The 144,179-nt window shown below is 40.1% G+C and overlaps 4 protein-coding genes and 1 long non-coding RNA gene across 11 annotated transcripts in view; 4 read left to right on the top strand and 1 right to left on the bottom strand.

Moving 5' to 3' along the window:
• Positions 1–7,839, top strand: part of LOC104664605 (guanylate-binding protein 1) — a 13,156-nt gene extending 5,317 nt beyond the window's left edge. Inside the window, exons 3-11 of the mRNA XM_010366147.2 lie at positions 4–131; positions 888–997; positions 1,260–1,456; positions 2,062–2,304; positions 3,104–3,384; positions 4,011–4,223; positions 5,023–5,125; positions 5,363–5,556; positions 7,545–7,839. Coding sequence (XP_010364449.1) covers positions 4–131; positions 888–997; positions 1,260–1,456; positions 2,062–2,304; positions 3,104–3,384; positions 4,011–4,223; positions 5,023–5,125; positions 5,363–5,556; positions 7,545–7,658 — 1,583 coding nt within the window. The 3' untranslated portion in view covers positions 7,659–7,839. The remainder of the gene's footprint in view (positions 1–3; positions 132–887; positions 998–1,259; positions 1,457–2,061; positions 2,305–3,103; positions 3,385–4,010; positions 4,224–5,022; positions 5,126–5,362; positions 5,557–7,544) is intronic.
• Positions 7,840–36,052: 28,213 nt separating this feature from the next.
• On the top strand, positions 36,053–52,515 carry GBP3 (guanylate binding protein 3). 3 transcript variants are annotated; one of them, XM_030913772.1, is made up of 11 exons: positions 36,053–36,263; positions 38,092–38,303; positions 43,571–43,698; positions 44,286–44,395; positions 44,662–44,858; positions 45,514–45,756; positions 46,938–47,260; positions 47,850–48,062; positions 49,444–49,546; positions 49,777–49,970; positions 51,364–52,515. In XM_030913772.1, exons 2-11 carry the CDS (start codon positions 38,114–38,116, stop codon positions 51,490–51,492), a joined length of 1,830 nt encoding a protein of 609 aa, XP_030769632.1. In that variant the 5' UTR covers positions 36,053–36,263; positions 38,092–38,113; the 3' UTR covers positions 51,493–52,515. The 3 variants fall into 3 exon arrangements, with proteins under 3 accessions (XP_030769632.1, XP_010364447.2, XP_030769633.1); XM_010366145.2 differs by having other exon boundaries at positions 46,938–47,218; positions 51,364–52,512; XM_030913773.1 differs by lacking the exon at positions 51,364–52,515 and having other exon boundaries at positions 49,777–50,024.
• A 293-nt stretch (positions 52,516–52,808) lies between these two features.
• On the bottom strand, positions 52,809–61,664 carry LOC115900663. Its single transcript, XR_004060315.1, has 3 exons — positions 56,264–61,664; positions 53,765–53,868; positions 52,809–53,028 (listed from the first exon to the last, which is right to left on the bottom strand). It is a non-coding gene; the product is annotated as an uncharacterized LOC115900663 (long non-coding RNA).
• Positions 61,665–79,450: 17,786 nt separating this feature from the next.
• On the top strand, positions 79,451–93,420 carry RBMXL1 (RBMX like 1). 3 transcript variants are annotated; one of them, XM_010366141.2, is made up of 3 exons: positions 79,686–79,824; positions 82,986–83,085; positions 88,811–92,435. In XM_010366141.2, exon 3 carries the CDS (start codon positions 89,050–89,052, stop codon positions 90,223–90,225), a length of 1,176 nt encoding a protein of 391 aa, XP_010364443.1. In that variant the 5' UTR covers positions 79,686–79,824; positions 82,986–83,085; positions 88,811–89,049; the 3' UTR covers positions 90,226–92,435. The 3 variants fall into 3 exon arrangements, with proteins under 3 accessions (XP_010364444.1, XP_010364443.1, XP_030798650.1); XM_010366142.2 differs by lacking the exon at positions 82,986–83,085 and having other exon boundaries at positions 79,451–79,824; positions 88,811–93,420; XM_030942790.1 differs by lacking the exons at positions 79,686–79,824; positions 82,986–83,085 and adding an exon at positions 86,863–87,010.
• On the top strand, positions 79,451–143,014 carry KYAT3 (kynurenine aminotransferase 3). Of its 3 annotated transcripts, XM_030942787.1 has the most exons (14): positions 79,629–79,824; positions 82,986–83,085; positions 103,479–103,537; positions 104,128–104,272; positions 113,531–113,680; positions 116,400–116,486; positions 117,035–117,160; positions 117,256–117,376; positions 123,608–123,684; positions 125,501–125,590; positions 129,460–129,646; positions 135,647–135,720; positions 135,975–136,061; positions 142,546–143,008. In XM_030942787.1, the coding sequence occupies exons 2-14, from the start codon at positions 82,987–82,989 to the stop codon at positions 142,606–142,608; spliced, it is 1,365 nt and encodes a 454-aa protein (XP_030798647.1). In that variant the 5' UTR covers positions 79,629–79,824; position 82,986; the 3' UTR covers positions 142,609–143,008. The 3 variants fall into 3 exon arrangements, with proteins under 3 accessions (XP_030798648.1, XP_030798647.1, XP_030798649.1); XM_030942788.1 differs by lacking the exon at positions 82,986–83,085 and having other exon boundaries at positions 79,451–79,824; positions 142,546–143,014; XM_030942789.1 differs by lacking the exon at positions 113,531–113,680 and having other exon boundaries at positions 79,686–79,824.
• The last annotated feature ends 1,165 nt before the right edge of the window (positions 143,015–144,179 follow it).

Below are 144,179 nucleotides of genomic sequence, written 5' to 3'. Positions count from 1 at the left end.
CAGGCTTCTCTCTGGGCTCCACAGTGCAGTCTCACACTAAAGGAATCTGGATGTGGTGTGTGCCCCATCCCAAGAAGCCAGGCCACATCCTAGTTCTGCTGGACACTGAGGGTCTGGGAGATGTAGAGAAGGTGAGACTCAAGGATCCAATTGTGGAGTGAGCCCCTCTTCTCTGAGTATTTTATGCACAATTTAAATTGTTTATTAACCATTAACTATAGGCTGTAATATGTGTGGGTTAACACAGATGCATAAAGGGAGCACAAATAATCCCAGTGTCATGAGTCTTTTCCTGCAGAGAACTTTGGTTAAGAATTTGGTTGCTAAAGCCTTGTGATTTTGTATTTAAACTTAAATTATGTCACTAATTCAGTAGCCTGAGAAAAGTGACTTATTTTAGCTTCAGCATTCCAACCTTCAAAATGTATAGAAAAGACCTATGTTGGCCACATAGTATTATTTTGAATATTTAATAAGATAATACATTTCAGGTGTATATTAATTACTTGATAAAATAGCAACTAATAGTATCAATCTTATTGTGAATTTTGTTATAAAAAAAGAAAATTTTAAATTTAAATTGTACTTCAGGCCTTAAAATGCCTACCAACCTTGAATTTTAATTTTACAATTATCTGCTGATGATCATTAGACCTAGTAAGAATCATAGTAACCCAAAAACACTCGTTGAAAAACTACCCAAAGCCACATCCTACTGAGAATAATTTTTGTATTGTCTTCCTTTAATAGGTCATTAGTGTTAAAAAAACAAAAACAAAACAAAACAAAAAACCCTCTAACATATGAACATAGTTTTACTACTGTTACTCTGGAAAGTGCTGTGACAATGAAACTTGCTTCTGACTCCAGTATGTCTTGACTTCCAGGGTGACAACCAGAATGACTCCTGGATCTTCGCCCTGGCCATCCTCCTGAGCAGCACCTTCGTGTACAACAGCATGGGAACCATCAACCAGCAGGCCATGGACCAACTGCAGTATCCTTTGTGACCCACAACAGCACCAAGGTCAGAGGGGACACCTGTATTCATAAACCAGCTGCCTGACTGTGAATCCTCATGAATCAAGCTCAAGAGGAGAAAACAAAAAATAATGCAAGTACAGAGGAGAGATCCCATGTATCCACTTTAGACTTGACACTTAGGTTAGGAGCAAAGGAAAATGGAAGGTTTGGGAATGTGTTGAATATGGGATGAGGTCCCTGTTCATTTTGTCACATTTCCTTAGTTAGCTACTCAGCTATGTGACAGAGCTGACACATCGAATCCGATCAAAATCCTCACCTGATGAGAATGAGAATGAGGATTCAGCTGACTTTGTGAGCTTCTTCCCAGACTTTGTGTGGACACTGAGAGATTTCTCCCTGGACTTAGAAGCAGATGGACAACCCATCACAGCAGATGAGTACCTGACATACTCCCTGAAGCTGAAGCAAGGTAACGGAGAGCTTCAACTGATAAATGAGGATGAGAAAACAAAAGAAATTATCATTTTTCAGTTTACTATTGCTAGTTTTCCCAAATTTGCAGTTTTCTATGTCTTCAGCTGGCTATTCCTAGAAATTAATGCTTGTTGAATATCCAGATTAATAGATGTTATTTTAAATTACATTTGTCATTGTTCTAGAACAAGTTTCTTGTTCTTTCACCTTTGTGTATGCTGTGATTAGGTTAATTTTATCTCCCTGCATAGGGTTTGTGATCTTCTATTTAGTCATAGAGTATGGAGTACAATGGATATTTTTTTAAAGAACATAGACTAAAACATGAACTGTATGCTAGTCTAAGCACTGGCAAACTACAGCCCAAGACACATCATGGCCAATCCTGCCTGCCAGCTGTCTTTGTAAACAGGGTTTTCTTGGAATAATGCTACACCCATTCATTTACATATTGTCTAAAGCTGTTGTCATGCTCCAATAACAGAGTTGAGTACTTGGAAAAGAGACCACCCAGCCTGAAGGGCCTAAAATATTTACTATTTGGCCCTTTATAGAAACACTTACATTAGGCAATTTTATAATTTTTTTACGTTTTTCTAGGTACCAGTGAAAAAGATAAAAATTTTAATCTGCCCCGACTCTGTATCCGGAAGTTCTTCCCAAAGAAGAAATGCTTTGTCTTTGATCGCCCCGTTCACCGCAAGAAGCTTGCCCAGCTCGAGAAACTACATGATGAAGAGCTGGACCCCGAATTTGTGCAACAAGTAGCAGACTTCTGTTCCTACATCTTTAGCAATTCCAAAACTAAAACTCTTTCAGGAGGCATCAAGGTCAATGGGCCTCGTAAGTCCCCTTCCTAGTATTTCTGCTCATTGTTTAAGACTAGAGGAGCATAGAATAACTTCCACCTAGTTTCAGCTTTGAAAAATCCCAGTCTACTGCTATATTTGTGTTAAATTCTAGATGGTACCAATGTTTCTAATATATATTGTTACTCAAATTTCCAGTCTAGGAAAAGGCCAAAGGAAAAAAAGCTCTACTGCTTAAAATTGCCCTATGTAAACATAATTGTAAATAATTTAAATAGGGAAAATTTAAAAGTCAATTCACATGGCTGTATTTCAAGGACACATATCTACATGTACTTAGTGGCTAGCACACTGAAAAGCACATATGCAACATTTCCAGCATTACAGAAAGCGCTTTTGAACAATACTGTGATAAAATAATCCAAATGGCTCCTTTTTATTGGAATAGTGTCATTTGTTTCATACATATTGATCAAATGCTTACTATGAATAGACTGAAAATATAGACATAAATGAAATAGATATGGTTCCTGTCCTAATGGTGCTTGGGGTTAAAATGGATGCAAACATTCAATTAAGTCTATGTAATCTAATACAAGAACTCTCAAATGTTGGTATGCATACATATCTTCTGAGGATCTTACGAAAGAGAAAAGTCTAATTCAATAGATCTTGGACAGGGTCTGAGAGTCTCTATTTCTAGCAGGCTTCCAGGTGATACTGAGGACATTGATGCTGTGAGAAAAATAGGTGGTATTTGACATGCTCAGAATTACACAGAATAGAGACTTTCTTTACCACAAGAAACATTATCATTTGTTCTCCATATGCAGGTCTAGAGAGCCTGGTGCTGACCTATGTCAATGCCATCAGCAGTGGCGATCTGCCCTGCATGGAGAACGCAGTCCTGGCCTTGGCCCAGATAGAGAACTCAGCTGCAGTGCAAAAGGCTGTTGCCCACTACGAACAGCAGATGGCCCAGAAGGTGCAGCTGCCCACGGAAACCCTCCAGGAGCTGCTGGACCTGCACAGGGACAGTGAGAGAGAGGCCATTGAAGTCTTCATCAGGAGTTCCTTCAAAGATGTGGACCATCTATTTCAAAAAGAGTTAGCGGTAATTTTTGTCTCAAATTTACATGGTTTAGGGTCATGGAAGCCAAAGTACTACAAGGAAAGAAAACGAGTATTTATTCTGGTAGAAGTAATTCCTCCCAGCTTCCATAATGGTGAAAACAACAGATTTGTAATTGCATCAATCAGAAGCGCCAGTTGTATTATTACAGACCCAAAGTTCTAAAACATTTTTTCCTGAATAATTTTCCCTTTACTTATGCATATAATGGACAACCAGAGCTTCTAATAAAATTACCTGCCCACTCTTCTCAGACTGACTTGATATTCTAGCCAAACGCAAAGAAAATTTTTATACTAATTATCTTGAGCAGGCTTCTGATCAGCCACATTTATTCCATATGAAATCATTAGCCCAATACGCAAAAGCAGAGTTTTCCTCTAACGGTTGACATAAAGCTATCAATCTTAGCCCTGAATCTCACCTCCAAAAAGAAAGCGACTTCAGTAGAAAGTGGGGTCAGGAGGAAGAGTGTGCTCCTGCTGAGGAGCTTGTCAGTTTCTCCAGAGTCATTAACTTTCTATTTCCAGGAGTCTTTCCCAAAATTCTGAGGTCAAGCTAACATCCTTTCCCTGTTACTCTTTTTACTTCCTATTTTTACATTAAAGGCCCAGTTAGAAAAAAAGCGGGATGACTTTTGTAAACAGAATCAGGAAGCATCATCAGATCGTTGCTCAGCTTTACTTCAGGACATTTTCAGTCCTCTAGAAGAAGAAGTGAAGATGGGAATTTATTCAAAACCAGGGGGCTATCGTCTCTTTATTCAGAAGCTACAAGACCTGAAGAAAAAGTACCACGAGGAACCAAGGAAGGGGATACAGGTAACCAAGATTTATCTGTCAGTTATGGAAAGCTGCTGACCTGCCTCCTACAAACACCAAGGTGACCAAGTCTCGTTGCACACAGATGTGCTTTTTTGTTTGCATAACATTCATGCTTTTATTCAATAACAAATGCAAAGAGACAGTTATACCAAATATGTCCTAGGTGCTCATCAAAGAGAGTACAGTCAATTAACTATTGAGTTATAAATTCAATTACCAGAGGAAGCACAAAGTTATTATTGTCATCATTACAGCTGGGCTTTTCCTGTTGCAAGAGAGGGGAACCTAATGATGGCTGCTTAGACAAAAATAGTAATTCATTGATTTAGGCTGCAAACTGGTTTTACAGGATAGGTGGATCTAAGGTTTCAAATAACATCATGAACTGTCTCTCTGTCCAGTGTTTCCCCATCCCCACAGTTTTCTCCCTTCCGTCCTCCCTCTATCTGAGTCACTCTAATATTTGCTTTCTCAATGATGGCTTCATTCCCCAGCAGGCTCAGCCCATCTGGGACCACAGGATTACCAGTTCCAAACTTAGAGCCTTTAATCTAAACAGGACAGAGACCATCTTTTTCCCAGTATCTATATTAGCCCACTAAAAATGACTGCTAAGTAGGATGCTCTGATCAGCTTGCCAGGAGCATGTGCCTGTCACTCGGACAGAGAATTTGATCACCAAGAACAACAGGGTCAAGAGGAAGAATTCCCAGAGGAAAGGATGGCAGGAAGATGAACAGGAACACCTGCTTACAGCCATTTCTTACTGCTCACTCTGTGTTCTCTGGGTCCTAAGGCTGAAGAGATTCTGCAGACATACTTGAAATCCAAGGAGTCTATGACTGATGCAATTCTACAGACAGACCAGACTCTCACAGAAAAGGAAAAGGAGATTGAAGGTGAGGAGTGAGTTAAGAGATTAGATGGCCTCAAAAGCTCCAAAAATTGAAATAACTTGACTAGACAAACATGAGATAGTTTAACTAGAGCAGGATCCACAAAGGTGTGTCTTATTTGCTGTGGTGGTCTCTGAGTAGGGCATATGCAGTCAACAACAATGACAGGTAAGTGTATAAGGAAGAATGAGGCAACAAGATAACCCCACACAAATTTTTCTTCTTCCTTTTCCTCCACAGTGGAACGTGTGAAAGCTGAGTCTGCACAGGCTTCAACAAAAATGTTGCAGGAAATGCAAAGAAAGAATGAGCAGATGATGGAACAGAAGGAGAGGAGTTATCAGGAACACTTGAAACAACTGACTGAGAAGATGGAGAGGGACAGGGCCCAGTTGCTGAAAGAGCAAGAGAGGACCCTCGCTCTTAAACTTCAGGTATCTAATTGCATCACCTTGAGGTTTCTGTTTTTCTGTTTTCTCTCCATTCTCCCTGATCACAAACTTAGTGTGGCAGGGAGAACGTGAAGCCCAGTGGAAGGACCCTGCTTGCTTACTTGTACTTTTCAATTCCTGTCTGTCCAGCCTGAACTGGCTACTGCCAAGTCTGGTCACTAAAAGATTTTTATTTGCAGTTGTGTAACATTCCGTCATTTATCAGTATATCCTTCAATTCAAGGCAGCTATTATCTGCCAGGCATCGTTAAAATATCTGTATCTTGGCCAGGCGCGGTGACTCAGGCCTGTAATCCCAGCACTTTGGGAGGCCAAGGCAGGCAGATCACGAGGTCAGGAGATCCAGACCATCCTGGCTAACATGGTGAAATCCCGACTCTACTAAAAATAAAAAAAAAAAATTAGCTGGGCATGGTGGTGGGCACCTGTAGTCCCAGCTACTGGGGAGGCTGAGGCAGGAGAATGGCATGAACCCGGGAGGCGGAGCTTGCAGTGAGCCGAGGATCGTGCCACTGCACTCCAGCCTGGGCAACAGAGCGAGTCTCCGTCTAAAAAAAAAGAAAAATCTGTATCTCTTGCTTACTACCATATGAAGAAAGAACTGTGTCCTTATTACTTAAAAGAAGAAACAAACATTCCAAAAAGAATAAATAATTAAGTTCACACAGCTAGTAAATACATCGGAGCTGTCTTCATCACTTAGTGGAATCCACAATGATTATTTTTTTCTCTGATACCTAGTAGGAAATTAAATTTATGAAAACCTTTATGAGCAGAAAGTCTCCTAACCCTCACACCTGTGTGATACTCTGCTAATTCTGACCATTTTTTATGTCCTGCTCTCAGTTCGTTTTGAGTTGTGAGCTATGTGCAGAAACTCAGTGTGGTCAGTCTGGCACTCGGATTTCTTACCTATCTTCGGCTACCCCTGACACCAAGGTGTGGCAGCTTAGATCAAATTTCCTAATGCATGATTCATATACCTTATGAGATTTTGAGGATACTTTGCTTATTTCTGTGTTATGTCATATACATAATAGTGTAAGGAACATGGCTGTGCTTTGATCAAGGATAAGCCAAAGTACGATGTTCACACCTTGCGTGACTCCATGAGTCTAGAGCACAGGCGTATAATTCCACTTGTCATCATAGCCATGCAGACATAACACAGAGAAGCTCACCACCATAGGCATAACATAGGGAAGGCTATCACTTGGCTCTCAGCCACCATTGTCTATAAAAGGTATAATTCCCTGTTGACACTGTGCAGGTGCTGGTGCCCAAAGAGAAAGCCAAAGCTGTCCATCTTTGCAGACAGACAGAGGGGAACCAGGACACAGCTCAGCCCACTCATGCCTAGAGAGAGAGAAAGAGTTAAGCTGCTGACCTTGAAGGCAGGGGAGAGCCAGCTGCATAGCTATGTGGGGGGCTGCGGGACTAAGCAGCCAAGGCAGGGCAGACAGTGTAGACAGCTAGTGTGAGAAAGCTGTTGATAAGAGCTGCTGCTGAATAAAATCATATTCACCTGCCTATGGCCCCCCGAATGGTCTTTCTGCTCATCCGCCCACACCCTCCCAACCTCAACATGACCTGTGGCATAGTCGTGAGCCTGACAAATAACATATGTATAGGTAGATATGTAAAAGAATGCATAAATAAGAGTTGAAGCCAAACATATGGTCAAAACTGCCCACCAAGCTGTATAAAATTAATGGAGGGAAAATCAAGGCTGGTAATTTAGGTTCATCAAACATAGTAAAATGTATAAGCTGAAACTCTCTCTTAGCTGAAGGATTCCCAGGAGAAGAAATCCTGAGCCTGGATGCCCAAGCAAAAGTATAATGAAAATTAAGGCTAGAGAATATTTTGAGAGAAAATTAAATAACAAATCATTGAATGTGGAAACCAGATAGAATATTTCAATTTGCCTGATGCTACACTTTACTTAGCCTCTGTTTGTCCCTTTTTAGGAACAGGAGCGACTGCTTAAAGAGGGATTTCAAACAGAAAGCAGAAAAATGCAACATGAGATACAGGATCTCCAGAAGAAAATGAGACAACGAAGGACATGTACCATAAGCTAAAGACCAGAGCCTTCCTGTCACCCCTACCCAAGGCATAATTGAAACAATTTTAGAATTTGGAACAAGCATCACTTCATTTGCTAACAATTAGATCTTGCATCGTAACACCAAAATTATAAAGGCATGCGGTACAGTGATCAAAATCATGTTTTTCCTTTAAAAAAAAAAAAAGACTGTAAATGCATTTACCTCTGTATCAACTCAGGAAATCTCATAAGCTGGTACCACTCAGGAGAAGTTTATTCTTCCAGATGACCAGCAGTAGACAAATGCATACTGAGCAGAGTCTTAGGTAAAGTCTTGGGAAATATTTGGGCATTGATCTGGCCAAGTCTACAATGTCCCAATATCAAAGACAACCACCTTAGCTTCTTAGTGAAGACAATGTACAGTTATCCATTAGATCAAGGCTACACAGTCTATGAGCAATAGTGTGATTTCTGGACATTGCCCATGTATTATCCTCACTGATGACTTCAAGCTAAAGCAAACCACCTTATACAGAGATCTAGAGTCTCTTGATGTTCTCCAGAGGAAGGTGGAAGAAACCATGGGCAGGGGTAGGAATTGAGTGATAAAAAAATGGGCTAAAGAAGAAAGCTTTTCTTCTTGTTCAGTTTATCCAGATTATAACTTCAATGGGACACTTTAGACCATTAGACAATTGACACTGGATTAAGCAAAGTTACATAATGTCAAATACACACTGTATTTATGGCAATGTATAATTTGCAAAGATGGACTTTAAAAGATGATGTGTAGCCAAACTGAAATAATTCGGTTACTTATTGTTTAGAATGCTAAAGCTTATGCTAGTCTTTTCTAATTCTTAACACTCATACTTGAAATCTTGCTGAGTTTCCCCAGAAGAGAATATGGGATGTCTTTTGACATTTTTGACCCATTTAATAATGCTCTTGTGTTTACCTAGTATGTGTAGACTTTATCTCATGTGTCAAAAGTCCTAGGAAAGTGACTGATGTTTCTTACAGCAATTAAAAATTATTTTTGAACTGAAAATACAATGTATTTCACTAGGCTTCTTATTTCTGATTTTCTTTTTTTGCAGTTCTTTTTATCAGAAAATAAGGTTTTAGTCTTTATAGCAATGGTTGGCAATCTCTTCTGTAAATACCAGATAGTAACAATTTATGGCTTTGCAGGTCATGCAGTCTCTGTCTGAAGTACTCAGCTCTGCATGTAGTGCAAATGCAGCCATAGAAAATACAAAAACCAATTGGTGTGGCTATGTTCCAATCAATTTTTACTTTCAGTAACCGGGTGGCACACATAAGCCATAGTTTGCAGAACTCTGTTTTACAGAAACATTGGTCAAAGTTTTATATACCTGCCTTGTGTTACTCACATGTATAAAAATCATATGGATGAAATTATATATATTAGAATCTTGAAAAAAATATGTGGTTATGCAAAAGAACACAGTAAGAAAAAAAGCAGGGAAGCAACTAATGCCATTAAATCCACATTAATAATCCTGTCTTTCCTAATTGCTTTGAGGCCTTTTGTTACCTTGAACTACCTCTGATCCAATCACATGGCAAATGCCTCCTTTCACACTAGAGCGTGGGGCTGCCGAGCACGGTTTCTTCGTTGAACTGAAACTTCATAGAAGACCAGGTGAGACCACAGAATACTAGATGAAACGTTCATGTAGATACGCTTTATATTTTCTTCCAAACTCCATTGCTACAAAGGTGTAAATAAAATACATTTTTATGAGTCGAAGTAACTTCACAGTAGAAAAGAATAACTCTGCCTTCAAAAGCAAATAATGGTTTCTTTGTTAATCAATAAAGCATCAGAAAACGAAAAATCAGCAAAATTGAGTGACTTCCTCACCAGTTTGGTAGCATTAATATTTAGACCAAATTCCGGCAGGGCACTGTGGCTCAAGCCTGTAATCCCAGCACTTTGAGAGGCCGAGGCCGGTGGATCACGAGGTCAGGAGATCGAGACCATCCTGGTTAACACAGTGAAACCCCGTCTCTACTAAAAATACAAAAAAATTAGCCGGGTGTGGTGGCGAGTCCCTGTAGTCCCAGCTACTTGGGAGCCTGAGGCAGGAAAATGGCGTGAACCCGGGAGGCAGAGCTTGCAGTGAGCCGAGATCGCGCCACTACACTGCAGCCTGGGCAACAGAGCAAGACTCCATCTAAATATATATAGATATATACCACATTCCAAACCATCTGACTTGGTTTAGTACTTTTCTCTAACAGATGCCAAAATAGAATCAAGCTTTCTCCAGGGAGGCATGTTGCTTTCCTGTCCTTAGGCCCTCCAATGGTGTGCAAGGGTGCAGGCTACGGTGAGTGGGGCCGGGGCAATCACCAGCCCCCTGGATGGCATGCTTGGGTCCCAGTAGCAGGTGACCTGGGCCTGCTGTCAGACTTCCTGATGTTGTGTGCACACACCTGCAGCAACAGTTGAGGCAGCATAATCCCCAGGCCCTGGGCAGCATGTTTGTGTGGTTGGTGGTGTGAGAGCCTGTCCTCAGGACACAGAACAGTGTCTGGGCAGACCAGCTCCAGAAACTTTGGAGGCACATGCAGATGCTTGGTGGCCCTGCTTTGGGTGGAAGGTTGAGAGGGTTGCTGTCAGTGGCAGTGGACCCAGGCAAGTGGCTTTCAGAAACTGAGGAGTGTGCATTTGGGCTCCCCTTGTCCAGGGGGCAGCCTCCCTGCTGTGGTGCACTGCCTGTTCCCTACTGCACCACTGGATTCAGCCCACGGGACAAAGTTGCAGCCCGCTGGATGGAAATGAAGAGATGTCAGCAGAGCTCCAGGGACGTGGAGATGCTGGGGCTGTTGGGCCCCAGAGCAGGCCACAGTCTGGTGGGGGCTGGGCTCTCAAAATAGAGCTGCCGGGTAGCTCCTTGAGTCTTGGCAGTGTTCGTTACCTAAACCAATGGAGGCCGTTTGCCTGATTGCAATGGAAAGCCAAACAAGGAAGCACAAGGGTTTTGTAGAGGGAAAGGTTTATTTTTAGTCGACTAGCAAGGAGATGGGGGAAATGTTCACATTTGTCTCTCAGATCTGGGGGTTGCCACAGGTTTTATAGACAGAGGGTAATGAGGTGTGATCTGACTGCATTGTGCCATGAGGTGATGTCAGGCCTGGATCTGATCAGATCACAGATTAAGCCCTGAGGTGTCTCCTTCTTAAATCAGCCCTGCTCCTTTGTCCAAGCACTTAGGTTCCACCGTGGTTGCATGCTGAGTGTGTGTGGGCATGCTCAGGTAACATAACTGGAAACCAACAGTCCGTGGCAACTGTAAAACAATGCATTACTTTATTACACAAACTTGAACCACATTGGGCTGATTCTGCATTTCAAATCCCCTTTTTTTCATTGTTCATTCCTCAATATTGAGGGAGAATGGGCGACAAGCACTCTAGTACTTCCTGTTGATTAGGGCACGGACCTTGGTTAGAGGAATAAAATTGTTTAGCACTGTGTTGTACGACCTCCCTGATATCAGGGTTATGTTTCAGAAGGAGTTGTTTGATTCAATTTTAGGAAAATGCATAAAGTGTTAACAACTTAAACATTATTTCTTCCAGAGAACAGAAAGAATGCTCAGGTTTTATAGCCAAAGTTCCCACGCAGGTTCCCAATCAGATCTGTTCATTCAATTGAGAATTAAAACTCGAAACCCACTTAGTTCTGATTGGTCAACCCAGCTGAGTTCTAATTGGTCAATACAGCTGAGCCCTGAATGACAGAGGCAGGGGAGCTGAAAAGCCCCAAAATAATAAGCTATGTGTTTTGGGTGAACTCAGAACGTGTGTGTGACCCCTTGTTAGCAAACGGCCCCTTGGCTCAACTTTAAATGTAGGCCCAGTTAAGCCACTCAGGATGCATCTTGAAAGATGGGCTCAAACTTGTTGGCAGACAGCATTACATTTCATCCCAGCATGGAAGTGATTAGCTACGTGCTTACCTGTTAGATTCTAATCAAAGTCTGCTAGGTTATGTTGATTCTGGTTCCTGTCTGGAGTAAATTTGAAGTCTCTGGGTTAGGTCAGCATGATCCAAGTCTCTTGCAGATATTTGTTAAAACAGGCTAGAAAAGCCAGGCGCAGTGGCTCACACCTGTAATCCCAGCACACTGGGAGGCCGAAGCAGGTGGATCATCTGAGGTCGGGAGTTTGAGACCAACCTGACCAATGGAGAAGTCGCATCTCTGCTAAAAATACAAGCAGGTGGATCGCTTGAATCTGGGAGTTTGAGACCAGCCTGGGAAACATGGTGAGACCCCATCTCTACAGAAAAAAAAAAAAAAAAATTAGTCAGAGGTTGTTGGGCATGCCTGTGGTCCCAGCTACTCCAGAGGCTTAGGGAGGAGGATCACTTGAGCTGCAGAGGCAGAGGTTGCAGGGAGCTGAGGTTGCACCACTGCACTCCAGCCTGGGTGACAGACCCAGACTCTGTCTCAAAAAAAAAAAAAAAAAAAAAAAAAAAACAGAAATTAGGAAAACTAGTAATGATAACAACATAAAAGATCACACATTCACAACTTATTACAAATTTTATGCTCTGAAAACCTTTTTAGAAATAACATATATTTAAATATCATGCTTAGGAAATGTGTTGATATTTAATACTTAATTGAAAGTTTTACTAAATTTTCAGTGTTCAAAATAAGATAAGACTTCTAGGTACATTATTTCAATTCAGCCTCACTAAACAATATGAATTGGATATTGATGGGCTCATTGAAATGATGAAATAAGTCATAGAAAGCTCACAAACTGAGGAGTGGCAGAGAGGCTAGCATCTCCCTTTAGTGGCAACATCCTCTATATTCCTAATGTGACAGAGCTCGAAGTGACATAGATTAGATACCCTTCTTCCTTCTTATCTTTGCTTCCAAATCATTTATTCTCTTTCTTTAGCTTCTAAATCTTCCAGAAAGCCACAAAACAACAATACACATAAAGTGAAACACATGTCATCACGCTATATTACTCACAACTCCCTTGCTCTAGGTATTCTGGATCTCCCAACCCCTTTATTCACTGAATATTTTATCAGCTGACTCTTCCTCTCTTTATCACTACTCTTGTTGTTAATCTTTGAGGCCTTTCACATGTGGTAGAGAAGCATCTAATAACCCAGTCTCTCAGTTCCTTGACCTCTGAGAAAGTCTTTTCTATCATCTCACCTCAGCCTCATCCTTTTCTTTGCAGTAACTAAACCTCCTCCATAATCTCACTGTCAAGCATCCCACACAATCAGCCCCTCTCATGCCGTGCCTGCTCCATGTTGATGTGTCAAATGCTCGATTCTCCATTCTCATGTTATGTCTCAGCAATACGACAAAGATAATCATCCCTTCCTTCTTCAGGCATTTCATATTTCGGGCTGCTTATATAGCACACAGTTTTTGTTTTTCTCTATCTCACTGGCCATTCTTTTTCAATTTACTTTTCTGAATTATTTCTACTTCTTAATTTCTAAATATCATAGCTCTTCAGTTTTTGAGCCCGTTTTTTTCTTTAATCCACTCTCTTGGCTTCGGCAAATCTCTATTCAACATGTCCAAATTTACAGCTCTAACTTTACTGCCTGTTTAGCGTTCCCATGCTGATGTCCAATAAATATCTCAAGTTTAACATATCCAAACCAAAACTCTGATTTCTCCTGTGATCCTAAACTTCATCATCCCACAGTCTCCCCTAACTTGGTAAATATATTTCCTTTAACCTCATCCTTGATCCCTATTTTCCTCTCTGTCCTCAAATTCAATTCAATAGCAAGCCCTGTTACCTCTAAATTGGAAATACATCTAGAATTGAATAGAACCTCACCCTTTCTAGTCTAAGTCTATGTTGTCATTCACCTGGAATTCCACACTGGACTCCTAATTTGCTGTGTTCACTTTTGCCCTTCTAAATCTACTCCAGTCTTAGTGACTTTTACTTTTTTAAAAGTAAAATGAAAAACAATATACATAAGGAAAAATAACCAAATTATAATCTTACAGTAGATGATTTTTGAGAAGTACATCTGTCTTGCACCATCATGTAAGGAACTAAATCAAGGAACTAAATTTTGCCAAATACCCTCAGAATCTTAGTTATAGCATCACCCAAATTTCCATCTTGCTAGCCCATGTGCTCTATTGCTTGCTGACTCTCTCTGTGTGTCTCTCTCTTTCTCATTAGCTCACACACTCTTTTACTCTCTCTCTACTCCCCTTTCTTTTTTATCTCTCTCTCTCTTTCATGGCTTGCTCATACTGATGAAGGAAGTTATCATGGCAGAAATTTCACATGGCAAACAATTGAGGATGACCTTTAGTCAACAGCCATAAAGGAACTGAGGACCTCAGTGTAACAACTTAATGATAAAATGAATCCTGCCAATGACCATGAGACTGAGTTTGGGGAGTGGATTCTTCCCCAGGGGGCACTTTGATTGCAGCCTGTGAGAAACCACAAAGAATACACAGCTAAACCTTGTCTAGAATCTTGTGAACTTTAGAAAATATGAGATAATCAATGCTGTTTCAAGTCACTACATTTGGAAGCATATTTCTTGTGCAATAGCAGATACTAATACAGAAATGTTACCTGACTTGGAACATCACAGATTGTTATTGTCTGCTTTTTTCTTTATATAAACTGAAATATATATTATGCTTTGTTTTTTGTTTGACTTCTTTAACTCAATATTATGTGTTAAAATTCATGCAAGCTTTTGGGTTCTGTAATAATATTTCACTACAGATAACTAGGAGTGGAATTATTAAATATATAGTATGTATTTTTCACCTTATAGTAGATAATACCAAATAGTTTTTTAATACAATTGTCACAGTTTATACTCTCATCAGCAATGTGTAAGAATTCCCAGTGCTGCACACTCTCATCATCACCTGGATAGGTCAGCCTTTTGAATTAGAGTCATCCTAGTGGGTACAAGTAGATTTTATTCACAGTCTAATTTGCTTCTCCTTGAGAATGAGAGATAATTAAGGAAGTTGAGCCCCTGTTCATGTCCACTGTTCATTAGGATATCTTCTTTGGGATGAGACTGTTTAAGACTTTTCTTCTATTTCTAGTGAGTTGTCTTTTTTTTCTTCATTTGAAGACTGCTTTATATATTCCATTCATGTGTATATACATATTTAATTTTTTTAAACTTTAATCTTTTTTTAATCTTTGTCTTTCAGTCTCTTCATTGTATCTTTGGTTAAATAGCAGTTCTCAATTATAATACAGTTAAAGGTATTGATTTTTTTTATTTAAACTGAATAGTTTTGTATCACGTTTCCCAACTGGGAAAATCTGAAAATAATGTCTTTGATTTTTTTTCTGAAAGTTTGATTGTTTTGACTTCCACAACTATATCTATAATCCATCTATAATTGACTGGTTTTTAATGTCAGGAGGGTAGGAACCAAGTTTAATTACTTTTTAACATGTGTATAGTAAAGACTTAATGATGGCAGCCACGACCCATCTAGAGTGGCTGCCGCCATGACACTGGCTGCACTGGGGACGTGTGGCCAGGACTGCATACTCCATGGAGCTGGTGGGAGCCAGAAACAGGTGGAAGACCTGCCTGCTTCTGATTGGTAGGGTGGGAGCCTCACGTTCCCTAGGTGCAGCTGCAGCTGCCCAGCCATGGCTTCAAGCCTGGACATCCCTGTGCTCTTGGGGACTGGGAGCAGGCATGAGCTCCAGGTGCAGCTGCAGCCACCCAAGTTGCAGCTGCAGACCCAGGCATCGCTGTACTCCCAGGGGCCAGGGAAGTCCCCCTTGCCCCTGCGGGCTTGGAAATGCCTGCTCCTGCTTCCTGGCCTCTCCCTGCTCCCGTGCCTGCTCTGATCTGGAGCAAAATTGAGGCCAAGACTGGGTATTATTGCAACCTGGTCGGGTGTGCACACACCTAGGGCAGCCCTGACACACTAGCCCCTGCTGCCTTGTGCACCACCAAGCACCAGACTTTGTGTACCACCAAGCACCAGATGGAGGCTGAGGCAGGGCTGAGGGCAACTCAGTGCTGGCTTATAGGCACCCTTTGGCAGGAATAGCCTGGGTTACATAAGCAGCAGCAGGAGGCAGACAGGCTCTAGGGTAGAAAGAGGTAGGCCCTTGGTGAAGCCCCACCTTCAAGCCAGGGAAGGCCTGAAGCCTGGAAGCTGGGCTGCCAGTCCTGCAGACCAGAGTGAGAACTTATGTTGCTTTTTCCAGGCCCACCCATGGCCACCCATGGACCAATCAGCACACACTTCCTCCCCGCTGAAGCCCATAAAAACCCTGGGCTCAGCCAGACTTGAGATGACAGAATGACCTGCCCGTGGAGAGGAGCTACCCCCTCCAGGTTCTCCTCTCTGCTGACAGCTGAGCAGACTTGGGACTACCAGCTGCAACAAGGAGCTACCTACTCCAGGGTCTCCTCTCTGCTGAGAGCTGAACACTCATCAGGACATTCCAGTTGTGGAGAGAAGCTACCCACTGTGGGTTTCCTCTGAGCTGTTCTACTTCTCAGAAAAGCTCCTCTATGTCTTCCTCACCCTTCACTTGTCTAGGTACCTCATTCTTCCTGGAAACAGGACAAAAACTAGGGACTCGCCAAATGGCAGAACTGAAAGAGCTGTAACACAAACAGGGCTGAAACACCCCCCTTGCTCACCATGTTGTGGGCAACAAGAAGGAGAGAAGAGAGAAGGAGAGAAGAGCTGTGACCCCTTGGGGATCCTAGACCTAGAAGTTCCCCAAGCCAGGGCTGTGATAACCTCTCTGGAGCTCCACACTTCCTGGTGACTCCAAGCTTCTGGCACCACCACATTCCCTGGTACCAGCCGTGGAAGCTGCTTGTGGTTCACCTGGTCCAGTTTCAGCCTCTCAGGGAGTCAGTGCCCATGCCAGTCCCTGGAGCTGCCCACCCTGCCACAAAGCATGCCTGGCTATGAGCAGTGGCTGGACCCCATGCTCACTCACTCACACACTCCTCCCCACTCAGCTCACTCTTGACAGGCATGAGATCCAGGAGGGTAGCATAAGCCAAGTGCAACCTGCCAGGCTGAAGGGGTGGAACAAGTCCAGTGAGCCCAAGAAAAACTCAGGCAAAGGATCCACTGGCCACAGAGGTTTCCAGCTGGTGAAGTGATAACTCAAGAATCCCGTGATACTAACACCATTTATTGAAAAGATTATCCTTTCGCTATAGTTTCTATTAATCAACTCGCTCTATGTATGAGTCTTGCAATTACATTGAATCTATAGATAAATTTGTGGAGAAATGAGATTCATAAAATAGTCTTCCAATCCCTAATCATGACACGTCCTACCATTTATTAACCCCTTTAATTCTCTCAGAAATACTGCATAGTTGATGGTGTACAGTTCTTGCATATTTTGTTAGACTTATTTCTAAATTTTGTTAGATGACTTAAGTAAACTACTTTGGAGCATAAATACACATGTAGAAAAGTGGACACATCATAAATATATAGCTCCATGGATATGCACAAATGAAACATCCAGAATGCCAGCACTCAAAGAAAATTCAGAATATAACAGTTGCCATGAAGCCCTTCTCATGCTTCCAAGCAGAGTCTACCACCTCCTCCTACACCCATGAAGATTACTATCCTGTTTTGGTAGTTTATATAAATGAAATCATAAAATACATATTTTTTAGTATCCAGTGCCTTTTACTCAATAGTAGATTGAGTAAATGTAAGATTGAGTAAATGTAAGATTGGTCAACATTTTTGTGTTTAGCTGTAGGTCAATTATTCTCATTGTTGTGTAGTATTTATTATATGAATATATCATAAATCATCTATTCAACTCTGGTTTTTTTGAGGAAGAGTCTCACCCTGTCACCCAGGCTGGAGTGAAGTGTCACTATGTCTGCTCACTGCAATCTCTGCCTCCCAGTACAAGAAATTCTTGTGTCTCAGCTTCCCAAGTAGCTGGGATTACAGGCGTGTGCTATCACACCTGGCTAATTTTTGTACTTTTAGTAGAGACAGGGTTTCACTATGTTGCCCAGGCTGGTCTCAAACTTCTGACCTCCAGTGATTCACCTGCCTCGATCTCCTGAAGTGCTGGAATTACAGGCATGCACCCCCACATTCATCCCCACTCAACTCTTGATGAGCATTTGAGTACTTCCACTTTTATGTCTATTATAGTAGTGTTATGAGCATTCTTGTGCATATCTTTTAGTTCACAAATGTTCAGTTCTTCATGTGTGTATTTAGAAATGGATTTCTATAAATGCATATGTTCAGCATTAGAAGATACTGTCAGTTTCATAGCACTACTAGGTCATATTTACATGAGTAATGTATGAACATTCTAGGTGCTCCACAAGCTCATCAAGCCTCAATATAGTTTGCCTTTTTTCCACTTGGCAGATGTGTAGTGGTAACACATTATGGTTTTTCATGACTCATATATTTAATAATTTTTATGGCTCAATAGTGTTATTTACAGACCACATTCATATAATCTTATATTACTTTTGTTAAGAAAAATTATTTTATCTATGTATGGATGTATCTCTTCTTTTTATTTTTCTCTTCCTCTTTATTTTTCCCATTCTTTCCTTTCTCTCTCCCTCCTCCCTTCCTCCCTTTCCTCCCTGCCTCCTTTCCATCTTCCTTTTTTCCTTCCTTTCTTTTTAAGAAAAATTTTAAGTTCAGGAGTACATGTGCAGGTTTTTTACGTAGATAAACTTGTGTCATGGGGGTTTTAGTACAGATTATTTCATCACCCAGGTTTTAAACCTAGTACCCATTAGTTATTTTTCCTGATCCTCTCCCTCCACCCCACCCTCCTCTCTGATAGGGCCCAGTGTGTGTGCTCCCCTCTGTGTTCTCATCATTTAGCCCCCACTTACAAGTGAGAACATGGGGTAATTGGTTTTCTGTTCCTGTGTTAGTTTGCTAAGGATAATGGCCTCCAGCAATCTCTTAATATTCTTTCCCACGTAATCATTTGTATGTGTGTGTATGTGTGTACTTGAATAATATTTAATTTAATATTTTGGTTAAATATTTGGCTGTTTAATATGAATACAACATTTGTGCTTTTTCATTGAAACATATGGAGGCAGGCCAGGCATGGTGGCTCAAGCCTCCAATCCTAGCACTTTGGGAGTGCCACAGGAGATGGATTACTAGAGCCCAGGAGTTCAAGACATCTTGGGCAACATGCCAAAAACCCTTCTCTACAAAAAAAATACAAAAATTAGCCACGTGCCTGTGGTCCCAGTTACCCGGGAGGCTAAGATAGGAGGATGATTGAGCCCAGGAGGCAGAGGTTGCAGTGAGCTGAGATCATGCCACTGTACTCCACCTAGGTGACAGAGCAAGACAAAGAAAAGAAAGGAAGGAAGGAAGGAAGGAAGAGAGAGAGAAGGAAAGAAAGAAAGAAGGAAGGAAGGAAGGAAGGAAGGAAGGAAGGAAGGAAGGAAGGAAGAAGGAAGAAAGAAAGAAAGAAAGAAAGAAAGAAAGAAAGAAAGAAAGAAAGAAAGAAAGAAAGAAAGAAAGAAAGAAAGAAAGAAAGAAAGAAAGAAAGAAAGAAAGAAAGGAAGGAAGGAAGGAAGGAAGGAAGGAAGGAAGAGAAAGAAAGAGAGAAAGAGAGGAAGAGAGAAAGAGAGAAAGAGAAAGAAAGGAAGGAAGGAAGGAAGGAAGGAAGGAAGGAAGGAAGGAAGGAAGGAGGAAGGAAGGAAGGAAGGAGGGAAGGAAGAGGAGAAAAAGAAAAACATACTTAGGCTGTTTTTAATATTTCAATGTGTCTAAGATCATCCCGATTTTTTGCCACCACCTCATCTCTAGCTCATCTTCCAGTGCTTATCTCAAAGCCAAACCATGAATGAGTCTCCAGGACATTTTGGCTTCCACATGAAACATAATAACAAACTTAGAACAGTACAAGAATTGTAGCATGTGCCTCCATTCCCTTCCCTGAGAATTCACTTTCAGAGCTGACTTTATTTGCTAATGCATAATGGACTCATTTGCTCTGCTAAAATCAAGTATTGGAGCAAAAGCAGAATACTTACTCAAATAGCTAAACTGCATGCCCTCCCAAAAGAAAGAGTAGGTTAAGCAGACATTTCCCTTATACTTCTATGACGTTTGGGTGGTTTTCCAGGGCTAGCTGAGAAAATGCTGTGTCACTGACTGATCCCTTCCAATACGCCTTTTCCAATCATGATGAAGAAGACCTCTCAGTTTGGGGTTGGCAGTTTAATCTGAGATAGAGCTGGACATGGTACCTCATCTAACCCTCACTCCCAAATGTAAGACAATTGAAACAGCACATTCAAGTGTAGGAGATTTTGTTAAAGATGTGGGTGTGGAAAGTTTGTTCCCTAAGATTTCTTTGATCTCCAGGAGGCTGAGGCAGGAGAATCACTTGAACTCAGGAGGCAGACGTTGCAGTGAGCCGAGATCATGTCATTACACTCCAGCCTGGGCAACAAGAGCGAAACTCTGTCTCAAAAAAAAAAAAAAAAAGATTTCTTTGATCTTGTAACCTGGAGGAGAACCACAAGCCCTTCACTCCACAATAGCCCAGCCCAGCCCACTCCTACCTTGCTAGTTCCCATCTGTCCTCTCATGTCCCATGTTCTATCCTCTTCCCTCTACTCACTACCTGGTTTTTCAAAACAAACAAAATTTCTTTCACAAAGAAATTTAACAGTCATTTTTTCTTGCTTAGGTTTCTGCTGATACTTAAATTCTTGGAGTCCCATCTCTGTTTCAACAGTCATTTTAAATCTGCTTACAAACACATATATTTCCCTTTCTATCAGAAATTTGGGGACCAGATATTAATACATTTAATTTTTTTTTTTGGCTTTTTATAATATGCCAGCCCAATAACCATTCTGCTACAAGTAAAAAGGAAACTGTATAAAACCTGTGAGAGTTCCAAATAGTGCACAGTTGGTTTGGAAACTCTGCAGCAAACTAGATCACACACACAAAAACAACAACAAACAGAGGCATGCGGCTGAAATTAAATTATGTATTTTGAGGACTCTGAGAATTTAGGTACCATGGTTTTATATTTTTAATCAGGCTCTTCATTAGGAAAAAGAGCTAATGCATGATGGGATTAATACCTAGGTCATGGGTTGATAGGTGCAGCAAACCACCATAGCACAGATTTACCTGTGTAACAAACCTGCACATCCAGCACATGTACCCCAGAACTTAAACATAAAAATTAAAAAACTTAAGCTCTTGTTCTGCTGGAATGGAAAAGGAGTAGATCTTAGAAACAAGTCTATTATGGGGCCAAGCACAGTGGCTCAGCATCTGTAATCCCAACACTTTGGGAGGCCAAGGCAGGAGGATCACTTAAGTACCAAAGTCCCATTTGTCTATTTTTTGCTTTTGTTGGGTGCACTGCTGAAGTCTTACCAATAGAACATTTGCCTAAACCAATGTTCTGAAGTGTTTCCCCATGGTTTCCTCTAGTATTAATAGTTTTATGGTTGCCTGGCACCATTTATGAAGAGGGTGTCCTTTCTTTAATGTATGTCTTTGGTCTCCTTGTCAAAAATAAGTTGGCTATAATATGTGGATTTATTTCTGATTTCTCTCTTCTGTTCTACTGGTCTATGTGTCTGTTTTTATTGTCAGGTCATTTTTTAGAAATCTAAAATTTAATCCATTTCACATAAGTGACATCAGGATAAATTCCTCATGAGTAAAAGTTTCAAATGTTCCAATTTGTAATCTGAGGCTACATATTTTGTGGTTCAGTGCTCTTCTCTTCCTATTCTCTCTAATCCTTTGATTTTCTAATTTGGGTGCAAGTCACTCTTACCCACTGGAGTAAGTCCTACTGAGGGCAGTGGTTGTGTCTAATTAGTCTTCACACCCTCAGCATCCAGCCCAGTGCTGTGCACACAGAACGTTGCTCTCTTTACACACACATGCATATTGTTGATTGTTTTCCTAACTTGCAGGTCGTGTCTCCATTCTATACGAGACTAAGCAACCCCAGCTGAATCAATGAATCTCTGCTGCTGTGTACCCTACAGCATGCTGCCGGGAGTTCTTTATGTAAAAAGCAGCTTAATATAAAAACATACCATACCTGAAATTCAGAGTCTGTTCATGGGATACTAATATTTGGGGCAATCTTTGAAACACTAAGCATACATACATAAATTATTGTATTGTATAATAATCCTAAATTATGAATTAATTTGATCCGTGACCATCTATTAGAAGGATACAAGGATTCCATAGACAGCAAACCAAGTAAACAGGAAAGTGGAAATGTTGCTTCTGCCTACCTACCATTTAAAAGAAAAAGCCCCTAGAAAAATTTTCAAGCAGTCTCATGTAAAAACAAAATGCACAAAAACTGTTCCCACCTCATTGTAATAAACAGAAAAGAGCAGTTTTCTTAACATCTAGGCTATCTCCCAAAAATGAATAGCTTGTCCCTGCTTCTACTTTCAATCTGACATGTGTCCAAAATAAAACTTGTTTCAAGTTGTTCTGAATTGGTATCAGAAACCCTTCACTCACAACAAAAAGTGGAAGAGAGCCTGAGACTTTTCATTTATAAGTACTAATCAGACTTTACAGTTACAAAGAGTAAAGGGAGAGACATATAGCACCAGAATGTTTCAGTCCACCTTGGCAGAGTACAGAACCACCTACGAACCCAATTTGATCCCCTTAAACACACCGATTCATCATTTGAAGAAACCTCAAATCAATCAACTGTCAGGGCCTTGTGGCCTGATAAACTGGTATTAAAAAGCCATTAAACAGCCGGTTGCAATGGTTCATCCCTGTAGTTCCAGCACTTTGGGAGGCCAAGATGGGCAGATCACCTGAGGTCAGGAATTTGAGACCAGCCTGGCCAAAGTGGTGAAACCTCGTCTCTACTAAAAATACAAAAATTTTCCAGGCATGGTGGCACACACCTGTAATCCCAACTACTCGGGAGGCTCAGGCAAGAGAATCACTGGAACCCAACAGGCGAAGGTTGCAGTGAGCTGAGGTTGTATCCTGGGCTACCAAGCTAGACTCTGTCTCAAAAAAAAAAAAAAAAAAAAAAAAAAAAAAAAAAAAAAAAAAAAAAAAAAATTTAAAAAGTCATTAAACATATTTAAACTGTATTTACTGGTCTTTAAAATGCAAATAATACTACCTACATCATAAGCAGGTACTGAAGAATGGAATTAACTAATAACACCTGTAAAGAATTTAGCACAATGTCTACCAAATGCATTTTACTTCTTATTGTAACACTAACTCAGGCTTCATCGCCTCAAGGAAGCCTATATACTATGAGATAAAAATGTGGTAAAGATAATTATCTAAATATATATTCTTTTTGAGTTGAAAGGTTAAAACAGCTTATTTAGAAAACATGTCATTTTATACCTATTAGTGGAGGTAAGATTAAAAATCCTGATTCTACCTGGTTGGGAAGGAGGTGGAAAATGTGATAAACCACACTTGAAGGAGTGGGAGGGACTGCATATCTTTACAGAGGAAAATTCTATAACATATCTCAAAAATCTTGAAAATGAGCATAACGTTTAACCAACATGTTCACTTCCACAGTTTTGATTTATTCAATTAACAAATACTTATTAAAGGCTCATTATGTGTCAAGCACTGATTTGAAGTGCTACAGAAGATTGAGCAGTTAGACAAAAAATATCTGTCTTCAAGGGACAAAACATTCTAGCAAGTAATAAACAAAAATCTAAAACATACAGAATATCAAATAACCACAACTTTCATGCAGAAAAGTGAAGCAGAGATAAGGGAGCGAAAGAGCTGGCAATTTAGAGTATAGCAATTTGACACAGGGGATCAGAAATAACATCAATGAAATGGCAGTTCAGGGAAGACCTAAAGTAGGAAGGGGAAAAGTCGCCTGGATATCTAGAGAAACAGCGTAAGTAGCAATAGGAACAGCAGGTGTATAGGCCTAAGACATGAACATGCCCAGCGTGTTTGAGAGAGGCCAGGAGGGACATGTTACAGAATGGGTATATCAATCCCATAAACCTTGTAGTCTCTTATGCAGATACAGGTTTTATATTGCTTAATACAACATGCTATAAGCCTGAGATGAGTTCAGGCCTCCTTTGCACTGCCCAGCACTGCCACAACTGGGATGAGAAGAGAGTTTGACAAGAAGAGTCAGTGTCCAAATGCATCAGTGCATCAGATGCATCTGATACACTTCACCCTTCATCATTCTGATCACTGTGCCCTATATTAAACTCAATCCATTGTCAATACTTCATGTTAGTGAGCAGTTGTATTTTATAAAGGACTTAACACGCAGGAGTTAACAGCACACTCCCCAGACTTCACTCCTGCAAATTGTATCAAGGCCATAATTGATACTCATCATCTCTCTCCTCTACCATCCATTCCAGATTTTCCTCTCCTGATCATTGCCACAAGCAATTATCCCATTTAGACTTTTTTTTCAGTTGAGCTGTGTGCTTAAAGCACTTCTTCTATAAGACTAACACAAAAAGAAAGCATGACTTGAAAGAAATTGAATTATTCAACAACTTCAAGAAACTCAGCTTATTCTCTGCTGAAAAATTGAATGATTTCCATAATACAAGACAGAATCTGAAATAAAATAAAAAAAAAAGAAAAATGAGAGAGGTACGTGGAATGAGTACCACACAACACAGTCTACTTACTTATAAATGATTTATAAAAAGTGCATGCAAAGAAGTTCCATAACAAGATGGCCAAATAGGAACAGCTCCAGTCTGCAGCTCCCAGAGTGATCAATGCAGAAGACGGGTGATTTCTGCATTTCCAAATGAGGTACCTGGTTCATCTCATTGGGACTGGTTGGACAGTGGGTGCAGCCCACAGAGGGTGAGCTGAAGCAGGGCCAGGTATCACCTTACCCAGGAAGCACAACAGGCTGGGGGATTTCCCTTTCCTAGCCAAAGGAAGCTGTGACAGGTTGTCCTGGAAAAAACAGGACACTCCCACCCAAATACTGTACTTTTCCAATGGTGTTAACAAATGGCACACCAAGATATTATATCCCGCAGCTGACTCAGTGGTTCCTATGCCCACAGAACCTTGCTCACTGCTAGCAAAACAGTCTGAGATTGACATGCGAGGCAGCAGCCTGGCAGGGGGTGGGGCATCCACCATTGCTGAGGCGTGAGTAGGTAAACAAAGTGGCTGGGGAAGCTCGAACTGGGAAGAGCCACCACAGCTCAGCAAGGCCTGCTGCCTCTGAACAAAAGTCAGCAGAAACTTTTGCAGACTGAAACGTTCCTGTCTGAAGCTCCGAAGAGAGCAGTGGTTCGCCCAGCATGGTGTTTGAGTTCTGAGAACTAACAGACTGCCTCCTCAATTGGGTCCCTGACCCCCATGTAGCTTAACTGGGAGACACTCCCAGTAGAGGCTGACTGACACCTCATACAGGCGGGTGCCCCTCTGGGAAAAGGCTTCCAGAGAAAGGATCAGGCAGCAGTATGCGCTGTTCTGCAATATTTGCTGTTCTGCAGCCTCCACTGGTGATACCCAGGCAAACAGAGTCTGGAGTGGACCTCCAGCAAACTCCAACAGACCTGCAGCTGAGGGACCTGACTGTTAGAAGGAAAACTAACAAACGGAAAGGAATAGTATCAACATCAAAAAAAGGACATCCACACCAAAACCCCATCTGTAGGTCACCAACATCAAAGACCAAAGGTAGACAAAACCACAAAGATGGGGAGAAACCAGAGCAGAAAAGCTGAAAATTCTTAAAACCAGAGCACTTCTTCTCCTCCAAAGGATCACAGCTCCTCACCAGCAACAGAACAAAGTTGGACACATAATGACTTTGATGAGCTGACAGAAGTAGGTTTCAGAAGGTCAGTAATAACAAACTTCTCTGAGCTAAAGGAGGATGTTCAAACCCATCAGAAGGAAGATAAAACCCTTGAAAAAAGATTAGATGAATGGCTAACTAGAATAAACAGTGTAGACAAGACCTTAAATGACCTGATGGAGCTGAAAACCATGGCAAGAGAACTACGTGATGCATGCACAAGCTTCAATAGCAGATTCGATCAAGTGGAAGAAAGGGTATCAGAGATGGAAGAGCAGATTAATGAAATAAAGCAAGCAGACAAGTTTAGAGAAAAAAGAGTAAAAAGAAACAAACAAAGCCTCCAAGAAATATGGTGAAAAGATCAAATCTATGTTTGATTGGCATACCTGAAAATGACGGGGAGAATGGAATCAAATTGGAAAACATTCTTCAGGATACTATCCAGAAGAACTTCCCCAACCTAGCAAGGCAGGCCAATGTTCAAATTCAGGAAATACAGAGAACACCAAAAAGATACTCCTTGAGAAGAGTAACTCCAAGACACATAATTGTCAAATTCACCAAAGATGAAATGAAGGAAAAAATGTTAAGGGCAGCCAGAGAGAAAGGTCAGGTTACCCACAAAGGGAAACCCCTCAGACTAACAGCAGACATCTTGGTAGAAACTCTACAAGTCGGAAGAGAATGGGGGCCAATATTCAATATTCTTAAAGAAAAGAATTTTCAACCCAGAATTTCATATCCAGCCAAGCAAAGCTTCATGAGTGAAAGAGAAATAAGATCCTTTACAGACAAGCAAATGCTTAGAGATTTTGTCACCACCAGGCCTGCCTTACAAGAACTCCTGAAGTAAGTGCTAAACATGGAAAGGAACAAATGGTACCAGCCACTGCAAAAACATGCCAAATTGTAAAGACCATTGATGCTAGGAAGAAACTGCAACAACTAATGAGCAAAATAACCAGCTAATATCATAATGACAGGGTCAAATTCACACAGAACAATATTAACCTTAAATGTAAATGGGCTAAATGCTCCAATTAGATGACACAGACTGGCAAATTGCATAAAGAACCAAGACCCATCAGTGTGTTGTATTCAGGAGACCCATCTACGTGCACAGACACACATAGGCTCAAAATAAAGAGATGGAGGAAGATCTACGAAGCAGATGGAAAGCAAAAAAAAAGCAGGGGTTGCAATCCTAGTCTCTGGTGAAACAGACTTTAAACCAACAAAGATCAAAAGAGACAAAGAAGGCCATTACATAATGGTAAAGGGATCAATTCAACCAGAAAAGCTAACTATCCTAAATATATATGCACTCAATACAGAAGAACCCAAATTCATAAAACAAGTCCTTAGAGACCTACAAAGAGACTTAGACTCCCACACAATAATAAGGGGAGATTTTAACATCCTACGGTCAATATCAGACAGATCAACGAGACAGAAGGTTAACAAGGATATACAGAACTTTCCATCCCAAATCAACAGAATATACATTCTTCTCAGCACCACATCACACTTATTCCAAAATTGACCATATAATTGGAAGTAAAGCACTCCTAAGCAAATGTAAAAGAACAGAAAGCACAACAAACTGTCTGTCAGACCACACTGCAATCAAATTAGAACTCAGGATAAAGAAACTCACTCAAAACCGCTCCACTACATGGAAACTGAACAACCTGCTCCTGAATGACTACTGGGTACATAATGAAATGAAGGCAGAAATAAAGATGTTCTTTGAAACCAATGAGGACAACGACACAATGGACCAGAATCTCTGGGACACATTTAAAGCAGTGTGTAGAGGGAAATTTATAGCACTAAATGCCCACAAGAGAAAGCAGGAAAGATCTAAATTGACACCCTAACATCACAATTAAAAGAACTAGAGAAGCAAGAGCAAACACATTCAAAAGTTAGCAGAAGGCAAGAAATAACTAAGATCAGAGCAGAACTGAAGGAGATAGAGACACAAAAAATCAGTGAATCCAGGAGTTGTTTTTTGAAAAGATCAGCAAAATTGATAGAACTCTACCAAGACTAATAAAGAGGAAAAGAGAGAAGAATCAAATAGACACAATAAAAAATGATAAAGGGGATATCACCACCATTCCCACAGAAATACAAACTACCATCAGAGAATACTATAAACACCTCTACACAAATAAACTGGGAAATCGAGAAGAAATGGATAAATTCCTAGACACATACATCCGCCCAAGACTAAACTAGGAAGAAGTTGACTCTCTGAAGAGACCAATAACAGGCTCTGAAATTGAGGCAAAAATTAATAGCCTACCAACCAAAAAAAGTCCAGGATCAGATGAATTCACAACCAAATTCTACCAGAGGTACTAAGAGGAGCTGGTACCATTCCTTCTGAAACTATTTCAATTAATAGAAAAAGGGGGAATCCTCCCTAACTCATTTTATAAGGCCGGCATCATTCTGCTATCAAAGCCTGGTAGAGACAAACAAAAAAAGAGAATTTTAAGCCAATATCCCTGATGAACATCAATGTGAAAATCCTCAATAAAATGCCAGCAAACTGAATCCAGCAACACATCAAAAAGCTTATCCTCCATAATCAAGCCAGCTTCATCTCTGGGATGCAAGGCTGTTCCAACATATGCCAATCAATAAAAGTAATCCATCACATAAACAGAACCAACAACCAAAACCACATGATTATCTCAATAGATGCAGAAAAGGCCTCTGACAAAATTCAACAGCCCTTCATGATAAAACTCTCAATAAACTAGGTATCAATGGAACATATCTCAAAATAAGAAGAGCCATTTATGACAAACCCACAGCCAATATCATACTGAATGACCAAAAACTGGAAGCATTCCATTTGAAAAGTGGCACAAGACAGGGATGCCCACTCTCATCACTGCTATTCAACATAGCGTTGGAAGTTCTGGCCAGGCCAATCAGGCAAGAGAAAGAAATAAAGGGTATTCAATTAGGAAAAGAGGAAGTCAAATTGTCCCTGTTTGCAGATGACATGATTGTATATCTAGAACACCCCATCATCTCAGCTCAAAATCTCCTTAAGCTGATAAGCAACTCCAGCAAAGTCTCAGGATACAAAATCAATATGCAAAAATCACAAGCATTCCTATACACCAAGAACAGACAAACAGAGACCAAATCATGAGTGAACTCCCACTCACAATTGCTTCAAAGAGAATAAAATGCCAAGGAATCCAACTTACAAGGGATGTGAAGGACCTCTTCAAGAACTATGAACCACTACTCAACGAAATAAAAGAGGACACGAACAAATGGAAGAACATTCCATGCTGATGGATAGGAAGGATGAATATCGTGAAAATGGCCATACTGCCCAAGGTAATTTATAGATTCAATGCTATCCCCATCAAACTACCAATGATTTTCTTCACAGAATTGGAAAAAACTACTTTAAAGTTCCTATGGAACCAAAAAAGAGCCCATGTTGCCAAGACATTCCTAAGCAAAAAGAACAAAGCTGGAGGCATCACACTACCTGAATTCAAACTATCCTGCAAGGCTACAGTAACCAAAACAGCATGGTACTGGTACCAAAACAGAGATACAGACCAATGGAACAGAACAGAGGCCTCAGAAATAACACCACACATCTAAAAACCATCTGATCTTTGACAAACCTGACAAAAACAAGCAATGGGGAAAGGATTCCCTACTTAATAAATGGTGCTGGGAAAACTGGCTACCCATTTATAGAAAGCTGAAGCTGGATCCCTTCCTTACACCTTATACAAAAATTAATCCAAGATGGATTAAAGACTTAAATGTTAGACCTAAAATCATAAACACCCTAGAAGAAAACCTAGGCAATACCATTCAGGGCATAGGCATGGACAAGGACTGCATGACTAAAACACCAAAAGCAATGGCATCAAAAGCCAAAATGGACAAATGGAATCTAATTAAACTAAAGAGCTTCTGCACAGCAAAAGAAACTACCATCAGAGTGAACAGACAACCTACAGAACGGGAGAAAATTTTTACAATCTACCCATCTGATGAAGGGCTAATACCCAGAATCTACAAAGAACTTAAACTAATTTACAAGAAAAAAACAAACAACTCCATCAAAAAGTGGGCAAAGGATATGAACAGACACTTCTCAAAAGAAGACATTTATGCAGCCAACAAACACATGACAAAATGCTGATCATCACTAGTCATCAGAGAAATGCAAATCAAAACCACAACGAGATACCATCTCACACCAGTTAGAATGGTGAGCATTAAAAAGTCAGGAAAGAGCAGACACTGGAGAGGATGTGAAGAAATAGGAATGCTTTTAAACTGTTGGTGGGAGTGTAAGCTAGTTCAACCATTGTGGAAGACAGTGTGGTGATTCCTCAAGGACCTAGAACTAGAAATACCATTTGACCCAGCCATCCCATTACTGGGTATATACTTAAAGGATTATAAATCATGCTACTATAAAGACACATGCACACATGTGTTTATTGCAGCACTATTCACAATAGCAAAGACTTAGAACCAACCCAAATGTCCATCAATGATAGACTGGATTAAGAAAATGTGGCACATATACACTGTGGAATACTATGCAGCCATAAAAAAGGATGAGTTCATGTCCTTTGCAGGGATATGGATGAAGTTGGAAACCATCATTCCGAGCAAACTGTCACAGGGACAAAATTGTAACACCGCATTCTCTCACTCACAGGTTGGAATTGAGCAATGAGAACACTGGGACACAGGGTGGAGAACATTACACACCAGGACCTGTCTTGGGGGCAGGGGGAGGGATAGCATTAGGAGAAATACCTAATGTAAATGACGAGTTAATGGGTGCAGTAAACCAACATGACACATGTATACCTACGTAACAAACCTGCACATTGTGCACATGTACCCTAGAACTTAAAGTATAATTTAAAAAGTGCATGCAATCCTTTGTCTTCACTTTTCATAATAGCTATATTATCAAATGATGTAGTTATACTACTGTCCTCAAATACTGTTCAATAGAATGCTGCTAACATCCAGAACATATATATTCCACTTTATCCCAGAAACATTGCTTTCGGGTGGCAAGAAATGAAAACATTTACAAACTTTCACGGTTTTCTATAATACCTTCAACTCATAATAATCATTAATTGATTAGTATTTGTCCAATCTCATGAAAAACTTGTAATACTAGAGTAGTATTTTGGGGTCTGTTTTTTTCCCAAATATTTTTATATTTTTATTTTGATTAATTCATTCTACTCTATTTTGAATACAGATGACACATTTGTCTTTTTTTGATTTTGGCATTTTTCCAAATAGTCATGTAAAAATGAATAATATTCAGCAAGTAGTTTCATGATTCTTATGAAATATCCATTATTCCAGGAACGTGTTTCAATCATAACCTCATGTAGAGCAAGCCTCAGTTAAAATACAATAATTGCCACTATTCATTCTAAACGATAACAAATATTCTTCAAGACTTTGGTAAGTGCTTTTAGGTGATTTACGTTGAATTAAAAAAACTCAAGCCTTCATATGCTCCGTGGAGTCTTTAATATATTTTGAGAGTTCTTCTATATGCATTCAGTTGGAACACCATGCCTTGTAAATAAATTTGTCCTTGTAGAAATTATTTACTAACTAAATACCACAAGCAGACTTTTGGTTCTGGGATATACTAACCAAGTTCTCTTAATACTTTGAACATTTTAAAATTTGTGAATAATGTTTATTATCTCAGTGACAAATGAAAAAGTAAGTAGTCCCAACACAGAGTGCTGCAATCCCTAACCTTAAAAAGCTTCAAGAATGACATCAAAGGATTCCACCAGTCCTGAATCAACCTTCTATCATTTCCCAGTAAAGTAGATAGGCAGAGAAAATCAGATATTAACTATTAATATTTGCTTCTTAAAGACACATATCCATGTTACACTTGCAAGAACACGTCTAAAGAGTCTGTTACATATTGTTTTCCCTCCCAGAAGGAGACACAGAATTCCAGCTGTTAACTATGCAGCCATGAAAAGGAACGAGATCATGTCCTTTGCAGGGTCATGGATGGAGATGGAAGTTGGAAGCCATTATCCTCAGCAAATTAACGCAGAAACAAAAAGCCAAACACCATATGTTCTCACTTACAAGTGGGAGCTGAATAATGAGAACACATGGACACATGGTGGGGAATACACACACTGGGACCTATTGGGGTGGGGTTTTGGGAAGGGAGAGCATTAGGAAGAGTAGCTAAGGTATGCTGGGCTTAATACCTATGTGATGGGATGATCTGTGCAGCAAACCACCATGGCACACATTTATCTGTGTAACAAACCTGCACATCCTGCACATGTACTCCTGAACTTAAAATAAGAGTTGAAATATAAAAAAAAATTAAATAAAAAACTAGAAAAAAAAATGTATGGCCTAAGAATGACTTTACACAAATATACTGTGGCTCTGTAAAATAATTTCTCTTTTTTAAGAAACACACAATGAATTTTTTAGGTATAAAGAGCCATTATGTCTGTCACTAACTCTTGAATAGTTCAGAAAGAAAGAAAATAAATTTAAAATAATAATATTTGGGGAACTGAGGAAAAGATTGTACAGAAACTTTGTACTATTTTGCTGCTTTTCTCAGGTTTAAAATTATATCAAAATAAAACTTCATAGGACATTATAAAGCTGAGAATGCTCCCTTTTGTTCTCAGTGTGTTGACTGTGTTTATCAGGAAGGGGTATCAAATTTTATCAAATGCTTTTCCTGGGTATATTGAGATGATTATATGGTTTTTGTCCTTCATTCTGTTGACATGGTGTTTTATATTAACTGATTTTCACATGTTAAACCATACTTGCTTTCATGGGATAAATCCCACTTCATATAAGTCTTGGTATATATTTCTGGGATTTGGTTTGCTAGCATTTTATTGAGGATTTTTGCATCCTTTTTCATAAAATGTAGTGGTCTACACTTTAATTGTGATGTCTTTTGGTTTCATAGCATTGTAACATTGCCTCAAAAGGAATGGGAAATTGTACTCTTCTATTTTTGGTCAAGTTTGTAAGAAACTTGTATAAATTCTTCTTTAGCTGTTTAGTAGAACTAGCCAGTGAAGTCATTTGGGCCTGTAATTTTCTTGTGGTAGTTTTATGATTAATAATTGATATGGTTTAGCTCTGTGTCCCCAACCAAATCTCACCTTAAATTGTAATAATCCCCATGTGTCAAGGGCAGGACCAGGTGGAGATAATTGAATCACGAGGTGGTTTCTTCCACGCTGTTCTCATGATAGTGAGTGAGTTCTCATAAGATCTGATGGTTTCATAAGGGACTTCCCCATTTGCTTTGCTCTCATTCTCTCTGCTGCCTTATGCCATGATTGTAAGTTTCCTGAGGCCTCCCCAGCCATGTGGAACTCTGAGTCAATTAAATCTCTTTTCTTTACAAATTACCCAGTCTCAGGTATTTTACCACAGCAGCACGAAAATGGATGAATACGTAATTCAATCTCTTTACTTGTTACTTTTACTCAGATGAACTATTTCTTCTTGAGATAGCTTTGGTAGTTTGTGTCTTTCTAGGAATTTGCCTATTTTGTATAATTTAATTTGTGGACATACTGTTGTTCATAGTATTACCTTATAATCTTTTTTTTTCTGTAAGGTCAGTAGTGATGCCTCCTGTTTCATTCTCAGTTTTAGTTTTTTAAGTCTTCTGTTGTTTTTCTGGATTGTTTCATTTTGTTTTGTTTCATTTTGGCCAGTCTAACTAAAAGCTTTGTCAATTTTGTTGATCTTTTCTAAAAACAGCTTTTGGTTTTATCAACTTTCTCTACTTTTTCCTTCTATTCTCTATTTCGTTGGTTTCTACTCTGTTAATTTCCAAAACTTTTCGTTTTTTTCTTTCTGTTTGCTTCAGACTTAGTTTTTTGTTTTGTTTTGTTTTGTTAACCAGTGTCTCAAGGATAAAAGACTAGGTTATTGATTTGAGACTTATTATTTTTTAGTAATTGTTCTAGGCATTAATTCCTGTGAGATCCTGAATTATTATACTAATAACTCTATAACTATTGGCTCTTCCCTCTTTTGGTACTATTATTATTACATATATTAAATCTATATATGTTACAAATTCAACAATACACTGTTATGATTATTAAATCATAGTATGTTATGTCTTTTAAGGAAGCAGAAGGAAAAGGTATAAATTTATAGAGCTTTACATTTTTATTTTCTTACTTACAAGTTCTCCTTATTTCTAGAGGTTCAAATTAACATCTGCTATTGTTTCTTTATTCCAATATACCTTTGCTCCCACCTTTTCTCTTTGTATCACTCTTATTAAGTATAATACATTTCTATATGCTATAGACCTTGAAATACACTTATATACATACTCTTTTATACAATAAAATACTTATTTTTAAAAAATAAGTTATAAGGAGAAAGGAAAAAATATACATTTATACTGTCTTTTATAATTACATAATTCCCTTACTGTTTGTCCAGGTGGATTTGTATTACCATTTGAAAAGGTAACTTGCTTTCTGCTTGAAAATCTTCTTTTAGTATTGCTCATAGAGTAGATCAGCTAGCAATAACCTTTCCTCAAGTATCTATGCTTGAATTTTTCCACATGTTGTTTCAACCAAAGTCGGTATTTTGGGGAATAGCTTCCAAGCCCTTTGATTTTATGATTGGCCTCTTTTCCTGGGCAAAACCTCTGAACCATGGCCCCTTCTACTGGACAGGGATGGGAGCCTCTGGTCTTCTTTGCTTGTCTCTCCAAGCATGGAAACTCCACCCTACAAGTAAGTGAACCACAGTGAAGGGATCAGGAGGTGTTCTCAGGCTGAGAAGCCTGGGTTAGACCTTTTACCCTATGAGTGGGGTGGGGGAGGTTGAAAGCCCTTGACATCTGGTCACACTCACCAGGAATTTAGTTTCTACAACTTGGTGTTGGAGGGAATCAGAAATGCTCATAGACTGCCCCTCCTAATGGGATATTTTATCCCTGACCAGAAGATGAAAGAAGAGGGAACACAGGCTTCTTGGTCATACCCACCTGTAGTGGAATGTTTGACAATCTGAATTGAAGATGGGGAAGAAGCAGGCTGTAGAACAAGTACCATGGACTCTTGCTATTGTTACCATAGTTGTAGGGGTCTTCTTGAATAGATGTTTTGTTGTTTGATATATGTTTTTAGGACAATTTGCAGGATTTTAAATGGTTCAAATGATTATGACAAAAGTAACAATGATATACTCTGAAAAAAATAAGTTAAAAGACTTTGGCGGGGATGGTGGCTCATGCCTGTAATCCTAGCACTTTGGGAAGCTGAGGAGGGTGGATCACTTGAGGTCAGGAGTGTGAGACCAGCCTGGCCAACATGGTAAAACCCATTTCTACCAAAAAACACAAAAACCAGCCAGGCATGGTGGCATGGGCCTGTAATCCCAGCTACCTGGGAGGCCGAGGCAGGAGAATCACTGGAACCTGGGAGGCGGAGGCTGCACTGAGCCAAGATTGCAACACTGCACTCCAGCCTCCAGTCTGGGGGACAGAGTGAGACTCCGTCCCAAAAAAAAAAAAAAATACTTTAAAGTAGTTTTAATAATGATGAAGCTAAAGTGTTCAGGAAGAACAGGAAGAGTTTGAATAAAATTATTTTATAAAATATGAGCAAGAGAGAACAAGATATCTCATTTCATGTATACCTAATGTATACTTTTTAATGTGTGTGTAACTAACAAATAAATGCTCACAAGGGTTTTTTGCAATTTCTTGTTTTTACTGTAAAATAGAGTTTATACCACCTATTCTGCATGTAAGTAGTCATGAATGAAAGAGATACATAACATATGAAGCTCTTAGAAAACAATTTATGAAAGATCAAATTATAGTATACTAAATAAAAAGAGGAAAGCCATCTATAAATTAAATATTTTTACAATTATTCACTCACCAAACAAAGGCAGCATAGTAAGGTGGTTCAAGAAGAGGGTTTGCGATCAAGACTCCCTGGGTTCAGATTAGTTATAGTACTATGAGCTTAGACAACTGATAAAGTCTTTCTGCGCCTTGGTTTCTACAAAATCATAGGGAAATACTTGTTATGAGATTTAAGTAGTGTAATTCATGTAAACCAGTCAGCACTGAGTCTGGAACATGAGTACAATGCATGGAGCCCCCTCCTGACTGTGTGCTCGGCACACAGTGCCAGGGACTAGGTGTTCATGAGAGCGTAAAACATGCCCTTTCCTCACTTATTGCACCTCTAAAAGAATAGGCAGCTCCATTGTGAATTGTCTCTTGTTATAGGAAATTATATCTAAAAATTAATGTGATGCCTCCTCATTCTACAACTCTCAAACAGATCTCTAATCTTGAGATACATTCCATTTTTTTCAATACCTAATGGACATGTTCTTAAAACAATAAATGGTCTCTAAGATCTCTTCCAACAAAAAACTTTGAAACCTCACTTCAAACCCTCCTACTAGCAGAATCCAGAAATTGCATTTATGGTTATTGAGTCAGTGCCTTGAAAGAAGTACTTTCAGTTTCATTAGGCTCTGAAGCCATCACAAAGGTTGCTTAACTTCTAACTATTTGATCACTGAGGAAAATCCAGAAAGCTACGCAACACTGGAGGGGTGAAATAAAAGTCCAGCTATCCAGTGAAAGAAAAGAGAAGTGACAGAAACAACTTTACCTGGACTGAAGAGAAAAGCACAGGTAAGAACTCCTATTGCTTTCTCTCCAGCTCTGAAGTACCTCAGCTCAGGGATGTGGAGCCTATAACGTTGTGGCAAGGATAGGAAGGAATTTATAAAAGTCAGTTCGTTTTCTTAAAAATGACCAGGACCAAATTAGGCTGCAGCTGAGCCTGACGTGCGACACAGGTCAGATGAAATCCTGGTGTTATCAGAAGCAGCATGGCTCTAAGTGCCACTACAGTGCTTGTGTTGAACGAGACACCAGCAGACGGGAACTAAACTGAGAGTTTGAAATGCACTAGGATCGTCTTTCTCTTTGTTGACACTGTCTGTGTTGACTAGGGACATGATTACATCTCCATTGTCAGTGATGGAGCTTGCTGAATTCTGGTCCTATGCAGCTAAGAAATGGAAAGAGTTACAAATAGGTTATTTTCACCAGAAGGAAAGAACAGCAAAGGTAATGCAGAGTAAGCAGCCCACTGACAGGGTTACAGCAAAGGAAAAACTGAAACCCAGCACCAAAGAGGAGGAAGATTCATGAAAACAGCATTTGTTTCAGATTGCTTCTTTAGAAATAACCCAGGCTAAAGAGCTTCCTCTCCTTTTTTTTTTTTTTTAGAGAGAGAAAGAGGGCGGTGGCCTAGTTTTCCTCTGCAGAACTTCTTCTCTGGAGAATTTACAGAATTTCCTGTAATGCATCCCTACTAAAGCCAGTATCTTTGCTTACTTTAACTTCTCCCATGCACTCAGACAACTCAGATCCCACCTTCTGAAAACTCCTTCCCTGAATTCCTTGGCAAAACAATAGCCTCATTCATCACCTTGTCTGACAGCTCCCTTGCTGCCGCTTTCTCTTTCTCTCTCTCTCTCTCTCATCTTTCCAGCCCTTTGCCCTCCTCCTCCCCACTTCTGTTTCTCCTCTTCCCATTTCTCTTTCTCTTACTCTACAAAATGGAAAAACAGAACAAAACAGAAAACCTAAAGCTGTATTGCTGGAAATATATTTTCTTTTAACAACTTCCTATGTAGCTCTCTTTATGTGCCTCCTGGTCTTTCAATCCTTATTTCATGGCTTTTTTTGTTTGTTTTGTTGTTGTTGTTGTGTGTGTGTGTGTGTTTCTTAGCAACATTCAATATTGGCAGTTTTGCATTTATAACCACACTGAGTTAGAGGCTACCTTATTGTGACGCTAATGAAGCTTAAGTTTCAGGGCCCCTCTCTTGCATGTGCCCCTTCAAAGCCCTTGGAAAGGTCCCTAGGCATGTGTTTCACATGGTTATGTAGTTCTATAAAATTTGCAAAAGTATGTTACATTGGTTCCACCTCCAGAACGGCACTGTGAAAAGCTTTGTGGATCTTCATTGCAGGGAAGTAAGCATAACCAGTTGAAAATGGAGGAAGGTTATTTAAAAATCTCTGGAAATTGTCCTAAGGGCATATATCAAACAATGAAAAATTTACTCATGGGGCTCTTTATTCACCATAAGAATTCATGAATAAACAAATCAATATTGAATTTCTTACGTATAGCCAAGATGTAAAAAAATTCTCTATGTCCTATTTTATCTTCTATTTATTGTCTAGTGTAAATTTTTAAATAAGAATCCAAGGGAAGGTTTTCCACAATAAGGTCACAAGAGTAGTTGACTGTTGATAAGTTGCTGTCATACCAATATTTAATTTGATGATAATATTTCCATAATTTTTTAAAATGATACAGATTTTCCCTCATCTCTCTCACTGACACACACAAAACTTTTGGCCATCTTGCGGAATTTTGTGACTCTATCCTCTAAATGCAAAAGACTGGAAATTCTAATTCATTCCAACTCCTCCCTTGCAGACAAGAGAACAACGCCCTGGACATGGCTCCAGAGATCCACATGACAGGCCCAATGTGCCTCATTGAGAACACTAACGGGGAACTGGTGGCGAATCCAGAAGCTCTGAAGATCCTGTCTGCCATTACACAGCCTGTGGTGGTGGTGGCAATTGTGGGCCTCTACCGCACAGGAAAATCCTACCTGATGAACAAGCTGGCTGGGAAGAATATGGGTGAGTGGCATGAGCAAAGCTCTGCAAACTTCCTTCTGTCCCACCACATAGTCAGCATCCATTATGAGGATGTGAGGAGAGGAAGCTGGCACTGGGAATGATAAGCTAACTTTCCATTCACAGTTGGGCTCCTTATCTTCACTCTTCTAGGGGTTAAGAGTCAGCTCATGGCTGTTCTGAAGGTAGTGAGTTATCTCAATTGATTGTTCACCATGAGTTACAGTTGAACTCCTTGTTCTACTCTTTCCCCTCACCCTTCTCACTACTGACTGCACTTGACTAGTCTTTTTTTTTTTTTCTTTTCTTTTTCTTGAGACAAGGTCTTGCTCTGTCTCCCAGGCTGCAGCACAGTGGCAAGATCTCAGCTCACCACAGTCTTGACTTCCTGGGCTCAAGCAATCCTCTCACCTCAGCCTCCTGAGTAGGTAGGACTATAGGTGCATGCCACCACACCCGGTTAACTTTTGTATTTTTTGTAGAGACAGAGTTTCACCATGTTGCCCATGCAAAGAACTTTTTAATTTTCCCCGAGAGAAACTCTGTGCCAATTAAACAAAAGGCGCAAAAACCCCCATCTCCTACCACAATTCTACATTCCATCTCTATTAATTTGACTACTCTAGGAATGTTATATAAGTTGAATTCATTCAATATTTGTCCTTTGGTGACTGGCTTATTCTAATTCACATAATGTCTTCAAGGTTCAGTGTGGTAGCATGTGTCAAAATTCTTCCTTTTTGGCCAGGCACTTACGCCTGTAATCCCAGCACTTTGGGAGGCCGATGCAGGTGGATCACCTGAAGTCGGGAGTTCAAGACCAGCCTGACCAACGTGGAGAAACCCTATCTCTACTAAAAATACAAAATTAGCTGGGCATGGTGGCACATGCCTATAATCCCAGCTACTTGGGAGGCTGGGGCAGGAGAATCGCTTGAATCTGGGAGACAGAGGTTGTGGTGAGCCAAGATTGTGCCTTTGCACTCCAGCCTAGGCACAGAGTGAAACTCTGTCCCAAAAATAAAGAAAGAGAGAAAAAATTCTTCGTTTTGAAGGCTAAGTAACTGTATGTGTATACTAATTTATCTGTTCGCCTGTCAGTTGACACTTGGGTTGCTTCTACCTTTTGGCTATTATAAATAATGCTGATAGGATCATGGGTGTCTAAATAGCTGTTCAAGTCCCTGCTTTCACTCCTTTTAGGTATACACCCAGAAGTGGAATTGCTGGCTCATGTAGTCATTCCAAGTTAAATTTTTTAAGGAATTGCTATATCATTTTCCACAGTGACTGCACCATTTAGCATTCCCAACTGAAATGCACAAGGGTTCTAATTTCTTTTCAAATTCCCCAACATTTGTTATTTATTGTGGGATCTGGTCAGCAGCCTGCAATGCAATGGGGCTCTCTCTTTGTTCCCAGGTGGATTGGCAGGTTGAGAAATAATAGACACACACAAGATAATGAAAGCTGGGTCCGGGGGGTTACCGCCTTCTGGTCCTGGGATGCCGCCAATGCACTGGATATGTCAGCATTTATTATTAAGTTTAGTGAGGGCGTGGGTAGGTTAGTGAGGGATTTAGGGTCGTTTGATTATGAGGTGAGATGGTCACATGGGGATGTGATTTTTTTCTTTAATATAACATCTGTATGCAGAAGTACAATATACAGAGATAAGAATTTACAATATAGTGCACTCATCAGTAACTTCTAACAGAGCCTTAAAACAAAACACAGTCTTTCCATAACCTATGATTAGCAAGATATTAATCAACAGTAACAGTTGCAGCAAAAGCTGGTTACAAACAATCCATAGAAACAGGATGTGAAGCTAGACAACTGGTTAGACCAGAAATTCTCAGAAGGGAGTATGCCTTAACCCTAAAGAGGCCCAGAAGAGCCGTGGCAAGATGAGGGCGTTTATAGTCCCATCTTATCCATATGGACAGGTGCCCCTCATTCATCCATTTACAGGCTCTCCACAAGGGTCACATTCCATTCCCAGAACTATGAACATCTGCTTTTCTGGGATAGGAATCTTGGTGATGTGAAACCTCCCTGACTGCATGTCCATTCATAGGCTCTCTGCAGAGGGAAGCACATCATGTGCTGTTGGCTCATTCTGGCAGTCCAACCTGGCATTGTCTTTACACAATCCTGCATGCAATTTTGTATTTACAATGATCAGGAGCATTTCATCTTTTATTCGGTAGCGATAGTTTCAGGGGGTCTCCCTACAGTTATTTTAATTTTTTTTTTTTTTTTTTTTTTTTTTTTTTTGAGACACAGTCTCACACTGTCACCCAGGTTGGAGTGCAGTGGCAAGATCCCAGCTCACTGCAACCTCCACCTCCTGGGTTCAAGCGATTCTCCTGCCTCAGTCTCCCAAGTAGCAGAGATTACAAGCGCCTGCTGCCATGCATGGCTCAGTTTTGTATTTTTAGTAGAAATGGGGTTTCTCCATGTTTCCCAGGCCAGTCTCAAACTCCTGACCTCAGGTAATTCACCTGCCTCAGTCTCCCAAAGTGCTGGGATTTCAGGTTTGAGCCACCACACCTGGCCCTTTTCAATTTTTTTGATAGTCACCATACTAATGGATGTGAAGTAGTATCTCACTATGGTTTTAATTTGCATTTCCCTAACGACTAGTAATGTTGAGTATCTTTTCAGGTGCTTATTGGCCGTTCTTTAGAGAAATGTTAATTCAAGTTCTTTGTTTACTTTTTAATCTGTTTGTGTTGCATTGTAGGAATTCTTTTTTTTTTTTTTTTTTTTTTTTTTTTTTGAGGCGGAGTCTCGCTCTGTCCCCGGGTCTGGAGTGCAGTGGCCGGATCTCAGCTCACTGCAAGCTCCGCCTCCCGGGTCTACGCCATTCTCCTGCCTCAGCCTCCGGAGCAGCTGGGACTACAGGCGCCCGCCACCTCGACCGGCTAGTTTTTGTATTTTTAGTAGAGACGGGGTTTCACCGTGTTAGCCAGGATGGTCTCGATCTCCTGACCTCGTGATCCGCCCGTCTCGGCCTCCCAAAGTGCTGGGATTACAGGCTTGAGCCACCGAGGAATTCTTTATATTTGCTAGATATCAATTTCCTTATCAGATACATGTTTAGCAAATGCTTTCTTCCATTCCATGTGTTGCCTTTTTTATTCTGTTGATAGTGTAATTTGATACACAGGAGTTTTTAATTTTGATGAAGTCAAAGTTATCTGTTTTTTCCTTTTACTGTCTGTTTTTTCCCGTTTGTTTTCTCCCATGAGTTTTATAGTTTTAGCTCTAATGGTTAGTTCTTTGATCCATTTTGAGTTACTTTTTGGATTGTGTAAGCTAACAGTCCAACTTTTTTTTTTTTTTTTTTTTTTTTTTTGGCATGTGAGCATGTGAATATCCAGTTTTCCCAGTGTCATTTGTTGTAGAGACTCCTCTTTCTGCATTGAATGATCTTAGCACCCGTGTTGAAAATTATTTGACTATAGATGTGAGAGTTCATTTCTAGGTTCTCTACTTTACTCCATTGGTTGATAATAGTGTTTAAGCCAATACCAAACTGTGCTGATTATCCTGGTTTTATAGTAAGTTTCAGAACTTAGAAACTGTGAGCCTCTGACTTTCTTCTTTCTTTTTGAGATTATTTTGACAATTTGGAGATCTCTTGAAATTTCATATGAAAGTGTAGATATTTTTGATATTTTTATTTATTAAAAAGTCATTGGAATTTTGATAGGGATTGCATTGAATCTATATGTCACTTTTACAGGATGTCTTTCTAATTATTTATCTCTTCCTTAATTTCTTTTAAGAATGTTTGGCCAAGTGCAGTGGTTCACACCTGTAATCCCAGCACTTTGGGAGGCTGAGACCAGCAGATCACTTGAGCTCAAGAATTTGAGACCAACCTGAACAACATGACGAAACCCCATCTCTACAAAATATACAAAAATTAGACAGGCCTGGTGGCACAGGCCTGTAGTCTCAGCTACTCGGGAGGCTGAGGTGGGAGGATTGCTTGAGCCTTGGAGGTCAAGCCTACAGTGAGCAGTGATCACAGTCCAGCCTGGATGACACAGCGAGACTCTGTATCAAAAAAAAAAAAAAAAAAAAAAAAAAAGTTTTGTTATTTTCATTATACAAGTCATTGCCCTCTATGGTTAAGTTTTTTGGGTTTGTTTGTTTGTTTATTTTGTGACAGAGTCTTGCTCTGTCGCCAGGCTGGAGTGCAGTGGAGCAATCTCAGCTCACTGCAACCTCCGCCTCCTGGGTTCAGGCAATTCTCATGCCTCAGGCACCCAAGTAGCTGGGATTATAGGCGCTCGCCACCACACCCAGCTAACTTTTTTTTGTATTTTTAGTAGAGATAGGGTTTCACCACATTGGCCAGATGGTTTCAATCTCCTGACCTTGTGATCCACCCACCTCGGCCTCCCAAAGTGCTGGGATTACAAGCGTGAGCCACTGTGCCCGGTCAATTTTATTCTTAAGTAGTTTGCCCTTTTGGTGGTATGTTAAATGGGATTGCTTTCAAAATTTCCTTTTTGGATTGTCGATTGCTACTGTATAGAAATGCAGCTGATTTCTGCATGTTAATTTTGTATGCTGCAACTTTGCTGAATTCTTTTTATTAGTTCTAACAGTTCTATGTAATATTTAAAGTTTTCTGCAGAGATCATATCATCAATGAATACAGATTATTTTACATCTTCCTTTCCAATTTAGATGCTTTCTGTTTCCTTTTCTCACCTAATTACGCTGGATAGGACCTTTAGTACTTTGTGGAAAAGAAGTGGCAAAAGTGGGTATCCTTTCCTTGTTCCCATATTAGAGGAAAATTTTCAGTCTTCACCATTGAGTATGAAGTAGGCTATGAATTTTTCATATATATCCTTTATATTTTTATATTGTTGAGGTAATTTTTTTCTATTTCCCTACCCCTCTTCTTTTCTTTTTTTTAGACAGTCTCCCTCTGTTGCCCAGGCTGGAGTGCAGTGGTGCTATCTCGGCTCACTGCAACCTCCACCTCCTGGGTTCAAGTGATTCTCCTGCCTCAGTTTTTTTCTATTTCTAGCTTGTTGATTGTTTTTATCATGAAAGGTCCTGAATCCATTTATATACTGGATATTCAATTTTTTCTATTTTTCTGATTATAAGTAAGGTAAGTACAGATTGTGGTTTTGGTTATCTCTCTTAACGTTAATTATGATGCTATATTTGCCTTAATTTCCAGAATTACCTGCTACTAAACCTCCAGCCCTTCTTATTCCATCTCTTCTTTACAGGCTTCTCTATGGGCTCCACAGTGGAATCTCACACCAAAGGAATCTGGATGTGGAGTGTGCCTCACCCCAAGAAGCCAGAACACACCCTAGTCCTGCTTGACACTGAGGGCCTGGGAGATGTAAAGAAGGTAAAGGTCAAAGATTCCATTTTGGAATAAGCCTCTCATCTCTGAATATTTTAAGCACCATTTAGTTTTTTCTTAAAGAAGCATTTGCATTTAACTATAATTTGTCTTTTCATTTCCGTGTACATGTCGTAAGGCCAAACTTAACAACCAGAAGTGAGAAAAATGTTCATAAGACAGAACCCTAGAAAAGCATGTTGGTCAACACACAGGATTCTACTAACTGTAGGTTGTAAGCTATGTGAGTTAACACAGATGCATAACTCACATCTGGGAGCACAAATAAATCCAATGTCTTGAGTCCTATCCTGCAGAGAACTTATAATTCAGTAGCCTGAGCAAATTTAAATTGTACTTCAGGCCTTAGAATGCCCACCAACCTTGAATGTTTATTTTGCAATTATCTGCCAATGATCATAAGAGGACCTAGTGAGAATCAGCTGAGTAACAATTATTTTGTTTGGATTTGGGTTCTTTTCCTGGGTCATTAGTCTTAAAAGAAAACTCTAATTTATGATATACTACTGTTACTCTGGAAAGAGCTGTGATGATGAAACTTGCTCCTGACTCCAGTGTGTCTTGACTTCCAGGGTGACAACCAGAATGACTCCTGGATCTTCGCCCTGGCTGTCCTCCTGAGCAGCACCTTCGTGTACAACAGCATGGGAACCATCAACCAGCAGGCCATGGACCAACTGCAGTATCCTTTGTGACCCACAACAGCACCAAGGTCAGAGGGGACACCTGTATTCATAAACCAGCTGCCTGACTGTGAATCCTCATGAATCAAGCTCAAGAGGAGAAAACATAAAATAATGCAAGTACAGAGGAGAGATCCCATGTATCCACTTTAGAAATGACACTTAGGTTAGGAGCAAAGGAAAATGGAAGGTTTGGGAATGTGTTGAACTAATATGGGATAAGGTCCCTGTTCATTTTGTCACATTTCCTTAGTTAGCTACTCAGCTATGTGACAGAGCTGACACATCGAATCCAATCAAAATCCTCACCTGATGAGAATGAGAATGAGGATTCAGCTGACTTTGTGAGCTTCTTCCCAGACTTTGTGTGGACACTGAGAGATTTCTCCCTGGACTTAGAAGCAGATGGACAACCCCTCACAGCAGATGAGTACCTGGAGTATTCTCTGAAGCTAACACAAGGTAACAGGGACATACCATTGATAAATGAGGATGACGAAACACTAGAAATTATCATTTTTTAGTTTACTATTTATAGTTTTCTCACATTTATAGTTTTCTGTATCTCTAGCTTGCTGTTCTTAAGAATTAATGCTTGCTATTAGCAATAGAAAAGGTTTTTTGAAAAAAGGAAAAAAGGAATGAATGCTTGCTGAATATCTAAATTAATAGATTAGATTTTAAATTATATTCTCCCATGTTCTAAAATAAGTTTCTTTTTCTTTCATTTTTCTCTATTGTATAATTTAGGTAAATTTTATCTCCTTATGTAGGGTTTGTGATTCTGTATTTACCCATAAAATATGAAGGACAATGGATATTTATTTAAAGAACATAGATTAAACATGAACAGTGTACTAGTCCAAATGCTGGCGAACTGCAGCCTAAGACAAATGATGGCCAATTCTGCCTGCCAGCTGTCTTTCTAAATGAGGTTTTTTGGGAAGAATGTTCTGCCCATTCATTTACATATTGTCTAAAGCTGTTGTCGTGCTCCAGTAACAGAGTTGAGTACTTGGAAAAGAGACCACCTAGCCTGCAGAGGCTAAAATACTTACTATTTGACCCTTTACAGCAACACTTATATTAGGCAAATTTCTTTATTATGTTTCTCTAGGTACCAGTGAAAAAGATAAAAATTTTAATCTGCCCCGACTCTGTATCCAAAAGTTCTTCCCAAAGAAAAAATGCTTTGTCTTTGATCGCCCCGTTGACTGCAAGAAGCTTGCCCGGCTCGAGAAACTACATGATGAAGAGCTGGACCCCGAATTTGTGCAACAAGTAGCAGACTTCTGTTCCTACATCTTTAGTAATTCCAAAACTAAAACTCTTTCAGGAGGCATCAAGGTCAACGGGCCTCGTAAGTCCCCTTCCTAGTACTTCCACTCATTGTTAAAACTAAAGGATGGCCAGGCATGATGGCTCACACCTGTAATCTTAGCACTTTGGGAGGCCGAGGAGGGCAGATTACTTGAGGCCAGGAGTTTGAGACCAACCTAGCCCACATGGCAAAACCATGTTTCTACTAAAAATACCAAAAAAATTAGGCAGGCATGGTGGCACATGCCTGTAATCCCAGCTACTTGGGAGGCTGAGGCAGGAGAATTGCTTGAAACTGGGAGGCAGAGGTTGCAGTGAGATGAGATCACACCACTGCACTCCAGCATGGGTGACAGAGGAAAAAAAAAAAATATGAAAGGAGCATGGAATAACTCCACCTAGTTTTAGCATTGAAAAATCCCAAACTACTGCTACATTTGTGTTAAATTCTAGATGACACCAACATTTCTAATAGATTTTGTTGGTCAACTCTCTTGGTGGGAAAGGATAAGAAAAGCAAAGGAAAAAAGTTTTATTACTTAAAATTGCCACAGTAAACTGGGCCTGTACTGTACAGTAGCCATTAGACAAGTGGCACTATCTAAATGTAAATGTAAATCAATTAATATAAGGAAAAATTAAATGTCAACTCATATGGCTATATTTCAAAGGCTTATATTTACATGTTCTTAGTGGCTAGCTTACTGAAGAGCACATACAGAACACTTCCATCATTACAGAAAGTTTATTTTGACAATGCTTTTAAATTAAAGGAAGTTTAATTTATTTGTTAAATAAACCAAATGGAGGACTCCTTTTGACTAGGAGAGTATCATTTATTCCATAAGTATTGATCAAATGCTACTGTGAATAGGCTGAGGATACAGTCATAAATGAAATAGCTATGGGTTCCTTTTCTGATGGTGCTTGGGGTTGAAATGGATGCAAACATTCAACTAACACAGGCCTATGTCATCTAGAACAAGGATTCTCAAATGTCAATATGCATACATATCATCTGGGGATCTTACCCAAAGAGAAAACTCTAATTCAGTAGATCGGGACAGAGGCTGACAATAGGCATTTCCAGCAAGCTTCCAGTTGATTCTGAGGACCTTGATGCTCTGAGGAAAATAGGTGGAAATTGACATGTTCAGAATTACACAGAATACAGAATTTTCTTTAGTACAAGAAACATTATCGTTTGTTCTCTATATGTAGGTCTAGAAAGCCTGGTGCTGACCTATATTGATGCTATCAGCAGTGGGGATCTGCCCTGCATGGAGAACACAATCCTGGCCTTGGCCCAGAGAGAGAACTCAGTTGCAGTGCAAAAAGCCATTGCTCACTACGACCAGCAGATGGGCCAGAAGGTGCAGCTGCCCACGGAAACCCTCCAGGAGTTGCTGGACATGCACAGAGACAGTGAGAGGGAGGCCACTGAAGTATTTATGAAGAACTCTTTCAAGGATGTGGACCATCTGTTTCAAAAGAAATTAGCGGTAATTTTTCTATCACGTTTACATGGATTTGGATTTTGGAAGGTAAAGTACTACTAAGAAATGAAATTGGTATTTATTTTGAGAGAAATAATTATTCTAGATTTTAAAATGGTGACAACTAGCTCTTGGTAATCATAATAATCAGAAAAAAACAATTTTATTACTTCAGACTCAAAGTTTAAAAACATTGCTTATCAATAAAGGGTCTTCCCTTTATTAAATTCATGTAACTGACAATCAGAGCTTCTAATCAAATTACATGCCCACTCTTCTCAGACTGATTTGATATTCTAGCCAAATGCAAAGAAAATTTTCTTCTTAGTTATCTTGAGCAGGGTTCTGTTCAACCACATTTATTCCATGTGAAATCATTAGTCCAATATGCAAAAGCAGAGTTTTCCTCTAACGGTTGACATAAAGCTATCAATCTCAGCCCTGAATCTCACCTCCAAAAAGAAAGCGACTTCAGTAGAAAGTGGGGTCAGGAGGAAGAGTGTGGTCCTGCTGAGGAGTCTGTCAGTTTCTCCAGAGTCATTGACTTTTTATTTTCAGAAGTCTTTCCCAAAATTCTGAGGTCAAGCTAACATCCTTTTCCCTGTTATTCTTTTTACTTCGTACTTTTACACTAAAGCTCCAGCTAGAAAAAAAGCGGGATGACTTTTGTAAACAGAATCAGGAAGCATCATCAGATCGTTGCTCAGCTTTACTTCAGGACATTTTCAGCCCTCTAGAAGAAGAAGTGAAGATGGGAATTTATTCAAAACCAGGAGGCTATTGTCTCTTTATTCAGAAGCTACAAGACCTGAAGAAAAAGTACCATGAGGAACCGAGGAAGGGGATACAGGTAACCAAGATTCATCTGTCGATTATGGAAATAAGCTGACCTGCCTCCTACAAACACCAAAGTGACCAAGTCTCGTTGCACACAGATGTGCTTTTTTGTTTGTATAACATTCATGCTTTCATTCAATAACATATGCAGGGAGACTGTTATACCAGATATGTCCCAGGTGCTCATCAAAGTAAGTGCAGTCAGCGGGTGTGGTGGCTCAAGCCTGTAATCCTAACACTTTGGGGGGCAGAGGCAGGCAGATTGCTTGAGCTCAGGAGTTTAAGACCAGCCTGAGCAACATGGTGAAACCTGTCTCTGGTAAGAATATAAAAATTAGCCGGGCACTGTGGCACATGCCTGTAGTCCCAGCTACTCAGAAGGTTGAGGCAGGAGAATTGCTTGAGCCCGGGAGGTTCAGTGAACCAAGATTGCACCATAGCACTCTAGCCTGGGCAACAGAGCCAGACTCTGTCTTTCAAAAATTAATTAATTAGGTCAGGCACAGTGACTCATGCTTGTAATCCTAGCACTTTGAGAGGCCAAGGCAGGCAGATTATGAGGTCAAGAGATCAAGACCATCCTGCCCAACATGGTGAAACCCCATCTCTACTAAAAATACAAAAATTAGCTGAGCGTGGTGGCGAGTGCTTGTAATTCCAGCTACTCAGGAGGCTGAGGCAGGAGAATCACTTGAACCCAGGAGGCAGAGGTTGCAGTGAGCTGAGATCGTGCCACTGCACTCCAGCCTGGCAACAGAGCAAGATTCTGTCTCAAAAAAAAAAATAAATAAAAAATAGTTAATTACTTAATTACAGAGTGCAGTCAATTAACTATTGAGTTATAAATTCAATTATCAGATTAACCACCAAGTTGTTGTCATGATCATTACAGCTGAATTTTTTTCTGTTCCAAGAGACAGAAACCCAATGATGGTTGCTTAAAAAAAATTGGTAATTCATTGTTTTAGGTTTCAAACTGGATTTAAAGGACATCTGGATCCAAGATTTCAAATAACATCATGATCTGTCTCTCTGCCTGATGTCCTCCCTGCATCCCCACAATTCTCTCCCTCTCTCCCTCCTCTCAAGGAGGGCTTCATTCTCCAGTCAGCTCAGCCCATAAGGAACCACAGCATTAAATTTAGAGCCCTCAATTTGAAAAGAACAGGGAATCTTATTTCCCAGTATCTATATCATCCTCCTAAATAAGATTCTGCTAAGTAAGGTCATCTGATTGGCCAGCTTGGAGCATGTATCTGGCCCTGTGATAGGGAATCTTGACTACCAGGCACACCAAGAGGAAGAATTCTCAGAAGAAAAGATGGTGGAAAGACGAGCAGGAACACCTGCTTACAGCCATTTCCTACTTCTCACTGTGTTCTCTGGGTCCTAAGGCTGAGGAGATTCTGCAGACATACTTGAAATCCAAGGAGTCTGTGACTGATGCAATTCTACAGACAGACCAGATTCTCACAAAAAAGGAAAAGGAGATTGAAGGTGAGGAGCAAGTCAAAGGATCGGATTATCCTAAAGCTTTTCAATTTTTAAATAATTTGACTGGATAAACCTAACTTCCATAAACTAAAGCAAGACGTGTCTTACTTATTGAGGTCATCTCTGAGTAGGTCATATGCAGTCAGCAGCAACAATGGCAAGTAAGTTTGTAACAAAGAATGAGGTAATAAAATAACCCCACACAAACTTTTCTTCTTCCTTTTCCTCCACAGTGGAACATGTAAAAGCTGAATCTGCACAGGCTTCAGCAAAAATGGTGGAGGAAATGCAAATAAAGTATCAGCAGATGATGGAAGAGAAAGAGAAGAGTTATCAGGAACATGTGAAACAATTGACGGAGAAGATAGAGAGGGAGAGGGCCCAGTTGCTGGAAGAGCAAGAGAGGACCCTCACTAGTCAACTTCAGGTATCCAAATGCATCACCTTGTTTGTTTTTCTGTTTTCTGTCTGTTCTTCCTGATCACAAACTTAGTATGGCAGAGAGAACATAAAGCCCAGGGGAAGGACTCTGCTTGCTCACTTGTACCTTCTTGTTTCTGCCTGTCTGACTTGAACTGGCCACTGCCTACATGTGGTCAGTAAAACTTTATTTGCAGCATGTCACATTCAGTCATTTTTTAGTATATCCTTCCACTTATGGCTGTCATATACTAGGCATCATAAAAATGCCATATCTATATCTCTTGCTTAATACCATATGAAGTGAGAACTTTATCCCAATTACTTAGGAGAGGAAACAGAGGTTCAGAAAATATTAAATAACTTTTACAGTGTCACACAGCTAGTAAATATCTGACCCATCTTCATCACTTCGTGGAATCCACAGTAATATTTTTTCTATCCCATCTAGTATGACTTTGGCTCTAAGAGAACTTTTTTTTTTTTTTTTTTTTTTTTTTTTGAGATGGAGTCTTGCTGTGTCGCCCAAACTGGAGTGCAGTGGCCAGATCTCGGCTCACTGCAAACTCTGCCTTTCGGGTTCACGCCATTCTCCTGCCTCAGCCTCCCGAGTAGCTGGGACTACAGGCGCCCGCCACCTCGCCTAGCTAGTTTTTTGTATTTTTTAGTAGAGACGAGGTTTCACCAGGTTAGCCAGGATGGTCTCGATCTCCTGACCTTGTGATTCGCCCGTCTCAGCCTCCCAAAGTGCTGGGATTACAGGCTTGAGCCACCGCGCCCAGAACTTTTATGAGCAGAAGGACTCCCTAACCCTCACACCTGTAGGGCAGTCTACCACTCCTGTCTGTTTTCTGTGCCCTACTCACAGATTGTGTTGAGTTGGTAGCTATGTGCAGAAATTATATATGTTAAGTCTGGCACTTGGATTTCCTTGCCTATCTTCTGCTACCCCTGCTAACAGGGAGTAGAGACTTAGATCAAATTTCTTGATCTAAGATTCATATACCTCATCAGATTTTGAGAGTACCTTATTTCTGTATTATGTGTATATATAATAATATGTGTGTAGGTAGGTGTTCTAAAAAGTCTATAATGCATAGGGAAGACTTGAAGTCAAATATATTAAGATTGACCACAAAGGTTTTGTAATAGGGGGAAAAAAGCAAGAACTTCATCAGTACAGCAGAAGGCATAAGCTGAAACTCTTTTGGCTATAGAAAACCCAGGAGAAATAATCACACAGCCCAAATGCCCAACAAAAACTATAATTAAAATCAAGGGTAGAGAAAATTTCAAGAAAAAAATTAAGTACTAAATAAATCAATGCATGTGGAAACTAGATAGCTTATAGAGATTTACTTAATGCTACACTTATTTAGTCTCCATTTGTCCCTTTTTAGGAACAGGCCCAACTACTGAAGGAGAGATGCCAAGGTGAAAGTACCCAACTTCAAAATGAGATACAAAAGCTACAGAAGACCCTGAAAAAAAAAACCAAGAGATATATGTCTCATAAGCTAAAGATCTAAACAACAGAGCTTTTCTGTCACCCTGACCCAAGGCATAACTGAAACAATTTTAGAATTTGGGACAAGTGTCACTATATTTGATAATAATTAGATCTTGCATCATAACACTAAAAGTTTACAAGAACATGCAGTTCAATTATTGAAACCATGATTTTTCCTTAAAAAGATTGTAAATTGTGCAACAAAGATTGCATTTACCTCTGTACCAACAGAGGAGGGGTCATGAGTTGCTGCCATTCAGAAGTTTCTTCCAGATGACCAGTGGATACTGAGGAAAGTCTTAGGTAAAAATCTTGGGACATATTTGGGCACTGGTTTGGCCAAGTGTACAATGGGTCCCAATATCAGAAACAACCATCCGAGCTTACTAGGGAAGACAGCGTATAGTTCTCCATTATATCAAGCCTACAAGGTGATTTCTGGACATTGCCCAGGGATAATTCTCACTGACAAATCTCAAGCTAAAGCAAACCACCTTATACAAAATCTAGAATCTTATATTTTCCATAGGAAGGTAGAAGAAATCATTAGCATTGAGTAAGAATTGAATCATAAACAAATGGGCTATGAAGAAATCTTTTCTTCCTTCTTCAGTTCATCTAGATTATAACCTTAATGTGACATTTTAGACCTTTAGACAGTTGACACTGAATTAAATAATCACATGATAATAATTATTCACTGTGTAATTTTAGTAATGTATAACTTGCAATGATGCACTTTGATGATAGAGAATATGTCAGAAAATTGAACTAACTTAATTATTTGATTGTTTTAATCTTAAAGCATAGGCTAGTCTTTTCCTAATTCTTAAAGGTCATACTTGAAATCCTGCCAATTTTTCCCAAAGGGAATATGGAATTTTTTTGACTTTTTTCAACAATAAAATAATTATCTTGTTATTACTTAGTATATGTAGACTTCATCCCCATTGTCAAAAGTCCTAGGTAAGTGGTTGACATTTCTTACAGCAATTACAGATGATTTTTGAACTAGAAATAAATTAACCTAGAAATAAAATAAGTGTCACTAGTTTTTTTATTGCCTTTTTTTTTTTTTTTTTTTTTTTTTTAGTTTTTCACCAAAAAATAAGGCTTGAGTCTTTAGAGCAGTGGTCGGCTAACTTTTCTGTAAAATACCAGATGGTGATTATTTATGGTTTTGCATAAGTAAATGGGTGGGGCTATGTACCAATAACACTTAATTTTCAAAAACAGGTGGCACACACAAGCTATAGTTTGCAGACTTTTGCTTTATAGAAACATTGGTCAAAGTTTCATTATATACATGCTTTATTTTACATACATTTATAAGAATCATAAGGATTAGATTGCATATGTTAGAATCTTGAAATAATTATGTAGTGTTTCAAAATATTACACGATGAATCCTGAGAGGACCCACAGACCATCTGAAGGAAGTGGACTGCTCCTGCAGGACCCAGGAAACACTCCAAATATTCTGCCCCAACTGCAGAAGTGGGAAAAGGAGACTCTTCTCTCTGGAACACACACCCCCACTGGAGAAGCTGAAGATCTGTGTGCAGGAGAAGTTTCCGACTTTAGCTGAAGCTGAGTCAGGTTAGAGAGCCAAGCAAAATACAGGGGTAGAGGAAGCAGCTGGAAGGCCCTGGGAGCTTGCTGGGTCCCCAGCAGCCCATTCTTGCCTGGCACCACAGGGATCTATCAGGAGGTCAGCCAGAGGAGCCTCTTGCCAGAACTCAGGGAAGTCACAAATCCAGCATGCAAACTTCATAGGAGGGTGAAGAACTAAAGTCCTTTTCTTTCTCAGCTGGCCGGTGGAAAGCCTCAGGTAAATTTTCAAGCCCCCTTGCCCTCTGCCTGGAAACAGACTCAGGGCTGTTAGTGGGTGTGGGGGAAGTGGGAGTGAGACCAGCCTTCCAGTTTGCATCAGAGCTGGGTGAGGCCTGTGACTGCTAGCTTCCTCCACTCCCCTGACAACCTGCATGACTCAGCAGAGGCAGCCATAATCCTCCTAGGTACACAACTCCAGTGACCTGGGAATCTCACTCCCACCCCCTACAGCAGCCACAGCAAGACCCACCCAAGGAGAGGCTGAGCTCAGACACTCCTAGCCCCGCCTCAACCTCATGGTCCTTCTCCATCCACCCTGGTAGCAAAAGACAAAGGGCATTTAATCTTGGGAGTTCTAGGACCCTGCCCACCATCACTCCCTCTCCCACTGATGCTTTCTGGACAGTGCCACCTCCTTGCAGGAGACCAACAAGCACAAAAATAGAGCATTAAATTACCAAAGCCAACGATCTTCATGGAGTCCATTTCACCCTCCACCACCTCCACCGGAACAGGCGCTGGTATTGTAGCAGGATGAGCCGCAGACAAAACTCCTCAGACACTGAGTTAAAGAAGGAAGGGGTTTATTCAGCTGGGGGCATTGGCAAGACTCCTGTCTCAAGTGCTGAGCTCCCAGAGTGAGCAATTCCTGTCCCTTTTACGGGCTCACAACTCTAAGGGGGTGTGTGTGAGAGGGTCATGATCGATTGAGCAAGCAGCAGGTACATGACTGGGGGCTGCATGCACCAGTAATTAGATAGGAACAAAACAACATAGGGATTTTCACAGTGCATTTCTATACAATGTCTGTAATCTATTGATAACATAACCCATTAGGTCACGGGTTGATCTTTAACTACTAGGCCCAGGGTGTGGTACTGGGCCATCTGCCTGTGGATTTCCTTTCTGCCTTTTAGTTTTTACCTCTTCTTTCTTTGGAGGCAGAAATTGGGCATAAGACGATAGGAGGGGTGGTCTCCTCCCTTATTCCCCCCTTTTGAGACTCTCACTCATTTTATTAGTAGGAGTTGTCACTTTCATTTTCACTACCCATGTCTTCTTGCAAGACAGATCGATAGTGATTCATAGTATACTTGTGCTGAAGCATTTTGGTGAACTAAGGTAGTGATGAAGCTTTTTATCATTTGAAGAAGTGCAGGTATCAAACAAGGGAGCAGTAGGTAGGTTCCTATTATTATTATAACTGCTATTATAAGAGTTTTAAATCCTCCTAGTGCTGGGAACCATTTTCCAAACATGTCCCCAGGATCAAATTCATGCCACACTTGCATGGGCACATGTGTCAGTTTTGTCATATCTCTAACTATGTCTTCAACTACTTGCCCTTGATCATCTATTTGTAGACAGCAATTAATAAGGTTAAATTTCCCACAGACCTTTCCTTCAGCTGCTAGCAAGTAGTTGAGAGCCAATCTATTTTGATAGGTAGCATTTCTCATCTGAGTTTCTTGCAGGGCCAGAATAGTCAAGGCTTTGCCAGTTTTATTAGTGATTACTTCAAAGATAGCTTGTAACCATATGATTTGGTTGATCATATAAATGGGGGTCCGGTATCCCCATGAGCTGTCTTGTGCCCAAGTAGCAGGGCCATAATATTGTATGATTCTCTCAGGGGGCTATTCACCATCTTTCCAATTTCCTATAGCTATGCTTCTCTTTTCATGGGAAGCATAGACAGGGAAGCCCAGGAGTTCACCTGTTTTTATGGGCAGTAAGAAGAAAGATGGTTTAATAGTGCCAATAACACAACTACCTGCCCACTAGTCAAGTAATTTGGCATAAGCTCTATGCCCACATATCCAGTATAATCCAGTGGGTGCCGTCCAGTCCCGGTGGGACTCCAGGTGGGTCCACACAGTTTGCAACTTTGGAAATTTGCTAAATGGATTCCTCTCTGTTTGATTTGAACTCCACCAAGTGACTGTTTTTGTGGTACCATTATACAGTTTCTGTCCCAGACAACTAAGTCATCCTACGGGATGAGTGAATTATTTTCCTTCTCTAGCTATGCAATATTGTCTGATAATTGAGGCTTTTAGGACCCAGAAGTTATCAGGGTGATTCTTTTGAGCTGGAATTCATCAGGAACTGGGTCTGTAGGTACTAATTCTCGAGCTTCCCATGGCCATTGATCTCCCATTACAGTTCCTCCACATATATAACATGAAGTGATATTGAGAGACTGGGCTACATGCTTAGCTAATTGCAAAAACACATTTCTTGTTTTTCCTGTAATTTCTGGTACTGGTACATTTAGTTCATCATAGAAAGTTTGAAACACTGGTTCAGGAGAGCATTTGTAAACTTCTCCTCAAATCAAGATATTTACTTGAGGATATAGTCCAGCCCCATCGATTCCTAAGGTCACACGCTCCCCTTTTTTCCAGCGAGGATCATGGGGATTGTTTATTACGAGCTCTAAGGGGTTACATTGTCCCTTAGTACAGGAAGGGCCATTTTTTCCTTTCTGAAGGTGAACTGGATCCTTTTCATTTTTTATCCAAGTGGCCCAAATGACAGAAGACCAGTATCCACATTCATTCCACACAGTCCTAATTCATGACAAATGTACCTATTTTCGGTCATATAGCCTTTCTCCCAACTAAAAGAGCCACATCCCTTTCCTAACTTATTGCTATTAACAATGGCACAGGCATCAAATTTCAAGATTATCATTTGGGCACCCCTTTTTCTTCTCTTCTGGCTAATACTTTACTTGTATCATTTATGAGTCCCCACCAGTCTTCAGTCCTTAATCTTACTTCAAAAACTGTGGATATGGGAGGCTCAGAGAGGTTATAACACACATCTGTTTGGTCGTTTCCTGGGCTACATACCTTGTACTGAGTGTCATTATATAAACATATTCCTTTTAAAGTTCCTAGGCATTCATAGTAACTATAGAACAGAAAGATTGTTTTAACTAGTTGTCCTACCTCGGTAACCTCATGTATACACTGAGAGCAGTCTTCCACGCAGGGAAAATCAGTGGAAGTTTTCACTATACAAGTCCAAATTATAAGGAAAATGAGTTCCACGATGATTCTCCTCATGTTTCGGCCGTGCATAGACCAGTCAGCTTCTGGGTGTGACTGGAGCAGGGCTTGTCGTCCTTCTCAGAGTCACTTTGCAGGGGTTGTCCGGGCTCAGTTTTGCCTCCCAGGTTTCATCGGCTGCAGGTTTCACACGGCTGTGGTGGATCCAGGTTGGGATTCCTTCTACCTTTACAGCCATGGGGGTGGTCAGGATGATGATCTAAGGTCCTTTCCACTGTGGCTGCAAAGGGGCTACGTTCCAGTCCTTGATCCACACGCGATCACCTGGAGAGAAAGGGTGAACTGGGGAGAATAAGCTGATGGGACACCTCTCATTTACCCAAGTTGAGATTGTTTGTGCAATTTTTCCTAAAGCCTGTAGCTATCGCTGTAATTCAACTTCACCTAACTCTCGGGGAGTGCCTGGAAGCCCCTGTAGTATAGGAGGAGGCCTATGATACAGTATTTCATAAGGGGAGTATCCTGTTTTCTTAGAAGGAGTGCACCTAATTTTAAACAATACTATAAGAAGGGCCTTTATCCACTTTAATCCTGTTTCCTGACATATTTTCCCTAAACTATTTTTGACAGTTCGATTCATTTGCTCCACCTTTCCTGAACTTTGAGGTCGGTAGGCGGCATGTAGCTTCCAAGGTGATTCCTAATGCTTTTGCTGTCTTCTGTACCAACTCAGTCACAAATGCCGGCCCGTTATCTGAGCTGATTCGTAAGGGCAGTGCAAACCTAGGAATAAGATCTCAGAGAAGCACACGGGTTACCTCATAGGCCTTTTCAGTTCGTGTTGGATAAGCCTCCACCCACCCAGAGTAAGTACACACAAGAACCAGCAAATACTTGTTACCTCCACATTTTGGCATTTCTGTGAAATCCACCTGAAGATCTTCAAAAGGAGCTGCTCTATAAGCTTGTATGCTGGGTGGAACACTAGGGCCTTGCCTCGCATTGTACTGTCGGCAAGTAACGCACCGTTATGCTACTGCTTTGGCAAGGGCTGGCAAGTGTGAGATGTAGAAGTACCGACCTAACAATTTTTCAAGTGACTCTTGACCTAGGTGAGTGGTTTTGTGCATAGCCAATACTATTGTGGCTCCCAGCAACTATGGCACAGCTATCCTCCCATCTGGCAGTCTGATCCATCCTCCTTTTATTACTTGCCCCCCTTCTGCTTGGAAGAAGTCTTTTCCTTCCTTAGAATAGGTAGGTACCAGGTCAGGTGTTTGAGGGAGTAAGGGGGCTACTACTGATGCCCGGTAAGGGGTAGATGCTGCTTTTTGAGCTTCTGAATCAGCTCGAGAGTCTCCTAAGTCCACTGAGATGGAGGCTCGCTGGTGTCCCCTGCAGTGCATGACTGCCATCCCCTGAGGTTTCCACACTGCCTCTAATAATCGTAGAATTTCTTGTTGATGTTTTATGTCCTTTCCCCCAGAGTTTAACAGACCCTTTTCCTTATATAATGCTCCATGCACTTGGAGGGTTAGAAAGGCATATCGAGAGTCAGTGTAGATGTTTACCGTCTTACCTTCACTGAGTTCTAGAGCCCGAGTTAAAGCAATGAGATCAGCCTTCTGGGCTGAAATGCCCAGTGGCAATAGTTTGGCTTCAATGACAGTATCCAAAGTTACCACCTCATATCCTGCCCATCTTTCTTCTTGTGGGTTAATGAAGCTGCTCTCATCCATGTATAACTCCCAGTCTACTGATGTTCATGACTGGTCCTGAAGGTCAGGTCTGCTAGAATAGATTGAGTCCAATACCTCAACACAGTTATGCTCGACTGGGCTCTCTGATACTGGGAGCAGGGTGGCGGGGTTTAGGGTGTTACAGACCTCAACAGTTATGTGGGAATTTTCACATAGCAAGCTTTGGTACTTGGTTAATCTAGCATTTGTTAGCCAATGATGCCCTTTGGTATTCATCAAAGTTACCACAGTATGGGGAGCCTTTATATTCAAGTTTTGCCCAAGGGTTAGTTTATCTGCTTCTTGTGCTAACAGGGCTGTTGCTGCCAGGGCCCTTAGACATGGTGGCCAGCCTTTGGAAACTCCATCTAGTTGTTTTGAGAGATAGGCCACTGGCCTTGGCCAGGGCCCCACAGTCTGGGTTAAAACTCCAACTGCCATTTTTTCTCTTTCTGACACATAGAGTGTAAAGGGCTTTGTCAAATTGGGTAGTCCTAGGGCTGAGGCCAACAAAACTTTTTCCTTTAACTTACAAAAGGCTTGCTGTTGTAGAGACCCCCATTCAAAAGGCTCCCAGTCACCCCACTTTGTAACCCCGTACAAAGGTTTGGCTAGTACTGCAAAGTTTGGAATGCATAATCTGCAAAACCCCACAGCTCCTAGGAATTCCCTTACTTGCCTTCTGGTTTTAGGTTCTGGTAGGCTGCAGATGACCTGCTTTCTTTCTGACCCCAGGCTGCACTCCCCTTTCTGAATAGTGAATCCCAGGTAGCGTACCTGCTGTCTGCAGATCTGAGCTTTCTTCTTGGACATCTTATACCCACAGTCCTCCAGGTGCCAAAGCAGGGCATCAGTCCCTTTTGCGCACCCAACTGCCATGGAGTGTCCCAGCAGAAGGTCATCCACGTACAGGAGCAAGACGCAGCGTAGGTCTTTAGCAGGAAACTTTTGCAGGTCTCAAGCCAGGGCCTCCCCAAAGATAGTAGGGGAGTTCTTGAACCCTTTGGGAAGCCGGGTCCAAGTGTACTGAGTAGTGACACCTGACTCCAGATCTTCCCACTGAAAGGCAAATAACTTCTGGCTCTCAGGAGCTATTCTGATGCTAAAGAAGGCATCTTTTAACTCCAGACAGGTAAACCAGCTGTTCTCAGCTGGCAGCAGCCCTAACAATGTGTAAGGGTTAGGAACTGTTGGGTGCAGAGTCCCTGTAGCTTGGTTGACCAAGCGCAAGTCCTGTACTGGCCGGTGGTCCTTGTTCCCTGGCTTAGGGACAGGCAGGAGGGGGGTGTTCCATGGAGACTGGCAAGGAACTATAATTCCATAGGCTTTCAAGCACCTGAGATGAACCTGGATTCCTTCGAGAGCTTCTCTGGGAACTGGATACTGCTTTTGTCTAATTGGTTGGGCCCCAGCCTTAACTTCCATGAGTACGGGGGCTTGGTTGACCGCCAGTCCCGGAGGGTTATCCCCTGCCCATACTCAGGGCCATCACTTAACCAGAGCTGGTTTTATCTCTTGGCCTGGCTTGGTTAGAAAAAGTCTCCATCTTTCTTCCTGGGGGACCGTAAGGGCCGTGATAACTCTGTTCCCGGTAACTTTAGCTGTAAAGAGCCCTGTTTTGTAAAGGAGATGGTGGCTCTCAGCTTGCTAAGCAAGTCTCTTCCTAGCAAGGGCAAGGAACAACCAGGCATGTACAAGAACTGGTGAACTATCTCATGTCCCCCCACCAAGCAGGCCCGTGGTAGACAGAAAGCCTGCTTAGTGGAAACTCCTGTTGCTCCAATTATATCAATGGGTTTCTTGGATAAGGGGGTGACCGGGGTGGTCACTACTGAAGTGTTCAGCACCAGTATCGACCAAAAACTTAATGTCCTTGCCCCCAATTGTAATCCTGACCGTGGGCTCCTTGTGGGCACTTGAGCCTGGTCCCCTTCAGTCCAGTAGCCCTTCAGCCAGATTTAACAAAGCTCCCTCACCTTTATCTGAGGTATTTTGTTCCAAACTACCTTACTTTTCCTTCAGTTGGGGACACTTATCTTTCCAATGTCCTATTTCCTTACAATAGGAGCATTGGTTATGTTGCAAGCATGGGCGATTAAACTAGGTATTCTTCCCTGAACCCCTCTTTCCCTTTCCTTTCAGTGGAATTCCCTTTAATGGCCACAGCCAGTAAGTCAGCGTTTCACCTAGCCTGGCATTCACCTTCCTTATGGCTTTCTCTGTGGCTTGTTACATCTCTATTCACAAACACTTGATTGGCTATTTCCAGTAACTGTGAGGTATTCATATCCGCAAACCCAGCCTGTTTCTGCAATATTCTCCTGATATCATCTGTGCTTTGACTAACTAAGGCCATGTTAATCATGCGCTGATTTTCACAGCTATCTGGATCAAAAGGAGTTTACATACTGTAAGCCTCACACAGTCTTTCATAGAATTGCGCTGGACTCTCCTCTTTTCCTTGGATGACCTCAGAGACCTTATTTACATTTGTAGCCTTTTGAGCCCCTTTCTTTAGACCTTCTATTAATGCCTCATGGTACCATATTAGCCTCTCCATGTCTGGTCCCTCATCCGGGTCCCATTGGGGGTCTGTTCCTGGCAGTTGAATTCTTTTTTTTTTTTTTTTTTTTGAGATGGAGTCTCGCTCTGTCGCCCAGGCTGGAGTGCAGTGGCCGGATCTCAGCTCACTGCAAGCTCTGCCTCCCAGGTTTATGCCATTCTCCTGCCTCAGCCTCCGGAAGTAGCTGGGACTACAGGCGCCCCCCACCTCGCCCAGCTAGTTTTTTCTATTTTTTATTCTTGGGAGTTTTGGTAATCGGCTGGGACATGCTCCTCTAGTCACTTAGTTGCCGCCTGGAGCATCCTTTGCCTTTCATCTGTATTAAAGAGGTACATGAGCAGCTGGTGGCAATCAGTCCAAGTAGGATTATGAGTCTGTATAATAGTTTGGAGCAAGTCAATTAAAGCTTGAGGCTTTTCAGTGTAAGATGGAGTATTATTTTTTTTTCCAATTGAGGAGGTCAGCAGAGGTGAAAGGTTGAAAGGCATGCCTTTACACCATGTGTCCATCCTCATCTACCCCAGTATATCGCTGCTCTCTCAGGGGCATTTGGATTCCAGTTTTGGGTTGCAAGCGAGCTGCCAAGGGAGGAGTTTCTCCCACAGCTTCACTTCCTCTCTTGTCTACTCTGGGTGGTCTAGGGGTGTGGTCATCTGGTGGAGGTGGAGGTGTTGTGGGCTCAGGGGTGGGGAGCTCTACCTCCCGATAAAGAGGGGGTATTGCTGGTACCAGTTCCTGCCATGATTCTTCTGGTGTTGGGTCGGACAGGACTTTTTGGTGCTGACTTCCCTCGGCAGGTGGAGCGAAGACCTTCCTTAACTAACTGTCCCTTTGCTACTAGTACTGCTGCTGCCTGCCCTCTTAACCACTGTGAGGGGTTCAAAACTAGCTGTAACAAAGAATCTATATATGGGAACTGATCTGGGTACCCTGACTAACAGGTTACCCTGTGCCGTGCCTTCACGACAAGGGACCTGTCCAGGCTTCCTTCTGATGGCCAACCCACCTCTAATGCTGGCCAGTCTATCTCACACAAAGTTCTAAGTTTTCCTGGTGTCATGATGACTCCATAGTCTCCCTTAAATCCCTTTTTGAAATTTTTCAACATAGTTCCTAGTGGGGTGGGCTTACTTTGTGCCTGACCCATGTTTCCTTGAGACAAAACACCACGCTCACACCACACACACACCACAAAACAAAGAATGGGTAAAAAGGACACACACACACACTTTTATAGTTCATGTCCAAACCAGAATCAAAAACCAAAATCAGAGTATCAAGAAATCTAAGCCAGGTCAAAACCAAAACCACAGTATTAAGCAATCCAAGTCAAGTCAAAAACCAAAACCAAAGTGCCAGTACAGACGCACCATGGGTGATCAGGCCACGCTTCCACTGAAATGGAGTAGGCAAGTTCCCAGGACCAGTCCTGTCAAGCAATTTAAACCAAGTCAAAACCAAAACCAAAGTGCCAATAAAGGCATGCTGTGGGCGATCAGGCCATGCTTCCACTCAAATGGAGTGGGCAAGTTCTCAAGACTAGTCTCACCAAGTTTCAGACGTCCTGGACTCCAAGTACCAGTTCCTTCCTGGTGTTCAGCCACTGCATTGATCCTCCATGGTGGCCTGCTACACACTGCTCTGGCGAGGCGTCCCACGGGGGCAAATGCCTACCCGGGAGTGCTCTCAGGATCCGCATCTCTCAGGCTGGTCAGAGTCCCCCACAGGAATGTTCCATAGGGCAGGCTTAAGCCACCTAAGGAGCTGCCTTGAACATCCGCCAATCACCTCACTTCCCGGTCAGGGAGTCAAGAAATGTAGCAGGACGAGCCACAGACAAAACTCCTCAGACACCGAGTTAAAGAAGGAAGGGCTTTATTCAGCTGGGAGCTTCAGCAAGACTCACATCTCCAACAACTGAGCTCCCCGAGTGAGCAATTCCTGTCCCTTTTTAAGGGCTCACAACTCGAAGAGGGTCCATGTGAGAGGGTTGTGATCGATTGAGCAAGCAGGGGGCACATGACTGGGGGCTGTATGCACAGCAAATTAGAACTGGAACAGAATAGGACAGGGACCTTCACAGTGCTTTACCATAAAATGTCTGTAGTCTATTGATAACATAACCTTAGGTCAGGGGTCAGTCTTTAACTACCAGACCCAGGGTGTGGCGCCGGGCTGTCTGCTTGTGGATTTCATTTCTGCCTTTTAATTTTTACTTCTTCTTTCTTTGGAGGCAGAAATTGGGCATAAGACAATATGAGGGGTGGTTTCCTCCCTTAGTATCCATGGCTGAGAGACCCAGTACTAGCCTGGAGCTGGGTAGACGCACTGGCTGGCTAGACTCAGAAGAGAGACAACAATCACTACAGTTCGGCTCACAGGAGTCATACCCATAGGAAAAGGGGGAGAGTACTACATCAAGGGAACACTCCGTGGGACAAAAGAATCTGAACAACAGGCTTCGGCCTTAGACCTTCCCTCTGACAGAGCCTACCCAAATGAGAAGGTACCAAAAAACCAGCTCTGGTAATATGACAAAACAAGGCCCTTCAATACCCCCCAAAAATCATCCTGGTTCACCAGGAATGGATCCAAACCAAGAAGAAATCCTGATTTATCTGAAAAAGTATTCAGGAGGTTAGTTACTAAGCTAATCAGGGAGGGACCAGAGAAAGGTGAAGCACAAAGCAAGGAAATCCAAAAAATGATTCAAGAAGTGAAGGTATGAATATTCAATAAAATAGACAGCTTAAAGAAAAACAATCAACAATTCAGGAAACTTTGGAAACACTTTTAGATGTGCAAAATGCTTTGGAAAGTCTCGGCAATAGAATTGAACAAGCAGAAGAAAGAAATTCAGAGCTCAAAGACAAGGTCTTTGAATTAACCCAATCCAACAAAGACAAAGAAAAAAGAATAAGAAAATATGAACAAATCCTCCAAGAAGTCTGGGATTATGTTAAATGACCAAACCTAAGAATAATGAGTGTTCCTGGGCAAGAAGAGAATTCTAAAAGCTTGGAAAACATATTTGGGAGAATAATCGAGGAAAACTTCCCCAACCTAGCTAGAGACCTAGACATGCAAATACAAGAAGCACAAAGAACACCTGGGAAATTCATCACAAAAAGATCTTTACCTAGGCACGTTGTCATCAGGTTATCCAAAGTTAAGATGAAGGAAAAAAATCTTAAGAATCCAAAGTTAAGACGAAGGAAAAAAATATTACCTGGTGAAACAGAAGCAACAGGTAACCTATAAAGGAAAACCTATCAGATTAACAGCAGATTTCTCAGCAGAAACCCTACAAGCCAGAAGGCATTGGGGCCCTATCTTCAGGCTCTTCAAACAAAACAATTATCAGCCAAGAATTCTGTATCCTGCAAAACTAAGCATCATATGTGAAAGAAAGAAACAGTCATTTTTAGACAAAAAAAAATGCTGAGAGAATTCACCATTACCAAGCCACCACTATAAGAACTGCTAAAAGGAGGTTAAATTGTGAAACAAATTTTGGAAACACATCAAAACAGAACCTCTTTAAAGCATAAATCACACAGGACCTCCAAAACAAAAACACAAGGTAAAAAGCAAAAGCAAAAAAAAAAAAAAAAACACAAAGTACACAGGCAACAATGAGCATAAAGAACACAACGATTACCTCACATTTCAATACTAACATTGAATGTAAATCACCTAAATGCTCCACTTAAAAGATACAGAACTGCAGAAAGGATAAGAACTCACCAATCAACTATCCACTGTCTTCAGGAGACTTGCCTAACACATAAGGACGCATATAAAGTTAAAGGTGTGGGAAAAGGCATTTCATGCAAATGGACACCAAAAGCGACCAGAGGTAGCTATTCTTATATCAAGCAAAAAACTTTAAAGCAACAGTGGTTAAAAGAGACAAAGATGGACATTATATAATGATAAAAGGCCTTGTCCAACAGGAAAATATCACAATCCTAAACATATATGCACCTAACACTGGAGCTCCAAATTTATAAAATAATTACTAATAGACCTAAGAAATGGGATAGACAGCAATACAATAATAGTGGAGGACTTCAATACTCCACTGACAGCACTAGACAGGTCATCGAGACAGGTCATCAAGATAGAAAAACAACAAATAAACAATGGATTAACTGTACTTTGGAACAAATGGACTTAACAGATACATACAGAAAATTTCTTCCAACAACCTCAAAATACACATTCTATTCAACAGCGCATGGAGCTTTCTCCAAAATGGACCACATGATAGGCCATTAAATGAGCCTCAATAAATTTTAAAAAATTAAAATTATATCAAGCATACTCTCAGACCACAGTGCAATAAAACTGGAAATCAACTCCAAAGGAAACCTTCAAAACCATGCAAATACATGGAAATTAAATAACCTGCTCCTGAAAGAGCATTGGGTCAAAACCAAAATCAAGATGGAAATTTAAAAATTCTTCAAACTGAATGACAATAATGACACAACCTATCAAAACCTCTGGGATACAGCAAAGGCAGTGCTAAGGAGAAAGTTCATAGCCCTAAACACCTACATCAGAAAGTCTGAAAGAGCACAAACAGACAATCGAAGGTCACACCCCAAAGAATTAGAGAAACAAGAACAAACCAAACCCAAACCCAAACCCAAACCCAGCAGAAGAAAGGAAATAACCAAGATCAGAGAAATAAATGAAATTGAAAAAAATTACAAAGATAAATGAAACAAAAACCTGGTTCTTTGAAAAGATAAATAACATTGATAGACCATTAGCAAGATTAGCTAAGAAAAGAAGAGAGAAAATCCAAATAACTTCACTAAGAAACAAAACAGGAGGTATTAAAACTGACACCACTGAAATACAAAAAAATCATTCAAGGCTACTATAAACACTTTTATGCACATACACTAGAAAACCTAGAAGAGATAGATAAATTCCTGGAAAAATACAACCCACCTAGCTTAAATCAGGAAGAATAAGATACCCTGAACAGACCAATAACAAGCAGCGAGATTGAAATAGCAATTTAAAAATTACCAACAAAAAAAGTCCAGGACCAGAAGGATTCACAGCAGAATTCTACCAGACATTCAAAGAATTGGGACCAATCCTTTTGACACTATTCCACAAGCTAGAGAAAGAAGGAACCCTTCCTAATTCATTCTATAAAGCCAGCATCATCCTAATATCAAAATGAGGAAAAGACACAACCAAAAAAGAAAACTACAGACTGACATCCTGGATGAACGTAGATGCTCAAATCCTTAACAAAATACTAGCTAACCAAATCCAACAACATATTATTATGGGTGGGTCTTTGTTCTTAGAGCTCCCAAGATGAGGCGGGCCACTCCCAAGATGGCAGCAGACCTTTTGTTCTCTGACCTGGGGTTCTTAGCCTCATGGATTCCAAGGAATGGAACCTTGGGCCATGTGGTGAGTGTAATAGCTCTATTAGAAGCCGTGGGTCATGGAAGAGAACCGTGGAACCCAGTAACTAGTGTTCAGCTCACTTAGGACGAACCCTGGGCCCTTAGCCATACAGGAACAATGCCCAGCCCAACCAGGCTCAACCAGGAGCGGCAATGGGCGCCTCACTGGATGTTCCTTGTACGCCAGTTTTGCTGAAAGTTTTAATCATAAAGGGATGCTTGATTTTGTTGAATGCTTTTTCTGCATCTATTGAGATGATCATGTGATTTTTGTTTTTAATTCTGTTTATGTGATGTACCACATTTATTGACTTGCATATGTTAAATCATCCCTGCATCCTTGGTATGAAACCTACTTGATCATGGTGGATTATCTTTTTAATATTGAGATACAGGACTAGCTGGATTTCCTAGGTCAACTAAGAATTCCTAAGCCTAGCTAGGAAAGGTGACCGCACCCACCCTTAAACATGGGGCTTGTAACTCAGTTCACACCTGACCAATCAGTTAGTAAAAAGGGCTCACTAAAATACAAATTAGGCTAAAGCAGGAGGTAAAGAAATAGTCAAATCATATATTGCCTGGGAGCACAGGGGGAGGGGCAATGATCAGGATATAAAACCAGGCATTCAAGCAGGGAGCAGCAACCCCCTTTGGGTCCCCTCCCACTGTATGGGAGCTCTGTTTTCACTCTATTAAATCTTGCAACTGCACATTCTTCTGGTCCATGTTTGTTCCAGCTTGAGCTGAGCTATCACTCGCCATCCACCACTGCTGATCACCGCCGTTGCAGACCCACCGCTGACTTCTAGCCCTCCGGATCCAGCAGGTTGTCCAGCAGCAGAGTAAACAGACAACCCACAGAGTGGGAGAAAATCTTCACAATCTATACATCTGACAAAGGACTAATATCCAGAATCTACAACGAACTCAAACAAATCAGTAAGAAAAAAAACAAAGAAACCCATCAAAAAGTAGGCTAAGGACATGAATAGACAATTCTCAAAAGAAGACATACAAATGGCCAATAATCATATGGAAAAATGCTCAGCATAACTAATGATCAGGGAAATGCGAATCAAAACCACAATGCAATACCATCTTACTCCTACAAGAATAGCCATAATCAAAAAATCATAAAACAGTAGATGTAGGCATGGATGCAGTGAACAGGAATGCTTCTACACTGCTGGTGGGAATGTAAACTAGTACAGCAACTATGGGAAACAATGTGGAGATTTCTTAAAGAACTAAGAATTGAACTACCAGCAATTTGATCCAGCAATCCCACTACTGGGTATCTACCCACAGGAAAAGAAGTCATTATTTGAAAAAGACACTTGCACATGCATGTTTATAGTAGCACAATTCACAACTGCAAAATCATGGAACCAACCCAAATGCTCATCAATCAATGACTGGGTAAAGAAACTGTGGTATATATATACAATGGAATACTATGCAGCCATAAAGAGGAATGAATTAACAGCATTTACAGTAACCTGGATGAGATTGGTGACTATTATTCTAAGTGAAGTAACCCAGGAAAGGAAAACCAAACATCGTATGTTCTCACTAATATGTGGGAGCTAAGCTATGAGGATGCAAAGGCATAAGAATGATACAATGGGCTTTGGGGACTTGCGGGGGAAGAGTAGGAGAGGGGCAAGGGATAAAAAGACTACAAATATGGTGCAGTGTATACTGCTCAGGTGATTGTTGCACCAAAGTCTCACAAATCACCACTGAAGAAATTACTCATGTAACCAAATACCACCTGTACCCCAGTAACTTATGGAAAAAATAAATAAATATTACATGATGAGAAAAAAGCAGGAAAGCAGTTATGCCATTCAATCCACATTAATAACTGTCTTTCCTGATTGCTTAGGGGCCTTTTTTTTTTAATCATGAACTCCCTCCTTTCCCATCAAATGGAAATGCCTCTTCACAGTTGAGCATGGTGCTCCCAAGCAGTATTTCTTCACCTGAACTGAAACTTCATAGGGGACCAGTAAAGACCACAACATATAGATGGTATGTTTTTGTAGATATGCTTTAATAGGGTTTGGCTGTGTTCCCACCCAAATCTTATCTTTAATTGTACTCCCATCATTCCCACGTGTTGTTGGAGGTATGCAGTGGGAGATAATTTGAATCATGGGGGCGGTTTCCTCCATACTGTTCTCATGGCAGTGAATACGTCTCACGAGATCTGATGGTTTTATCAGGGGTTTCTGCTTTTGCATCTTCCTCATTTTCTCTTGCTGCCACCATGTAAGAAGAACCTTTTACTTCCTGCCATGATTCTGAGGCCTCCCCAGCCATGTGGAACTGCAAATCCAATAAAACCTCTTTTTCTTCCCAGTCTCAGCTATATCTTTATCACCAGCATGAAAACAGACTAATACATACTTTATCTTTTCTTTTTCAAGCTGTATTGCTACAAAGGATTAACTAAAATACATTTTTTATCATTGAAGAAACTTCACAGTAGAAAAATTTCACTCTGCCTTCAAAACCAAATAATAGTTTCTTTATCAATCATTTAAAATAAGAAAATTGAAACTCAGCAAAATTAAGTTACTTCCTCCTTAGTTTGGTAGCATCGATGTCCCTACCTGATTCCATATCATCTGACTTCTGATTTAGTGCTTTTCTTTAATATCTCCAGGAATCAAATAAAGCTCTCTCTTCAAGGAGGCATGTTGCTTTCACCAGTGCTTCTCAATCCTGATAGGCATTAAAATCACCTTATTAAGTATATAGATTCCCTGGCCCCTACCCTTCCTCTGACTTTCTGACATAGTAGGTCTGAGAGTGTCATTGAGTGCAACAATGACAAGAAAATGGCAATGCAATGCTGTTTTTCTTGCATCGTTCCTGGATCTACAACCAGGAGTATTGACCATTGGGAGCCTGATTAAGTTGGCTCTGGAGTCCTTTTGGAATGACCCTGTAGCTTTCTCTATCTATATGACAAGGTGCTTCAAGTTTCCCTTATTCATTTCCTGCCTGTTTGCTGAAGCTACCACAGCTTAAGGCCTACAATTGCTGGCCTGTATGGTATGTGTCTCTGTGCCAAAAATATTTACAGTTTACAGAAGTATTTCTTCTCTTGTTTAAGTAGTAAGTTGCTAGTTTTCCTTCTCTGAGTTTAGTGAAAGGAAATACAAGCTCCTCTGATCTACAGGGAAGGAGACATCAAATACTGAGATCCTGACCAAAAAAAAAATTAGAAATCCCTCAGTGAAACCTGTCCAATCAGTCTTATAAATGACCAGGCTCAAGAATCAACTAAGCCAAATAAAGTGATTCTACCAAAAATTTTTTTAAAAACATAAAGATTTAAGAAATACTTTTAATCTTTGATGCATTAAATAGTAAAACTGAAAATCAACATTTCAACATTCTGACAACTCTATGTGTGTAACTTCTACAACTCAGACAAATGGAGTAATTTCTGAAAAAAGCACAAACAAGCAACTAAAACTCACCCAAGTTCAAATAGATAACCTGAACTCTCATATAATTTCTAAAGCAACTGAAATGGAGTAAAAAAGTTAAGAATCTGAAAAACAAATCTCCACATCCAGATGGTTCCTCTTGACTGGTAAATCTTACTAAGCTTTTTTTTTTAAATAATACCAATTCTTTTTTTTTTTTTTTTTTTTTTTTTGAAACGGAGTCTTGCTCTGTAGCCCAGGCTGGAGTGCGGTGGCCGGATCTCAGCTCACTGCAAGCTCCGCCTCCCGAGTGTAAGCCATTCTCCTGCCTCAGCCTCCCAAGTAGCTGGGACTACAGGCACCAGCCACCTCGCCCAGCTAGTTTTTTTGTATTTTTTAGTAGAGACGGGGTTTCACCGTGTTAGCCAGGATGGTCTCTATCTCCTGACCTCGTGATCCGCCCGTCTCGGCCTCCCAAAGTGCTGGGATTACAGGCTTGAGCCACCGCGCCCGGCCAATAATACTAATTCTTAATAATTTCTTTCAGAAAATATAAAAGGGAACATTTCTCAATTCATTATATGAGCACAGCATTATCCTGATAACAAAATTAAACAAAGACAGTACAAAAGAAAACTAGACCATTATCCCTCATAAACATAGATGCAAAAATCCTCGACAAACTATTAGCAAATCAAATCCAGCAATATACAAAAATAATGCACATCAATCCAGTGGGATTCATCCTGCGGATGTAAAGCAGTTCAAAAATCAACTGGTGTAATTCACCACACTAAATGTCTAAAGAAGGAAAAAAAATCACATGATTATATAAATAGATAAAGGAGAAGCTTGATAAAATATGACATTCATATGAAAATTCAGCAAATAGGAGAGGAAATGAAATTCTTCAAACTGATAAAGGGCATCTGCAAAAACTCTACAGTTAACATCATACTTGATAAAAGGCTGAATCTTTTGCCCCTCAGATCTAGGAACAATGCAAGAATGTTCACTCTCACCACTCCCACTCAACATTACACTGGAAGTGTTAGTACAATGGAAGTGTTAGTACAACTGGAAGTGTTAGTACAATTTGGCAAGAAAAGGATATAAAAGGCATATAGATCAGAAAGCATCAAATAAAACTGTCCTTATTTGCAGGCAACATGATTGCCTATGTAGAAAATCCCAGGTAATCTACAATAAAACTCTTAGAACTAATAAATGAATTTAATACAGTCAAAAGATACAAGGTCAGCACATAAAATCAACCTCCAACAGTTTCTGTACATAAGCAAAGAACAACTGGAAACCAAAGTTTTAAAAATGATACTATTTACAACACCTACAAAAAAAAAGGAAATAAATAGATACAAATCTAACAAAGCATAAACAGGATCTATATACTAAAAACTACTAAAATATACTACTACTAAAATATACTAAAAGACCAAGAGACTGTCAGGATGGATCACAATTCCTGTATCTGCTTAGATTCCATCACCCTATAGTTCTTATAATGTTCCTTCTACTCACAGTAGAAAAGAAGTTTCAAGACCTTCTTTCTAGAATTAGCCTTAACAAAGACTAACTTTAATGTTCTCCCATGTCTTATTATATAGATTTTCCCCCCAGTCTAACTCTAAAACAGTCCTTTTAGGAAGTTAGGTAAGACTACATAGAAAACAACAATTGCTTAGGCTAGAGGTATTTATTCATTGAAGATATTTGTTATCTACAAGATACTCCGCCAAGGACTAGGAAACATGGTTGTGTTTCTCTCTTAAAGAGCTAAAAGTCTATGCTGAATACATATATTAAATAAATGAAAGAAAGTTAAATACCCAGGAAATTGACGGGAGAGCATATCTATGATTTAGGGAGTTAATCTAATCCCCCTATACCAAGATAGTTCACACAGCTCTTTAGTATGTCTTAGTCCTATTTCACCTTATCAGTCAATTCGAGAAAAGAAAGAGGGAAGGGAAGGGAAAGGAAGGGGAGGAGAGGGGAGGGGAGGGGAGGGGAAGGAAGGAAGGAAGGGAGGGAGGAAGGAAGGGAGGGAGGGAGGGAGGGAGGGAGGAAGGAAGGAAGGAAGGAAGGAAGGAAGGAAGGAAGGAAGGAAGGAAGGAAGGAAGGAAGGAAGGAAGGAAGGAGAAAGAAAGAGAAATCCAGTCAGGCATAGTAGTGTGTGCCTGTAGTCCCAGATACTCGAGAATCTAAGGAGGAAGGATTACATAAGGCCAGGAAGTCGAGACCAGCCTGGACAACAGAGCAAGACCTGCCTCTTAAAAAAAAAAAAAAAAAAAAAAGTCCTTGAAAATCTCTAAGGAGGCTGAGCATGGTGGTGCACGCGTGTAATCTCGGCACTTTGGAAGGCTGAGGCAGGAGGATTGTTTGAGCCTAGGAGTTCAACGCTGCCATGAGCTATGATCCCACCACTGCACTCCAGCCTGGGCAACACAGCAATGAGACCCTGTCTCTAAAAAATAAAAAACAAATGTAAACAAATAAAAATTGGGAGAAGGGAGACAGCAAAAGAAAGAACCTATTACTTTGACCCAAACACAATCTTAAAATAATAATAATAGATACGAGCCCTGGCTATGTTGCCCAGGCTGATCTTGAACTCCTGGGCTCACGCCAGCCTCCCAGTTCAGCTTCCCAGAGTGCTGGGATTACAGTTATGAGCTACTGCACCTGGCCCCAAACACAACTTTAATAGAGCATCAGGCAGTCAGCATCCCTCCACAGTTGAATGTACTGGATAAGTGAAAGAAATTAAGAAAGCCATGAGCACCATCTAGTGACCAGAATTTTTATTTTTCCTCACAATATTTTATCACTACCTTATATTACTGATGAGTTTGTTTAAACTTACTGCCTATCTCCCCTCCCTACTAGAAAATAAGGTCCAGCGGGCAGGGTCTTTGTCTTTTTGTTCCTCACGGCATCAGTAAAGTCTAGAAAGGTTGCCAGGCACATATATATATAATAAATAATTTTTAAAAAATGAATGAACATCTTATATACACTTTATTATACCAACTCCATTCCTAACACTTCTCCCTGAAAGTTTACCATTTAATTATTAAACATCATATTATTTCACGAGTTTGATAATTATGTATATTCTTGTGCTATTTATAATAGAACCTTCTCCCTCTACTCCCCACAAAGGATTTAATCAGTATCCCCTCTTTAAAGACCTAGAGAAGCTGGTGTTGATTAATATTTCTAACATTGCTCTAGGGATCTAACTGGCACGAAGCATGGAGCACTAACTCTGGGCCAGCATTGTGAACACTGCTACAATAAACATGGGGGTGAAGACATCCCTTTGATATACTGATTTCCTTTCTTTTGGGTATATACCCACTAGTGGGATTCCTGGATGATATGGTAGCTCTGTTTTTAGGTCTTTGTTTTGTTTTGTTTTTCAGGAACCTCCAAACTATTCTCCATAGTAGCTGTACTAATTCACATTCCTACCACCAGTGTGTGAGGCTTCCCTTTTCTCCACATCCTTGCTAGAATTTTTGTTGCCTGTCTTTTGAATGTAAGCCATTTTCACTGGGGTGAGATGATATCTCATTGTAGTTTTGCTGTGTAATTTGGATATTTTGAACCAACCTTGCACCCCAGAAATAAAGCCTTTTGGTTATGGTGGATTAGCTTTTTGGTGTGTTGCTGGATTTGATTTGTTAGTATTTTGCTGAGGACTTTTGTGTCTGTAGTCATCAGGGATGTTGGCCTGAAGTTTTCTTTTTTTGCTGTGTCTCTGCCAGGTTTTGATATCAGACTGATGCTGACCTCATGCGTTAGTAAGGAGTCCCTCCTCCTTGATTTTTCTGGAATAATTTCAGTAGGATTATTGACAGCTCTTCTTTATACATCTGGTAGAATTCGACTGTGAATCCATCTGGTCCACAGGTTTTTCTTGTTGGTAGGTATTTTATTACCGATTCAACTTGGAGCCCATTATTGGTGTGTTCAGGATTTCAATTTCTTCTTGAGAGGCTATATGTTTCTGGGAATTTATTCATTTCTTCTAGGTTTTCTAGTTTGTGTGCGTAGAGGAGTTCATAATAGTGTCTGGGTTTGTTTGTTTGTTTGTTTTCTGTAAGGTCAATGGTAGTGTCACATTTGTCATTTCTGATCGTGTTTATTTGGATCTTCTTTTTCCTTATTTATCTAATAGTCTTCCAATCTTATTTATTCTTCCAAAGAAACAACTTTTGGTTTCATTGATCTTTTGTATGGATTTTGCACCTCAGTTTCATTCAGTCAGCTTAATTTTGGTCATTTCTTTTCTGTTGCTAGCTTTGGAGTTGATGTGCTCTTGTTTTTCTAGTTCCTGTAGGTGTAATGTTAGGTTGTTCGTTTGAGATCTTTCTAACTTCTTGATGTAGGTGTTTAGCACTACAAACTTTCTTCTTATACCTGCTTTAACTGTGTTCCTAGAGATTCTGATATGTTGTATCTTTTTTTTTTCACTAGTTTGAAAGACTTTTTTGATTTCTACCTTAATTTCATTGTTTACCCAAATGTCACCCAGGAGCAGACTGTTTAATTTCCATGTAATTGTATAGTTTTGAGAGATATTCTGGGTATTGATTTCTGTTTTTATTGTGCTGTAGTCTTAGAGTGTGGCTGGTATTATTTCAGTTTTTTTTCAGTTTGTTGAGAATTGCCTTATGGTTGAGCATGTGGTCAACCTTACAGTATGTGCCATGTACAAATGAGAGGAATGTATATTCTGCTGCCAAACTGATTTGTAAAGTCAAAATTCATTTTCCCCTTTTAAAAATTGTTCAAAGACTATAAAGATTATCTGACTGATTCAAATCACAAATTCTAACAGTTAAGTTGCTATCAATCCAGCCAAACGTGTATGTGGATAGACAGACAACAGATAAATAAGATGCATATTTACCCTGATCAGCCTTTCCATGGATTAAGTGTACAATTTCTATTATCTTTTTGAAATAGTTGAACTAATGTCTGTATAGCTATTATTATCTGGCTAGGAAACATTAGTTTAACATTCTGATACACACACATAAATATTGCATTTAAAATAGTTCCATGAGACTGAAAACTGAACATAATTCTTTAGAGCAGGATTATAAGGTGGAAAGGTCTTTAGGAACTTACAAACCCACACTTAGTTGTCTTGTTTCCTAGAGCAGGTCCTTCTTAGTACCACTGTAGGGTTATAAGATAAAGGAAAATGTAGTCCTGCCTCCTTGACTCTTAGTACCTAGAAGTCACAGATACCTCTTCAGCAGCATTTTCAGATAACGAGGGATTGCTACTGTCATCCAACTTGTTTTCCTCCCTCACTCCTCTATTGTTACCTGTAAGACCCATGTAAAAGTAAAGTGGAATGCCTTTGGGAATCAAACTAGAATAGTAGTCAGTAAACAATTACAGGCAAACTGTGGCTACACTTCAGGAAACAAATGAAAAGAGTTAAACAAAATTGAAGTTGATTTCTTTAACCACAGATAAAGATAGTTGGTCCAGAACTGGAGTGGTGGCTCCATGATGTCAGGGCTCAGGATCGTTCTCTCTCATTCTATTGTACTAGATCATCTGATCATCTTGAACTTGTAGATTCCATATGGTGGCCCAAGAGGGCTGCAAGCATCTTAGACCTGTACCCTGCACCCAAACTGGCAGGTAAACTGCAAACCAAGGGAACAAGAAGGGCCTACCACTCCTTTAAGACATTTCATGGCAGCTGCACATACAGCTCCCATTTATATGCCATTGGCCACAATTTGGTCATACAGCCAACCTAGCCATAACAGAGGGTGGAAATGCATTCTTTGTATCACGCACCCAGGTACATTGCTGAAACTTGGGGACTCTATCACTATAGATTTAAAAAGGGATTGTGACCCCAAAAAAAAGTTTTTTTAAAAAATAGAAGATAGTATCAAATAGTGGGGGATAAATAGTAGCCCCATCCTAAAGTTTCTCTTTCTTTTTTTTGTAACGACCAATGTTACAGTACTTATTAAGGACTGAGTACTCCCTAAGTATTGTTGGTTTTGTTTTGGTTGTTTGATCCATTAAATCATTTAATCCTTACAATAATACTCTGGGTAAGGTTCTATTATTCACTTTTTACAATTGAGGAAATTGAAGCACAGAGAAATGAAATAACTTGTCCAAGGTAACACAGCTAGAAAATTGCAGAGGTGGAATTTGAACCAGGCAATTTGACTTATCGATTATGCTATACCACCTTCTCTCTGCTATATTTCAAAATATTTTTAGTTCTTTAGATGAGGCAAAGAAAAAGGCCTAATCTACATAATTTTTATTCAGAAAATAAGGGTACAGGGTAATGTTTTATTCAGAAAACAAGGGTATAAGGGTAATATAAGGGTAATATTAGGGTATAAGGTAATTTTTTTATTCAGAAAACAAGATATAAGGGTAATATACCTATTAGCTAGTAATGTCTTTTTCTTTTTCTTTCTTTTTTTTTTTTTTTTTTTTTTTTGAGACAGAGTCTCACTCTGTCGACCAGGCTGAAGTATAGTGGCACAATCTTGGCTCACTGCAACCTCTGCCTCCCGGGTGCAAGCGATTCACCTGCCTCAGCCTCCTGAGTAGCTGGGATTACAGGCGCGCGCCATCACACCAGGCTAATTTTTTGCATTTTTAGTAGAGACAGGGTTTCACCATGTTGGTGAGGCTGGTCTCGAACTCCTGACCTGATGATCCACCCGCCCGCCTTGGCCTCCCAAAGTGCTGGGATTACAGGCGTGAGCCACCGTGCCCGGCCTATTAGCTAGTAATTTCAAGGACTCACTTACAGGGCCTTTTCAACTCCTATTTCCCTTTCCAGAATCATTTTTGCAAGTCTGCTTCGTTATCATTCAATTCTGAATTCTAATGTCACGTCCTCAAAAAAGACTTCCTGACCATCCTGTTTAAATTTGCAGCTATCTCCACCCATCATTTCTTCTTTCATAGCACGTCACCCTCTAAAATCATTTTTTATACTTACTTGTCTATTGCTTGTCTCTCCCTACCAGAATGTAAGGTTTAAGACATATGTTTTTCTCTACCTCATTCTTCTCAGTTACCTCAGCATCTATGTATGCAATTCATAGTTGGTAAATATGAGAAAAAGAAAAATAGCCCTTGGTGTCACCAACAGAACTGACACTTCAGTGTTGTTAGGAATTGGCTGTGGTGTTCCCCTGTTAAAACATAACAATCTCACAAAACGCTAAGATTATACTGAGAGGTGACAATGTGCTAGCAGCCCTCACTCTCAGCGCCTCCTTGGCCTCCAGCCTCGGAGTCCACTCTGGCAGCACTTGAGGAGCCCTTCAGCCTGCCACCACACCCTGGGAGCCCCTCTGTGGGCTGGCTAAGGCCTGAGCCTCCTCCCTCTGCTTGCCGGGAGGTGTGGAGGGAGGAAAGGTGTGGTTGGGAACCCGGGCTGCGCTCCCGGTCAGGAGCCCCTCTCTGGACTGGCTGAGGCCTGAGCCTCCTCCCTCTGCTTGCTGGGAGGTGTGGAGGGAGGAGAGGCGTGGGTGGGAAGCCGGGCTGCGCTCCCGCCGGCGCCCAGCGTGGGGGCGGGCTCCCGCTGGGCGCCCAGCACATGGAGCAGCCTGCCAGCAAGGCAGGTCCAGGGCAGTGAGGGGCTTAGCATCAGGGCCAGCAGCTGCAGAGGTTGCCCCAGGTCCCCCAGCAGTGCCGGCCAGCCAGCGCTGCACTCAAATTCTCACAGGGTTTAGCTGCCTCCCAGGGGGGCAGGGTTTGGGACCTGCAGCCTGCCATGTCTGAGCTCCCCTCCTGCTGTGGGCTCCCGCCTCCCCCAAGGGCACCACCCCCTGCTCCATGGTGCCAAGTCCCATGGACAGCCCAAGGGCTGAGGAGTGCAGGCTGGGCTCCAGACAGGCAGGCAGCTCTGCCTGCAGCCCTGGTGCAGGATCCACTAGGTGAAGCCAGCTGGGCTCCTGAGCTGGATGGGGATATGGAGAACTTTTATAGCTAACCAGAGGATTGTATGCACACCAATCAGCACTCTGTGTCTAGCTCAGGGTTTGTAAATACACCAATCAGTACTCTGTGTCTAGCTCAAGGTTTGTGAATACGCTCTGTATCTAGCTCACCTAGTGGGGACTTGGAGGACTACCACTCTGTGACTGTGTGTGGCTCAAGGACTGTAAACCCACCAACCAGCACTCTTTGTCTAGCTCAGGGTTCGTAAATACACCAATCAGTACTCTGTGTCTAGCTCAAGGTTTGTAAATACACCAATTGGTACTCAGTATCTAGCTAACTCTGTATCTAGCTAACTAGCACTCTGTGACTCCGTGTCTAGCTCAAGGATTGTAAACGCACCAATCAGCACTCTGTCAAAATGGACCAATCAGCTCTCTGTAAAGTGGACCAATCAGCTCTCTTTAAAATGGACCAATCAGCAGGATGTGGGTGGGGCCAGATAAGGGAACAAAAGCAGGCTGCCCCAGCTAGCAGTGGCAACCTGGGTCCCCTTCCACATTGTGGAAGCTTTGTTCTCTTGCTCTTTGCAAAAAATCTTGGTGCTGCTCACTCTGGGGGTCCATGCTGCCTTTATGAGCTGTAACACTCACTGAGAAGGTCTGCAGCTTCACTCCTGACAGGGAGACCATGAACCCACCAGAAGAAAGAAGCTCCAGACACATCTGAACCTCTGAAGGAACAAACTCCAGACACACCATCTTTAAGAACTGTAACACTCACTGCGAGGGTCTGCGGCTTCATTCTTGAAGTCGGTGAGACCAAGAACCCACCAAATCCGGACACAATACCAGGTCATTCTGTGATCATAATGAAGTGAGACAACAAACAAGATCACACTATTTTTGCCTAACCAGATTTTAAAAAAGATCACTGTGCAAACTACAAAAATATCAAACTATCCTCCTCCCCCAACTAATATGATTGTTGCTTATTTACCGATTACAGCTTTAGCCTTGCACTTTTCCTCGCTCCTAAAGGTAAGAGGTAGTATGATCCCCAATGGCGGCGGACCCCACAGCCAATGCGCGCTGGGTCATACTCCACAGCCAATCCCAACCCACAACAGGCTCGCCCCTGCCTGTACACAGTAATTTCTCCATGCACCTACCTAATCGTCTTCTGAAACTCCCTGTACCTAGTTGAAGAGTATATTCCTTTAATCAATGATTACTTTTGTTCCCTCCTTTAGAACTGAAAAACAATGCTAACGCCTCTCCCACTCCCTCTAGCCTCTCATCCTCTTAAAATAGAAGAGGAAAAAAATCCAAACATAAAACTCAATTTTTAACAAAAACTCTCCTTTCGCTGACACTGCCCTCCCCAAATAAGTCACCAGTGGGTTCCTTCCTTGTTTTCCTAGAGACTTTTCTTTTTTGCTTTTTAGTGTCATTTTTCTTCCTCCTTCAGTCTCACATGTCCCTTTCATTCTTAGTGTGCTGATCAAACTCATACCAAGGAAAATAAGTTCCTTTGCGCTTTTTAACCCCTCACCCCCATCTCAAATGACAAATGCGTCTAGGAATCGCTTTTCACACTCACTCTGGCATTGCCCTCTCTCAGGAACCTTCCAAAGTTATTCTAACCGGATCCCTCCGCTTGTACAAGCCCAGCGGCCCCATAGCTTGCCCATCCTTGCAAACCAGTACTCCTCCTATAACCTGCCCCAACCCGATCAGTCACATACATCCAATTCGAGTCCCTGGGCCCAAATTCCATACCCATATCCAAGTCCCCGCCCCACTAACTCCAGCCCCGCACCTATGCTTGCCTGAACCAAGCACGTGATCCCGGCCGACTCCACAGCCAATGAGTTCCCTGAGTCCACACCCATAGCCAATCCCCGGCCACCTCCAGGCCCGCCTCCATCTTGTCCCCTTCCTCACTCAAGCCCAACCCGCGGCCCCCACCCCTTCCCTCCTCCATTTCCATCCGGTCCGCGATCGCGGCGGACCCCACAGCCAACGCGCGCCGTGAGTCACACTCCACAGCCAATCCCTGGCCACATCCGGGCTCGCCCCCGGCCCGCCCCATTGTTCCCACAAGCCCGGAACCCACCAAATCCCTCCCCTCCTCTCCCAAAAAAACACCCTTCATCCAGTCTCTTCCAGCCTAGAGATCACGGCCTAGGCCTCAGCCAAAGCGCGCACTGAGTGCAAACCCCAGAGTCAATCCGTGTCCCAGCTACGCCCCCTGCGTCCGAATCCCGCTCAGCCGGGCCCTCAAACCCAGGCGGGACTCGAGCCTGGGGAGGCGAGGTTCCCGCACCAGATAGGTGAGTGGGGCGGGCGGGCGCGCGGCGCGGCTCCGTGCGGCGCTTCCGTGCGGACTGACTAGGGCCTTTCCGGCATGCGGGGTGAGGGGACGGAGGCCGGGCTGCTCTTGCCTGAGTCACGCGGGGGCCGCCTGCTGGGGCGGCTGCAGGGAGTCGGCCCTGGATTAACAGTTTGAGGGGAAGGCGCCGAGGTGACTGGCCTCCAAGAGGGATCCTCTAGACCCGGTCACCATCTTGGTGCTTTTACTCTTGATTTCGCTGTTTGGGCTTTTAGAAGGTAGTCTGAGAAGAGTGACTTTGGGAATCTTAATTTAAAAATCCAAAAGAGGCTGACGCCTATAATCCCAGCACTTTGGGAGGCCGTGGCGGGCGGATCATGAGGTCATGAGATCGAGACCATCCTGGCTGACACTGTGAAACCCCGTCTCTACTAAAAATACAAAAAATTAGCTGGGCATGGTGGCGGGCGCCTGCAGTCCCAGCTACTTGGGAAGCTGAGGCAGGAGAATGGCGTGAGCCCGTGGGCGGAGCCGAGATTGCGCTACTGCACTCCAGCCTGGGCGACAGAGCGAGACTCCGTCTCAAAAAAAAAAAAAAATCCAAAAGGATACCAAGGCTGTTACGTTGCCTTATAAGTGAAGCTTAGCAGAATCCAACATTTGTAGTTAAAAGAGAAAAGTAGTCAAATCTGTTGCTTTTGGAGTCAAGTGGCGCAGAAATGGCCTTCCTTCGCTTCTCCCACGCGTGGCTCCTTAGCGGCCACCTGAGGAGGACTGGGGCTGCAGGTCAGCCCTTAGCAAGTCTGACCTCGGGAGCTAAAACCGAATTCCTGGTATCACCCAGGCAGCCACACTGCTTTCCCTCTGGAGAAGTTTATAGTTACACGAATCCCATTTTCATAGAACAGTTTTTCAGCAGTTTCAGGCTGGTGCCTCCTTAAATCATGTGCTGCCCAACTTTGGCCAATTCTTTCCGCTGTTGTTCTAAAGACGTGGCTTTGAAGCCCATCCTTCCACAGTACTCCCCCGTCCAGGACTTTGTTCACCGCCTAGATTCCCTGTGTTGTATCAGTGAACCTTATAAACATTCTAGAAGCAAACTAACAAGGTAGAGTATGAAAGGAAAATCCGTTTTCCAGTGGTCGGACTCTTGTAACAGTGTGGGCGGCGCATTATTAGCTGTAGCCCTTTTTGCCTCATGTTAATCTTGCTTGAACTTGCAGTTAACCCAGATGTTCTGGGCTTTGTCAAATTAAATCTCTTCCTACCTCTCCTCCCCATGTGTAAAGTATAAATTGATCATTTGGATTTAAGTCTGGAGCTTTAAGCTTCATAAGATTTATTTTGACTGCCTTGTCTGCCTTTTAGCTTTATATTCAGCCCTCAAAAATTCACCAGCTTTCTCAGCTTCAGGCCACCCCCAAATCTGCCAAGCATGCCTTCTGAATCTTCATTTTAAACAGTCTAACCCATTGATAATAAATCGACAGTTTCATTTCTATAGAAAGTGTGTTTTGGAATGTGGACTTTATGCATAATATGCTATAGTTAGATCACATAGATCATCCTGATTCATAAGTTGCCAGGTTTTCTTCACAGAAGTTGTTTTTAGGGAGAAAAATACAATGAAAGTATTGTTTAGAATTAAGAGCCATATACCTTTTTATTTTCTCCAACCTTTCGGTGACATCTAAATTTAATGTATTTATCTCATTGGTGAATATATATATGCAGTGTTGATTGCATTAGAAAATGCTGCTCAAAATGTGTTTACTTAATAAAATGCCTGGTACCTAGAGAGTATGGCTCACCCAGTCTGGGGTGAAATCTCCCAGAAGCTGCACTCCAAGCTCACTTGCTTTTATTATTAGCACATTACCTCCATCGTGCAGCGTACTTCCTGTCAACTGACCCGGCTCTTCCTTTCTCTTCCACTTTCCAAAGTTTCAACTGTTGTCTTTTGGGACAGTTGTAATCAGCAAATTCCATTGTATCTTTATGTCTTTAGAGGGTTCCCTCTACCTGCTTGCTTTAACTCAAACCTTATTAATTTATTCATCTATTGTGAAAAATGGAGAAACTGAGGCCCAGCAGGAGTCCATAACTTGACTACAGATAGAAACTTTTTAAGATTGAATTCGACTTTAATCTCTTAATGTGGTGAATCACATTAATAGGTTTCTTATAGAAACCCAACCCCCCTTGGTCATGATGTATTATTCTTCTTGTGTACTACTAGGTTTGATTTGTTAGCATTTTATGTAGAAGTTCTATTTAGTTTCCACAGATTAGGTCTCTTTTTCTCTAAGGTTTGATAACTGTTAGACGAAATGCCATCCACTGATACAGCAGCCTTATACTTAAGAGACTTAAGAGAACAACATTCTCAGAGTAAAACCTTATGAGAAATATCTATTTGCCTGAATGCTTTTAGAAAACTGGGTTTTCTTTCCACTTCCAAGTAGCAGTATTATAATAGAGTTTCATTGCCTTAATCTTCCTCCATTTACCCATGATGGATATCAATTTCCTTACAGGTAGAGAAGCAATTCAGAATGTATGCCTATCATGCCACTGGAATCCACTAAAATGGCTTGCGGAAATTATTGGAGGAAGTACCTTCAGAATAATCTAAGATTCACTCATATATTCTCATATATTCTTTCTGTTTATCAAGGACCTACTATCATTCATCTTTACAAATAACTTTTTAAATAATTGTTCCTAACAATTTTAATTTACTGTTACAAATTGTGCTTTTACTAGTGACTATTATCCAGAGGATTCTGAAATTTGAGTCGTTCCTAGATTGAAATATTCTGGATTTTATAGCTGCTAGAAATGGAACTTTCACTTACTGAAATTTAATGCTCTTGACTAAATTAAAGCCTTGGTTTTTGAATTAAGAATATTCTTACAGCTCTCTAGTTTGAAATGATGTGAATATAAATTTGTATAAGGAAGAATACATTTATTAGAATGCTTCCAGTGATGAGAGATTATATCATAGAAAGAAAACTTGAAAGAAAGTAAGCTCACTTATCAAAAATGTGTGCTTGGATTTTACGTAAGCTTATGATATATCAGCTGGCTGTAAGTGTCTGATAATGATGTACCCGTCATATATTTATTCCTCTTCTCAATTTTTCTTTTATTTAATAGCATGTTTTTGGCCCAGAGGAGCCTCTGCTTTCCTAGTGGTAGAGCAAAATTCCTGAAGACAATTTCTTCTTCCAAAATCCTTGGATTCTCTGCTTCTGCTGTAGGTATTGCTTACTTACAGATAAATTATTGTACATATTTTGCACTGTCCAAAAAATATGTAATTCTTTATGTCATTCTTCAGATGCTTTTTTACAAATATTTTATTGAAATGAACATTTCTATTATATATGATGAAGGTGTCTCTTGTCATTGACTAGAATTAACATTCACTGAGCAACTGCTTGCCTGTCTGTGGATCGGGCAATGTGCTGGTCATTATATACTCATTGCCTCATTTTGTCTTCACAAAACTGTTCAAGTTATGAATATAAGTCCAGTGGCATGGGAAAAAAGTAGGAGAGGATATCTCAGGAGGACTGCTCAGGGATGGAAAAAGGTTTAAAAACCATAACCACCAAATACAATGCGTACATCTGCTTTAGGAACTTTATTCAGTCAACCAAAATGCAGAAAGACATTTTTTAAAGACAATCAGAGAGATAAGAATGTGGACTGGGTATTAGATGATAACAAATTATTGTTGGTGAGGTGTGGTAATGAAATTGCAGTTCTATAAGCGGCAATATTTTTGAGATATATGCCAAGTATGTAGGAGTGTAATGACTTAAGGTCTAAGATTTGCTTTAAAGTTACTCAGCAATTAAAGAAAAAAAAAGGAGGCAAAATCTTGAGAATTACTGAATCCGGGTAGTGTGCATATGAGTGTTTTATATTAGGTTAAAATATATGAAATTGCTATTTTTGTATGAAAAATTCCATTTTTGGCATATGAAGTGCCATTTTTGTCATAAATGGTTGAATATTGGCAATTTTGTGTTCAACCTAATTCTAATCTCTCAACTGGTTTAGAATTTTCTCAATGGTTTAAAATTTTCATAAAAACCATCATCAGGCCGGGCGCGGTGGCTCAAGCCTGTAATCCCAGCACTTTGGGAGGCCGAGACGGGCGGATCACGAGGTCAGGAGATCGAGACCATCCTGGCTAACACGGTGAAACCCCGTCTCTACTAAAAAATACAAAAAACTAGCCGGGCGAGGTGGCGGGCGCCTGTAGTCCCAGCTACTCGGGAGGCTGAGGCAGGAGAATGGCGTAAACCCGGGAGGCGGAGCTTGCAGTGAGCTGAGATCCGGCCACTGCACTCCAGCCTGGGCAACACAGCGAGACTCCATCTCAAAAAAAAAAAAAAAAACCATCATCAGTGTCTTCTATATGTAAATCCTATGAATTCTACCTCATGACTGTCTTGAATTCTCTCCTCTTTAATGCCACCATGACCACCTTTTTCAGGCCCTCTCCCAACATAGAAGTTGGTTGAAGCCAAGGAAGTGGGTGTGCTTTGCCAAGATGATCATATGAAACCATGGCACTAAAAGGGCATTTGTGTGCCAGAATCCTCATTGTGGAACTTTTATTAGACTACGTATGCCAGGGCCCACCATTATGCATTCTGATTCTACATATCTGGAATGTATTTTGAAAAATCTTTCCAGGTGATTCTGATGTATGTCCCAGGCAAGAACCACTAACAATGCATTATTCAAACTTGTGGACTATTTGGGATAGCACTAAATCCTCTCCATGCCTAGCAGTGGAATGGTTGGGTTGTGTGGTAGCTTTATGTTTAATTAAGTAACTGCCAAAGTGTTTGTGTCATTTTAACTACACTGAAAAAGTGTCTATAGTTCATCAGAGGCTTTGCATTTAAAATAATCGCACAGGGATAAAGAGATAAATATTCTTCCTATTGCTGGGCAAATGAAAAACACTGGCCAGTGTTACAAAAGCAACAGTGATAAGTTTAGATCAAGAAAGAGTTGTCAGAACCAGCCAGATAAGTTACTGTGAACCTACTTAGAATATTCGTTTCATCCACATCATCCTTAATGTCATTGAAAACCTACCGGGAAGGTTACCTCCAAGTGAAGGACTAGAATGGAGGATAGACTGTATTTTCCTGTATTACTTGCTTTTTTACAAAAACATTTTACATATTCTCTAATTTTAAAGAATGTTTTGAATGCTAAAGGAAAAATGTAGGTGAGGCGCTGTGGCTCACACCTGCAGTCCCAGCACTTTGGGAGGCTGAGGCCAGTGGATCGCTTGAGACAAGGAGTTCAAGATCAGCCTGGGCAACATGGCAAAACCCCATCTTTATTAAACATACAAAACATTAGCTGGGCACACTCCTGTAGTCCCAGCTACTTGTGAGGCTGAGGTGGGGAATCACCTGAGCCCAGGAAGTTGAGGCTGCAGTGAGCTATGTTTGCACCACTGCTCTCCAGTCTAGGTGATAGGAGTGATATGCTGTCTCAAAAAAAAAAAGAAAAGAAAAAAAAAAAGAAAGAAAGAAAAGAAAAAATGTACTGCTATACAACAAGAAGAGAGAAAAAAAAGAGAGAAACTCAGAATGAAAATCTTTTTTGGTCCTCTCTTTTAGCACCTAGATCTTAAAGAGTTAGAAATTGGAAAGTAATTTTATATTATCCTCTAGTGCCAGAATGCCAGTGAATGTTGATGGATAAATGACTGATAGAAAGAGAAGAAAGGAAAGAAGCAAAGAAGATTTCACAAATGAGTTTTGACAAATGTGTGACATGCGTCCATGCTGAATAGTTTCCCTAGGAAGTCTTATATAAAGAAGAATTTGTTGAGGATAAACAGTTGATAGATTATTAATGAAAGAAGAATAGAAAACCAGATGGAATGCAAATTGCAATCTGGGCCAGGTGCGGTTGCTCACGCCTGTAATCCCACAACTTTGGGAGGCCGAGGCTGGCAGATCACCTGAGGTCAGGGGTTCAAGACCAGCCCAGCCAACATGGTGAAACCCCATCTCTAACTAAAAATACGAAAATTAGCCGGGTGTGGTAGTGGGCACCTGTAATCCCAGCTAGTAGGGAGGCTGAGGCAGGAGTATCACTTGAACCCAGGAAGCAGAGGTTGCAGTGACCTGACAGCGGGCCACTGCACTCCAGCCTGAGTGACAGAGTGAGACTCCATCTCAAACATAACAACAACAACAAAAAAAAATAGCAATCTGAAGGACTAAACCTGAAATGAAGGTTAGTCTAACAAAGGGTGACATGTGATAGAGGGGGTATCAAGGGAGTATGTGGGAACTCCCTGTACTTTCTGTTCAATTTTGCTACGAACCTAAAACTGCACTAAAAAATAGCCTGGTTTTTTTTTTTTTTTTTTTTCTTTTTTTGAGACGGAGTCTCGCACTGTCGCTTAGGCTGGAGTGCAGTGGCGCGATCTCAGCTCACTGCAACCTCTGCCTCCTGGGTTCATGCCATTCTCCTGCGTCAACCTCCCGAGTAGCTGGGACTATAGGCGCCTGCCACCACACCTGGCTAATTTTTTGTATTTTTAGTAGAGATGGGGTTTCACCATGTTAGCCAGGATGGTCTCGATCTCCTGACCTCATGATCCGCCCGCCTCGGCCTCCCAAAGTACTGGGATTACAGGCATGAGCCACCGTGCCTGGACCTAAAATGGTCTATTAATTTTTTTTTTTTAAGAGATTCTAAAATTTAAATGTCCACCAGAGAAGCACAAAAGCAACACTGGACAAAACCTTTTCCTTAGGTCTGTCCTTCCTTAGAAGTCAACTCTCTCTCTCTCTCTCTTTTTGTTTTTTTTCCATACAGAGTCTTACTCTTGCTGCCCAGGCTGGAGTATAATGGCACAATCTCGGCTCACTGCAGCCTCCGCCTCTCGAGTTCAAGCGATTCTCCTGCCTCAGCCTCCTGAGTAGCTGGGACTATAGGTGCCCACCACCACTCCCGGCCAATTTTTGCATTTTTTGTAGAGACGGGGTTTTGCCATGTTGGCCAAGCTGGTCTCAAACTCCTGGGCTCAAGCGATCCACCCTCCTCAACCTCCCAAAGTGCTGAGATTACAGGCATGAGTCACTGCGTCCAGCCCAACCCTCTCTTTTGACGTGCAAGTATTACCTTTTGTACGTTTAGTCCATACCCAACATTTCTTTGCCTCCTTTAGTGCAAAATTACTCATCCTACTTGTATCTAAGAGAATCTTTTCTACTTTCTGAGTGGGCACTAGTTTTGGAGTATATATATTGTATGCCATGAACTATATTTTTCCGCTTATGGCTTTGCCTCATTTAATTACCATAGCACTTACATGGGGCAGGTATTCATTTTCCTGCTTAGCAAATAAGGAAACTGAATTTCAGAGACATCAGGTAAACTGCCTACTTCACACACAGGGAGTTTTGATGTTTACTTTTGAACTAAGATCTATCTGGCTTGAAAGCTCTTTGCATTAAACAACCTTGAACAACATACTTAGAACGTAGGTGTATTTTTGGCATCAGAACATGGCATGTGTGTGAGGGACTGAGCACAGACTTGCTCAGATTCAGACTTACCAGTCTTCCTGTTTCATGTGCCCAGCAGAAACAACCTGTTTCTCAGCCTCAAACCCAAACTTCCAGTTGTCCTGATTGGTTCAGCCTGACTCTGTCCAACTCTGATTTAATTATAGCTGTCTTTGGGGGGACTGAGATTACACAGTGTGGGCAAGCCAAAGGGCCCCAGGCCTATTGATATGGGTGAGGACAATACTCACACACTCCCTTCACTTACTCACTCTTCCAAGGTCTTGACTTGAACCCAATTTTTTTTGAGAGAATAAATCAGACTTCTTGTTCTCTGCTTGGCCTGACTCCATTTCTGGCATTCCAGCCATGTGTTTACCTATGTTATCAGCTCTCGGGTTTAGAGAAAGTTTTGTTTCCCATAAGCTTGTTTCTCTGAAGTAATTGTTAAAAGATAATTTTCGGAAAAAGGTTAAATCATGACTCATACAAATATAAAAATGAGCATGTGCCAAAGATTTTTATTTTACTCATGTGATATGAGGTAACCAGACAGAAGTTATAACCAGTATAGAGGGAAAGTCAAAAAGCACAAATTTATATGTAGTAAAGGAATTGGATTGCAAATGAAGGCAAAACTGTTTTTTCTACAGGGTGGAGGGAAGATAATCAAAATGCTAGAACCAGAGTTTGCATGCCTATCACTTAGCTTCAATTTACAAAAGTGCAGAATAACTCAAAGGCAAATTCTAGCCCTGCAAATATCAGCTCTAAAGCTGTGCTGTGGCCAGTGCATAGTTTTCTATTGAAGTACGATTTTACCCCAAATATATTATCTCTCAGAGGGAGTCCAAATTGTTTCCCTTTCACTCAGCAGATCTGTTCAGTCAACAGATGTTAAATAGTTACAGCGTATCAGGCACAAATAATTCTTTATAAAATAAAGTAACAAAATATATGTTGTTTCAAAGTTCCAGTTAAGACTAGCCATGGTAGCTCACCCTTATAATCCCAACACTTGGGAGGCCGAAGCAGGCGGATCACTTGGGCTAGGAATTCGATACCAGTATGGCCAACATGATGAAACCCCCTCTACTAAAAATACAAAAATTAGCCAGTTGTGGTGGCGCATGCCTGTAATCCAAGCTACTCAGGTGGCTGAGGCACAAGAATCGCTTGAGCCTGGGAGGCAGAGGTTGCAGTGAGCCAAGATGACACCACTGCACTCCATCCTGGGCGACTGTGTGGGACTCTGTCTACAAAAAAAAAAAAAAAAAGCTACATAAAAAGGGTTCTTGTTAGTTATACACACTTTTGAGCTTAATATAATTGCATTTTTTCCTTATGTATCTTTAAGCATCTTTCCCTGCTTTACATTCCCACTTCTGAGTTTTACTTTCATTTCTTCCACCATTACAGGAACATTCTGTTGTTTTCCTCTGCCATCTAGTGGCAAAAGAAAGTAATTTTCCTGGTTTTTTGAATGGATAGTCATCCCTTAAAAAGCATCCAGATTGCGCAGTAGTGCTAGCGACTTCGCAGTTCAGTCCTCGTACCGGACAGCCGCCACTGGTGCTGAGTTGCTAGGAAGCCCCTGTCAGCGAGCTCCTTGGAGCTTGAACCCACTGTCACCCCTCCGACTCACCGGCAAAAAAAAAATGGTTGAAGCAGATCGCCCGGGAAAGCTCTTCATTGGTGGGCTTAATACGGAGACAAATGAGAAAGCTCTTGAAACAGTATTTGGCAAATATGGACGAATAGTGGAAGTACTCTTGATAAAAGACCGTGAAACTAACAAATCAAGAGGATTTGCTTTTGTCACCTTTGAAAGCCCAGCAGATGCTAAGGATGCAGCCAGAGACATGAATGGAAAGTCATTAGATGGAAAAGCCATCAAGGTGGAACAAGCTACCAAACCATCATTTGAAAGAGGTAGACATGGACCGCCCCCACCTCCAAGAAGTAGAGGTCCTCCACGAGGTTTTAGAGCTGGAAGAGGAGGAAGTGGAGGAACCAGGGGACCTCCTTCACGAGGAGGACACATGGATGACGGTGGATATTCCATGCATTTTAACATGAGTTCTTCCAGGGGACCACTCCCAGTGAAAAGAGGACCACCACCAAGAAGTGGGGGTCCTTCTCCTAAGAGATCTGCACCTTCAGGACTAGTTCGCAGCAGCAGTGGCATGGGAGGAAGAGCTCCTCTATCACGTGGAAGAGATAGTTACGGAGGTCCACCTCGAAGGGAACCGCTCCCCTCTCGTAGAGATGTTTATTTGTACCCAAGAGATGATGGATATTCTACTAAAGACAGCTATTCAAGCAGAGATTACCCAAGTTCTCGTGATACAAGAGATTATGCACCACCACCACGAGATTATACTTACCGTGATTATGGTCATTCCAGTTCACGTGATGACTATCCATCAAGAGGCTACGGCGATAGAGATGGATATGGTCGTGATCGTGACTATTCCGATCATCCAAGTGGAGGTTCCTACAGAGATTCATATGAGAGTTATGGTAACTCACGTAGTGCTCCACCTACACGAGGGCCCCCGCCATCTTATGGTGGAAGCAGTCGCTATGATGATTATAGCAGCTCACGTGATGGATATGGTGGAAGTCGGGACAGTTACTCAAGCAGCCGAAGTGATCTCTACTCAAGTGGTTGTGATCGGGTTGGCAGACAAGAAAGAGGGCTTCCCCCTTCTGTAGAAAGGGGGTACCCTTCTCCACGTGATTCCTACAGCAGTTCAAGCCGGGGAGCACCAAGAGGTGGTGGCCCTGGAGGAAGCCGATCTGATAGAGGGGGAGGCAGAAGCAGATACTAGAAACAAACAAAACTTTGGACCAAAATCCCAGTTCAAACAAACAAACAAACAAGTGGAAACTATTCTATCATTACTACCCAAGGACTACTAAAAGGAAAAATTGTGTTACCTTTTTTAAATTCCCTGTTAAGTTCCCCTCCCTAAGTTTTATGTTCTTGTGAGGAAAAAGGTAAAACATGTTTAATTTTATTTGACTTTATGACATTGCTTTTCAATAAGCAAATGTTAAATGTGTTAAGCCTTATTGTACTAGTAACTTTGTAACTTGTAACTTTTCAAGTAAAAGTGTCCCTAAAGACCACTTCCTATCTGTTTTTTTCCAGTAAATGAGGCAAGCAATTCTAAGATCTTCCACAAAACATCTAGCCATCTAAAATGGAGAGATAAATTGTTCTGCCTATACAAGCAAGCTAGCTATTAAGAGGGTGGTTGGGGTATGCTACTCATAAGATTTCAGGGTGTTTTCCAACGGAAATCTCAATGTTCTTAGTATGCAAAACCTGAAATCAGATGCCTATGTAAGGAAAGTGCTATTCACTCGGTAAACCCAAAAAAAGCAAATGGATAATGCTGGCCATTTTGCCTTTCTGACATTTCCTTGGGAATCTGCAAGAACCTCCCCTTTCCCCTCCCACAATAAGACAATGCATTAAGTGTGTGTTAAACAACTGCAGAATACTAAATAAAAAGTTTGGCCAGAACCAACCATGAAGCTGCAAAGGTGCTTGCTCTTACTGTTTCAAATTTTTGCAACTCTGTAGTGTCTCACTTTTAAAATTTGATTGCAAAGGAGAAAATAATTAAGTAATGAAGTTATCTCCAACTTCCTAAAGGCTTATGACTTGTAAAAAGTGAATCTATCAGCATTCCACATCAGATTTAAAGCATCAAATGCCTGTGAAACAGCAAAGATGGTTGAGGATTATGCTTATTATGGTTGTGGAGTGCTGCTGATTGATTCACAGTAGATAAAGGTGGCAGTAAGAGAAATCAAATGCTAAGAGCTGTTGAAGCAGAAGGCGGCTGATTGTCAGTAAGTCAGTACAGTTGCATAAGCAGTGCTGTCAGAATTGTTTTGGTGCAGGCAATAGATTTTGCCTTCAGGGGTTCCTGTGGATCTCAGGAAGGCATCAGTGTTGATTAACACTCATAACTAGGGAGTGAGTGGTAGTTACTTAAAACAAGTAATTGACCAAATGGAAAAGGGTAGGTAATTAAGGAAATTGGTAAGTGGAGGAAGTTCTTGTGGTCCTTTACATAGATTTTACAGCTTTGGGTTTCATTTTGTTTAGCTAAAGTCATGGGGACAACTCTTCAATTTAGAACTTAAAAATGGTAGCTCTATATAGTGAAGTGTCTGTCAGTAAGTGAAACATTTTTTGGTGGTGGCTTATCCAGAAACAGTTTAGTTGTAGAATACAACTTATGAGTGACATCTGGAAAGTAACAATCATGCTAAGATGGCAAACACACTGGAAACAATTGGGCCACTTGGCTTTCTTTTGCTGTATTGTTTTATAAGCCTACTTTACGTCCCAGTCTTGAAAACAAGTTTTAGTTTATTGCTCTGGAGACTAGAGCCAATAGTATAATGTTCTCAAAGGAAACAGACTTGAGTTGTTGGATTAGAGGAACTAACTGAACTTCTAATATTTTTTTTTGTCGTAACTATGGCACTGTCATGTTTTAACATTTGCAGCTAGGGATAGTAAGTACAACATTTTAAACTCTCATTTGACAGACTACTACTAATCCCAGACCACAAGGGTAATGACCAAATTTATGTGGTTGTTGCACTTCCCAATCCTTCCATATTCTTATGATTACTTGGGTTACAGCTTCTGTGAGGACCTTTTGGCCCTTGAGATATCCTAAATATTTAAGATATTTAGATATCCTAAATATAGTATAGGATATAGAGATTGTACCAAATATGAATGAATATTGTTCAAAGCAAGGAGTATGTTAAAATGACGAGACACCAGTTTTGATAAATAGTTTACTGACCTAGCAGATGTGTGGAAAAAGAATCAGATCTTGATTCTTCTGGGTCTATACTGGTTGTAAAACAGAATGATATAGAAAATGTTTTCCTTGTTTAACTGGTAGTTGAACATAGAACTTGGGTATTATAGATCACTTTTCACTTTTTGGAATGTTTTCTATTGAAACTTAATAAAACTTTAACATGGCAAAAAAAAAAAAAAAAATCCAAAATCTATGAGATAATTTTGTTAAAGTTGGCTTGCTTGGGGAGGTGCTTGGTCCAGAGGGAGAAAAGAGGGCATGATTTCAGAATACTCTGGCAGCTTTTTAAATTCAGCTTTATCAAGTTACAGTAAACTGTATCCATTTAGAATTACAACTCAATGGTTATTTTGACAGATATATATATGCCATGAAGCCACTGTCACCATCAACATGCACAACACTTCCGTCGCCCCCAAAAGATTCCTCAAGTTCCTTTGCAGTCCATCCCTCACACTGCTGATTTGTCTTTGCCACCGTGTATTAGTTTGCTTCGTGGTGTTGTTTGGTACTTTATATAATGGGATTGTGTAGCATGTACTTTTTTGTTTATGGTTTCTTTCACACACATAATGACTTTGAAATTCACCAGGTTGCAGTGTATTAGTAGCTTATTCCTTTTATTGCTGAGTAGTATCCCATTATGTAAATATGCCATTATTTGTTTTTCTACTTGCCTGTTGATGGACCTTGGGATTGTTTCTAGTTTGGGGCTACTGTGAATAAAACTGTTAAGAACATTTGTGTACAAGCCCTGTGTAGACGTAGGTTTTCCTTTCTCTTGGGTAAATACCTAACAGTAAAATGGTTGGGTTGCATGGCAGATTTATGTTTAATATTTAAGTAACTGCCAAACTGTTTGTTTTCCAAAGGGACTATACCCTTTTATATTCCCACCAGGGTTGTGTAGAGTTCCAGCTGCCCAAGATTTCCTGCCAACACTCAGTTTTCAGCCATTCTGATGGGAATCTAGTGGTATCTCATTATGGTTTTATTTTCATTTCCCCAGGTGACTAATGCTGGTAAGCATCTTTTAAGTACTTTTTGGCCAGTTGTATATCTTCTGTGAAGTTGTTGTCAAATCTTTTGCCCACTTTTAATTGGATTGTTTGTCTTATTGAGTTGTAAAACTTGTTTATATATACTGTATTAAAGTCCTTTGTAAGATACATAGTCGCAAATACTTTTCTTTCATTCTATGGCTCAGAATCTGGCAACTTTTTAAGAGATATTTGAGCCCACTGAATGATATATAGATGTTATAGTTTTTTCAAGTCAAGCCATAGTAATAATTAACGTTTTTTGAGTGTTCATCTTTCAGTCCCTCTATGGTCATGAAGGTGGGAGATGTGACTCTATTTAGTCTCAAGTAAAGAAATGCAAACTGAGATAGTGGGTACAAATGGAGATGAAGCAAAGCCCTGTGGTGTTCAAGTTCCTGGTTTCTGTTACCCTTCAGTCTGGCTGGACCTCTGCCTTTCCCATGGTAACATAAGCGTTCTCATGAATTCTCCCTTTTCACCTAAATTGTTTCAGATTGAGTTTCTGTCACGCAACTAAGAGATCTGATTACTATAGCTTTGGAACTTCTAAGGCATTTTATGCACTTGTCTCTTCCCCACTGTTCAACCTGAAGCATGTACTCTGCCCTTTAGCAAAAATCACAACTCCGCCAGGTGTGGTGGCTCATGCCTGCAATCCCAGCACTTTGAGAGGCCAAGGCAAGAGGATTGTGTGAAGCCAGGAGTTTGAGTCCAGCCTGGGCAAAGCAAGACCCTCTCTACAAATGAATGTTTAAAAAAAAAAAAAACAAGGCTGGGCAGCTCACACCAATAATCCCAGCACTTTGAGAGGCCAAGTCAGGAGGATCACTTGAACCCAGGAGTTGGAGACCAGCCCGGGCAACATAGCAATATTCTATCTCTACCAAAAAAAAAAAAAAAAATTAAGAACAAAATTAGCCAGGTCGTGGTGTCACATACCTGTAGTCCCAGCTATTGAGGAGGCTGAGGTGGGAGGATGACTTGAACTTGGGCAGTTGAGGGTGCAGTGAGCCATGATTGCACCACTGCACTCTAGCCTGAACAACGGAGCAAGACTGTCTCAAAAAAATAAAAATTAAAATTAACCAGGCATACTGGCACACATATATCATCCCAGCTACTTGGGAGGCTGAGGTGGAGATCACCTTAGCCAGGAGGTTGAGGCTGCAGTGAGCTATGATGGTGGCACTGCACTCCAGCCTGGGTGACAGAGCGAGACCCTGTCTCAAAAAAAAAGACACCACAACTCCACCCGCAGAAGTAATAAAATCTCATGGAAGCATGAGCAGCCAACACAATTATATAGCAGGAAAGAAAAAGCAAAAAAGCTAGGGAGGAACACAACAAAGTTTCTTTTTAAGATCTGTATTTAAACAAAGACAGGAAGTGGTACAAGTGCTAAGGAATGAATTAATACTAAATGTCATCAGTGTGATGGTTGGAACATCAAAATATACATAAGATATATATTATACATACATGTGTATATTATATACATACATATGTACATACATGTGTATTATATATACATATCTATGTATAATACAGTTATGCTTCACTTAAAAACTGGGATACATTCTGTGATCATAGAGTGCACTTACACAAATCTAGATGGTATATAGCCTGCTACACACCTAGGCTATATGGCATAGACTGCTCCTCGGCTACAAATCTATATAGCATGTTACTGTACTTAATGCTATAGGTAACTGTAACATCATGGTATTTGCATATCTAAACAGAAAAGGTACAGTAAAAATGCAGTGAGATAAGAAAATGGTACATCTGTGTAGAGCACTTTCCATGAATAGAGCTTGCAGGAATGGAAGTTGCTCTGGGTGAGTCAGTGAGTGAGTAGAGAGTGAATGTGAAGGCCTAGGACATTACTGTACACTACTATAGACGTTATGAACACTGTACTTATGCTATACTAAATTTATTAAAACTTTTTTCTGCCGAGTGCAGTGGCTCATGCCTATAATGCCAGCACTTTGGGAGGCTGAGGCAGGTGGATCACCTGAGGTCAGGAGTTAAAAACCAGCCTGGCCAACATGGTGAAACCTCGTCTCCACTAAAAGTACAAAAATTAGGAAGGGCACGGTGGCTCACATCTATAATCCCAGCACTTTGGGAGGCCGAGTAGGGCGGATCACCTGAGGTCAGGAGTTTGAGACCAGCCTGGCCAACATGATGAAACCCCATCTGTATTAAAAATACAAAAATTAGCCAGGCCTAGTGGCAGTTGCCTGTAATCCCAGCTACTCAGGAGGCTGAGACAGGAGAATCACTTGAACCCAGGAGGTGGAGGTTGCAGTGAGCCGAGATTGCGCCATTGCATTCCAACCTGAGCAACAAGAGTGAAACTTCATCTCAAAAAAATAAATTAAAAAAATTTTTTAAATACAAAAATTTGCTGAGCGTGGTGGCACACGCCTGTAGTCCCAGCTATTCAGGAGGCTGAGGCAGGAGAATCACTTGAACCCAGGAGGCAGAGGTTGTAGTGAGCCAAGATCGCACCACTGCTCTCTAGCCTGGGCAACAGAGTGAGACTCCATCTCAAAAAAAACAAAACAAAACAAAAAACCTTTTTTCTTCAATAATAAATGGAAGACAAATTCACCTACTGTAACTTTTTTACCTTATACACTTTTTAAATGTTTAATTTTTGACTCTTTTATAATACACAAACTATACAAAATATTTAAAAATATTTTGTGTCCTTATTCTATAAACTTTTTTCTATTTTTAGAAATCTTATTTCATTTTTTCACTTTTTCGTGTTAAAAACTAAGACACATACATTAGCCTAGTCCTACCCATGAACTGGATCGTCAATATCGCTGTGTTCTACCTCCACGTCTTGTCTCAGTGGAAGGTCTTCAGGGGCAGTAACATGTAGGGAGCTGTCATTGCTATGATAACAATGTCTTCTTCTAGAATATCCTGAAGGACCTGCCTGAGGCTGTTTTATAGTCAACTTTTTTTTTTTTTTAGTAATTAAGGGTACACTCTAAAATAACAATAAAAGGTATGGTATAGTAAATACATAAGCCAGTAACACAGTTGCTTGTTATCAGTATCAAGTACTATGTACTGTATGTAATTGTATGTTCTAGACTTTTATACCAATGGCAGTGCAATAGGTTTGTTTATACCAGCATCATTACAAACACATGACTAATGCATGGTGCCACAATGTTACAATGGCTCCACTAGGCAAGTAGGAATTTGTTTTGTTTTGTTTTGTTTTGTTTTGTTTGAGAGGGAGTCTCGCTCTGTTACTCAGGCTGAAGTGCAGTGGTGTGATCTCGGCTTACTGCAATCTCCGCCTCCCGGGTGCAATTCTCCTGCCTCAGCCTCCAGAGTAGCTGGGACTACAGGCGCATGCCACCATGCCCAGCTAATTTTTGTATTTTTATTAGAGACAGGGTTTCACCATATTGGCCAGGCTGGTCTCGAACTCCTGACCTTGTGATCCACCTGCCACAGCCTCCCAAAGTGCTGGGATTACAGGCATGAGCCACTGCACCCGGCTGCAAGCAGGAATTTTTACCTCCATATAGTCTTTTGTTTGTTTGTTTGTTTGTTTGTTTGTTTTTGAGATGGAGTCTCACTCTGTCACCCAGGCTGGAGTGCAGTGGCATGATCCCAGCTCACTGCAACCTCTGCCTCCTGGGTTCAAGGGATTCTCCTGCCACAGCCTCCTGAGTAGCTGGGACTACAGGCACTTGCCACCACGCTTAGTTAATATTTGTATTTTTCATAGAGACGGGGTTTTACCATGTTGGCTGGGATGGTCTCAAACTCCTGACCTCAGGTGGTCCGCCCACCCCGGCCTCCCAAAGTGCTGAGACTACAGGCATGAGCCACCATGCTCAGCCTGCTCCATATAGTCTTATGGGACTACCATCATATATGCGATCTGTCATTGACTAAACGTGTTTATGCAGCACATCACATGGCTCTGTTGTATATATAATGTAAAGCTTCAATAAATGTACATCAAAAGTGAATGTGTTTAGTTTGATAGAACCAGATGACTATAATATTGAGGATATTATCTTTCTTGTGATAATTAGTAGTTTTGTTACAATAGAGTACTCACCTTCCACATCAAACTTTAAAATGAGGGGAAAAAGAGCAGAGACCGTATTATTAAAATGCACAGTAGAAACACCAAAATGCAGGGCTGGGTGCTGTGGCTCATTCCTGTAATCCCAGCACTTTGGGAGGCTGAGATGGGCAGATCATGAAGTCAGGAGATCGAGACCATCCTGGCTAATGTGGTGAAACCCCATCTATACTAAAAATATGAAAAATTAGCCGGGCATGGTGGCACATGCCAGTAGTCCTGTGTCCGGAATTTATTCCTTCCTGTGGGTTCTTGGTCTCGCTGACTTCAAGAATGCAGCTGTGGACCCTCGCAGTGAGTGTTACAGCTCTTAAAGATGGTGTGTCCGGAGTTTGTTCCTTCAGATATGTCCAGAGTTTCTTCCTTGCAGTGGGTTTGTGGTCTCGCTGACTTCAAGAATGAAGCGCAGACCCTTGCAGTGAGTGTTACAGCTCTTAAAGGTGGTGCAGACCCAGAGAGTGAGCAGCAGCAAGATTTATTATGAAGAGTGAAATAACAAAGCTTCCACAGCATGGAAGGGGACCCGGGTGGGTTGCCTCTGCTGGCTGGGGTAGCAGCTTTTATTCCCTTATTTGGCCCCACCCACATCCTGCTGATTGGTCCATTTTACAGAGTGCTGATAGGTCCATTTTACAAAATACTGATTGATGCGTTTACCATACTGTAGCTAGACACAGAGTGCTGATTTGGTGCATTTACAATCCTTTAGCAAGACCCAGAGCACTGATTGGTGCATTTTTACAGAGTGCTGATTGGTGCATTTACAATCCTTCAGCTAGACACAGAACGCCAATTGGTGCATTTATAATCCTCTAGCTAGACAGAAAAGTTATCCAAGTCCGCACTCAACCCAGGAAGTCCACCTGGCTTCACCTCTCAATCCCAGCTACCCAGGAGGCTGAGGCAGGGGAATCACTTGAACCCAAGAGGCAAAGGTTGCAGTGAGTTGAGATCGTGCCACTGCACTACAGCCTGGCCAACAGCGAGACTCTGTCTCAAAAAAAAAAAAAAACACCAAAATGCATTGCAAGACAACAAGACACCGGAAATAAATGCCCAGCAACAGGGGAATGAATGAGTAAAATATGGTGCAAAAACAATCAAAAATATACATTGTAATTAAAAGTGAAATTTTTATGACTCAGAAAATTCATAAAATACTTAAGATATAGTACTTTGTTAAGAGACAATTTAAAATATTTTTTAAATGACACATGATTGCAACTACAAATCCCTACTTCATAGATCTAAAAGACAGTAACAGTTTGGGCCCCCCAGCATCCAGGCCCCCCATGAAAGGGGTGCTCACTTCTGCTCTTTCCTGGTCCTGAAGTGTGGTATCCATCTGCTTCCCAAGCCTGCTTCTCTGTTTTCTCCTCTCCCCTCTCCAACCATGAGCTTTGCGTTTTCTATATCTGGCCTTTTCTTGCACTTATTATTACTGTTACTAATATTAAACTTTTTGGCTGTAACCTTGGCTTCTCTGGATGAAGACTTGTTTCACAGCCCATACTACATAGATATCCACAGTCTCAATTCCCCCATTTCAGCCCATCATTTAGGAAGACTTTTTCTGTACCTGTCCCATCTCATCTACCTCAGATCTTATGGGAAGAGTCCTAAAAATATATACAATTGAAACTTTGATGTACTAGGGTCTTAAGATCATGGGTTCAACATATACTATTAGTGTTTTTCATCTGTCCAAACTTTTAAAGACTTAATCTTTTCCTTACCTTTGTTAAGATTGCCACCTGGTGGTGAATTTCTAGAACTTCATTGTTTTAGCTTCAAGTTAGCAAAGATGCTAAGATTAAAAGATGCTACCTTTGATTTCACTAGCAGTTTTGCGTTAATAATATGGAAGTATAGACTTTTAATCGCCCTGGTAGCCAAAGTCATATAACAGGGTTAGCTGATCCAGAAGTTATACAAGCCTTATAGACATTCCCTTACTTGCCTGGGGCTCATGCCCTGATTTCACCATAGGATTCCAGGTTTATTTTAATTACCTGATACTGGATCTGCTCTGGAAAGTAGTTCTTACTTAGACAGTGAGCATTTGCATCTACTGCTGAATCTTGGTGACTCTGAACATTGTATAGTGTCTTGTAAACTTTCACCAGTGTGTTAGTTCCCTCAGGTTGCCTTAACAAAGTACTACAAACTAGGTGGCTTATTAAATAACAGCAGTTTATTCCCTAACTGTTCGGGAGACTAAAAGTCTCAGATAAGTATCAGCAGGTCCAGTTCCTTCTGAGGGCTGTGAATAAGATTGTTCTATACCCCCCAACCCCACTATCATCTGGTGATTGCCTGGAAATCTCTGCCTTCCTTGGCTGGTAGGAGCATCACCTTAGTCTGTGCCTTCATCTTCACACAGGGTCTATGTATATGTCCAGATCTCACCTTTTTATAAGACCACCAGTCATACTGGATTAGGGTTCACGCTAATGACCTCATCTTAACTAATTACATCTGCAGTAACCCTATATCCACATAAGATTACATCCGGAGGAACTGGGAGTTAGGACTTCAACATATGAAACTAAGGGGGGACATGGTGCAACCCACAACAACCATGTATCTCATTATACCTCCAGACTTCATTTCTGCCATGTTGTTTTTCACAATTATTTGCTGCTCTTCCCTGCTGGACAGTTACATTTCCTTGCCGCACTGATGTGAAGCTTAGCCGTGAAATTGCTCTGCCCAATAAAATATGAAAAGAAGCGATGTGTGCACATCCTAACAGAATCTTTTAAGAGCCTCTTCCTTCTGCCATGAAACAGGCAGTGTTCCAGGTGGAGGCTGTTTCATCAGCCTATGTCTCAGAATGACAGTGACACAAACCAGGGCAGCAGCTGAACCTCAGTGGATATGTAGTATGAGCAAGAAAACCTTTATGATTTTAGGCCACCAAGACTTTGGGGTCATTTATCACCGAAGCATAAATTAACTTTAGCTGACTGACACAGCTAACTGACACTATAACTTCACCCTGTAATGTGAGTGAGGTTTTTTAAAAAAATTCATTCATCACATAATTATTAAAAACTTGCTATGTGCTAGGCATATAACTATATGTTGGACACCGTGATGGTGTCGCCTTGGCTATGCCATGGTACCCAGATATTTGCCAAACATCAGTCTAAGTATTGCTGTGAAGGTACATTTTAGATGAGATTAACGTTTAAATCAGTAGACTTTCAGTAAAGCCAATTACCATCCATAATATGGGTAGGCCTCATTCAGTGGAAGATCTTAAGAGGAAAAGACTGAGGTCCTCGAGGAAGAGGAAGTTCTTCTGACTCCAGTTGCAGCATCAGTTCTTCCCTGAGTCTCCAACTTGCTCTGCAGATTTCAGATTTGCCAGCCCTCACAAACACATAAGCAAATTCCTTAAAATAAATGTATGTATAGCTCACATTTATTTCAATGTTTCATATTAGAAGTGTTTCAGTCTTTGTTTAGAAGTATAGCGATGTTTTTGTGGCCAGAAATATGCTGTAGAAACTGAACTCTTATTTATCTCAATTAGCCTATGGTAAAATTGGTCATGTTGTATATCATTTTGCTTAAAGTTGCAGTTTCCAAGAACCTATATGACACTTTTAAGTGATGACTTGCTGTACTGCATTTAATGGAAGCACATAGAAAAAGCACCTGACCCAGACTCATGGAACCAAGGAAGGCTTTCGGGAGGGAATGAAGTCAAATTTGAGAACTGCACGTGGCAGGTGGAATACGAGTTAGCCAAGTGCAAGGAAGGGTGGTGGGGACCAGGAATTGGACTGAGTAGAGAACATACATTCTCAACAAGGGCTTGACCTCCCCCAGGAGAAGAAAATGGATGCTTGGCAGACAAGATAAATCTTAGCTATCACACCGTTTTGTTACCATCCAAAGCTCAATCCTACCTGATAAAATTGCATTCCTCTCAATATTTAATTGAGCGGAGAGAAGATGACCAGGAAAAAAATTCTAAGAAGGTCTCCTTAGGTGGGCAATGATGAAAAAAAAACACACACACATTGAGAAACATTGGTATAGAAAGAGCATTTGGGCATAGCAAAGATCACACATGAAAATACTGAAATGAGAGAGAACATGGACTATTTGAAAAATTAGAATGGGTGTGGCATAGAATTGGGAGGGAAGAGGAAGCAGGAGGAACAATGAGAGAAGAGGCTGGTCTAGAAACAAATTTTAAAGAAAATTAAACCTGAAAGTGCATTTCAACCTCAATTACCTAAATAATTTTAAGTAAAGTTGGACTTCGCGTCTAAATTATCTACAGCACATCATCCTCACTTTTTTATGTATAAATCATCCTTTGTGTTTGTGGTCTCTACTGAATGAATTAAACTTTAAACATTGTTTTAGAGACAGAAAAGAGCATTTGTTAAGATATATGTTTCTATCTATCATGCTAGAACTTGGTAGTTGTACAACTGTTGTCTCTGGAATGGCATCAGGTTCAGGTGGGTAATTATAATGCTATTCCAGCAAGCGTTTTAACCTCTAGAGAATTTTCATGTGATTTACTTCACTGGAGTTTCAAAGACTAAAAATATGAGACTAAAAAAGGTATTTTTCTTGGTTCCATTATTTAGAATAGAATGAGAACAATGGTCTGTTTAATAACCATGATCGTTATCTTCTTCCTAGATTGAATTAAAATTACATTAATATTCTATTAGAAAATTCTTTGCAAAAACGCCGTCAATCATTTTTTTATTTCTACCAGCTTGTTAACAATGAACTCAAAGCTAATTCAATACTTTTGAGAGATAGTATAAAACTCAATTTTAGAATCTAAAGAACTAAAAAATTGTATGCTATGTGATAATTTTAATTCCTATTTTTCTACCACAGCCTTAGCTTGCTTGGTATAAGTAAGCTCATCCTAAATTTATAATATACTTTTAAGAGGCAGCATTCTAGTAATAATTTTAGAAGGTCTTATTATATAAAAGACAGTATAAAATTATATAATAGTTCTGAGTATGGATTCTGGAGTCAGACTGTCTGGGTTCAGATCCTGAGTTGAAACTGCTTGGGTTTAAATGTTACTGGCTTTCATAAACTTGAGCAGATGTGAAAAGCCGTGTGATGTTAACCTCTCTGTACCTCTGTGCCTCATAGTTCTAACTATGTAATACAACTACTACATATTTTTTAAATATACGTTAATAATGAGGTAATTATGTAAAGCACTTAGAACAGTACCTAGTACATACTCAGTACTCAATAATGTTAGCAATAATTACGGAACCCCTTAGTGAGTAGCTTTACAACCATTTGTTGAGTCTTTCCTATACGTCATACAAGGAACTTACTTGTGAAACTCTTAGTACATCTTACCTAAAATGATCTTCAGAGCGTGGCTGAAGGTATTTTTTTAACTGACTTTTAAAATATTATTATTGTTCTCTTTACTACATTACAAGCCTTCAAACTGATTAGCTTTCTAGGGTAGGATGATACTTTTTGTCCTTAGGTGAGAAGATGAACATCTAAATTTCATTTTTAAAAAGCATTCCTTCCAGCCAAGCATGGTAGCTCACACCTGTAATCCCAAACTTTGAGAGGCCAAGGTAGGAAGGTCACTTGAGGCCAGGAATTTGAGGCCAACCTGGGCAACACCACAAGACCCTGTCTCTATAAAAAATACAAACAACAACAACAACAACAACAACAAAATAGTTTGGCACAGTGGGATATGCCTATAGTCCCAGTTACTCAGGAGACTGAGACAGGAGGATTGCTTGAGCCTGGGCAGTTGAAGTTGCAGTGAGCCAGGATCGCACCACTGCATTCCAACCTGGGCAACCATGTCTGAGAAAAAAAAAAAAAAAGGCATTCCTTCAGTAGTAGGTGGGAGATGAATTCCTCTTCAGAATTTTGTGTTGGAGTCTAAGATTTATCTTTATGGAACTACTATTTACGTGGCAACAGTAGGGGAAAGGAAGAAAAGTGACCCATGATTTACTGGCATTTTAAAATTTTGACTAAGGCAATTCCTTTTCAATATTTATGTATTTCAGAAAATGTCACTGAAATTCACAAATGCAAAACGGATTGAAGGACTTGATAGTAATATGTGGTGAGTATCTTAAAATAAATAATAATAATTTAGTGAGGTTTTCCTACATATTTTCATATCTTTAGATGGGAGTTTTTTTGCCCCATCTATAAATAAAGGTCCTCATTTAATTCATCCATTAAATGAAAATGGAAGGAAGTTAGCAATCCATATACTGAATTGTTCATTTGGCACATGTGCCATGCCCTGTGCTGGACACTGGACATATGGCATAGAAAAGGACAAATGTTAATGCCCTCATGGAACTTACCTTCCAATCCAGGAACTTTTCTTATTAGTTCTGTTCTCTAATAGTTGATGAAAGAACTTAGCAGCAGGTGGAATTGTTGAGAAAATATATATATATGGTTAAAATATGGGTAGCGTGAAACTGAGGTTTGTAAAGGACATTGGATTCATAAATTCAGCCATCATTCTATTTGGTAAACTGATTTTGTGGGTGGTAAATTTTTGTTGGAAACTCATTTTTTAAAACCTATAGGACTAAACTAGGGTCTTATTTGTCAGTTTTGTGATAAGACTATAAGATGTAAAAAAGCAAACTTTATAATTGTAGAACTTATTAATGTTAGTATTTTTTTCAATCTTAGGATTGAATTTACCAAATTGGCTGCAGACCCTTCTGTTGTGAATCTTGGCCAAGGCTTTCCAGATATATCCCCTCCTACATATGTAAAAGAAGAATTATCAAAGATTGCAGCAATCGATGGCCTGAATCAGTATACACGAGGCTTTGTAAGTATATCAAGACCATATGGGGCGTGAGCTTTTATTTTATATTAGGGGGTGTCTGTGTGTGTGTGTGCGTGTACACTTCTGTCATTCATATGTAAGTGACTTTCTGGGACCAGCTGTCCCATCTTAGCAACACAGAAACTTCTGCCCTTGCCCTATGTCCTGGGATGAGCCTTCCTCTACTTTCAGCCCCTCTACATTTTTCTTTTGGCCCTTACTCTACTGTTGCTCCAAGATAGGATCCTATGGCAACAAGATAAGGAACAATATTCTCTTGAGATGTGTCTTTTCTATCTCATCAACATTTATGAAGCCTCAGCACTGACCCTTTATTTAATATACTCTATATCCAACTAGTTACCTTTTTCCTCCCTCTCCCAGCTCACTCCCATCCTTCTGTAATGAAATGCCTAGAATAGCCAAAGATTTTCTAGAGCAGATATACCTTTGAACTGTAGACTTGTATCTGTTGTGCCAAAAGCCATGCAGTTATCATATGTCTGACCACTTGTCTTTTCCTTTCATGATATTGTGGGAAATGGGAAGGGGAATGGTATAGGAGGAAGCCTTTTTTGGCTTTTATAGTGGTCTAACTATAAAAATCCATAGAAGGGTTTTGCTTTGGGAATAGCACAGGGAAAAGCAGTGAAACTTACCTGTGTCACAGGGTTTGACACTGGTGAGAATCCCTGCTCTTCATAGACTCTCAATCCCCGGCCCACCCTACAGACCTCCATCTCAGACCTACTCAACATAACTCACTCCCCAGGCTATACAAATCCATAATGAAAGGCTAGAAATAAACCAACAATAGAGAAAATTAATGAAACCAAAAGCTGGTTCTTTGAAAAGAACAGTAAGTAAAAGTTTTACCTAGATTGACCAATAAAAAAGAGAAAACTCAAAGTACCATATGAAGAATGAAAGAAGGAATATAATTACTGATCATACAGACATGAAAGCAATAATAGGGTAATATTAGGGATAATTTTATGTTAGTACATTGACAACTTGGATGAAATGAACAGATCATTTAAAAGATACAGGAGGGGTGCGAGCAAGATGGCCGAATAGGAACAGCTCCAGCCTCCAGCTCCCAGCGGGAGTGACACAGAAAACGGGTGATTTCTGCATTTTCAACTGAGGTACCGGGTTCATCTCACTGGGGAGTGCCAGACAATCGGTGCTGGTCAGCTTGTGCATCCTGACCAGCGAGAGCTGAAGCAGGGCAAGGCGTCGCCTCACCTGGGAAGTGCAAAGGGGAAGGGAATCCCTTTAGAAACTGAGACACACAACACCTGGAAAATCGGATCACTCCCACCCTAATACTGCGCTTTACCAAGGGTCGTAGCAAATGACACACCAGGAGATTATATCCCACACCTGGCTGGGAGGGTCCCACAGAGCCTCCCTTACTGCTAGCACAGCAGTCTGAGATCTAACTGCAAGGCAGCAGCAAGGCTGAGGGAGGGGCGCCCTCCATTGCTGAGACTTAAATAGGTAAACAAAGCCTCTGGGAAGCTCGAAATGGGTGGAGCCCACAGTAGCTCAAGGAGGCCTGCCTGTCTTTGTAGACTCCACCTCTGGGGACAGGGCATAGCAATAAAACAAAAAAAGCAGCAGAAACCTCTGCAGATGTTAATGACCTTGTCTGACAGCTTTGAAGAGAGCAGTGGATCTCCCAGCATGGAGGCTGAGATCTGAGAACAGTCGGCCTGCTCAAGTGGGTCCCTGACCCCTGAGTAGCCTAACTGGGGGACATCCCCGACAAGGTGCAGACCGACACCTCACACCTCACATGGCGGGGTACACCCCTAAGATGAAGCTTCCAGAGCAAGAATCAGACAGCAGCACTTGCTGTACAGCAGTATTCTATCTTCTGCAGCCTCTGCTACTGATACCCAGGCAAACAGTCTGGAGTGGACCTCAAGCAATCTCCAATAGACCTACAGCTGAGGGTCCTGACTGTTAGAAGGAAAACTAACAAACAGAAAGGACACCCATACCAAAACGCCATCAGTACGTCACCAGCATCAAAGACCAGAGGCAGATCAAACCACAAAGATGGGGAAAAAGCAGGGCAAAAAAGCTGGAAATTCAAAAAATTTAAAAAATCAGAGCGCATCTGCCCCTCCAAAGGAATGCTACTCATAGCCAGCAATGTATCAAAGCTGGACAGAGAATGACTTTGACGAGTTGAGAGAAGAAGGCTTCAGTCGATCAAACTTCTCAGAGCTAAAGGAGGAACTACGTACCCAGTGCAAAGAAACTAAAAATCTTGAAAAAAGAATGGAAGAATGGATAACTAAAATAATCAATGCAGAGAAGGCCATAAACGAACTGACAGAGATAAAAACCATGACACGAGAAATACGTGACAAATGCACAAGCTTCAGTAACCGACTCAATCAACTGGAAGAAAGAGTATGAATGATTGAAGATCAAATGAATAAAATGAAGTGAGAACAGAAGTCTAGAGAAAAAAAAGGAAAAAGAAATGAACAAAGCCTCCAAGAAATATGGGATTATATGAAAAGACCAAATCTACGTCTGATTGGTGTGCCTGAAAGTGATGGGGAAAATGGAACCAAGTTGGAAAACACTCTGCAGGATATCGTCCAGGAGAACTTCCCCAGCCTAGTAAGGCAGGCCAACATTCAAATTCAGGAAATACAGAGAACGCCACAAAGATACTCCTCAAGAAGAGCAACTCCAAGACACATAATTGTCAGATTCACCAAAGTTGAAATGAAGGAAAAAATGTTAAGGGCAGTCAGAGAGAAAGGCCGGGTTACCCACAAAGGGAAGCCCATCAGACTAACAGCAGATCTCTTGGCAGAAACTCTACAAGCCAGAAGAGGGTGGGGGCCAATATTCAACATTCTTAAAGAAAAGAATTTTCAACCCAGAATTTCATATCCAGCCAAACTAAGTTTCATCAGTGAAGGAGAAATAAAATCCTTTACAGACAAGCAAATGCTTAGAGATTTTGTCACCACCAGGCCTGCCCTACAAGAGCTCCTGAAGGAAGCATTAAACATGGAAAGGAACAACCGGTACAAAGCCATTGCAAAAACATGCCAAAATGTAAAGACCATCAATGCTAGGAAGAAACTGCATCAACTAACAAGCAAAATAACCAGCTAATATCACAATGACAAGATCAAGTTCACACATAACAATATTAACCTTAAATGTAAATGGACTAAACGGTCCAATTAAAAGACACAGATTGGCAAATTGGATAAAGAGTCAAGACCCATCAGTTTGCTGTATTCAGGAGACCCATCTCACATGCAGAGATATACATAGGCTCAAAATAAAGGGATGGAGGAAGATCTACCAAGCAAATGGAGAACAAAAAAAGCAGGGGTTGCAATCCTAGTCTCTGATAAAACAGACTTTAAACCATCAAAGATCAAAAGAGACAAAGAAGGCCATTACATAATGGTAAAGGGATCAATTCAACAGGAAGAGCTAACTATCCTCAATATATACCCACCCAATACAGGAGCACCCAGATTCATAAAGCAAGTCCTTAGAGACTTACAAAGAGACTTAGACTCCCATACAATAATAATGGGAGACTTCAAAACCCCACTGTCAATATTAGACAGATCAACGAGACAGAAAGTTAACAAGGATATCCAGGAATTGAACTCGACTGCACCAAGTGGACCTAATAGACATCTACAGAACTCTCCACCCCAAATCTACAGAATATACATTCTTCTCAGCACCACATCGCACTTATTCGAAAATTGACCACATAGTTGGAAGTAAAGCACTCCTCAGCAAATGTAAAAGAAGAGAAATTTTAACAAACCGTCTCTCAGATCACAGTGCAATCAAACTAGAACTCAGGATTAAGAAACTCACTCAAAACCACTCAACTACATGGAAATAGAACAACCTGCTCCTGAGTGACTACTGGGTACATAACAAAATGAAGGCAGAAATAAAGATGTTCTTTTAAACCAATGAGAACAAAGATACAACATACGAGAATCTCCAGGACACATTTAAAGCAGTGTATAGAGGGAAATTTATAGCACTAAATGCCCACAAGAGAAAGCAGGAAAGATCTAAAATTGACACCCTAACATCACAATTAAAAGAACTAGAGAAGCAAGAGCAAACACATTCAAAAGCTAGCAGAAGGCAAGAAATAACTAAGAGCAGAGCAGAGCTGAAGGAGATAGAGACACAAGAAACCCTGCAAAAAATCAATGAATCCAGGAGTTGGTTTTCTGAAAAGATCAACAAAATTGATAGACCGCTAGCAAGACTAATAAAGAAGAAAAGAGAGAAGAATCAAATAGATGCAATAAAAAATGATGAAGGGGATATCACCACCGACCCCAAAGAAATACAAACTACCATCAGAGAATACTATAAACACCTCTACGCAAATAAACTAGAAAACCTAGAAGAAATGGATAATTTCCTGGATGCTTACACTCTCCCAAGACTAAACCAGGAAGAAGTTGAATCTCTGAATAGACCAGTAACAGGCTCTGAAATTGAGGCAATAATTAATAGCTTACCAACCAAAAAAAGTCCAGGACCAGACGGATTCACAGCCAAATTCTACCAGAGGTATAAGGAGCAGCTGGTACCATTCCTTCTGAAACTATTCCAATCAATAGAAAAAGGGAATCCTCCCTAACTCATTTTATGAGGCCAGCATCATCCTGATACCAAAGCCTGGCAGAGACACAACAGGAAAAGAGAAACTTAGACCAATATCCCTGATGAACATTGATGCAAAAATCCTCAATAAAATACTGGCAAACCGAATCCAGCAGCACATCAAAAAGCTTATCCACCATGATCAACTGGGCTTCATTCCTGGGATGCAAGGCTGGTTCAACATACACATATCAATAAACGTTATCCAGAACAGAACAGAGTCCTCAGAAATAATACTACACATCTACAGCCATCTGATCTTTGACAAACCTGAGAAAAACAAGAAATGAGGAAAGGATTCCCTATTTAATAAATGGTGCTGGGAAAATTGGCTAGCCATACATAGAAAGCTGAAACTGGATCCTTTCCTTACTCCTTATATGAAAATTAATTCAAGATGAATTAGAGACTTATATGTTAGACCTAAAATCATAAAAACCCTAGAAGAAAACCTAGGTAATACCATTCAGGACATAGGCATGGGCAAGGACTTCATGTCTAAAACACCAAAAGCAATGGCAACAAAAGCCAAAATTGACAAATGGGATCTAATTAAACTGAAGAGCTTCTGCACAGCAAAAGAAACTACCATCAGAGTGAACAGGCAACCTACAGAATGGGAGAACATTTTTGCAATCTACTCATCTGACAAAGGGCTAATATCCAGAACCTACAAAGAACTCAAACAAATTTACGAGAAAAAAAAACAACCCCATCAAAAAGTGGGCAAAGGATATGAATAGACATTTCTCAAAATAAGACATGCATACAGCCAACAGGCACATGAAAAAATGCTCGTCATCACTGGCCATCAGAGAAATACAAATCAAAACCACAATGAGATACCATCTCACCCCAGTTAGAATGTCAATCATTAAAAAGTCAGGAAACAGCAGGTGCTAGAGAGGATGTGCAGAAATAGGAACACTTTTACACTGTTGGTGGGATTGTAAACTGGTTCAACCATTGTGGAAAACAGTATAGTGATTCCTCAAGGATCTAGAACTAGAAATACCATATGACCCAGCCATCCCATTACTGGGTATATACCCAAAGGGTTATAAATCATGCTGCTATAAAGACACATGCACACGTATGTTTATTGTGGCACTATTCACAATAGCAAAGACTTGGAATCAACCCAAATGTCCAACTGTGACAGACTGGATTAAGAAAAGGTGGCACATATACACCATGGAATACTATGCAGCCATAATAAAGATGAGTTCATGTCCTTCGTAGGGACATGGATGCAGCTGGAAACCATCATTCTCAGCAAACTATCGCAAGAACAGAAAACGAAACACCGCATATTCTCACTCATAGAGGGGAATTGAACAATGAGATCACTTGGACTCTGGAAGGGGAACATCACACACTGGGGCCTATTATGGGGAGGGGAGGGGGGTAAGGATGGCATTGGGAGTTATACCTGATGTAAATGACGAGTTGATGGGTGCTGATGAGTTGATGGGTGCAGCACACCAACATGGCACAAGTATACATATGTAACAAACCTGCACGTTGTGCACATGTACCCTAGAACTTAAAGTATAATAAAAAATAAATAAATAAACAAATAAAATTTTTTTTAAAAAAAGATACAAATTACCAAAACTGACACAAGGAGAGATGAAAAACGCAACTTGCTCTATGTCAATGAAAGAAAAGGAATTTGTGGCCAGGCACAGTGGCTCACGCCTGTAATCCCAGCAATTTGGGAGGCCGAGGTGGGTGGATCACGAGGTCAGGAGATGGAGACCATCCTGGCTAACATGATGAAACCCCGTCTCTACTAAAAATACAAAAAATTAGCCAGGTGTGGTGGCGGATACCTGTAGTCCCAGCTACTTGGGAGGCTGAGGCAGGAGAATGACGTGAACCTGGGAGGCGGAGATTGCAGTGAGCCGAGATCGCTCCACTGCACTCCAGCCTGGGTGACAGAGTGAGACTCTGTCTCAAAAAAAGAAAAAAACAAAAAACAAAATGAATTAGTAGTTAAAGTCTTCCTGCAAATAAACTGCAATACCTAGATGGCTTGTTAGTGAATTCTATCAGGCATTTAAGGAAGAACTATTAGGTTGGTTCAAAAGTAATTGCAGTTTTTCCATTAATTTTAATGACAAAAACAATTACTTTTGCACCAACCTAATAATGCTAATTCTGCACATTCAGAAAATGGAGCAGGATGGAAAACTTTTACTTATTGATCAACAATTTGTGTAATTTGAAAAATAAAGAAATGCCTAATGGTTCTGTCTGACCTTTTAATCAGGGGTTTTGTATCAGGGTAATTCTGGTCTCATAAAATTAGTTTCAGCATTACCCTGATAGAAAAACTGATTTTAAAAATGCCAGAGAAAGAAAGAAAGAAAACTCCAGTTCAATATCTCTCATGAGCATAGAAACAAAAATTGTGAAATTTTAGTAAATCAAATCCAGATGTGTGCGTGCATGTGTGTGTGTGCCCCTGTGTATAAAGATATAAAAAGTAATACATCCTGACCAAGTAAGGTTTACCATAGGAATGCAGGGTTAGTTTTAATATCCAAAAATTAATCATTGCAATGATGCTATATTATCAGAAAAAAAGATCATCTTATGTAGTATATATAGAAAACACATCTGACAAAATTCAACTCTCATTTATAATAAAAGTTTTCAGCCAATTAGGAATAGAATGGAGCTTTCTCACTCTCATCAAAGGAATCTATGAGAAACCTACAGATTACACCTGTAATGCACATAATGTAGTAAGATTGAAAAGACAGCAAAGATGTCCACTCTGATCACTGTTATTCATCAGTGTACTGGAGCCCTGTGAGATACAAAGATACATAGATTAGAAAGAAAAAAATGTAAACTCATTTTCAGAAAACATGACTGTGTACATAGAATATCCTAAGGAATTCTAAAAGAAAAAAAAAGAAGCCTACTATAACTAATAAATGAATTGAGCAAGGTCACAGGACACAAAGCCAATATACAAAAATCAGTTGTATTTCTATATATTAAAATGAACAATTAGAAAGTAAAATTTTTTAAATACTATTTATAGTAGTATCCCAAAACACAAAACATTTAAGAATAAATTTTTTTAAATATATCCAAGATCTGTACAATGAAATCTATAAAACATTACTGAGAGAAATTAAGCAATACCTAAATAAATTGGGAATGATGTTCATGGATTGAGAAACTAAATATCGTCTCTGTCAGTTTTCTCAAATTGGTCTATAGCGGGGTTTTGCAATCTATGGCCTATGGGTCCAATCTGTCAGATTGTGTAAATAAAGTTTTGTTAGAACACAACCATACCCACTTATTTATTAATATGTATATTCTAGTTTTTGTAAATACATAGGTATGTACATGTCTATGTGTTTTTATATTGGTATGAGCACTGAGAGTGGTGTTGCACTATCACCAGGCTATGGACATCGGTCACCTCAAGGGGATGGGAATGAAATAATATTGAGGAGCGATTGTAATTTTTTACACATCTTTGCCTAGTTTTACTTATTACATGAAGCATAAACTATTTTTGTATTTAAATTTTTGATTTTAAAAGCACAAGCATTTATCATTCTAAGAAATGTGTATAGTGTTTACAGTTGCTTTTCAGATCTCCTTTTGCTAGTATTTGTTAGACCCGCTATTAAAGTAAAATTCAAAGGGACTCAGTTTATTGCTCCAGAGCCCAAAGTGCTTTCAAACAAAGGCACATGACCTGCATTTGCACTCTCACTCTCAGGGGATAGAAAATCAGGATGGTACTTCAAAAGCAAAATGAGGAGGTAGATGCTGGACAGAAAACAACAAGAAATATTGACTTAAATACCAAATAAAACAAGGAGGGGGAAAGGGAAAGGAAGAAAGAAAAGGAAAGAAGGGGAGAGAACCTAGAAGAGAACTTAGGGAGAGCTAATCCAGGAGTCTTCAGACCCCCTACTTGCCTCAGACTATACCTTCATAATCCCTTCACTTCACCTATGAAAGTAGTTACCTTGGATAACCACTGCTCTCTTGACTATCAATGTGAGTAGCGTCTCACTTCCTTCTAACATTTGCTATTACATCAACACTAGTGTTCGTGTCTTTGGTGAATTTGTTTTTGTTCTCTCTCCCTAGTCCATTGGTCGGTATAATCATCTCTCCATCAATCAGGAAGAGCCAAGGAGGGGGTATACAGTTAACGTGGGTTTTTTTTACTTATTTTAACTAGGAAACAAATCCAACTCTTTTCAATATGATTTAATTACTGTCAAAAAATATGAAAGGTTCATTTTTATTCAAAGCAAATACTTTGAAATTATATAATCCCAAATCCTTTATTTAGTAAGAAGTTTTAATCATTAGCAAGCCTTCATGACCAATAGTGTGGGAATCCTCTAAATGCAGTAAATTTTAAAAAATTCATTGCCATTAAAAAATATAAATTTTCTTTGGGTAATTATAAACATCAAATCCAAATTTTAAAAATTCTTACATTTTAGAGCCATATTACCTCAAACAATAAGTCCCGTATTTAAATTTAAGGTTTTGTTCTTATTTTTAATCCAACAGGGCCATCCATCACTTGTGAAAGCTCTGTCCTACCTGTATGAAAAGCTTTACCAAAAGCAAATCGATTCAAATAAAGAAATCCTTGTGACAGTAGGAGCATATGGATCTCTTTTTAACACCATTCAAGCATTAATTGATGAGGGAGATGAAGTAGGTATATTAACATTATCATAATACCTATGTTGAATCAATTATCATTTGTCCCACCTTTGAATCTTTTGTTTATATTATGCTGTTTTCTCTTTTTATTTTTAATTATGTTTTAAGTATAATGCATGTACAATAAAGTTCACAAATCTTAAATGTACAGCTGGATAAATTACTGTGTAAATTTCTGTGTAACTACAACCAGATAAAGATATAATACATTTCCAGTACCCAGAAAGCTCCTTTGTTCCTCTTCATAGTCTATATTCTCCCAGAGGTAACTACTCTTCTGTCTTTTATAACCATAGACTTATTTTGACTGCTCTTTTACTTGATATGAATAGAATTATACAGTGTATATATACTCTTGGGTCTAGATCCATTCATTTATTTTTGTGTCTGTCAGATTCATCCATTTTCTTGCATATAATTTATTCTTATTTTTATAGCCTATTTAAATAAGGGCAGATGGAAGGGACTAACACTGCTGGGGAAAAAGAATCTTTTGTTTTCATTGCAAAAATGACCTTTAATCTTAACTTGGTCTACAAGTTTTTGATTAATGTCTTTGTATGCCCAGTAATTGTATAAGCCATCTCATATGAAGATTTTTTTTTTTTTTTTTTGAGACAGAGTCCCGCTTTGTTGCCCAGGCTGGAGTACAGTGGTGCGATCTTGGCTCACTGCAACCTCCACCTCACGGGTTCAAGTGATTCTCCTGCCCCAGCCTACTGAGTAGCTGAGATTACAGGTGTTCGCCACCAAGCCCAGCTAATTTTTGTATATTTAGGAGAGATGGGATTTTGCCATGTTGGCCAGGCTGGTCTGACCTCAGGTGATCCGTCTGCCTCAGCCTCCCAAAGTGCTGAGATTACAGGCGTAAGCCACCACACCTGGCTGAGGATGTATTAATATAACAGGAAGGTAAAATGATTTTGCTATTTAGTACTGTGATGTATAACCAACTTTTGGCACCTACCTCAGTCATCTCTACCCGTATTTCCCATTATCATTCCAATACCCTTGCTTTAATACTTTTTGCCTCTTTCATTTATTCACAAAATACAGAGGATCCAATATATGCTAAGCACTGTGAGATAGAAGATTTTTTAAAAAATAGATTCTGTGCAGAAGGAATTCCCTGTCTAGTAGAGAACACAGACTTGCAAATGGATTAAGAGGAGCATTGTGTGTTAGCCAATAGTGGAGAATGTATAACTTATGGCAGTGGCAAAAGGAAGAGGCAATCACATCTGCTAAGTCTGGAAAGCTCCAGGAAGACATTGCTTAAACTGGGACTGAAGAACCAGTATTTATCCTGATCTATATTGTTAACTTTCTTTGAACTCTCATAGCCCTTTATCATTCCCCTTTTATGAAAGATGCTGCTATCTGCTTTGTGTTATGTTATTCTTTTACAACTTTGATTCCCTCCACTCTGCCAGACAAGATGTTTAAGGAAACATGTTAAGGAAGTTCACAGTTTCATATACATAATCTCCTTTAATCCTATAACATAATTTTGTCTCATACTTCAATATTGTTAATCCTTTGTTGCTTCTTTCTCTGCACTCTGTTGGGAGTATTGTAAGGCTTAGCCCTTAGCCTTCTTTCCTCTATTCTTTCTTCCTCCATCAACTTATCTAGTATTTTGAAACCACATACATGTCACTTGCTATCATACTGACCTATTTATTGTTTCTTTATCGCATTTATTACTATCTGAAATTATTTAATGTTCTTATTTGTTTTTCCGTTCATTATAAGCCTCTCTCAGTAGGATGTAAGTTCTAGGAGAACTTTATAGCTTTATTGCCAGCACCTAAAATAGTAAGGACTCCATAAATACTCTCAAAAAAAAAAAAAAAAAAGAGAGAGAGAGAGGAATTGTTCATATCATAAAAGTGAAGAAATCAAGGCGAAGAGTAGCAGGTATATTCCTCCCACTGTACTGCCCTGCCTCTCCAATTTATTTTCCTTTATTGTGCTCTCACTTTGTATTGAGTTTTATATTTCCCACTAGAGTTACAAAGATAGGTTGTCTTAGTCCCTGAGAACCTCACAGATGAGGCTGAGTGTGGTGGCTCAGCCCTGTTATCCCAGCAGTTTGAGAGGCCGAGGCAGGCAGATCACCTGAGGTAAGGAATTCGAGACCAGCCTGGGCAACATGGCGAAACCCCAGTCTCTACTAAAAATACAAAGATTGACCGTGCTTTTGAGAAGAGAGAAACATTTCTACTCTCAAGATAATGCTTTTAAATTAGCACTTTGTACCAGGGAACATTACAGTGTTCTCTTTCCACATAGCCTGCTGTCTGTCACTGCCTATACATCACTTACATTCTAGATTTTAGTTTCTATTTGAAATATGAAGAAATGCTTAATTGTTTTGGCTGGAATATCCCTTTGAGAATGTGATAGTCCCATTCTCCAGGTAAATCTACCTCTGCATATATGAAATTTTATATGCAATTTCAAATACTCCCACTGCATGCTTATTTATAGATCTCCCTAAGATACCAAGGCATCCAATTAAGACTACCTGGACAAGTTTGTCTCCGAGGTCTCTTCCCCTCAGATGTTAGCTCCACAAGGGCAAAGCCTGCCTTTTTCACTGCCGTATCCCAACATATAGTACAGTGCCTAGTCCATAGTAGGTACACAGTATTATTAACATGAATAAATGATTGATAGGTTGTGATCTTATTTGCTTTTATTGCAGGTCATACTAATAGTGCCTTTCTATGACTGCTATGAGCCCATGGTGAGAATGGCTGGAGCAACACCTGTTTTTATTCCCCTGAGATCTGTAAGTTTGCCAGTAGGGTTCATATGGCAAAGTTTCAAGACTTAAGAAGTCTTGAAAATACCAATTACTTTGTTATGATAAAGTTTCTACTTTGATTGCATTTGGAGATTTCCTGTATGTCTCTGTTTGTCTAGTTGTCCTTTTTAAATATTTTCAACACAAGTAATACACTAAGGCGAGTCACAAAATCATCAGCTAACCTTACAATATCAGACATGTTAACCATAGTTGTAGCTAGTTCCTGTGAAGGAATAGTAACAGCAGTTAATGTTGACAGGGCTTATTTTTCCATTTAACAGGTGTGAGCATAAGACTTAGGTCTTCTTGGGCTCTTAAGCAGAACTACAGCCTGGTTATTTCTGTTTATCTTCTTTGTTAGTCCTTTTTCTACTTTTTTTTCTGTTCCTACTCCAGGAAAGCATTTGTTGGTAATTTATTCAGTTTCCTTTGCCATGACTTTCTTTGATTTTTTTTCTTATTAGATTGTTTGTAAGACAGTAAACATGACTTAATTGAATTTAAATTATATCTTCATTCTTCATGCTTAGAAACCTGTTGATGGAAAAAGATGGTCTAGTTCTGACTGGACATTAGATCCTCAAGAACTGGAAAGTAAATTTAATTCCAAAACCAAAGCTATTATACTAAATACTCCACATAACCCACTTGGCAAGGTAAACAAGTCTCTTATCTCCTTACACAGTCTTCTGACCTATCATTTTCTCACATGTTGAATAATTGGCTGTGCTCTTTCCTTTATTATGTGTAGGTGTATAACAAAGAGGAACTGCAAGTAATTGCTGACCTTTGCATCAAATATGACACACTTTGCATCAGCGATGAGGTTTATGAATGGCTTGTATATTCTGGAAATAAGCACTTAAAAATAGGTACCGACTATAATATAGAGTCACAAATCTAAATGTGTTTGGGCACATATGGTAGAACTGATTGGAAAGTATCCCAGACCAAATCTAAAATGGTCTTTGTAATGGGTATCTGTCTGTATGAACACTTAAAAATGGTATTTAAATGAGCAATACTTTAGTGAATTGATGAATAGTTCAAAGGACAAAGAATAAGAGATTTTGGATCATACTATAAAGCTATGATACCAGAGTAGTAGTTCTTTTGCCCATATCCCCAGCTTCTTAGCAGAAATCCAGCAATTACTTGGTACATAAGACACAGGGAGCTTTCTTGTGTCTGAAGAGGTTCTAGACAGTCTGTGCTCAACAACTTACCAAAATGCCAAGTCAACAGAAAGAAAATACAGGGGTAGTCAGGTATGCTGCTTGGCCCTTGCTTGAGATTCAGCCATTGCTACTAGGCTATCTCATGAATGCCGTAGTGTCTGCTGCAGTAGTCCAAACCATGCGAACTATAGGATTACAAACTGGGCTGCAACTTTTGGGTCTTCGCACCTCCCTTTCCTTTGCCTGGAAACACTTTTCCTCCAAATATCCACCTGGCTCCAAATATCCTTTGCCTCCTTCAGGCCTTTGTTCAATGTCAGTTTTCATGACCATCACATTGAAAATAGATAGACCTCCCCCTCCAGCATTTGCTTTGTCCTTTTTCTGTTTTGTTTTGTTTTTTCCTCTATAGTAAATATCAGAATCTATATATTTTAATTCTAAACCACAGTAATGGAGGGATTTTGTTTGTTTTAGTCTCTTCTGCATCCCCATTTTCCATAGAATCTTGTACATGGTAGAGAATTAGAAAGAAATTGTTGAATAAATGAAGAGGAAAGATGAAAAGATTAAGGGAAGGATGACTAAAAAATGTAGCAGAAATAGATAAATTTTAAAATTTAGACCAGGTATAGTGGTTCACGCCTGTAATCCCAGCACTTTGAGAGGCTAAAGTGGGTGGATTGCTAGAGTCCAGGAGTCCAAAACTGGCCTGGGCAACATGGGGAAACCCCATCTCTACACAGAAATTCAAAAAATCAGCCAGGTGTGGTGGTCTGTACCTGTAGTCACAGCTACTTGGGAGGCTGAGGTGGGAGGATCCCTTGAGCCCTGGTACCACTGGCTCACTGCAACCTCCATCTCCTGGGCTCAAACAATCCTCCCACCTCAGCCTCCCAAGTAACTGAGACTACAGGCACAGACCACCACACCCGGCTAATTTTTTTAAGAAAAATAAAAATGAGAAATGTAATGCGCTTATATATTAAATTGTTGCATTGTTGCATGTGCCATAATTATTCCTATAGTGTATTACAAGTTGCTATAGATGTAGGAAGAGAAAGCAACTGTTTGAGGGGAATGAAAAAGGAGTGACCAAAAGATAGAGAATTAGCTAAACAGAGAAATAGAAACTAAATTCCTGAAACATAAACTAGCATGTACTTAGACAAGGAGGTGTAAAAGATCAAGATACACTTAAGAAAGGTAAATGATTATTGAAATTTTAAAAACAAAGAAGAAGAAAGGTAAATAAGTTTTGTTTTTGGTTTTTTTTTTTTTTTGAGACAGAGTCTTGCTCTGTCGCCTAGGATGGAGTGCAGTGGCACCATCTCGGCTCACTGCAACCTCTGCCTCCTGGGTTCCAATGATTATCCTGCCTCAGCCTCTTGAATAGCTGGGATTACAGGCGCATGCCACCATGCCTGGCTAATTTTTTTACTTTTAGTAGAGACGGGGTTTCACCATGTTGGCCAAGCTGGTCTCAAACTCCTGACCTCACGATCCACCCGCCTCGGCCTCCCAAAGTGCTGGGATTACAGGCTTGAGCCACCGCGCCCGGCCTTGTTTATTTATTTATATTTTTTAAGAGACAGGGTCTTGCTGTGTCACCCAGGCTGGAGTGCAGTGGCGCAGAGCTCACTGCAATCTCAAACTTTTGGGTTCAAGCAATCCTTCCACCTCAGCCTCCCAAGTAGCTTTGACTACAAGTCTGCACCCCCTTATCTGGCTAATTTTTAAAAAATATTTGTAGAGATAGCATCTCACTATGTTGCTCGGACTGTTCTCAATCTCCTAGACTCAAGCAGTCCTCCTGCCCTGGCCTCCCAAAGGGCTGTGATTACAGGCATAAGCCATAGAACCCAGCCTCAGTTTGATTTATGAGGGTGTGTTGTAGTAACTGGCATAGATCAGGGTGGAAAAGTAGGGTGATTCTAAAGGGCTTTGAATATGAGATAAAGAGTATAAACTTTGTTGAGGAGGTCAACAAGAAACTTAATTTAATGGTAGATCACCATGAGATCACAGTGTTCTACATCATGAAATAGTGATATTGTGAATTCCATCCTGAAAGTAATAGCAGTTTTCCTAACAGAAATTCAACAATTAGAAGCCAATATAAAAATCACAATTCTGTTCATACTTGTCCACAACAAAAAGCTATTGAAATAAACACATTTGAGTTTTTCTGATTTTTCCATTAATATGCATTTACTAAATGCTCATCTGTTTCACTATTGGAGCATCCACTATCAGATAAGTGGTAGTATTTGGTAAAGGCTTAAGAAAATTGTGTGGAAGAAAACTTAACATTGATTTTTTTTAAATTTTGCACATTGATTTGATTACCAGAGTACCAGTGAGCTTACTTTGAGAACTATTGCAAAAGGTGTAACAAAACAGGAGAATTGATTCCATGACTAGATTTTTTTTTTTACAAAGATGAGAGCCAGCCACAGAGGAGGGTCTTAAGCAAATCAAATAACCTAGCAGTGGAGATGGTACATGGGGGCTATTTAGAAATTATAGAGTATAGCATTTGAAGGTGGAAAGAAAGCAAGCGTGATACTAAGATCTCTAGCCTGAACTACTCAGCAGTGATGAGGCCTTTAATCAGAGTAAATATGGAGAGGAGCAGATTTGTAGGGAAGGGCTGAGCAAAGGGAATTCCTGCTTCTCATGCTTTAAACTTGCTGAGTTTAGGTGTCTATGGGACATAGAAGAATAGATATCTGGGGACAAGTGCAATTATAGGCCTGATCGTCAGAATCAAATTATAATGGAATGTATTTTTGGCAGTCATCAAAATGTTGGTGGTAGCTGGACACATGGAAGAGAATGAATTTTCTCAAGGGGAATATATAAACAGAGAAGGCAGCCAGAGATTTGGAGGGTGTGGCACCTTACTACACCAAAATGTTATCATGTGTTAAATTGCATAGAGTCCACCATTGCCCATCCTGTTGGTGACCTCGTCTTAAGTCATTTGAACTGTTTCCCAGTGGAAAATCAGATTAACATGAACAATTACTTTCTTGTTGTAATTAACTCAGTGTAGCAATATTCATCCCAAAAGATCACTTTAGATAATCTTGAAATTTATTATTTAGATCTACTCATTTTAAGCCCTTCAGGGTAAAGTGTAACTGATAACATTATTTACTAAAGATATGCAAGATGTATATTTTGAACTTAGATTTTTTTTAGTTGTAACAGCCCATAAAGTTTAAATAAGACCAAAAAATGGATACACTATTTCATTATTTAGAAAGTGCAATTTGGGCCGGGCGCGGTGGCTCAAGCCTGTAATCCCAGCACTTTGGGAGGCCGAGACGGGTGGATCACGAGGTCAGGAGATCGAGACCATCCTGGCTAATACGGTGAAACCCCATCTCTACTAAAAAATACACAAAACTAGCCGGGCGACGAGGCAGGCGCCTGTAGTCCCAGCTACTCGGGAGGCTGAGGCAGGAGAATGGCGTAAACCCGGGAGGCAGAGCTTGCAGTGAGCCGAGATCGCGCCACTGCACTCCAGCCTGGGTGACAGAGCTAGACTCCGTCTCAAAAAAAAAAAAAAAAAAAAAAAAGTGCAATTTGTTTGCATTAAAACTTAGGCATTCTATCACATACAATAGTCTTTGTTACATTAAAGATGCAAAATGGCTACAAAACAGCTATTACATCAATTTGCAAAGTGCAACAGTAGTCCTTTAATATACGATGTGTCCTTTAAAGAAAGTGATAATCTGCATTATACATAGTTTAGATTTTCTCTGGTCAAATAGAAAAGTGGGGCATGTGTCATAGCATTCTTTTGGAGTATTTTGGAAGACCAGAAATGTCTCAAAACTAGAAGGGATATAATTATTTATATCAAATTTTAAAATATTCCTTCTTCAAGTGGACATTCTAACTATTTTTCTCATTTATCTTTTTCGGTTTTGTTATATTCCACAGAGAATAAAATTATAACTTTTCTGATTTATATACTTTTCCTACTGTTTCAAATTTAGCAGGTATTTCAGGGTAGACTGAAATTACTTACACGTTGTTTTGGAAATTCCTGTAGCTGCCTTACATTTTAGTAGGCACTTTACTTGCTTAAGAGCAGATTATTTCAGAAAGCAGAAGCTTAGATTCCCAGAGATGAGCATGTATTTTCCCTTTGTGTGTACCAACACTCTAAGAACAATACAAGATCCCCCACTTGTGCTTCTGAAAAACAAGTGGAAAAACTTGTGGGTTGCATGGAAAGAACTTCACAACTAAATTACTTGAGGAATCCAAAAAGCAGTATTGTGGGTGGCATTGTCAGAAGAGTGACAGAATGGTAATTTACCGGTTATTACCAATGTCTAGCAAAATTTACAAACTCTTGCATTTTAGACCTCCAGACCTTTGTTACCTGCATTCTCTTAGCCCAAAATATCTTCATTCCCTTTCTCTGCCTGGCTATGGCCTATGTGGTCTTCTGTGTCTCAGCTTAAGAATTACTGGCTGCAGAAAGCCACCCTCAACACCCTCTTCTATCCTTGCATCACCCTCCATGCCTCCTGCTATTACAGCATTTATCACACTGTATTACAATTGTCATTGTATATGTCTCATGTCCCCACTAGACATTAAATTTTTTGAAGAATTGCATCTTATTCATTTTTGTTTCCTCTAGACCTTAGTCCCTAGCACCTGGTGGTTGCTAATGAATATTTGATGTATGAATGAATCAATGTCTTTATTAAAGATGTTAATCAACTTGAAAACCATTATACACCCTATTCGCATTATTCTTGAGTTCTGTATTTGCAAATTTGCCTACTCCCTAAAATATATGTGTAACAAAATCAATACTCACAGCACTTCATTTGAAGAGAAGGGGAAATTTGAGTCACCCTACACACATTCCCAGTCAAGGTCAAACAAGGCAACACTCTGGTTCTGTTTCAATTCACACTATAAGCAATTGTTCTCTGTACAGTGATTTTGCTGCTTAAAATGGCCCCCAAGCCTAGTGCTGAAGTGCTGTCTAGTGTCCCTAAGTGCAAGAAGGTTGTGATGTTCCTTATGGAGAAAATATGTGTGTTTGATAAGTTTCATTCAGGCACAATGGCCATGAGGATATTAAAGAGTGATAGCTAAAAGGTACAGGGCTTCTTTTGGGATGAAAAAAGTGTTCTGAAATTGGTTATGGTGATAGTTGCACAGGTCTATAGATATACTAAAAAATCACTGAATGGCATACCTTAAATTGGTGAATTTATGGGATTTATATCCCAATAAAGCTGTTAGCAAAACACACACACATACACACACACACACACACACATGCACACATGATTACTGGGTCCCACCTCCAGAGTTTCTGATTCAGTAGGTCTGGGATGAGGCCCAGTGGTTTGCCTTTCTTACAAGTTACCCAGTGATGCTGATATTGCTAGTGTGAGAACACATTTTAAGAGCCATTGCTCTAGGAAGCCTGGAGAAATACACTCAGAAAATAGGCAAAATAAAGGGGCCTAAGCAATAATCAGGATCACAACCTAAGCCCTGCCACTGGACTATTATATTGAACCTGCAGCCACTGCTAACATTGAACACTGAATGCTACAGCTCCTGTGACAGCTGCCACTTAAGGCAGTCTGGAACACTGCCTGCTGGTACCCCTGACACTCCTGCCCCAGAACTAATTTAAAAATGTTTAAATCTATTTATATATAATTTTGGTGCAACATTACAGTGTTGTAACCTTTTCATCTGTGTTTTACATTAAAGTTACATTATCTAAAAAAAAACTAGAAATAACTATACTGGCTAAACCATAATACACTTATTTTCATTGAATTATGTATCTTTGTTATGTTTTTAGATTATACTAAATGTAGATTAATTGGAAAACAATTATTTAACCTTTTTTCCTCCTCTGTTTAGCTACTTTTCCAGGTATGTGGGAGAGAACAATAACAATAGGAAGTGCTGGAAAGACTTTCAGTGTAACTGGCTGGAAGGTAAGAGGAGTAAGAATTTAATTGCTTAAAAATAGGCCTGTATATTATTTATTTTTTGTAGAGTGTTTTGTGTTTTAAATGCTGGCCAGGCATGGTGGCTCATGCCTATAATCCCAGCACTTTGGGAGGCTAAGGCAGGAGGATCACTTAAGGCCAGGAGTTCAAGGCCACACTTGGCTACATGGTGAGACCCTGTCTTTACAAATACATTTTTAAAAAATTAGCCAAGCAGGGTGCTGCATGCCTGCAGTCACAGCAACTTGGGACTGATCACTTGAGCTCAGGAAGTTGAGGCTGCAGTGAGCTGTACTCCGGCCACTGGGAGACAGAACAAGACCATCTTTAAAAAAATAATGAAATAAATAAGTAAACAGATAAATGAATAATTGCATACATATTCAGTTTATATAGATTTTTATACCTGGTGATCTTTGCTTATCTCTTGACTTATTTGGCTTTCATGTTGAGTTTTATCCTTTTTGAGACCTAATTATTTCTTTAAAAGTAAGAAAAATTAGGTCATTTTCCCTTTTATAAGTGATCAACTAATGACACCTTTTTCTTTGCAAAAAAGTGTTCAGATTCCTGCATATTAATATAAAAGGAGAAAAAATAATGGTAGCTAATATTTTGGCAGGTTCTAAATATATACCAGGTTCTAAATGTTTTACATATACTAATTTCTTTCATTCTCATAACCGCACTATAAGTTGGGTATGGTTAGTATCTTCATTTTACATATGACAAAAGCTAAAGCACAGAGAAGTTAAATGACTTGCCTAAGATTACCCCGCTAATAAATTCAAGCCAGTACAGGAAGTCTGGCTCCAGAATTCATGCACTTAACCACTGTATTATTTATTACAATAATTTATCCAGTTAAAACCCAATTCTCTTCCAGCCTCATCTCTCCTGAACATGGGTAAAAAGCAGGGAGCATTGACTGGGCATGGTGCACACGCCTGTAATCCTACCACTTTGGGAGGCTGAGGCGGGTAGATCATCTGAGGTCAGGAGTTCTCGATCAGCCTAACATGGTGAAACCTCATGTCTACTAAATGCAAAAAAATTAGCTTGGGCATGGTGGTGCATGCCTGTAATCCCAGCTACTTGGGAGACTGAGACAGGAGAATCGCCTGTACCTAGGTGGCAGAGTTTGAGTGAGCCAAGATCCGGCCATTGCACTCCAGTCTGGGCAACAAGAGCAAAACTCCGTATCAAAAAAAAAAAAAAAGAAGAAGGAGGGAACATCAAAAATTAGGCCTGCAGAATCAAGTCTATATGTTTTAATTATGAGTTCCTTAGGCCCTCATTCAGAGTTACTTTAATCTGTAATTCAAACAAGCTTTGTTACCAGTCTTTAATCTTTCAGAATATGACTCCATTTGGAAGCTGTTCCTTGAAAAGAACACCATCGAAATGATTCTAAGTACTAATACTGTACTACTTTCATAGTGTGAACTTTTTTTTTTTTGAGATGGAGTCTCACTCTGTGAGTGATTGAAGTGATTCTCCTGCCTCAGCTTCCCAAGTAGCTGGGATTACAGGTGCCCACCACCACGCCCAGCTAATTTTTTTGTATTTTTAGTAGAGATAGCATTTCACCATGTTGACCAGGCTGGTCTTCAACTCCTAACCTCAAGTGATCCACCCACCTCAGCTTCCCAAAGTGCTGGAATTACAGGTGTGAGTCACCATACCCAGCCAACATTTTAGGATTGTATATATTTAACAATTGCACTAAGTTTAAACTGCTGTCTCAGATTTGTTATATATAATTAGATTTTCTGATGTGTTTTATCTTCTCCTTTCCCAGCTTGGCTGGTCCATTGGTCCGAATCATTTGATAAAACATTTACAGACAGTTCAACAAAACACGATTTATACTTGTGCAACTCCTTTACAGGTGAGTGTTATAGTAATTCAGGGTAGAAGCATGGTCTTTTGGTGAAGGTATTACTTTTATATTGCATATTTGAATTGACTTAGTTCTCTTTCTATCCTTCTGTTGCAGGGCCTTCTAATATAATTTGGAATTTGGGGAGCAAATACATATTCACTGTTATCAAGGATGGTTTGGGTGTTTTTTTAAACACAAGTTTAGCTGTGTTAAACATTGCTGGCAGGAATCTAAAGTGCTACAACTCTGTGAAGGACAATGGCAACACCAAGCAAAATTACACCTATGTTTGCCCTATGAAAGCAATCCATCTTCTAAGAATTTACCCTAAAGTTGTGTTTTAGTCCATTCTTGCACTTAGGTAAAGAAATACCTGAGACTTAGTAATTTATAAAGAAAAGAGGTTTACTTAGCTCACGGTTCTACAGGCTGTACAGAAAGCATAGTGGCTTCTGCTTCTGGAGAGGCCTCAGAAAACTTACAATAATGGTGGAAAGCAAAGAGGAAGTAGGCATGTCTTATATGGCTGGAGCAGGAGGGAGAGAAGTGGGAAGGTACAACACACTTTTAAACAACCATATCTCCCAATAACTCACTATCATGAGAACAGCATCAAGGGGATGGTGCTAAACCATTCATAGGAAACCACTCCCATGATCCAGTCACCTCCCAACAGGCCCTACCTCCAACATTGAGGATTACAACTGGACACGAGATTTGGATGAAGACACAGATCCAAACCATATCAAGCTATCTGCACATGTAAGAAGTTATGCACTTACCTGGCTATTCATTGCAGATGATTGAGGATAATTCATTAGCATCTACAGACAATTGATTACATAAACCATGATCTATCCAAACACTGAAATGCTATATGACCATATTTAGTTTCCTATTGGTGTTATAACAAATTACCACAAACTTAGTGACTTAAAACAACACAAATTGGTTATCCTACAGTTCTTCAGCTCAGAAGTCCGAAATGGGTCTTAAAGAGCTGAAATCAAGGTGCTGGCATTGCTGTGTTCCTTCTGAAGGCTCTAGGAGAGACTCTGTTCCATGCCTTTTCCAGCTTCTAGAGGTTGCCTACATTCCTTGGTTCACAGTCACATCAGTCCATCCTCTGCTTCTGTCAACACATTTCCTGTGGCTTCAACCCTCCTGCCTCCCTTTTTCCCTTACAAGCACCTTTGAGATAACATTGGGCTCAATGCATAATCTACCCAATTAATTAAGGATAATCTCCTTAATTTCAATCACATCTGCAAAGTTCCTTTCACCATGCAACATAACATATTTACAAGTTCTGAGTTTTAAGACCTAGATGTCATTGGGACCCATTACTCTGTCTACTGACTACTGAAGAGAAAAGAAACAAGAAAGAAAATGGGAAAATACTATAATTACTGTACTGAGATAAAAAAGATTTCCAGAATACATCATAAAGTAAAAAAGAAAAACTATTTAAATATTATTTAATATTTAATATTTTTATATATTTATTATGGAAATAGGGATTTAGTTAACATCATTCTATGGATAATCAAAATGCTGAAAAAAATAGTATTTTTCTAGAAGGCAGTTAAAAGGGCAAAAGAACCAGGCACAATGGCTCACGCCTATAATCCCAACACTTTGGGAGGTCAAGGCAGGCGGGTCACCTGAGGTCAGGAGTTCGAGACCAGCCTGGCCAACATGGCAAAACCCCATCTCTACTAAAAGTGCGAAAATTAGCTGGGCGTGGTAGTGAGCACCTGTAATCCCAGCTACTCAGGAGGCTAAGGCAGAATTGCTTGAATCCAGGAGACAGAGGTTGCAGTGAGCCAAGATCGTGCCACTGCACTCCAGCCTGGACAACAAGAGCAAGACTTCATCTCAAAAAAAAAAAAAAAAAAGAAAAAAAGAAAAAAAAGATGTTGATAGATATGAAGAAGAAAGATAAAATAGGGAAGAGGAAGGATATAAAGTTCCAGGTGGGAGATATACAGTGTTAAACAGGGTAATCTTTGAAAGCCTCCCTGAAAAGGTAACATTTGAACAACTAACTGAAGGAGATTAAGCAGCCACATAGTTACCTAGAGAAGAACCCCTCTGTACAGAGAAAACAGCAAGTGAAAAGGCCCAGTGGTAGACAGCCTGGCTGGCATGTTAATATCAGAGAACAGCACAGAGACTGGAATGGAATGATCGAGAGAGAAGAGTAGGAAAAGCTAAAACCAGAGAGGTAGCTGGGAGTCCAATGGAGCTGGGCCATGCATGTCACTGTAAGGACTGAGTGAGATAGGAAGTCACCAGAGAGTTTTGAGCTCAGGAGTGACTTGGTCTGGCTTCTGTTAGCAAATGGACTCTGACTGCCTCATTGAGTGAGAAAGCTGTTACAGTGATTCAAGAGAGAAATGCCAGTGCATTGAACCAAGATGGGGATGGTAGAAGCAGTAAAAAGTGATTGGACTCTGAATATATTTTGAAAGTAGAGCCCGCATTATTTGTCAATAAGTTACATATGGGGTATGAGAAAAAGAAAGGAGTCCAGGATAATGCTGTAGTTAGGATGGATGTTTTTGTCTCCTTATATTTGGAATTTTCTAAGGCAATATCTCCTATAGTAAATGAAGAAGTTGCCAAGAGGAAAAAAAAAAAAAGATATAGCTAAGAATGCAGAACATCTTTTTCTGAACCCTCTTATTCTCCATTTCAGCTAGGTGCTCTGTTCTGTCCTGGGACAACCATGTTTGGTTCCAGGAAACCACAGATTTCTAGGCTAAGGCAATCAATCCTTGTTTTCCAAGATTTTGTAGTACTGGAGAATTATTACTAATTCTGTTTTACTGCATTCTTTTGGCATAAAATCTTCTCTGTGATCTTGCCCCTCTCTGTCTCCAGTCTCATCTCTTGCCACACAGTCTCTCTTACCTGCCTGATCCTTAATGTCTTCGTTGGTCTGAGTTGCAATAACAAAGTGCCATGAACTGGGTGGCTTATAAAAGACAGAAATTTGTTTCTCTCCGTTCTGGAGGCAGCAAAGTCCAAGATAAGGTACCAGCAGATTTGGTGTCTGGTGGGGACGTGCTCCTTCATGGATGGTGTCTTTTGCTGTGTCCTTACGTGGTGGAAGGAGCAAGCTAGCCCTCCTTTGTAAGGGCACTAATCCTGTTCCTGAGGGCTCTACCCTTCTGCCCTCATCACCTCCTAAAGGCCCCACCTCCTAATACCATCACTTTGGGGTTTACGATTTTAATATATGAATGTGAGAGTGGACACAAACATTCAGTCCACTGTACTTAACAACACTGGCTTTTTCCTTGGCCCAGTTTTCTGTCCTGGCTCTTGAAGAAAGGTAGAGGAATTACTGTAGATGTTCCAGAAACCCTCTTACACTTTGACCACCTTCCTGGCATATGAATAATTCCAGCAAGGATTTCCACACCTATGGAGAACAAGAAAGGCACATTTCTCCTTTGCACAGCAGGTCGGCTTTCATTTCCACTCTGTCCCCAAATATAATGGTGAGAGGCTGACTACTCTGTGGTTGTTCTTCTGACTTAGATTTAGCAAGTCATTCTACAACTCACCTCAACAGAAAATATCTTAATGTCTTTTTGTTTCCAAGCAAGACTTATGTAACAGCTCTTTTTCAATTTGAATTTTCAGGACTCATTCTCAGTTCTTTACATGAGATTTAATCATTTAGGTATAACTGATTCCTCCATTAACCTATAGAGTTTAATATAGGTTCACAGGAATTCAACTGTTATTTCCTGAGTGACTTCTTTGCCGATAATTTTACTCAGATCATCTTTATTATACCAATAAACTAAGCAATAAATAACATTACCGTATTCCTTTTCATATTTTTTAATTCTGACAAACAGGAAGCCTTGGCTCAAGCTTTCTGGATTGACATCAAGCGCATGGATGACCCAGAATGTTACTTTAATTCTTTGCCAAAAGAGTTAGAAGTAAAAAGAGATCGGATAGTACATTTACTTGAAAGTGTTGGCCTAAAACCCATAGTTCCTGACGGAGGATACTTCATCATCGCTGATGTGTCTTTGCTAGGTTTGTAAAGGCTTTTATTATTTCAACTATACAGAAACTTATGTGTGAAATTATATCAGAATTATGGAGAAAAGATTGGTGTCAAAGCCACAGCAGCATTTTATCTGTGGAGAAGGATGGATTTTTGCAATGTCTACATTTTCTATAATTATCTTTACTTTTAGGTCTTTTACCTTAAATGTGACCATTGTTAAATGGTTATGAAGTCAGTGTTGTTCTAGTTAGTCTATTAAACATAGGATTTGCTGTCACTCTCTTCTGGTGTGTCATTTTAAAACACAAGTGTGTGAAATAGTATTATATACTCAGCGTTCATTTGAGTAAAATTGTAGTTTCCATTTTACTTAACAAAATGTACTATTTCATTAGAAAAAAATCTAGAAATTTTAAAGCTATCAGGGAATATTTGCCATTTTAGAATGTACTGAAATAAAATAAATGGGAGAATAACACTTATTGAGGGTCTACTTTGTGCCATGTCCTCAAAACACCCTTTTGAAGAAAACATTAGCTTCATTTTTGCAGGTAAGAACATTTAGAAAGTTTTAAATAGCTTCCCTGAAGTCACACAGCTAGATTCTAAATAGTTCTGTTTCCAAAAAGCATTGTTTTTTATATTACCTAAAGCTGTTATGTGTAATTCTGACATGCCATACAAATCTAAAGTCAGAAGCACGATAACGTGTCATACATAACTTTTCTTTAAAAAGAAATTAATAATAGTAAACCTTGAAGCCTAATTTATTGTGACAGAAATTACAGCCATTCTAAATATAGCTTTAAATGTTTTAAAATTTTATTACAATGAAGTTATATGCCAATGAACTTGAAAAACTGAAGTGTTTTATTTATACCAAATTGTATAAAGCTGGAAAGAGTAAAGGAAATTTTCAATTTTATAACAAAATACTGATTATATTTTTTAACTTTACGTCCTTCATAGGAGTTTGTTTTGTTTCATTTCATTTTGTTTCGTTTCGCTTTGCTTTGCTTTACTTTGTTTTGTTTTGTTTTGTTTTGGTTTGTTTGGTTTGGTTTGGTTTCAGGCAAGGTCTGGCCCTGTCACCCAGGCTGGAGTGCAGTGGCGTGATCTCAGCTCACTGCAACCTCTGCCTCCTGGGCTCAAGCCATTCCACCACCTGAGTCTCCTGAGTAGCTGGGACCACAGGCACGCACCACCACACCTGGCTAATTTTTACATTTTTTTTAGAGACGAAGTTTTGCCATGTTTCCCAGGCTGGTCATGAATTCCTGAGCTTAATGAGTGATCCACCTGCCTTGGCCTCCCAAAGTGCTGGGATTACAGGCACGAGCCACTGGCTGAGTTCTTTCTTACTATAAGCATTTTATGCTAGTAATTTTTCCTTGTAATAGTTCATTATCATCTTAGCAAATTTCAGAAAAGTAAGGTGTTATGATTTTCCTATAATTTGGTCTTCAGGTCTGTCTCTCTGGAAAGTGGCTATAAACTCTAGCTGTTCCCTGATGAGGCTCCAGGGGAGGTCCTAGATGTTTGCAATGTGCCTTTCATGGGCTACTTGTTTATCCTGGCAGATGGCCTGATGTTAAGTGTCTGACCCATGACCAGACATCCCTGGAAACTGGTTTATACTGGCAGACACCCTTGTGGCTCTCGTCTGACGTGTATCCAGTTTATTTCCACAGAGATAGCCACTCTCTAGGAGGAGGAGAGTTAGGTTCCAGCGTGTTGGTCAGTTGGGACACAGAGGTGGCAGCAGGTCTCCGTGACCAATGGGAAGTGAGGAGTGGTCCAGGATATACACACTTAACCAGCAGGTGGGGAACAGAGAGAGAGTGGGATCTGTGGGCCAAAGCCTTTTTGGGGGTCCAGGGTGTTACCCAAGCAGGTTTTCTGCAGAGAGTTCTAACAGATGGGTTTAGAGCAAGCAGGCACAAGCTCACAGAGTCAGGCTGTGATTGAGAGGTAGGTGGTCACTGTGGCATATCTAGGCAGTCCATGAGGAGGGTGGGGGTCAGTGGGCGAGTCAAGTAAGTTGTATCTAGCTGTTGTATCTAGCTGTCCCACAGTGAGGTGCTCGCCAAGAGGTGGTTGTCTCAGGCAGATATCTGAATCAACTACACTGAGGAACTGTGAGGAGGAAGAGAAGTGGAAATTGTGTCAAGGGTGACTAAGCCGTGCTTCTGGTATAAGAAAGACCAACTTATATTCACAATGGATGCCAAGGCAACATACAGTCATAAGAATTCATTACACAATGTTTGGCTCAAACTGAAACACTATCCTTCCTTTCACATTAACTTATTTCTTCATTTGTTGTGAGAGAAGAGACTTTGGCAAGCAAAGGTTCCTGCAGTCCTATTGCCATAGAGCTATATTTAGCAGGCTCCCAAGCTCTATGCTTATATAAAAACCCTTAAGATATTCTAGACTCTGAGATTTGGGAAGTGCTTTTTCTATATTGAGTCTAAATGTGCAGTTTATTTTATGAAATGATAAAAAGAAATATTAGCACAGTTGTCATCACTTATATTTTTGCCTTTGAATCATAAATCAACAAGATTTCCATTTGAATTATTATTTTTTTAAAAGAACAAAATATGCTTCCAAAAGGAATGTGAGCCTACTCATATTAAAAGTTTTCTATGGCCGGGCGCGGTGGCTCAAGCCTGTAATCCCAGCACTGTGGGAGGCCGAGACGGGTGGATCACGAGGTCAGGAGATCCAGACCATCCTGGCTAACACGGTGAAACCCCGTCTCTACTAAAAAATACAAAAAACTAGCCGGGCGAGGTGGCGGGCGCCTGTAGTCCCAGCTACTCGGGAGGCTGAGGCAGGAGAATGGCCTAAACCCGGGAGGCGGAGCTTGCAGTGAGCTGAGATCCGGCCACTGCACTCCAGCCTGGGCGGTAGAGCCAGACTCGGTCTCAAAAAAAAAAAAAAAAAAAAAAAAGTTTTCTATGCAGTAATATATAAATAGAAATGATTGTATCTAAATCAAAAATCAATGACACATGGCCGGTGTAGTGATTCCTGTCTGTAATCCCAGAACTTTGGGAGGCCAAGACAGGAGGATTACTTGAGCCCGGGAGTTCACCACCAGCCTGGGCAACGTAGCGAGATCGTGTCTCTTAAATTAAAAAAAAAAAAAAAAATCAGTGACACATAGGAAGGGAAGAAAGCAAATATTTCGGTCACCTAGGTTGACATAGTATTGTAATTAGCATTAACTTGAGACTAAACTTCCTGACAGTAAAGGCAAATAGAAAAATGAAATTAGTTACGTAGTTTTTGAATAAAAGGAAACTTAGCTTTTTAGATAAGAACAATTCTTTCCTGGAACTAAACTCTTCCAGATAGTAAACTGGATTTATCACATTGTGACATTAACTATCAAAAGAACAGTGATACAACTCAGAAATTACATTAAGCTCCTAATTAATTTCCATTTCTTTCCTCAGTCAATCCATTCTATATGCAATACTAATTTAGGTCTTAGATCTTGAATTACTGTGGTGATAATAGGAGCAAAAAAGATTTTGGTTAGGAAAGCTTTTCTGATAATGAAAACAAGATTTTTTCATGGTCTTCCTTTACCCATGTGGAAAAATATTAATGTCCACAAAACCTTCCTATATATAAAAAAATTTATGTTTTGTTTTACTCTTTCATCTGCTTAATTTGCAATGTGATAATTCTTCCAGATACTAAAAGTTGGCCCATAAACTAGAGATAGAAACAAAAACTCTTATTTAATCATAGCTTGAGAATAAAAGTAAACCATAATATTCATGAAAATAGTAATTATTTCCCTTTATAATTAATAGCAAGGGCTGACTAGTTAATATTTGAGAATTTATGATATAGTATGAATTACATTAGGAGCTTTGCAAATATATTCTCACAAAAGCCATATGAAATTGGTGCTATTATATCACTATTGATAGAGAAGAGGAGATAATCAAGTAATTTACTGAAGTTAATCAACTAATAAGTATCAAAGCTGGCCTCTGAATCCAGTAATTAGAAGACAAGATTTCAAATGAGATTGCTACAGTTTTTCTAGTGAAATAATAGGATCCAAAATTATGGAGGAGATAGTAAGAATGCAAAAACAAATTTCGGCCTTCATAAATTACTTAAATATGCTCACACATTTGATTTAAACTCTTACCATCAATAAAGAAAGACTTTATTTAGTTCCCATGTCTAGCTGAGGCATGTCAAAAGAAATAGATTCCAACTTCCTTCTGTCTATAAAACCTTTATAATTATATTTATTCCCTTCTTTCCTTTTTCAGCACCATGGTGTTACATTACTTTTTTCTGTCATGGCTCATGCCTGTAATCCCAGCACTTTGGGAGGCCGAGGCGGGAGTATCACTTGAGGTCAGGAGTTTCAGACCAGCCTGACCAACATGGTGAAACTCCATCTCTACTAAAAATACGAAGATTAGCCGGGCATGGTGGTGCATGCCTGTAATCCCAGCTACTCAGGAGGCTAAGGCAGGAGAATTGCTTGAACTCGGGAGGTGGAGGTTGCAGTGAGGCGAGATCGCACCATTGCACTCCAGCCTGGGCAACAAGAGTGAAACTCCATCTCAAAAAAATAAATAAATAAATTCTTTTTGTCTAAGCTCTACAAGAATAAGTGAGTAGCAGAGTGTCAATTAGAGTTATTAATCTCCTTCTATTCCCTTAGGTATTCACTCCTTTCTCTGGCTTCCTATATACCTTCAGTACGGTGCTGTTGTATACCTGTCACATGGAATTTTTATGTACTTTACAATTAGACTAAGTTTTTTAGCTGGTATTTTTGTTAGGGCCAAACCTGAATTACACATAAATACCTTGAAATAATAATTTAACTTCCTTATCTGTAAACAGAGGATTATAATTACCTCTCAGAATTGTGGTAACAACTAAATGAGATGATCATGTAACATGCTTAACCAATAATAAGTGTTCAATAAGTTGCAGTATGTTGTTAGCGTTATTACTTGGAAATTTTATGTTCTCCTTAAAACACTTAAGGGAGAATGGAGATTAAAATATCAGGTAAAAGGATAGTAGGGCTTTGTTTTAAAAATACAGGCGAACCTTTCTTCAGTGTCAAAGGTTTTACATGATTAATTTGAAAAGAACCACTAGTATTTAATGTATAGAAGAAAGAAGTAAGGTATCTGCCTCAATTTGTTTTGAGCAATACATTATAAAATTTCATTGATAACGATAAGCATCAACATTAGTTGCTTTAGGGCGTTCAAAAAGATCAAAGAGTATTAAGTCAATAAAGTTGAAACAATATGAAATGTGGATTGCTGAAACTGAATGCCAGAGATATATCTTGCCCAGACCTTAAAGCAAGATTGAGGCAAGAGCAAGTAGGAGTATATATTTGACTTTTTCACAAATTTAAAAAACAGTATAATATATGGAAGTAAGAGATGAAATATAACAGTAGCATTTGGAAGAGCTAAACAGATATCCTGTATTTATAAATAATGAATAATATTAATTTATTCATTCAACAAATATACTTTTTGTCACTTATATGCTAGACACTGACCTAGGGGTTGGGAATACAATAGGTTACAAAACGGAACTTTACTTTTATGGAACTTATAGTCTAATGGGCGGCTATGTGGAGATATAATCATTGCTGATGAATACTTATAAATTTAGCAGTTATTTCCTTAGTAATAATCATAGAATCTTATTTCTAAATGGAAAGGCATCCCTCCTCTGCCCTTCACCTTTTCTACTCTCTTCCTGTGCTGAAAGCTGCATGTATAAGCCTAATCACCCTAATGTATGTGTGAGTACTGCCTTAGACTATCAGTAAAGCTCTGCGAATTCACTTCCCACCCCACCATGCAGTGTGAGACTCCAGCATATTCTGTGACTATGTTCTGAGAAAATTTAAACAGGAGAAAATGTTGAATCTTGATAGACTGAAATGAAATACATGTTGCATCAGATGAAATTCATAGGCCACCTAATTTTCATTGTGGTTTTAGATCCAGACCTCTCTGATATGAAGAATAATGAGCCTTATGACTATAAGTTTGTGAAATGGATGACTAAACATAAGGTAATGTTTATTGTCCTTTACAAGATTGTATTATATTTTATAGTTAATTTATGAAGGAAACCTGCTAGTATGCTTTGGAATCGATCAAATGTAATGTTGTTATATGATACTCCACTTGTGGCTTTTAAAAGCATTTTTCTTTTTGGAAATTATTGTGACTATTTAAAAGTATCTAGTTGCCTCTAGTGTCTATAGTACCAAAATTAATATTTGAAGTGTAAGTAATTTTCTTATTATATGTTTCTATTTTTCAGAAACTATCAGCCATCCCCGTTTCAGCATTCTGTAACTCAGAGACTAAATCACAGTTTGAGAAGTTTGTGCGATTTTGCTTCATTAAAGTAAGTTCCTTGCTCTATTGAAAACACATATATAGTATCCTCATTTCCATTTGTAAAGCACTATTTTCTTCTGTTTCTAAAAATGATATGCTCATATGCAGTTTTTAAATTTTGGCTTATGGTTTTAAAATTAACTGCTTACCAAAATAAAATTCAACACTTTTTGAAAGAAGACAACATAATATAGACCCCTTACCATGTAATATGATAATTTCCAGCATTCACTGAAAAATTACTAGACATAGGAAAACAGAAGAAAATGTGACCTGTAGCAAAGCAAAAAATAAGTTGATAGAAATAGGCCTAAAGGTGACCCAAATCTAGAAATTAGCAGACAAGGACTTTAAAGTAAACATTTGAAGTATGTTTAAGAAATTAGACGAAAACGTGGTTATAATAAGTGAACAGAGAGATTCAAACTATTAAAAAAAAAAAAAAAAAGAACCAAGTGGAAATTCAAGAACTTAAAAGTATAATATCTGCTATGAAATACTTATAGGGATAACAGAGTATTGAAGATGTCAGGAAAAAAAAACAGCCAGAGGTCAGGTGTAGTGGCTCATGCCTGTAATCCCAACATGTTGGGAGACCAAGGCAAGAGGATTGCTTGAGTCCAGGAGTTCAAGACCAGCCTGGGAAACATAATGAGATCCTGTCTTTATAAAAAAATGTTTAATTAGCCAGGCTTGCTGGCACATGCCTATGGTACTCGCTACTCAGGAGTTTATGGTACAAGGATCGCATAAGCCCAGCAGGTCCCCGTAGAAATGTTAACTAACTTCTTATCAGAAACAATGGAGACCAGAATACAATGAAATAACATCTTCTGAGCACTGACATAAAAAAAAAAAAGCCTAGAATACTATATCTAGGAAAATATCCTTTAGAAATGAAAATGAAGTAGATATCCCTGAAGAGTGAAAGTTGAGAGATTTATCACCATCAAACTTCTCCTCCTTTTTTAAAAGGTTCCAAGTATGTTACTGCTGTTTTTAAAATGTAGTTGGTACTGAAAATAGTCTTACTAAGATCAAGACACTTTATCAACTCACTCATCTTTAAACCTAGTCAGAGTAACATAGACACTGTTTTCAACTTTTAGAGACAACCGATAGACAGACTATGCCAGACTTGCCCAGAATAGAATATAAATATTAACAACCTAACAATGTAAACATTCAATTGACTGAAATTTTAAAGAACGGTAACACTATTAATATCCATCATCTTATACTGGATTGAGAAATAGTGGTATATTTTTTGAATTTTTTTTTTTTTTTTTTTGAGACGGAGTCTCGCTCTGTCACCCATGCTGGAGTGCAGTGGCCGGATCTCAGCTCACTGCAACCCCCGCCTCCCAGGTTTACGCCATTCTCCTGCCTCAGCCTCCCAAGTAGCTGGGACTACAGGCGCGGCCACCTCGCCTGGCTAGTTTTTTGTATTTTTTAGTAGAGATGGGGTTTCACCATGTTAGCCAGGATGGTCTCGATCTCCTGACCTCGTGATCCGCCCGTCTCGGCCTCCCACAGTGCTGGGATTACAGGCTTGAGCCACCGCGCCTGGCCTATTATTTGAAATTTTAAACAAAACTAACAGAAGAAAGAAGTAACATAGGACTTCCAGTTTTGAAATGGTAAACCCAGCCCTTCCCTAATCGCTTTTTAGAAATTATTTAAAAACAACTAAGAGAATAGAAAACAAATTCCCCAGTGTTTAAGGAAAGGTTGCTAAATACTGTGAAGGTGATAGTAGAGGGAAGATACCTAGAAAGGATCCTGCTTTTACATCTTCAAATTACAGACAAAGCCAGAAGGCAGCATACTCGTTATTGAGAACAATAGAAGCAGTTGATGCACTGGCAGCAGGAACTTCTCTAGACCGTTTGGCATCGTGGAGGAAACAGGGCAAAAACATACAGTCATGTCATCCAGAAACTATGTGAGGCAGGTGGAAAGGAGACTCTGGTTGGTCTATAGATTTCCTCATTTACTCCTGTCATTTTGCTAAAAGCTATGTTGAAGCAATGCAGAAGAGATGTATTAAATTGGGGATAACCAATGTAATTATTTGGTAAGAAGTCTGGTCTAAAAGAACTCCCGCCCACTGAGTTAAATTTTACTATGTAAATTTTCAACTCTATTAAATTTTACTATGAGACAAGGAGAATTTCTGCTCTTTTCTGGTGCTGCCCCAGCTTCTCCCTTATACAAATCAGCAAATCTATCTTCAAATCACAGACAAAGCCAGCAGGTAGCATGCTTATTACCCAGAACAATAGGTATAGTACATGCTTTGGCAGTGGAAGCTTACAAAGAGAATTCAATAAAAAATGATTAATAATCAAAGGGGAGGGTCCAGGTGTGGCGGCTCACACCTGTAATCTCGGCACTTTGGGAGGCCGAGGCAGGAGGATCATTTGAGGTCAGCAGTTCACAACCAGCCTGACCAACATGGTGAAACCCCATCTCTACTAAAAATACAAAAAATTGGGGTGGGTGTGGTGGCACATGCCTGTAATCTGTTACTCGGGAGACAGACACATGAGAATCACTTGAACCCAGGAGGCAGAGGTTGTAATGAGCTGAGATTGCTCCACTGCACTCCAGCCTGGGTGATGGAGTGAGACTCTGTCTCAAGAAATATAATAACAATAATAATAATAATAAAAGAGGAACCAACTGTGAATCTATATAGGACACTGTAAGGAAAAGAGAAAGGTACAAGGAAAAACAAGTGTTAGAGAATATTCACCCAAAAAAAAAATGTTGCCATAGAGCAAATAAAATTAGTGCTATTTCAAATTTAAAACCTTTAAAATGAGAAATTAAAGCAGAGATTTTACGAATTCAGGGAAGATAGAGTAAGATATTATAAGAAGATCAAATGGGAGCTATCAGAGTTCAGGTAGGAAATTGAAAAGAAAAAATAAAGCTATTGGAAATTATGGTGACATTATTTGCTGAAATAATGAACACTAAAAGAACACTAAATACTTCCGTAAGGACATTAAGGATGGGGATAAGTGAACAAAAGGAAGTGGAAAGGAACAAATAATTTTTAAAATGTTAGGCAGAAAAATTATTGATGGAGAGGAAAAATAAAATACGTAGAGTTGCTAGAAAAAAATAAGAGCAGAACAAATGGAACCTGGAAATAATAATAATTGTCACACAATTATTAACACTGAGATATACCTCGCTTGATATATTGGGCTTCAAAGACAATTCCTTTGAGCACCTAGACAATAAGATCAAGGCCTCCAGAGGGGCCAGGAGAGGAGGATCAGTGTGGACCCAGACTCTTCTTACATCAACAGTCAATATTGGCAGACAGTGTGGAAGTAGCTGGAAGTTTCTAGGGAAAGTGGACACACCTAACTCCACCTCTTAGAAAGGCTAAAAATAAAAGAATGACAAAACCATACCAAGAAAATAGAAACTGAAAGAAAGCAGTTTGAATTCAGAGCAAAATAGAAATGATAAAAATAAATAAATCTAAGGCAAAATTAGCACTTTGTAATATTATGGGTAAGATCCTTAGTAGTTGTTAAACTTATAAAAGTTGTCAAACTTATTTCATAGTAAGAGAAATGAAATTAGAATTGCAAAGAAATTTTATTTTATCTCTTAGATTGGAAACAACCAAAACAACTAAAAAGTTTCATAAAACACTCTCACAAATTGAGAGTGGGAGTATAATTTGTAAAATCTCTATGGTGGTTAGTTTGAAAATTTCTATCCAGATGTGATTTCCCATACCCTTTGACCCAACAATTCTACTTCTACAAGTTTCTTGTGGATTTACTTGCACATTTTGAATGACTTGTATTCAAGAATTTTCACTGAGGCATCATTTGTAATAGCAAAATATTGTAAACAACAAAATTATTCACCAGTGGGGGCCACTTGAATAAATGATGGTACATTTACATCGACCTAAATGCCCATCAATGACAGATTGGATAAAGAAAATGTGGTACATATACACCATGGGCTACTACGCAGCCATAAAAAAGAATGATGTCGTGTCTTTTGCAGGAACATGGGTGGAGCTGGAGCCCATTACCCTTAGTAAACTAACACAGGAACAGAAAACCAAATATCACATGTTCTCTCTTATAAGTGGGAGCCAGAAATAATGAGAACTCATGAACACAAAGAAGGGAACAACAGACACTGAGGCCTCCTTGAGGGTGGCGGTTGGGAGTGGGGAAAGGAGCAGAAAAGGTAACTATTGGTGCTGTGCTTAATACCTGGGTGATGAAATAATCTGTACAACAAATCCCTGTGACATGAGTCTACCTATGTAACAAACCTTCACAGGTACCCCTGATCCTAAAATAAAAGTTAAAAATAAATAAACAAGAATAATAAAAAATATACAATTTTAAAAAGAAAGATAGATGAAAATCTCTGGAAAATATATAATGAAATCCCAGTGTTGCCTCTGGAGAGAAAAACTGGGTGACTGAGGGAGATAGGTGGGAAGCTGACCTACTTTAAAACAAATATTTTGAAATGCTCTCAACCTAAGTTTCAAGAACTTTTTTCTAAACTATTTCAGAGTAAGTCGTCAACTTAATTACTGATGATGCTTCTATCACCCCCATATACTTTCTTGTGTATTCTTCACAAACAAGACATTGTCCTCCCAAACCACAATATAACCCTCAAAATCATGAAGTTAATGTTGATACTCCATCTAATCCTCAGATCCAATTTAAATGTCATTCATTGTCCCAATAATGTCCTTTTTATAACAATTTATTTAATTAATTCAGGCTAGAATCATGCATCACATTTAGTTGTCATGTCTGCTTCAAGCTAGAATGGTTTCTCAGTTTTCTTTGACTTTCATGATCTTGATACTTTTGAAAATTATCAACGAATTATTTTTAAGAAAGTACCTCAATTTAAGCTTGATGTTTCCTCATGCTCAGATTCAGGCTATACACTTCGGCAGGAAACCACAGAAGTGATGATGTTCTAGCCTTTTCATTGTATCAGGTGGCACATGATTTCAATTATTCTTATTACCAGTGATGTTAACTTTAACCACCTGATTAAGGTGGTGTTTGCCAGTCTTTTCTAGCATAAAGTTACACTTTTTCTTGTTAAATAGTAAACATTTTATAGTAAAGTACTATGAAAATATTCCATATCTCATTAAGCTATTTATTAACTTATTCATATGTATCGATGTGGACTTCTGGATTTTTATTTTATAGTACAGTGGGCTAAAATTTATTATTATTATTACTTATTTTGATACTTAGATTTTCCCAGATTTGGCCACTAGTCATGTAATTACTAATTTAATCAATACTTCTGTATGGGATCAATCTCCTGTCAAAGCCACTGCGCACCCCTCACCTTCCCATTCCCTGAGAGGATACCCTTTTCCCCGTTCAGGCTTTGACATTTTGTGCCAGGCTGCTACATTACATCTTCATCCTACCTGGGCTTTATCACCCATGCCGACCTGTCCTGTCATCCTCCTGGAGAGGTGCCCCCATCTAGGTCTCCAATACCCCATACCAGGCCTCCACTGTCACCTACTACACAGAAGCCCTTCTTGCCCCTCTTGGGCACTGACACCATGCCAGATGCCTGCCTCACCTCAGCCAGCCTCCAGGACCCTACATGAGGCCACCCTACCATACAGGTGCCTCACTTACCCCACTCAGAGTGTGACATCCTATTGCAGCCAGCACTATCACCTCATGACACCTGTGCTAGCCACCCTGCTCACTCCACTCTGGCTGCAGTGTCCTGCACTAGGGTTGCCAAGGCTCTTCCAGCCCTATACATGGACAGCCGCTTTGCTCAGCCTCACCTATTGGCTTTCAGACTGAATCATTCTGGTGGAGAGAGAAGACAAAGAAAAAGAAGTAGAGAAACAGAAGATGAACAACAGAAGGCTGGATTTTCTCTGCTTGCACCTGTTTAATTTTATGCTATATGTATGAATCACCTATTCAAAAAATAAACTATTTTTCAATAATTACAACTAGGAAACCTTGAAAACAAGGGGCAGAGTAGTGTGAATGAACTAGTTTTTTTGTTTAGAGCAAAGTATAGGTATAGTAGATAATATGTGAAGTTCACAAATAAGGAAATAGAAGCATAAACACATTATTAGATTTTTGGTGGTAGCCATTAGAACTAAAACCAGAAATTGCCATAAAAGGTTATCTTGAAGGTAGAGGGAGTCATAGGAAGGGGTGGAAAAGGGGTGGAGCAGATAGCTATTATTTTTCAGTGTAAACTCTTCTGTACCCTTTGACCCATTTCTGTAATTATAATTCACTTGGTTAACTGTTTTCCTGTTTTGGGTTCTGCTTTTGCTTTTTCACTTTGAAAATTTTTCTTCACTTGAGATCAGATATTCACTTAAATCTTCATTATGTTGTATATTTAAATATTTGCTTCATCTTGAATTTATGTCTATCTGTAATAATGATGATTATTTCATTAATTTACAGAAAGACAGCACACTGGATGCTGCTGAAGAAATCATCAAGGCATGGAGTGTACAGAAGTCTTGATATGTGCAGAATGGATTAATGTTTGTTAGATGACCTAGTATGGAATTGTTACTTAGTGCTGCCACCTGCTGGATGTTAAAAGATATTTCCGTACAACTGGAATTTAAATATTTCCATTATTTTTCCAAAGCAGTTAACCCAACTCCTAACAATATTCAGGGGATCTGACCTTTTTTTTCAGTTGAAATGTATTAACACATCTTCCATGATCATTTTTTAAGAGAGTCAGCATAACATAGTGGATAAGAACTGTGAGATGTTTAACCTCTCAGTAACTTGGTTCCTTCATTATAAAATCGGAATAAAATCAGTACCTGTTTCATATGAAGGTCATTTCTGAGAATTAAATGGACTAATGTATGCAAAAGCCTGGCAAACAATAAACACTCATCTGACTTTAGCCGGTTTCATGTTTCCACCATTGTGTAAAAACTCCTAACCAGTTCCACCCCTCTACCACATGTATTTTGTTTTGTTTACCCACCTGTAGTTCCTCCCCTTCATTTACCAATGGCCTTGAACTCTATTCAAGTTTTGCTTCATACCCCGAGTACTGCTATCATTTGCGGTGGCTTCAGGTCCACATGGATTAGCCAGGCTTTCCATACTTTGACCTCCTCACCTCTGGTGATGTTCACCTCCACTGCACTTCAGCCATCCACTGCCTTGGTCACTCCCTGAGGCTTTTATCATGCAAATCGGCTTCACCTTTTGAGATCACAAACTCATCATCTCCCACGATAATGACCTGTTCTTCCCGCTCATTATTGCTGTCTTGTGCACATGCCCTCCCTTTTATTTCTCTCTCTCTTTGTCCCCCTCACCCCCGCTTCCATCTCCTTCTCCTCAGCTCTTTTCAAAATATCACTTGGCCAGGCGCAGTGGCTCATGCCTGTAATCTCAGCACTTTGGGAGGCCGAGGTGGGTGGATCACTTGAAGTCAGGAGTTTGAGACCAGCTTGGCCAACATGGTGAAACCCCATGACTACTAAAAATACAAAAAAAAAAAAAAATTAGCCAGGTGTGGTGGCATATTCCTGTAATCCCAGCTACTTGAGAGGCTGAGGCAGGAGAATTGCTCAAACCTGGGAGATAGAGTCTACAGTGAGCCAAGACTGTGCCACTGCACTCCAGCCTGGGCAACAGAGTGAAACTCCATCTCAAAAAAAAAAAATCACTTCTTTAAACTTACTACAATTTCAAGTCCACTATTTCACAAAAAAATTGGTCTATGACCTTCTTTCATTAGAATCTACTAGGATCCTTGTTGAAGATAGAGATTCTGGTCATCACCCAAACCTAGTGAATAACAATTTCAGGATGTAGCCCTCTAGGTGATACTTACACACATGAAAGTTTGATCATTACTGCTGTAGTTGTAGAATCCTCCATTTTATTTCTATCCGTTTCCTTAAATCTTTATTCCCTTTCTCATCTAGCCTTGACTTCATTGTCTATCACTTCAGCCAAGATGCTTTTGCTGCCTTGAATTATTTGCACCATTGTTCTATCTCAGCTGGTCAAAAAGAGAGAGGGGTTGGAGCTCCATGCCTGTACCTGGGCTGTACATT

The sequence above is a fragment of the Rhinopithecus roxellana genome, chromosome 12 (genome assembly GCF_007565055.1).
Source record: "Rhinopithecus roxellana isolate Shanxi Qingling chromosome 12, ASM756505v1, whole genome shotgun sequence".
Taxonomy (NCBI): domain Eukaryota; kingdom Metazoa; phylum Chordata; class Mammalia; order Primates; family Cercopithecidae; genus Rhinopithecus; species Rhinopithecus roxellana.
The sequence above is the reverse complement of the archived record's forward strand: the minus strand, read 5'-3'. Positions and strand labels throughout refer to the sequence as shown.

Excerpts from the sequence above, each read along its gene's own strand:
- GBP3 (XM_030913772.1), top strand. The coding sequence starts at position 38,114 with ATGGCTCCAGAGATCCACATGACAGGCCCAATGTGCCTCATTGAGAAC. Across the intron at positions 44,396-44,661 it reads CAGGCCATGGACCAACTGCA|CTATGTGACAGAGCTGACAC; the intron begins GTATCCTTTGTG and ends TTAGCTACTCAG. Across the intron at positions 45,757-46,937 it reads CATCAAGGTCAACGGGCCTC|GTCTAGAAAGCCTGGTGCTG; the intron begins GTAAGTCCCCTT and ends CTCTATATGTAG.
- KYAT3 (XM_030942787.1), top strand. The coding sequence starts at position 82,987 with ATGTTTTTGGCCCAGAGGAGCCTCTGCTTTCCTAGTGGTAGAGCAAAA. Across the intron at positions 83,086-103,478 it reads TTGGATTCTCTGCTTCTGCT|AAAATGTCACTGAAATTCAC; the intron begins GTAGGTATTGCT and ends TATGTATTTCAG. Across the intron at positions 104,273-113,530 it reads ATCAGTATACACGAGGCTTT|GGCCATCCATCACTTGTGAA; the intron begins GTAAGTATATCA and ends TTAATCCAACAG.
- RBMXL1 (XM_010366142.2), top strand. The coding sequence starts at position 89,050 with ATGGTTGAAGCAGATCGCCCGGGAAAGCTCTTCATTGGTGGGCTTAAT.